Source organism: Acomys russatus, chromosome 5 (genome assembly GCF_903995435.1).
Source record: "Acomys russatus chromosome 5, mAcoRus1.1, whole genome shotgun sequence".
Taxonomy (NCBI): Eukaryota; Metazoa; Chordata; class Mammalia; order Rodentia; family Muridae; genus Acomys; species Acomys russatus.
In genome coordinates this window covers 13,185,657-13,304,715 of record NC_067141.1, presented here as the reverse complement: position 1 = coordinate 13,304,715, position 119,059 = coordinate 13,185,657, and the positions used below count along the sequence as shown (strand labels likewise).

The following is a 119,059-nucleotide window of genomic DNA, read 5'->3' as shown; positions in this document are numbered from 1 at the left end:
AGCAGGTGCAGGAGTCTCGCTCAGCCCTGGGTACATTCCTGGGCAGAGGGGTGTCTGCTGGCTGGCCACTTTGCAGGCTCCCCTCTGTAGCAGCCTATGTTGGGGGCCTGCAAGCCTCCACAGCATTCCTAGTACACTGTTGCTTGTTCACAGACACCACTGGCTTTAATGAAAGCATACCACCATTGTCTTCACGACACCGCCCCCCCCCCCCCCCCCCGCCAGTCTACTGATGTGAGCCTAGCCTTAAGGCTCTTCTCTGCAGGCCCAGCCACAGCATGGCATGAATCACACCCTCCCTCGCAGCTCCTCGCTCCCAGCATAATTCCCAGAGGGCATCTGTTCAGGCAGCTCCCCCCCCCCCCCCCAGTGTTCCCTGTAGACATGCTACAGGGCTCTGCACTCTGGGACTCTGGCTTTTAGCAAACTTGGCATCTTCTGCAGACAATAGCAAGTGGGCTGGCTTACACAAGTGGCTTGCTTTCCCATAAGGCTAAAAATAACTGATGCACACTCTTGAGCTCTGGACATGTGGTCTACGTACTTCTGTCGTCACGCTGCAGTGCCTGCCGTGGTTCCGTCCCCTACCGCTTAAGCCCAGATGGTTGTTTCCCTTCTCCTAAGGATAGACCTGGATGGGAACCTTCTGTTAAAACTTTAATTTGTCGATTCACCAGAAAGACAGAGGCTCAAGTTCTGATTCATGTATAGGCAGTGTTTCTTTAAAATCAGACGCAAAGGTACAGGAAGCCCCACTCCCAGGCTGGGCAGCACAGTGGGTACATGTGGTGGTGATGGGGGACCAGCTGGCCTGGGGGGGGGGGCGTACTGGAAAAGCTGAAGTAGAAAGCTGGCGAAGGCATGGCATGGGAGCCCTGCCTGGTGGGTCATGGAGGAGGGTAGTTCAGAGGGCATGGGATACACACACCCCTGCCATGTTCCTGAGAGAGTCCACAGTTGAGAGGGTCTGGCATTTGAAGTAGCTTCACAGTCCCTAAGGCCACCCCTCCTGAGGAAGGCAGAGGCGAGGCCCTGTCCCCTGGTCTGCTTCACACAGTCTGCTAAAGCCAAAGCATAGAGCAGTCACCAGCTGCCTCTCCTGTGAACTGGGACCAGAAACTCCTGGTGGCAGGTGTATATCTTAAGGCTATTATGTGGGTGACTTGTCCTTTTAGACTATCTCCCTTCAGCCCGGTAGCTGAAGGGCAAACAGGAAGTTGCTGAATGATAGCCTCATCCCTCATGTGTGCCTCTAAGGCACTGTTCCCTGGGCAGAAATGCTCCTGGGGTAGGGGCTGGCCCTTTTCAGCTTCCTCAGGCTGTTCTTGACTGTCCCTGTCCCCCCCCCCCAAGACCTCAGTCCAAGCCTCCAGCAAAAGCAGCCAGAGCAGAAGGCAGGAGCTTTTCTGTTTGGAGAAAGAGTGTCTGTATTGCTTTCTGATGACCGTTTCATCGAGCCAAGCGGGTCTCATCTAGAAGGTTTCCGTTCATCTTTGGGCAGTCATGCTGCCCAGACAGACCCACTCATCTGGCCCCACTCATGCCCCAAGATGTCTGGTCTTGGATCTCTCAGAGGAAGGTTCACCTGGGAGGTTCCCCCTGGCTCCCACACACTTGGCACCATGAGCAGCAGGCAGCAGGCTCACCCCCACAGCATCGTGGCTTCAGCGATTTCCGGGCAACCGCAGAAGCCTCACCTTCCTCAGCCTGCCTGGGAGTGCCATCTCCCCCCACCCCAGAGGAACTGAGGGTGTGTGCTTGGCTACCCCACTTGCCTAGGAAGCCTGAAGGGCTAGAGCAGGGTGTGTCTCCACCACAGCCAACAAGGAAGAGGGCCTTCTAGCACAGTGCATCCCACTCATTCCAGACACCACTGAACTGACAGGAGTTGCTCTCTGCTGGGTACCTCACCCTGAGATCAGGGTAGCGGCCTAGACAGTTTACATGACTGCCCACTCTTGCCTTACTCATGGGTGGTGATGGTAGAACCTGGCCAGCACCCACGGGCTCCCTCATGGGCAGGCCCAAGGAGCCTGTTCTGCTTACACCTGCAGGTGTGCATTTTCAGAAAGCCTTACTTAAAAAAAAAAAAAAAAAAAAAAAGTTTGGTTTTTTTTGTTTGTTTGTTTGTTTTGTAGCAGGAAAGTTTTCTAAGTTTGTATGCAGAAAGGAAATTAAATAAAAGAAAAGTCTACATTAAACAGGAAATGCCCCCTTCCCAATTTCTAGATGGGTGTCTTATGCAGGCTGTTGGGCATATTTTTTTCATGGTTTAAGGTTCAAGGTTCACAGCAGTTAGAACTCAGCCCTGGACCCTACACACCCCATTTCCACTGATGTGATTAAAGTTACTTGAATGATGGCCACTTAAAATGTAAGCCAGGTGCCAGGGCTCAGGGACGCTGTGCCCACGCAGCCCATGTAGTGGCTGCCCCTCGCCCCGCTCCTGGTGCCAGGCCCCTCAAGAAGGCAAAGATTATCTTACAGTTGCAGACTGATGGAGCTCTTGTAGCCTTAGTAGGGTAGCCTGACCTCCTAGCATAGTCTCTTTGGCAAATGAATTGCATTGTCAGTGTTGGGGGATGCCCAGGGGCCAGGGACAGATGGGCCCACAGGCCATGCTAGGGCCATGCGTGCTGTCCCAGCCAGGCAGCAGCGGTGGTACTGTTTCAGACAGTGTGGTGACTGGTGTGGTGGGTCAGGCCCCCATCAGGGCAGCAGTCTGTGCGTGGTGTGTAGCCCTTGCTGGGTCTTTTCACTAGCACTGCCGCGTACCGCTGCCTGCCCCTCCCCCACAGGCCATGACTGTCTTGCACTACAGCCGCTCTAGTCTCAGGAATTTGCTTGTTACTTTTACTGTGTAAATAAAGCTTCCTGGTTCAACACCCGGCTGCCTGGGCATGGCTGTGTGCTTTTTGTTGGGTGCAGTGAACCAGCAGCTCTCTTGTCCACTCTGTCCATGAGAGTGTTGGCTCTGGGCTGGGAGGACCACAGGGTGGACTTCTGTCCCCATGCCTCAGGGAGAGGATGCAGTGCAGGGTGGCTGTGGGAAAAACTGCAAGAGAGGACTTCTTTTGGCCATCACAGGGGACCTCAAACGAAGAGCCAGAGACCTACACTGGCATGGGGTGTGGGGCATGCTGCCCTGTTATTTCTGAGGAAGCTGATCTGGCTCAGAGGCCACCAAGAAGAGTCCCTCAGGCCCTGGGCAGCCCACTTCCTTTTCCATGGAGCATCCCCGGAGGCTGGATAGCTGGGCTGTTGCTGTCTGTCAGCTTAGGGCTTCTGCCCCATGGAGGGCAGCACAGTTCAGAACTCTGCTTCTTGGGCTGTGGAGATAATTAGAACACACAGTTTACCCCAGGATGGGTATATACAGTCCTGTGCGTACCTTCCAAACCAGAGACCTGGGTAACTGAAGCTCAGGAGAGCGCTGTGTCTACAGTCCTGAGGACCCCAGTGCAGAGGTTCATTTCATTTCTGTCACCAGCATTGGTCCCTGTAATCGGGCCTTGGAATGTTCTCCAGATCCTCTGCTGAGGCCAGAGCATCCTAGTCTGGAGATGACATCCTGGAATACTCTTCTGTTTTGTTTTTTTGGCAAAAGGTCCCCCGTCAAACAAAATGGAATGTGAGCATGTAACTTAAGAAGGAGGGGCTGGAGAGATGGCTCAGAGGTTAAGAGCACTGTCTGTTCTTCAAAGGTCCCTGGTTCAATTCCCAGCAACCACATGGTGGCTCACAATCATGTATGATGAGATCCGGTGCCCCTTCTAGCCTGCAGGAGTTACATGCAGACAGAATACTGTATATATAATTAATAAATAGATAAATCTTTAAAAAAAGAAAGAAAGGAGGGAGGTGGTAGAGGACGGGAAGTGGCTCAGTTAAGAACAAAAGAGACAATCCTGTCTTTGAAAAAACAAAAAACAAAAACAAAAGGATCAAAGAGACCCCAATGGTTCTGGTCTTCCTGGGCACTGCATACTTAGACATACATGCAGGCAGAACATCATCCATATACAGAAAATAAAAATTGAAAAAAAAAAAAAAAAAAAAAGAGGTGTCCTGGAGTGGTGACACATACCTGAAACCCCAGCACACAGGAGGATTGTACATTCAAGGCCAGTCTGAACTAAGTACCAGGACTTGGTCTCCAAAGAGACAAAACAAAACAAAAACCTATATGGGCTAGGTTAATGATAGAGCTTAGTAATGGAAGTCCTTGCTAGCATGTGTAAGGCGCTAAATTCAATCCCTAGAGCCAACAAAACAAAAACCCCTCAAAACCACCCCTTGTGGCCAGAAAGACAGCTCGGCAGGCAAAGGCCATCACATGCACACTGGCACACACCATACACACACAACGTACACTATGCGCACAGTTAAAATCAGCGCATGAGAGAGAAAGAGCCCAGGCTGACTGTTGTTTGGTCTTCCCAAGATACCACCCTTCTGCTTTTCATACATGATAGGTGACAATAGCAAGACAGAGGGCAAGGAAAGCCATCAAGCACTGCGCTGCCCCTCAGATTCCCAAAGACAGGGCGCAATGGCCTTGAATGATCCAACAGCCCCATTACCCGCACTTCACACTCCCCGATGGTACCAACCTCATACTGGCCCTGCTTCAGCTCAAGCATGGCTGCCCTGGCCTCCGTCCTGATGCCTCCCCAGCCATTGCTGTGTCTACACTTTGAGGTCTTCTTAAAACAGGACCCTGCAGCCAGGCATGGTGGCACACGCCTTTAATCCCAGCACTTGGGAGGCAGAGGCAGGTGAATCGCTGTGAGTTCGAGGCCAGCCTGGTCTACCAGCGAGTCCAGGACAGCCGAGGCTAAACAGAGAAACCCTGTCTCAAACAACAACAAACAAACTAGTAAAACCAGGACCCTGCTTGCAGCCAGGCTTGGGCTCACAGACAATGGCATCACTCCGTGCTCTGTTGTTCAGCTGTAGGCCTCAACATTCTGCAGTCCCCAAGCCCAGCTGGCTCATGGAAGTAGCCATTGAGGGATGGTGACCCAATGGGCTTCTGTAGGCAAGTCGATGTTGGCTCTCTGTACACTAGAAAGCAGCCCTTTCCCCAAGTGTGCATAGAAACGCCCCAGCCTGGACAGTGACCAGACCTCCAAGTGGCTACTGGTTCCTATTTAAACTTTCTGGTTGTATTTCCGACAATAACACTGCTTCTATAGCCCCAAGACATCAAAATTTAGTGCAAGATGCTCACCATACCTACCACCCGAGGAAAAGCTGGCACAATAATGAAAACTGCACTGGCTGGTGAGGTAGGTCCCTGATCACCTGCAGCCTCAGCACATGGCTGGGTCTCCTGTGCCCCCATTTTAAGGTAACCTTCAGGAGGCTTTCTTCCTGCCGGGTCCACTGTTGAGAACTTGAGAGTCTTAGGCTTTTCTCCCTTTTATTCCCTTGTGATAACTCTATATAGGCTGACTGCTAGGCAGCTGAAAGACCAAGAGAAGGGGGGTACGGCACCCTGAGAAGCATCAAGGCAAGAGGCTGTCACCTTTAGGGCAAGAATGGATCCTCTCTGGAGGGAGAGGACAGCGGTGCACTAGATGACTGTAGCCCTGAGGTCACCACAAGGCCATCTTCATGAGATTTCAGACAAGGCTGGAGGGGACATCTCAGAATACAGCTTCAGAAAGAGCCATGCAAGATGTGGGCTAGACCTTGGAGCTCCCACCCTGCCTCTTCCTTCTAGAGTCTGGATGAGTCACTTTTAAGGACCATGTCACTGAACCCACTGTGGCTCAGAGGATAGTGCCATCTCTGATCAGATCATATAGGGTCTGCAAACCACTCCTTGGCAGAAAAAGAAAGGGGGAGAAAAACCCCAATACCCCCAAGGCACACTCACTAGCAAGCACTGCCCACTGCACTGGCTCCAGTGGTCACACACCCTCCATTCTGAGCTGCTGTGGACTCTACAGGGGCTTTCTGTCTATCCAGCTAATAGGGCAAAGACCCTCCCTTGAAGCTTAGTGACATTGGAAGACTGGTGGCCCCTCATCCTGACTCAGATACTCAGCCAGTTTTTTCCTCTGCTAGACTAGAGGTCAACCTGCACAGCAAGGCCCCACCGGTGTGCACACAGTGCCAGGGGACCCAGGTTTCAGTGTCTTAGTCTAGGGAACTACTCTCACAGAGGACTCCTGACTCCTTTATGTGTGTGCAGTTGCACCAGTGTGCACATATGTGGAGGCCAGATGTCTGCCTCAAGTTTTAGTCCTCAGATGACATCGTGTGTGTGTGTGTGTGTGTGTGTGTGTGTGTGTGTGTGTGTATGCACGAGTGAGCATGAACGTGCACGCACATGTATGTGGAAGCCAGAGGTCAATGTCAGGTGTCTTCCTCAATCTTTCTACTTTATATTTTTGACCACATTTATTTATTTGAGTATGTGTGAGTGTAGGAGCCATAGAATGGGTGTGGAAGTAAAAAACAACTTGGGTGTAGGACTCCATTCTCTCCTGTCACAGGGATCCCAGGGATCAAATGCAGGTTGTTTAGGCTTGGTGGCAAATGCCTACACACTCAGCTGTCTTGCCAGCCTGTCTGTTTCTGAGATAGGGTTTTTTGTTTTTGAGACAGGGTTTCTCTGTGTAGCCTTGCCTGTCCTGGAACTCACTCTGTAGACCAGGCTGGAGTTGAACTCACAGAGATCCACTTGCCTCTGCCTCTGCCTTGAGTGCTTGGTACGCTTTTTTTTCTTTTTTCTTTTTTTTAATCCTGGGTTCTAGGGAGTCAATTTAGGTCTGCATGCTTGAATGAATGGCTAGCAATTAACTGATTGTAGCTACTCCTCCGAGAGCTCTCTCCCAGTTGACTGCTTTATGCACTGAGCCAGTTCCATAGCTGACTTTTTTTTGTTTTTGTTTTTGTTTTGTTTTTTGAGACAGGGTCTATGTAGCCTTGGCTGTCCTGGACTCACTTTGTAGACCAGGCTGGCCTCGAACTCACAGTGATCCACCTGCCTCTGTCTCCCAAGTGCTGAAATTAAAGGCATGTGCCACCATGCCCGGCCCATAGCTGATTTCTTATGAAAAGTTGTCTCCCTAGATTAATCAGCGGCTTCTGGGTTGATTGGGGAAGAAACAGCCTATCAGTTATCTATTCAGCAGGTTCTGAAACCTGACACTGGGTGGGAGGGAAGAGTGTCGCAGAGGTCCTTTGTCTTGTGCCACTGTGGACAGCATGGCTCACCATTGGCAGGTCTACTGAGGCACTGTGGCTAAAGATGGTTGTGGTACCCTCAGAGCCGTAAGTTGGAAGTTTGATCCCGTAAGTGGTGGTGGCAGGAGCCGGTGGGACCTTTAAAGTATGGAAAGTCCTTAGGTCAGCTGGGGTCATGTCCTCAAAAGGGCCATCCCGTCTGTCTTCCTGTCTCACCTTGGACAATTTCATGAGGTTTTAATGAAACCAGCTGAGGCTGATGCTGTGCCCACTAGCCTCCCCAAATCTGCTCTTCTCTCTTTTCTTCCTTTTTTTTTTTTTTTCTCCTTTCATTTTTTGTTATCATTTTGTGACAGTTTTGCTATGTCGCTCAAGCTGGCCTAGAATCTGTGATGATTCTCCTGCTTCTGCTTCCTAAGTGCTAGGATTACAAGCACAGACCACACCACACTTAGCCTGCCTCTTCTGTTTTACTGTAGTAATGAAAACTTGGGGCTGCTGCAGGCGTGGCTGGTAAGGTGTTTGCCATGCAAGTGGACCTGCTGCATCTCAGCCCCAGAACCTAAGGAAAGGTGGAGGAGAGAGCCTACTCTAACAAGCAGTTCCTCTGACCGCCACAGGTGTACCTATGGAACGCTTGTACATACACACACACACACACACACACACACACACACACACAAATAGAACTTAATAATCTTTTAACAATATATATGAGGGGCTAGAGAGATGGCTCAGAGGTTAAGAGCACCGTCTGTTCTTCCGAAGGTTCTGAGTTCAATTCCCAGCAACCACATGGTGGCTCACAACTACCTGTAATAAGATCTGGTGCCTTCTTGTGGTGGGCAGGCACACATGTGGGCAGAATACTGTATAAATAATAAATCTTAAAAAAAAAAAAAAAATATATATATATATATATATATATATATATATATGACTATAGGAGGCAGTGCTGGTATTTGCCCTGGCCTGTCTTCTTCCACTGGGGATGAAGAAACTCCACTTGACCACTCTCTGTCTCCATTTCTTAAAAGGGGTCAAGCAGGTGAGAAGTGCTGTAGCCTCGCCCCTCCACTGTCAGTGGCTCTCACAAACAGCAGGACCAGGGCCGGAGCCTAAGCCCCTGTTTGGGGGCCCCATTCTCTCTCTACCCACTTTGGACACTTACTAACAGAAGCTGAGTCAAAGGTGGGCTGTGGAGGCCAAATTTATTGAGGCATCAGCTTGTTCTCTGCACTGGGAACAGTCGAAGTCTGTCCCTCCTGCCTCCGAGGTCCTTGGCTGTAGAGATGGACATTTCTGCTCTGTGGGATGGTAGTCTTCAGTTTCCTGAGAGAGCCTCAGGGACTAGCCCAGCCTGTGTCTGGGGAACTCATGGGGACAGGAAGAATAGTAGGCTGGCATTGTTTCCTGGGGCCAGGTAGGGCTGTGGGTGGTGGGCAGGCTGGCTCAGCTCTGTGCGTCCCAGGCTGTACAGGGCAGGCCCCTGGGTTTTTGTAGGTTCCTCACTCACATGAGAGAGTTCATGAGGGGGCAATGTGTCTCATCGAATTGGATGGTGCCAAGTAAGGACCAAGTGCCAATGGTGACTAAAGAAATTCACGGACAGTCTCAGAGGGACCTTCCAGCCCATGCCTGAGGGTTTCTTTTTCTGGAGGCCTGACAGGTCTCTTCCACCCTCCTGGGTGTCACTATGGGAAACATGGGATGGGCCAGGGAGAGGAGCAGGCCACAGGTAGGGAACAGACCTCTGCCCCGAGCCTGGGAGGAATGTTGACAGTAGAGGGAGGTTGAGGAAGGGGACGGCTGCCTCCTCTGTCCCAAGGGCAAACACCCCAGAAATGCCCACACCCTGCCAAGGCCAGCAGTGGGCAGAGGGCAGGGCAAGCAAAGCCTTGGGCAGCCTGGGGTCTGGAAGTATGGGGGAGAGGGCACAATGGCGGAAGGAAGTATAGGAGCAGCAGGAAGCACTTGTCCACTGTCTCTGAAGGCCCGTCACTTGTCCATGTACTGCAGCAGCAGGTCCACAGCCTCTGCGAGGTTATCCACATACCCATCCGCCTTCACTTCTGGGTGATGCTCATCACCAGGCCTGGAGGAGACAGGGCCACAGGTCAGTCTAGCAGGACATAGTCCATTTTTGTTATAACTGTATACTAGAGCCCAGGTAACATTATAAAGAAAAGACGTTTGTGTAGATCCAACTCTAGAGGCTGGACATCCTACATTTAGGCCCTGGCTCGGGCATCACAGAGAGCAGACCATAAGAGCAATGTGTAGTACACAAGAGTGAGTCAGGGCTGAGGCTTAAGCTTTAAGGACTCACTACTGAGGAGGGTCTTCCTCTCACTGTCCACAAGAACCACCCCCAAGCTGAGCATGGTGGCACACACCTTTAGTCCTAGCACTTGGGGGGCAGAGGCAGGAGGGTCTCTGTGATTTTTGAGGCTGATCTACAGGATGAGTTTCAGGAGAGCCAGGGCTACACAGAGAAACCCTGTCTCAAAAAAGGAGAAGGAAAAAGAATCATCCCCCCAACCGTCCTGAGAATAGTAACTCAGTGTCCTTCCCTCAGACGCCAAATCTTTCAAGGTCCCACCACCTCCCACATGGTCACACTGGACACCAAGCCTCCGTAACATGAGCCCTCGGGGGACAAACCACAGGCAAACCTTAGCAGCCAGTGACCCTACAATGATCTTCTGAAGCCACAGCTATTTGGCTACAGTAAGCTGGCTTCCAGCATGTAGCCTACTTTTATTCTGAGCAGTCTCTGTGCCCTTTGCCCTGCCAGACAGCCAGGGCTGTGGCTCCCACTGTGCCCTCCTCTGCAGTCCCACTAGGGCACACACACAGTCCTTCTGAGAGCCACTCCACACCACTCTGCTGCAGCGTACCTGCTGGTCTTGGCTCCATTTTCCTGAAGCAGAAGTGCCACCCAGGGAGAGCACCCCGCTTGGCAGTTGGGGTGCTATCTGATACATGTGCTTTGTGGGGATGGCAAGGGTACTGGCAATCAGAACTCCTCCCTTCCCTGATGCTCTGGGATGCCACATGCTGCCTCACAGGGGACACCAGGGGCTCTCAGCAAAGCCCTTCTCCGGCTGGGATGCAGAAGACTAGGGCCTCCCCTCAGCCTTCACCCATTCCCTAGCCACACCTGCGGTCTGACTGGACACTTCCTGAGACTTCTGGATTAGGCTGAGTCCTGAATTCAGAATGGGCTCTAAAAGCAGACAGCAAGACCGGCAAGAGGAACTCTGCCACAGGAGGAGCCAGGGTGGGCTCATCTTCACAGTCCTCTGAACATGTGGGCCATGGGCAGCTGTGCCAGGGCTGTGAGCCAGAGTCTGTCCCCTTCCCATTGTCCCCAGGCTTCATGGGGTCACACTAAGCAGTCAACTAGGGTGTGGCAGGAGGAGGGCCAGCCTCTGCAACCCTCCCACTGCTGAGATTACCCCAGGCCTGACTCACACTTCCTGGGAACTACATCTACCTGCAGTATTTTTGCCTCCTCAAGACTTCACCCAGCCTGAAGGAAGTGATTCTGTTGCCTGACAGCTAAAGTCCATGCTGTCCTTTTCTGATATTGGATTCTGACAACTATAGGATGGCTGGCCTGGAAGTCACCTCCTGGAGGGAAGAGGCCTCCCTTACCTGCTAAGGCCCCAGACAAAAGGGACCAGGGGAGCATCTCCCCACAGGGAAGGACGCTAGGAATAGCCTGGCTCCACATTCATGGGTGGGGCCTGTACAGGCAAGATAGGAAACAGCCAGGGCATAAGGGCATTATGAGTGGCCAGGAGTCTGTGAAAGGACAAAGGCCTGAGCCCAGCCTTCACCATCGTCCTGGGGATGTCTGTTCACAGTTGCAGCCCTAGCCCTTGGGTCCTGGCTGGAAGTGGGGCAGAAGCAGCTTTGCCAGGCATCTGTCCGGCTCACCTGGATACTGTTTGGAGTCTGGGGCTTGCTGGCCTCCTTGGAGGAGGCACTCCTCTCAGACCCTTCCTCTCTCCCTGCACAGCAGTTGTGGTGGGTCCCACAAAATCTGCAGGATCAGGTCGGCCTCCACCAGCATGGCTGCCAGCCTGTCCTCTGGTGGGTTCCTCACAAGGGAAAAGGGGACATGTTCTACCCAGGCCAGACTGGTTCCTTCCAGCTTGCCCCTGCCCCTCCCATTGGATCAAGTAGAGTCCCCTTCAGTCCGGTCCCCTTCCCTCTCTCCTGAAGCCATGGATGTTGCCCTGAAATGCTCACCTGCTCTGGCCTGTCCCCTGTATAAACTGCTGACTGTCCCAAATGCCCATAGCCTAGATCCTCAGCAGAGCAGAGTTCCATTCCGCCTAGATCCCTCCAAGTGACAGCCACCAGCTTCAGACAGTCCCCAGACTTAGAGGCCATTGTCTGTGCTAAGCTTTAGAATCCTTCCTTCCTCCGACAGTCTCACTTGGTAGCCCAGGCTACCTTCCAACTCACAGCAATCCTCCTGCATTGACTGTCAACCACTATGCCTTTCTTCAGAATGCTCTTGAAATTTGCTCGATGAGACCTACATATCCTTCAAGAAAGACTCCACTTACAGTCCCGGCCTCCGACTTTGCACTATCTATAGCGCCCAGTGCTCTCTGAACATACAGAGCTTGTCCCCTGCCCCACCGCAGCTGGACACATTGCTTCCCCACCTGCCAATGATGGCACTGGGTATGTTTCCCTTCTGTGTCCCCCAGAGCAGGGTTGGCCCTCAGCAGCACCCAGGAAGTGTCACCCAGTGAATGAACAAAGGGCTTGGGAGGCAGGGTGCCGCCTGTCATTAGCTATTCCTCCCCCACATGCCCTGGGAGCTGAATGCAGGGAACAACTCAGTAAGGGCAGGAACAAGGCGGTTCTGTGCACACAGCCCACGGGCCAGCTTCACAGGGATGGGCTTTGTACCCAGTGAAGGAGAATGGCACAGGGCCCCAAGCAAAGGAGCCCAGAAAGGACTGCCTCCTGCCACCTCCACCTCCAGGGCACAGATGGCAGAAGGCCACAGAGGACCTCCTCAGGGGTAGCACTTCTGCTATCCTTCTGCTTTTTCCCAGTCACTGCCGGCTCCCCAAGAACAGGGTACGACAGGGCTCTCATGACTATAAGGAGGCATACATTTCTGTCCACTGCTTTGGACCAGTTGGGCTGGCTGCCCCTGGTGGCTGAGGCCTGATCCTGGGGCTGCCCAGAGAAAGAACATTCATGAACTGGGAACTGGCATTGGGGTAGTGATGCCAACTGTAGGCCACACTGACGCAGTGGGAGGACAGAGGGTATTGCTTCAGGGGCCAGATGCAAAGGGCATTTTTACATCTGAGTGTGGGTGCCATGGGACTCTGAACCACCAGGGAGCCTGGAAAGCACAGCACGGCTCCTGCAAAGGTCAGGTGGACAGGGCTGGAAGATGGGCCTCCTCTAGGCTATAAATCCAACCTGTTCCAGAAGCCTACAGGGGACACTCCTTCCACTGAGCATGTATTCGTAAGAAGGACTCCTCTATCTCAGAACACACATGGTCAAGACACAGTTTCCTGGGTCCCAGAAGAGCAAGCAAGAGACCAGGTTACGTTATAGCCAGCTAGTAGCCAAGCACTGTGTAGCCTGTGTTGGGATGCTGGCGGGTGCCTGTGGGTCAGTGACCTCCCAGTAGTGTAGCTGGGTGATTGGCACTGCACACAATCCTCAGGCAGATGCTCCTACCCCTAATTTCTGTTATAACACTACACTTAGGTTCTGGAGGTGGGTAGGGAGAGTGTGCCTGGAGCTGGGGGCTCCCTGCCCTGTCGCTTGGGGGAAAACACTGGGTCCCACTGATTATGAAGATGTGTGGGCAGACATCCTTCCCTTGTTCAGCCAAGGCCTCCCAGTATCCACTGTATTCAAGGCCTGGTGGCTGAGAGACATACAAAGGGATTTATTCCTGTCACAGCCCTCGGAGGGTAACTCTGACCTCGGGCACCTGCACACACACTCTCCAGCTGGGTCCCTACCTGAGACCAGCTACAGCCATCACAGAACAAGGCTTCATTAGGAGTCATCACTGGCCTGGAGCAATCTGAAGGCTGGCCACAAGTCAAGGATCAGGGCCATTCCCCAAGCTCCAGTGAGAGAGACTGGCTAAAGGCAGGACTGAAAGAGTCCTCATGAGGCTCCTACTGAGGTGTCTTAGTTGCTGTTCTACTGTAGTGGAGAGACACCATATAAAGAAAGCATATAACAGGGGGGGGGGGCTTCCTTATTGTTTCAGAAGGTTACCATGGCAGGAAGCATGGCGGTAGGCATGCAGGCACGGTGCTGAGAGCTTACATATTATCAGCAAGACTGAGGCATGCAGAGGTGGGGTTGGGGAGTGGGGGCGGGGGTGGGCTTTTAAAACCTCACACCCCGCCCCAGGAACACACCTCCTCCAACATGGCCACACCTCCTAATCCTTCCTAAACAGTTCACTAACTGGAAACTAGACGGTCAGATATCTGAGCCTATGGGGGCTGTTCTCATTTAAACCATTGCATTAGGCCTGTGGCTCCCTGCCCACTCAAGGGAGTGGAGACATCTTCTCTGGCTGGTGCCTCCCTTGGAGTCAAGAGTTCTAGGCAACACAGGCGACCAAAAAGTTCCATCTCTTGACAGCCCAACAGAGTAAGAATGTGGCCAGGATCCGGTCTAGTGTCTTGCCCAATGCTCTGCCATGCTCTGCCGTGCAACTGAAAATGCTGTGCACTTTGAGGGTCAACCAGCCCAGACCCCGACTCCAAACTCCAACAGTTCTCCATGGAAGTCAGGGGGCTGAAGGGGACGGCAGAGCTCCCAGCTGGCCCTCTGTGCACTACCCAGATGAGCTCCATACTGTTACACCCCAGCTCCCATCCCCCTCCCAGGGCTCCGGCTGCTGTTCTCACTCTTACTCCACTGGGACAAAAACCTGTCAGCATGTCAGCAGAGCTGAGAGTGGGGTGGGGACCTGTGCCCCCAGCTGAGATACACCCTCCCTGCATGTGGGCAGCATATGTTGGAGGCGGGGTGTGCAGCTCAGAAGCAGAGGAGGGCATGTTGTCTGTTCTAGCCCCGTGGTTCCCTGAGGTTGTCCCTGGTGGTCTCAGCCCCATCTATAGCTGAAGGCCTATGGTGGGGCAGGGCTCACCTAACTAAACTCCCTGATGCAGACAGGGCCTCAAGGACCTGGAGGCCCATCCCAAGCTGATCTGTCCTCCAACTGGAGGAATCAGGGGTCTCCCCTAGCAGGAGGTGGTGGTGTTCATACCAGTTTCAAGGGTGCTGAACCCTGATGGGTAAACTGAGGCAGGGTCTCACACATTTTCAGGAGCCACAGACTCAGGCCAGGGGGATGGCTGCTGGTTGGGCATGTAGCATCTTGGTCTCCTGCCCGCCCTGCTGGGCTCTAGGACTTCTGAGTGATTTCTAAGAGGACAGGTAGACAGCAGGAAGCTCTGCTGTGTCTGGTGGAGGGGTATCTCCCAAGGGCTTCAGAGCAGCTTGGATTTATAGCCAGAGAAGGGAGGTCTCCCAGCCCCATTCTCTTGGCTTTTGTGGGAGGCAAGCCTGCTGGTGTCTCAGCCCCCTGCAACCCCCCACACCAGATGCTTCACTACCTCTGACCCCATGAAATGACATTCATAGGTCTGAGTTGTGGGCGGAAGATTATCAGCCAGTGTGTGAGCTGCACTCTAGGCCAAGGTCCTCCAACCTATGTGGGTACAAGCCTTGCGGAGCATCCCCATGAGCTCTCCCCAGCACTTGGCACAAATGTGGCCGGTGTCTCCAGGTCCAAGGAAGAGCAGTCTGCAGGTGGAGACAGCCCAGAGCCCCAGTGGTAATGGCGGAGTAAGTTTGCAACATTTCAACCTCATCTAGAGACAGGCTCCTCTGGGAGTCGCCATTGAGCTTGGTGACCTCTGGCCAGACCCTGATGTCTGTGTCAGGGGCACCTCTGCCCTCCTTCTGCCTCAGGATCAAATCTCAGCTTTAACGAGTTTGCAGCTTTGACTGTGAGGTGAAAAGAGCCCACAGCTCATAAAAGCTGATGAGATAGGAGGCTGAGGGCCTCTGGGCAGCTTAGAGTCATCAGGACCAGGAACCAGGTCTGAGCAAGGTCACGTCCGGCAGGCAGCTAGTTGGCCATGGAAGCCGGCAGGGATTTTTGCAATGGACACTGTTACCTACCGCCCAGGATCACCCTATGGCCTATTCATGACTTAGTTCAGTTGGTGATACCATCAACCAGAACTCAGCCCATGGATCCATCTGAACCTAGTCCACACAGTGGAGAGCTTCTTGTGAGGTTCTCACACACCACAGATGGCTGCGTGGTGAGCAGGAACCAGCTGTTGGTGTGACATTGGTCTCATGGGAGTCCTCTCTGACATCCCTGACCATGGCTGGAGTAGGGAGCCTGTGCCCTGAATTCACACACCTAATGAGCATCCTGGGAGTTTCTGGCTAGTATTCACAGAGCCCTTCAAAACCAAAAGCCAAGCCAGGCGTGGTGGCACAAGCCTGTAATCCCAGCACTTGGGAGGCAGAGGCAGGTAGATCTTTGTGAGTTCCAGACCAGCCTGGTCTACAAAGGGAGTCCAGGACAGCCAAAGCTACACAGAGAAACCCTATCTCAAAAAACAAAAACAAACAAACAAACACCCCTAAAAGCCAGCCAAGTATGGTGGCAAACACTTGTAATCCCAGGAGAAACAGGAAGATCTCTTTGAGTTTGAGGCCAACCTGATCTACACAGTGAGGTCCAGGTCAGCCAAGGCTACCTAAATGAGACTTTGTCTCAAACACCCAAAACAAACAAACAAAAAATAAAACTAGAAGCTACAGTCTGGCTTCTTGAGCAATTTGGTAGACCCAACAGATGCCTCAAGGGAATAAGGCTAGTGGCTCCTGTCTCATCTCCACTGTCTATTGCTCATTCTTTTTGTTTGTTTTGAGTCAGGGTTTCCTCTGTGTAGCCCTGGCTATGCTGGAACTTGGTCTGTAGACCAAGCTGGCCTTGAACTCACAGAGCTCTAATGATAGGCACCCTCCAATCAAATGTATTTTTAGCCTACCACTGTAAAACGTTGGCTGAGACTTAATCCCCAAGAAACATGTCCACCAGGCAGCTTTCCTTGTCACCTTCCTATGCCCAGTCCTGGCCTCCTTCCTTAGGTGGCCAGTCTAAGCCCTGTGGTTCCCAAACTGAGCACCACCCACTCTTCTACAACTGTGTTATGTCAGTCATGGCCTTGCCCTGCTGCCCGTCCTCTACCAGCACATAGGGACGCAAGAGTTGCTAGAAGGACATCCATGTATCCTTAGGCAAACGGACACCCAGAGCCTCCTTTCTCCATCTATGAAACCGAGCTGAGAAGAGCCCGTCCCAAGGCCACAGTGGGAAGTAAGGAGATGAAGCAGCTGGGAGCGGGTGTGCCCACAGCCAGTGCTGGACCTAGGTGGACAGGCTGGATGGAGAGAACAGACAGAGGGGCCCAAAGTTAGAGCTTGATCCCAGATAGACTGATGTGGGCCTGCTAGACGAGGTGGTTGATCAAATGTACCCCTGCTGTCTGTGGTCTCTCAGCTGGCTCTGGCCAGAGGGGCCAGGGATAGCTTCCAAGCCTTTTGGGAACTCATACTGGACCAGCAGGAGAGATGGTAGCCAGGTCCTGGGGCCCACATATTTCAGGGGCAAGCATTTTCTCCAAGGGGCCCTCAACAGAACTATGAAACTATATGCTTGTCACACCAGGGGTTAGGGGTTACCAGGCTGCAATGCAGTTTCTGAGTAAGCCTCTGGCAGCAGAGACTCAAGTCCTGCAAAGATTTGTGTAGCCGTGCTGGGGGAGAGGCAACAAACAACTCTGGACTCCTCTCAAACAGAAAGGGCAGCAACGAATCCTTCTTGGGTCCCCAAGCCAAGGAGGAGTGCTGTTCACAGTCATCTGTGACAGTGACTGCCCTTGCAAGGTGTACCCCGGCCGCATGGGCCTGCGAGGACCTGGCAAGAGGACTTGCCCCGCTCAGCTCCTCTTGTCTTTACAGCAGTTAGAGAAGGAGATGCTACCACCGCAATCTTACATCTGACAAACCGAAGGTCAGAAAGGGTAAGCGGCCTGCCCAGGGTGTTGGGAGGTTGTTTTGGAAGCATATGTAGCCTGATCTAGATCCCATGGGGGACCTGCACTGAGCTGTCAGGTGATGAACAACAGTCACTTAAAGGCTGGCAAAGGCAGGCCTGTTGGGGGCTGGCAGCTGGGCTGGGATAGAGGAGCCCCTGACAGCTGTTCCTGTTTTGATTTTAAAAAAAGAAAAATGGTAAACACCTGGTATGTGTGTTTGGCCTTAAACAAGTTGGTCCCTCCCCTTGCTAAGTCCCTGAGAGATGTGTACCTGCCACACCCAGGGCACAAGGCCAGGTGTTCACCCACTCAGGGCCTCTCAGAAAAGCCATTCTGCCCTCTCCTTAAGCCAGCTTTTCGGAGGCTGCACCCCTAAGTTCTGAGTTGTCACAGGGGTGCCAGGAGACCAATGACATGGAGAAGGGGTACCTTTGCTGGCCTTGTAGCTGACTGGCATCACCAAATCTTGCCTCTTGAGGACCTATGCTATCTTTACTCCCATGGCCAGAGCCCAGGGACTGAGCCAGGGATCTTGTTAGTAGGCAGAAGTGAGGCTACGAGGGGCTTAGCGCCCTGGTATGGGAGGGCATGGACACTCCTAAAAACAACTTGCCCAGACTACCAGGTGCCAGGGTGGTGCTTACATTTAGAACCTCTGTGCTGATCTCTCTACTCCCAGTGAGCGCCACCCCCTCCCCTCACAGTGCCCATGGCTGGTGAGCCAGCTGCTCCCTGGGAGTTCCTGCTCCATGCAAGTGTGACTGGAGCTTAGAAATTGACTTCCTGACCTCATGACTCTCCAGGGACTTCTTCCAGAACAGCCTCTGCCTTTAGCACACCTGCTCCACTGGGAAGCATTAAACAGGGATCCAGGTGGCCAGAGCACCTGACGGGGATGCAGCTGTTCTAGGCAACAGCATGTTCCGCAAAGCCTGGGCCAACCCCCGCCCTGAGCAAGCTGCCCTCTGACATGCACCGGTGCAGGAATAACTGAGGCTGCCCATGGGTGTCAGGCTGAACCAGCACTGAATAGCAGGCAGAGGAAGGGCTACCAGAGGGCTCACCTTCTCTCATTTCAGATGCACGAGCATCCATCTCTGTTGGAGAGACAGCTGACTTAAGTATTGGGATCCATTGAAGGAACACTGTCCTTCTACCTCAAGCCTGGACATCTTGGTTAAGAGTCAATCCTAAAGCAACATGGAGTTTGTTTTGTGGAAAGTTCTCGATAAACACTTGCTGAATTAAAGCACGCATGTGCTAAGGGATGTTTAGAACATCTGTGCACCGCAGTCCACAGCAAAGAGGGTACTCGCCTGTGGCAGAGTAAGTCTGGTGTGGTGTACCTGCTAGGGAGAATACTACACAACTCTGAAGAGGGATCAGGGTGAGTTAAGTATTACAGGGCCACAGTTACAAAGATTGGGAAATTAACAAGTGTCATCATCATCACCATCATCATCATCATCACCATCATCATCATCACCATCACCATCATCATCATCACCATCATCATCATCACCATCATCATCACCATCATCATCACCATCATTGACAGGGTCTTAGCCTAGAACTCGGTTTGTAGTCCAGGCTGGCCTCAAACTGACCGAGGTCGGCCTGCCTCTGCCTCCTGGATGCTGGGATTAAGGAGTGTGCTACTGCACCTAACAAGATTATCTTTTAGCCTCAACCAGGGCCAAGGCAGTCCCTGCTGAACCCGCGGCCTGACAACAGGAGGAACAAGACTGGCTAGTGCTGGCCCTGAGGGCAAATAGTTGCCTGGCTCACAACACATGCCATGTGCTCTGCAGACCATTTCCAACTGTTATAGACAGGGTCAGATCAGGTAACCCTGAGTTGGGGATATGCTATCAAGCACACACAGGCCACGGGCTGCAGCAGGTGTCACAGGCTCCCAACCCACCACCCTGTGGATAGAGTCTTAGGGAGGGGACATGCCCGACATCATAGCAGCTCCAGGAGACCTCAAGTCACGCTCTAAAGAGAAGTAGGGTAAAGCACTTTAGAGGTTTCAGGTCAGGGAGCCAGCATAGAGGACACAGGTCCTGGCACAGCCCTGATACTGAAGAGCAGCAGACAGAAAAATCTATCAAGTCCCCAAACCTGACAGGGTCTTTAGTGTAGCCCCCTAGGTTCTAAGTGAGGAAACTAAGACCAAGAGAGGACAGGTACTGCTGAGGCTTCCTAAGAAGACTGAGAACCTCCCTGCCACCCCTAGGTGAGAGCCTCAACAGAAAGGGTGCCCCCTGTCCCATTCCTAGCCACCCTCCTGGATGTACTGGAGGCTGGGTAGAGCAGTGCATGTTACCTTCATTACTCTGTATGAATGAAGAAACTGAGGTGACCTCAGAGGGAGCAGATAGGAGGCCACATACTACCTGTACTGTGCTCCCCCTAAAAGCTAACTAAATCACTCCCTTAGTCACAGGCCAGAAAGGCCAGCTTGTAACTCAGCAGAGCAGTCCGGTGAGGGGGCTGGTCAGCTCAGGCTGGGAAGCCAGCCCGCCTGAGGCGGTGTGCCCCACACTGGGCCAATTGTGTCCATGGGGGACCCTGTCCAAGCTGCCTGGGCTCCTGGCTGGCTGCCTGCCTGGCTCCTGGACAGAATCTTGTTTTCTTCAGTTTTCATCCCTGACCAGGAGGCTGAGCCCCTCGAAGGAGCATTTACTCAATGCAACTTTGACCCTCAAAGCCTGGCCTACCCTCCCACTGAGCCTACGGAGCCCAAAGGAACCTGCCCTGGGACCTCCCACTGCCAGCTCCATGCCAGAGGGGATGACAGCAGCAGGACTCAGCAACCCTCACAAGGGTGCTGGAGAAATGGAAGGGTGCAAAAGGGTTTGGTGCAAAAGGCCTGAGATTCAAGGTTGAGGTTGTTGCTGGGTTTGGAAGGTTCTAGTGATTGGCTCCCTCTTTCTCCACCCCTACCCCACTCCCACAGCTCCCCTCCATGGGTCACACAAGGGAAGGCCCTCTTTAGTCTTCAGTTTCTGTATTAGAGATCAGCTGTGCTGAGATCTGAGGACAAACGGGGCTTCTTGGGGGCTGGGAGACAGGGGGAATGGGACACCTTCTTTAGGGTGCTCTGGGGGGGGGTGATCACTGGGAAGAGGACCCAGGTACGTCTTCCATTCTAGCTCTTTCTGAGTGAGAAATGGCCACACCATCTCTTAGTGACTTCTGGCCTGTTAAGTGCCAGGTCCTCAGCACACTAGCCTTTCTATTGTGGGTTAACATCCCACAAGGCTTGTTTCCAGTCCCTGCCCACCTGACTTCCTGGCTCATTTGATTTGCTTATTCTCCCATATAAGTGCGTTGGCCTCAGGTGTAGTCACTGGTAGGCAGGAGTGGGGAGGGTAGCATGCACCTGTGGTTATCTTAAATTGTCCCTAAACAAAGTTCCTTGGTAGGAGACTAATTACTTCCAGGAACTCTTGGACTCTTGGGAAGGGTGTGTCAGCCCAAGATCAGATGTGAGAGGAAAAAGCTGGTTTAGGTGTTCAGTGGAACCCCTGTGGAGCTCAGACCAACATTCATGCCAGCATCAAAGTGGGAGGCACCTGCCGCGGGGTGAAGAGGGAAACTATAGCAGTGGGCTCCTGGACAGATAGACCAGTGAAGGGTCCATTCCCTGTGTAGCACCTAGTATTGGCCTGGCAGTGGTGGCTAATGCCTATAGTTCCAGCACTCGGGAGCCAGAGGCAGGGGGGAGACCAGTTCCAAGTCAGCCTGGTCTACAGAGTGAGTTCCAGGACAGCCAGGGCTACATAGAAAAGCCCTGCTTCAAAAATGCATAAAGGAAAAAAAAAAAAAAAAGCCAGCATTGTAAACCTAGCCAAATACTTATAGCAGGAGAGGTTTTTTATGAGTGAGGGTTTCTCTGTGTAGCTTTGGCTGTCCGGGACTCGCTTTGTAGACCAGGCTGGCCTCGAACTCACAGGGATCCGCCTGCCTCTGCCTCCCAAGTGCTGGGATTAAAGGCGTGTGCCACTACCGCCTGGCTCCATTTTCTTAAAGCAGTATATGTCTAACTTCGTTCTGGATGTGTATCCTTGTGCCCACAGGTGACGTGCAATACTCAGCCCTCATCTGAGAAGCTCCTTCTTGGTGCACAGGAGACGATTACAGACAGCCACGACATGCAGAGGACAAATGACCACCAGATGCCCAGACTCAACTAATACATCCACAGTGCAACCCCTATGCCTCACTCAGGGAACAACACAGAACAGGAGGTAGAAAGAATGTAATGGCTCGAGGACCAGACTGTCTACTGCTAGACAAGACGTGACAAGGGAGCTGCACTCACGAAGTCTCAACAATAGAGTTGCTTACCTAGGATTGCATCATGCCAACATGGGTGGGGGAAGTTTCACAAGGCTCCCCCCATTGTGGATGGTTAAAAGAGGAAGGATAAGTCCCCCACTCAAGGGATGAGCCCCCTAATGGGTTATCCAATCCTAAGTGGCCAGCTCTAAACTTATACCTTAGAACATTAAGTGACTCAGTAGGCTATGAGTAAGTGTGTGTGTGTGTGTGTGTGTGTGTGTGTGTGTGTGTGTGTGAGAGAGAGAGAGAGAGAGAGAGAGAGAGAGAGAGAGAGAGAGAGAGAGAGAGAGAGAGAGAATGAGAATAATTATAGAAAAAGGTCATGAAATTGAAAAGGAAAGGGGAACATGGGAAGAATTGGAGGGAAATGGGGTAGAAATGTTGTAAATATAGTATTCATGTATCAATTACCCGAAAATAGTTAAGTAAAAACCAGTAGAGGGCTGGAGGGATGGGTCAGTGAGTAAGAGCACTTGGCCTTGCAAGCGCTGGGCTTTGAGTTTGAATTGCCAGGACTCATGTAAATAAAACTGCAGGGCATAGCTATACCCCGGTGGTGGTGGGTGGAGACAGGCAGATCCTAGCCCACTCAGCAAAAACAGCAAGCAAGACAGTGAGAGACCCTGTCTCAATGGAATGAGGTGGAAAGCGATAGAGGAAGACATGTGCATGCGTACACACACACACACACACACACACACAGAGAGAGAGAGAGAGAGAGAGAGAGAGAGAGAGAGAGAGAGGGGCATGTGCAGGAAGAGGCAGGAGTCAGAAAGGTGCCCACTCAGCGCCAGCTGCTCCTGTGCACCTTCCCCTCTCTAGATCCCACAGTCCATAGACCAGACATCTTCCTGTGCTTAGAGCCTGGAGTGTCCAGAGGAGTCCAGGGCCAGCACAAGTAGAAGAGTCTGCTAGAGTAGGAGCGTCACCCTCTGGGTCTCCTTCCGCGGGGGTGGCTAACACTGTTGCCTCCAGCCCCAGACTATAGCACTGAATGACCCCAGCTCTACAGCACCTACAGGGACACCTCACCATGCACTGGACTGGGCCTTGTTTTTTCTGTTATTCCTATAAAACACTAAGATGTATTTGTGGGTCCCCCCACTGAGTGTTATGAGTGCCAACACTTCGACTATCTTGTACCCCAACAGCCCATCTCAACACACCAGGACCCCACACACAGCACTTAGGTACCCTCTATTCTGCAAACTCCTCCCCCAGCACTTGGAAGGACTACTCGGCTCAGTCTGTGTTCCCCACACAGAGGCATGGAAACAGGGATTTCCTGGTTTGGGGGCTGGTGGAAAAAGCTCAGAAAAGAATGATGACCTCAGGCCTTTTCTATCTAGGGCAAGAAGCCTACTTGCTTCAAGGAGGATGAAGGCTGTTTACCTAGAGCCAGCCCCCTGCCTTGCCTTGCTGAGCCCAGCAGCTGGGAACGTGCCCTGCCCCTCTATTAGCTGGCTGTGTGATCTGTTCTTTGCCTTGCCAGAAAGAGGCATGTTCTGGAGAGCCATAGCTTCTCTCAGATACAGAACCTGAAGCGACAGTGCTGGGGAACAGACAAATGCCTGGCCTCCTGAAGCTACTGCCTTGGTGACATGAGTCTCCAGCAAGGAGGCAGGTAGTGGGGAGAAAAGTGGGTTATGGATGTGTTGGGTAAGGAAGCCAAGTCCCCTGATGGTTGTCTCTGGGCAGGCTGGGGACACGTAGCATTACCAACACCAGAATTAGACCTTGATTGAGAATTCTGGGTTGGTAGTGTTCCTGTGCCTGGGTTGAGGGAAAGCCTCCCTTGGCCATAACCTTCCTCTACCCATCTCCAAAAGGCATAAGGCCACATCCAGAAGGCATCATGGCATTGTCTCCTGACCACCGCACAGCAGGGCATATACGTGCACAGAAGTGTTTGTAACAGGGATAGGAGACTACAACATCACAGGCAATGAGGGCAGCCAGCCGCGGCACAGCCCACAAGAAAGGTCCCAGGGATTTCCCATGGATGTGTGGGTAGGATGCTTTCCTCCACAGGCCACAGGCAAAGCCAGTGTTTGTACTGCACCCCAACCCCCAAATGCACCACATCTTCCTGCTGCTGGAGGTCGCGGGGGTGGGTGGGGTGGGTGGGTGGGAGGTGAAATAGAAAGAGAGAAATGGGTTGAGGGAGACAGACTGAGAGAGGGAGGGAGACAGTAGGAGGCAGAGTATAAATGAATTAATGCTTTTAACATTAGTCTTTGGAAAGAATGACAGCTTCAAAACTCGCAAAGCCCGTCAATTGCACGTCTATTTTCCTAAGCCGGGGGATGGGGGGTGTACAGAAAACTTCCCTGAAAGGACTTGGCCTTGAAGTGTGAAGTCAAACAACTGGAATTGGCAGGCAAATAGCTCCAGATTCCACCAGGCTGAAGAACTGCGGCTCAGCGGCAGGTCAGGCTGTGGCACAATGGCGCCATTCATAACTCAGCTAGGCAGGGACCTTCCAGTCTGAGAGGCCATGGTACCAGGGACCCCAGAGGTCTGACCCGGAGCCAACTGTAGCTCTGCGGCTGTGGGTCTCCCCCAGAGGCAGAGAAGCCAATGGGCCAGGCTGAGGGCAGGCGGGATAGTCTTGCACTGAGCCACTAACAAACCCCTGAAGAAACCACCTGAGAACAGAGATTTAGGCCATGCGTCATGGCCATTAAGCCAGTCAGGGCTCCTGTGCCCTTCCTAAGCCTGCACAGCCCCTGTCTGCTCTTCGTTGTGCGCACAGTCCTACCTTCCCCCTGTGGAGCTGCCATGAGCTTCCTGTGCTCAACACCATGTCATCTTGTCAATGTCAAGTTTGCATTTATGCTGAGAGGTGGCTTAGTCTCCGGCCCATTGCTACAGATTCTGTGCATAGAACAGACAAGAATCTGGCACTTGGGGTGCGTGCTGGGACAGGGACAGAGGTCCCATTTCTAGGTGGTAAACAGCCTCCACTAACAAGCGCCATCTTCAATGTCTGAGTTGTTGGATGTAGAAGAGTTCATGGAGCTTTTTCATGGAGTGTCTGTCTCTGAACTGCCTTGTGGTGGAACAGGGTTTTAGGAGGGTCTGGCCAAAGCTGTTTAGCACACTGGTTCTTAAGAGTGACAAGCCTGTTTGTTCACTGTTTCCCAAAGGGCACTGTGAGATCACTGCAGAGCCCCCATCTGCTAGGGGACAGCACAGTCAGTGTATGCCCAGGCCATGCTTATAAATAACCAACCCAGCTGGTCAGAGAATGATGTCTAGCTTTCACTAATCTCTCTCCTCTCCTTCCTTGGCCTAGGATACAGAGTAGTGTGACCACCCACCCACCCTGAGTGGAGGATGGCCAGCACTACCCCTCCTCAGTCCACTCAGAATCAGTGAGGAAGCAGACAAGGTGGCCTCAGGGCAGGGCTTGTCTCTTAGAAGGTAGCCTTAGGGAGCTGGGCCCTAAGCTGTAGCAGCCACAGTTCCTGCAGAACTGGAGCCCTCAGAGGCACGTTTCTGTGAACAGCTGTGGACCTATCTGTGTAAAAGCAGCGCAGGAAGCTTCTCCAGAGAGGAAAGCATATTGTCTTCAGGTCTTCATAGGCACTGTCAACAAGCTGATAGGGACTACCCCTGGACCCTTCTAGGTCCGGCTGGAGGAGTGGCAGTTGGCACAAATGCTCTGAGCGCCAAGTGCAATGGCCTTTAACTAGAGCGGGGCCACTGGCACCTTTGCAGTCATCAGTGCTGGGAGCAATACGGAGAGAGGCCAGGAGCATGTGTCCAGTTTGGGATAAGCACCACCCTCCCAAACCTTGTGATCTCCCCAGGCTTGTGTCCAGACACCTGACTTCCCTTTGGGATGGAGGTAAAGGCCACTCTGGAGCCTTCCTGAGAGCTGTGGGGTCCCAGAGCGTGTCCTTTCATGGTGGTTGTTGTTGTTTCTTCCTCCTCCTCCTCCTCCTCCTCCTTCTTCTTCCTCCCCCTCCTCTTCTTCCTGCTCCTCCTCTTCCTACTCCTCTTCCTTCTTCTTCTTCCTCCTCCTCTTCCTTCTTCTCCTCCTCCTTTTTTAGTTTTTTCTAGACAGGGTTTCGCTGTGTAGCCTTGGCTATCTTGGACTCACTCTGTAGACCAGGCTGGCCTTGAACTCACAGCGATCTGCTGGCCTCTGCCTCTCCAGTCCTGGGATTACAGGCACGCGCCACCATGCCCAGCTTATGGTGATGCCCCTTGTGCAACTGGGACTCTTATGCTCTTTACTTATTGATTTACCTGAACTTGTGGCTATCCTTCTGCCTCCGCCTCCAGAGTGCCACCACTGCCCAGCTGCAACTGTCTCCATTCTTGAAGCTGGTTTCACCCTCAGAAAGTCATTAGACTACTTTTTCCTCCTTAGAACACACACTGAGTGGGGCACACACAGTGGTACCAGTTAACAAGGACCAGCTGTACATTTGGTGACGGAGTGACCTGCTGCTACATCTGGAAAGCAGTGCAGGGAGGCACTAACATCTGGGGTTGTGGCAGCTCCCCTCTCCAACCCTGGAACTGGCTGATACACTTCAGGCATGGTACCACTTTAATCTGAGAGCCCCCAACTTCCTCTTACTGGTAAAAAGACTCCATAGGACAGTGACTTATATGTGCTCACATGTAAATACGCCTGTGCCCATAGGTGTAAAGCAAACCAACACCCAAGACAATGATAATAAAACAGAATAATGTGATCCAGGGAAGGCCTCTTCAAATGAGCAAGCCTTTTAAACTAATTGATTAATTAAATTAATTAATTTATTTTTTGAGACAGGGTCTCATTTGGTAGCTTAAGCTAGTGCTGGGATTACAGGTGTGGTCCACTATGCCCAGGGTTGCAAATTTTTTGTTTGTTTGTTTTTTGTTTTTCAAGATAGGGTTTCTCTGTGTAGTCTTGGCTATCCTGGAACTTACTCTGTAGACTAGGCTGGCCTTGAACTCACAAATTCACCTGTCTCTGCCTCCTGGGTGCTGGAATTTAAGTCATGCACCACCACAATCCAGTTAAAACTCTTAATTTGAGCCAGGCATGGTGGTGCATGCCTTTAATCTCAGCACTGGGGAGGTAAAGGCAGGCGATCACTGTGAGTTCAAAGCCAGCCTGGTCTACAAAGTGAGTCCAGGACAGCCAAGGCTACCCAGAGAGGAAAAAAGACTTTTAATTTGTGAAATTTTGGAGTCATTAAAATATATAAGAGCAAGATAGCCAGCAGTCTGCGGGCACACTGCGGCTTATCTCACAGATGTCCCCTCCTTCTCTATATGTCATATATAGACAGGAAGCAGCCTGGACTGGAGGTGGGCAGAGACCCGTGTCACTCATCTGCTGCACTACCTTGCACTTTTAGCACTTTAACCGTAGGAGCAAGATGGCTCAGAGGTTAAAGGTCTGTCACAAAGCCTGACAGTCAGAGTTTGACCCCTGAGACTCAGGTAAAAGAAGAGAACCCACGCCTGGACGCTGTCCTCTGACCTCTACACATACACTGTGGCACATATGTGCCTCCCCCAAAACCAGTAAGCAATTGTGAAGTGTTATTCTGTCTCTTTTAAAAAGAAACGTGTCAAACAGATATCTAATTCCATTTGTAACTGCATCAGAAATAATGAGATAAGGGCCGGAGAGATAGCACGGTAAGTGAACTCACATCCCTAGCACCCACCTTAAAAACTCAGTGCAGCTGTGCGTGCCTGTAACGTCAGTGCTGCGGCGGGCACAGACAGGAGAGCCAATGGAACTTGCTGGATGCCAGCACAGCTACGGGTTCATTGAGAGACCGTGATAGAGCAGGACGCCTGACTCCTTCTCTGGCCTCTGCCCTCGCATGCACAGGCGTGTGTGTGCCCATCCACACACCTGCACATGCTACACCCACACATACACACCCTAATGGGAAATTAAAAAACAGCAAAACAACAAGTTTAACATCAGCTTACAGTCTACAGTGCACAGCTTACACTCTAAAGTGCACAAAACATTGTTAAGAGAAATTAAAAACAAAACACGCTATAGTCTGTACATCCCCACTTTCCTGTGTTGAAATCCACTTGCCAATGTGATAGCATTAAAGGGCGGGGCTCTCAGAGCTCTATTAGTGACTATAAACTATAAAAAGGCTTTAGAAGGAAGCACCCAGACCTTTCTCTCCTCTTTCTCTTCCCCAAGGACACAAGGAGGGGCACCCAGACCCTTCTCCCCTTCTTGTCCTTCTCCCCGCTGCCCCTCCCCTGAGGACACAGGGGCACCGGCTTGAAAGCAGAGAACAAGCCTCAGAAGACCCTGAACCTGCCAGCACCCCGATCTTAGATTTCCATGCTCCAGAACCGAGGAGACTCATTTCTTTCCTTTATAAACTGATCAGTGTTAGGTGTCTTGTGACAGCAACACAGTCCAAGACATACCCCAATTTAAGCTACAGACTCAATACAATCCCAGGCGCACTCACAGAACTGCTGACTTGATTCTAAAATTCATACATCGCCGAGGACCCAAACCAGATACAAAACTGAGGGAAAGAACAAAACGGGAAGATTCATGCTCACCAACTTCAAAACTTCCTACAGATAGTGACTAGGCAGTGCTGTGCTTGTACAGGCACATGAAGCCAGAGTCTACACAAACCATGTTCAGAGGGCCAACCGACTACTGTTATTGTGTACGTGCGTGCATGTGCGTAATGCAACATGTCCCACTCTGCTCACTACAGCCTAACTTTTAGGCGTCTTTTCTTTTGTGGTATGTTTTTATACATATGAAAAATGAAAGCCTGGCATTCACCCACGTGTCTATCCATGAGAGCCCGGAATATAAACTGTGGGGCAGCAGCATGTTGCAACACTACGGTGTTACCCTGGCCTCTTTCCTGGCTGTGCTGAGATGCTGATTTCAAGGCGTGCCAGGCCTGGGGATGAACAGGTGCTATGTATGGCCTTCCCCTGTTGGCGTCATGCCGTGTGAATGTAACTGAGGGAGGGTGGCTGGTGCTCAGAGAAGCACTGCCTTTCCCTCCCTAGAAGTTGACTGTCTGCAGGGTGACTCACATTTGCCAGAGCTGAGGTAGCAGGAGCTGCTGGCAGCAGATGACATGGGGGAGGGGGTCCCAGGCATGCCCTTGGAAAAAAGGGTAGTGGACACGTTCCTTGGCTAGACAGGATAGGGTAGGGAGGGTAGGACAAGACAGCCAGTCTTGCTCATCACCTTGCCTGTTACCTACTGTGGAGATCCTGATGTTGACAGTGACAGTGACTAGAACAGCCCTAGGAGCAGGAGATGGGAGGAAGGACCCTCGGGCACATTAGCCTAAAGTACCCAGTCTGTCCCTCATGTATTACCCACAGGAGCCTTGTCCAAGTGACCCAAGTCCTGGAAGCCTTCTTGGTCCACATTCCAGGCCTCGGGCACACTGTGAGTAGACAATGCTAGTGCTGTGGCAGCACCTGGTAATGCTAGCAACTCTAAGCTCACTACCAGAGTACAGTGCTCCAGTGAGCGCTGCTGGCCACCAGGCTGCACAGGTGCTGCTCTGACCTCTTGGAAGCAGAGCCTTCTGGTCTGTGCCACCAGGCTCCTAGGACATGAGTTAAAGGACACAGGTAGTGTGGAGTAGATTTGGGCCTGTCTTTCGTGACTGCTCTGCTGCCCTACAGCTCCCCAGCCCCCTGGGTCCTTCCTAGCAGTTGCCTAATTGTGAATCTTGGTAACCATCTAGGGCCTGTGAATGCAGAAGCCTGCTCACAGGGCGTTCCCGTGACTAGCACAGTGCCTGGCATGCAAGCCATTCCTCAACCTTGCTGAATGATGCTCTGAGCTCCGCTTGCCTATCAGGTGAGGCTTACACAGGACGGGTTCTGCTCCCCTTACAGATGCCCCTAGAGTTGGGCCAGATAGAGGTGGTGGGTGGCCTCTGGCTCAGTCCAGAAGGCAATGGAACCCGGACTTCTGGCTAGAGGTTCTGGGCACGGACTGGCCTCCTGCCTCAAGGCTTAGAGGCCAAGTTCTGAGCAGAGGCTGCTCTAGTGAGGCCTTTGGGCTTCCATTGGACACTGGCCATCTTCTGGCCTCCCGGATAGGTCTGCTGGAATGGGTAAAAGCAGGTGGGTAAGAGGCATGTGACTTATTCCTGGAGTCCTGGTGGCATCAGGGCAGCCAAGATGTCTCCATGTGTGTGCTGTGACCATGAAGGGATGGGCCCCTCTTAGGGAGCTCAGCGCCTGGGGCCATTCACCACACACAGTTAGACTAGTAAGTACAATGGTGGCATGGGAGCAGGACAGTTTATACTGGGAGAGCGACATGCTCACTCTGAGGAAATGCTCACACTGAGGAGGCGGCAGGGAGCTATACGTATATGCATACACACATGTGGATTTGTGTTCATACACACATATGAGGGGTGAGGTAAAGCCAAGTCCCTCTTCACTTCAGTGCTCAGTGTCTACAGAGTGATGGTAATGGCTACTGGTAACAGGCCACCTGCTCTGTCTGCCTGTGCTGGGGTCTCAGAAGCCCTAGGGGTCCTGGAAGCCATGAGAAGGTTCTCTCGGGAGTATCAAGTGACCATTTATGAAGCTAATTACTATTTCTCTGGGTCAGTAAACTCTCAGGGTGGGCTCATTCCAGGAGACGGCCTGCTATACAGAAAAGGTTAGCTGGGAAACAGGGCTGGTGAGTGGACTGGGGACAGGAGGTGCTACCTATGCCAAGTGGGATAGCTGGCCTTTATTTGGGGACACAGTTTGAGGCTGCCTGGAGGTTACACAATGATTGTGATGGTTGGGAGCGAGAGACCCACCGGCCCATCCAGTTCCTCTCATGGCACAGCAAAGACTGACCTCTATCTAGAATCTACAGTCTGTGGACCCAAACTGGGGAGGATAGTGGTCCCTTCTGCCCAGGGCCTGAGGGAGAGCACTAAATAAGGCAGTCAGTGTCCAGCAGTTGGTGCTCAGTAGATATGACATTTAATTGCTTTATCTGCAAGACGCAAAACCTAGGACCAGATCTGTTTAATTACCTTTACAGAATGGAGCACAATTGGCCAAGTCCCTGGGACACTAGCACACTGAGATTTGGCTGTGGTTGGTATCCCTCAGTCTATCCAGGCATAAGCTGATGGAGTGGAGGAAGAAGGCTGAAAGGATGGGACATAAAAGGAGTTGGGAAGACAGGCCTCCATCGGTGGTAGCCAAACCTTGGAACATCCTCATTGCATCTCCAATCCTTTGCTTGTCCCCTGTCTAAGGAGGAAAGACTCATGTGGGCAGGTACACAGTAGGGACACCGGAAGTCCCCGTACCCCTGCAGGTCTGGGGTAGAATATAGAAGCAGACCATGGAAGAGGCTTGAAGTGGGATCTGGGTAGATCTGGGGAAGTGGGGGCCTGGGGTGGAGTTTGGTCCCTGGGGCAGGCTGAGGCGGTCCAATTCTCCAGGGTGCCCATCATCCTATTGCTGCCTCCCATGCTACACTAGCGCTTCATGTTATGCCAGCTCTTAACATTCTTTTTGTTACTAGTTTTTCTGGGAGAGCTGTGTTTTCACTTCTGCTCTTCCGGAGGTTTGTTTGTTTGTTTGTTTGTTGTTTGTGTGTGTGCTACATCAAACAGTGAGATCTCCACACGAAGTCGTCCTTCTATACCAGTACTGAAACCTTGGGCACGCAGGGAAGGGGTGATTAAGAAAATCAGGTCTGGTCAGTCGCTTGGAGGCAGGCAACCAGAGAAAGATGGTTTCCGTCAGATGGACAAATGTTGGACAGCCGGACTCAGTCTCCATGGAGACTGTCTTTTTATAACAGATTTCTTCTGGGGAATAGCAGAATTTGTGGGGGGGTGGGGGTGCAGGGAGGGGTTCCCCAAAACTGCTTCAGTGAGATGTGAAAAAAAGAAGAGGCTATGGGAGCTCCTCTGATTCCAGATTTGATGACGGAAGAGGGCCACCAGGAAACGCTCCACCAAGAATGGGTGGAATCAGTCATCTTCATGGCCCCAGCCGTCCTCCAATGGCTGGTGGATGAGGAAGGTAAATAAATGTCTACTCTAGAAGCAGACAACCAGACATGCACATGCGTAGAAGGAAGCCATCAAGAGGTGAAGACAGGATAAAATGGCATACGTGTAAACAAGGATTGCTCTGTGTCCTCCTGGATAAACAATGTCATGCTGGGAATTCCCTCTGCAGGATCTGGCCTGACTGGCATGCAGTTTTATAAATGTACATGTTTGTATCCTTATCTTTTTTGTATAGTTTACTAAAGTATTAATATAGTTTTAGTAAGTAAAAAATTTTTAGGTTGCAAAACTTGATTCTTCATCTTTATATGATCAAGCCCAAAATCTTTGATCTGGAAGAAAAGCCGTTTGTTTAGTCCTAAGAAAGGAGAGAGAGAGAGAGAGAGAGAGAGAGAGAGAGAGAGAGAGAGAGAGAGAGAGAGAACACCAGGTCTGAATGCTCTAGACAAGGTGGGAAATGACCGGCCCTGGCAGAACCCACGCGTGCCTTTGGCGTGCACTTCGGTTTCACAAATGAGTGACTGTCCAGAAGATCTAGCATAGAGGGTTGGAGAGGGGTAGGGAGGCAGCCACTGAAGTGCTCAGCATGGCACAGCTACTGTCCTTGTTTCCTTCCTTCTGTCCTTCCCCTGTCCCCTTCTTCTCTTCACCTTGTTTCTGAGTCTTACTTAGCCTCTCATTTCAGCTCTGTGTACTCCAAGCTATTTGTTTCCCAAGCTTTGGGCTGATTCTCCTGTCTCTACCTCCCACCTCACCATGGGAATGCTAGAACTACAGATGGCATGCCATCTCTTCATGTGAATTCCGGGGCGTGTGCCACCTTTTCAGGTGAATTTTTGGGTCGCCAGGCTTGTGAGGCAAGCGCTTTTTTTTTTTTTTTTAACCCACTGAGCTGTCTTCCTGTCCTTAGCGTATCCTTATGTACATTAGATATTTTACTCACTTGTCTACATGCTCAGGACCTTCAGGGGCCAGGGAGCAGAGGAACAGGACCTGCACCTGAGTGACAGCACAGGAATACAGTTGGCTCCTAGTGAAATGGATGACAGCTGGTTCAAGTGGGCAGGAGTAGGGGAGGGGCTGAGGGGCGGGGGGGGGGTAGGGGAGGGGCTGAGGGGTAGGGGAGAGGAGGGGCTGAGGGGTAGGGGAGGGGAGGGGCTGAGGGGTAGGGGAGGGGAGGGGCTGAGGGAGTAGATGAGACAGTTGCAGGTGAGAGAACAAACAAAAGCAAGTTAAGTAAGACTGCCTACCCTAAGAGCTGGCCAGAGGCTGTGGCATGGCTTGGGACCCACAAGAGTCCCCCTGAGAGGTCTTAGCTATGACATGACGAGAAGCAAATGACAGAGGGAACTGCCTACAACAGCAGTTCCCAACTTTCCTGATGCTGCGGCCCATTAACACAGCTCCTCATGGTGTGTTGACCCCAACCATAATATTTTTGTTGCTACTTCATGACTATAATTTTGCTACTGTTATGAATACTAATGTAATACTTGCGGTGGCTTTAGGCAACCCCTGACAGGGTTATTCAACTCACGGAAAGGTTGCAACCCATAGGTTAAGAACCACTGGTCTAGAAGGTGGGGGTGCTGGTGCCCTCTAGGGAGATAGACAGGTGCCTAGGTAGAGGGCAGATTAGTCTCAACCGTTTCCCCACATTCGTGATGAAGGCCAGACCTAGAGTTTGGGTACCTCTTCAAGATGATTTGTTTTGGACCAAAGCGGAGTATTACACAAGGGACACTGACATGAGGTGAATCCCCCTCTTTGCTGACTGTCATCAACTTGGCCCATGTACGTCCTCTAGCATTCTTTGCTACAAACTTATTTCCCTCTACTTGTTTTTTTAAAGACTTTATTTATTTTATGTATGTGTGCTCTATTTGCATGTGTACCTACATGCCAGAAGAGGGCATCATATTCCAGTATAGACGGCTGAGAATTGAACTCAAGATCTCTAGAAGAGGGGACCTGCACTTATCCACTGAGCCATCTCTCCAGCCCCTCCCTCTACTTGCAACGGCTAGATATTTGGTCGTGGGGCAGGTGTTTTTTTAAAGGTTATACACATTTTAAATTTCTGTTTAAATTCCAAAGGGCTCTGTGGTGGCTAAGAGGATGGGCAATGCTTCCTGAACTCAGGATAGGGGCTAGTTGGAGGCAGAAATCACTGACAGAAGCATAACATGGCCGGGCTTACGCCCTCAGGTCCCTTTGGGAGACAGAGGAAGGCAGTGGGCCCAGGCCAAGCAGCGGTTGGGGTTGGGGGAAGAGCTCGAGCAATGGCAGACCTGACGGGAAGGGAAGACTGAAGGCTGCGCTATGAGGTGCTGGAGGACAGAGGATGGACTATGAAGCCCCTCTCAGGTCAAGATGGTACCCCTCCCCCAACCCCATCTGCTGCCCAGAGCCATCAAGTGATCCTCACTGCCTGCCTAGTTCCATTCATCTACTTCCTTCCCCAGAGCCATCCCAGGTACCTAGCGGAATGCGGCCACTCCCCTCCCCGAGCCTGCATACCTGTGTGGTTATGAGTCTCTGTGAACTTGGGCTGATGCTCCACAGTCCCCAAACCTAGCACAGTATAAACAGGACAGGACACTCGGTGAAGATAAAGTTAGGCCGTGTAGGAAGAATGGTGATTCGAGCAGCCTGGGTTGAGCGTCTCCCTCTGGGCCACAATCCCAAGCAATGGAGGAGTCCTTTGCTTATCTGGCTTCCTGATTCTGGCATGTTCTGCCTAGCAAGTGTACTCCCCCATGGGCCTGCTTGTCTGCCAAGGCTGCGTGCTGAGAGCCATGTGTCAAACATGACTTCCTGCTCTGTGTGGCATCAGATACTTTGGCAGACAGATCTCACCTGCTCGTCTTTCCGGTTTCATACAAGCACGCACAGACAACACACTCTATTGGGTAAAGGATGGACCACATGCCATGGGGACACCAGCACTGGGTCTCCGATCCCCTGAACTTGCTGTACTAGGAGCAGGGTCCAAGGCTGGCATGACCACCTGTGACAGTTGCAGGGCAGTATAGTAGCTTTATGAGGCTGTGAGGACAGGACAGCTCTGGGTTTCCTAGGTATGACACACAAACCAGAAACTTGTCAGAATCTCAGGTCGGGGACACCACTTTTTGAGGATCAGGATCTCCTGGGTCAGAAATGGCTTGGGAAAATGCCAGTCTCACTTTCCCCATCTAAAGAAAGGGGTGGGGTGGGGGCTGCAAATGTGGCTCAGCTGACAAGAGTACACACACAGCATGCTCAAAGCCCACATAAACCGGGAGAGGCCGCGCAGTCCTATCACTTCAGAGATTGGGAAGTGGAGGCAGGAGGATCAGAATTTCAAGGCCAGCCTGGGCTACATGAGACCCCGTCTCCAAAAAAAGGAGACCCGGGTCGCAGAGTACTACTTCAGCCTGGTGACAATGCAGAGAGGCCAATAAAGGAGATCTCACTGTGACTCCTGTTCGCTCTGTCCAGTGACACAGCCCTCCCTTTCTTGGAAACAATAAGGAAAAGGGTATGAAGAATGGAACAGCCACATCTCTCCCTAGTGGCCAGCAAGCCCAGTTTAGGGAATTCATTTCTTACAAATAATCAATGTATACAAAAAAACTTGCAGTAAGCCCAAGTGAAAGAGGTCAGCTCCCTGGTTGGGAAAAATGTACCAGGGCACGTGAGGGGTGAGCTGTAGATTAGGAAAAGGCATGATGGAACTGATGGCTACTTTGGGAACTTTCTATAAATCCAGAGTTACTGCTGGGCATAGCGGTGCACGCCTTTAATCCCAGCACTTGCAAGGCAGAGGCAGGTGGCTCTCCGTGTTCGAGACCAGCTGGTCTACATAGTGAGCTCTAGGACAGCCAGGGCTAAATAGTGAGTATTATAGAGAGCACAGCCAGGCATGGCAGAGCACACCTGTAATCCTGGCACACGCAGTGTGGCCACCCAGTGACTGCTGCCCAGGAGGGAACAGTTCCTGTGTATACCATAAGAACATGACAAGGCTGCTCTGTGAGCTGTGTGTCACTCATCTGTTAATGCACCCAATAGCCCATGAAAAGAACACTCCTCCAGGAGGGCCATTTGGCCCAGGGTACCAAAGGTTCATATTCGCCATGTTGCTTTTGGCTGGCTCATGAGTTGAAGTGAATAAATGTAATTTTCCTTATATATTCTCGTGTGTGTGTGTGTGTGTGTGTGTGTGTGTGTGTGTGTACACACACCTGAGGCTGGTGCTCTGATACACTGCTCATCCATCTGATGTTTTGAGACAGGGTCTCTCATGGAACCTGGAGCTCACCAATTGGCAAGACTTCCTGGCAAGTCCCAGGGATCTTCTTGCCCCAGGGACCCTCTGGCCTCTGATTCCCTAGAGCTGGGATCACTCTGGGTGTGTGTTGCTGCATTCAGTTTTTTACACAGCTACTGGGACCTAAACTCAGGTCCTCATGTTCACACAAGAACTTCATTGACACAGAGTCACCTCCCTAGCCCTTTTCCCCATGTATTCATACTCCGTCTTTAAAAATGGCTGCCAAATGCTCATAGTGACAATCCTAGCACTTGGAAAATAAAGGCAAAAGGCATGCTGGTTACTGCATGACAGAACTTACAGGAGAACATTCCAGAACACCATTCCAAACAAATCTGTAAGTCTGTGTCGGTATACTGCTGAAAGACAGAAAAATTGCTCTATGATACGTGTGAGTGATCCTGGTCTCCACACCACAACAAGGAGAATACTATAAACTCAGCACCGACTCAAAGACTTCAGACCTCTATGGCTGTAACTCAGACAACAGACTGCCTACCTAGCATGCAGTAAGCCTGGGTTCCATCTATATAGCACTACATAAACTGTCACCCCAGCACTGAGAAGGCAGAGGCAGGAGGATCAGGGTTTTGAAACCTTCCACTGATACAAAGTAAGTTTGAGTCCAGCCTAGGCTATAGGAGACCTGTCTCAGAAAGCAAAGCAAAACCAAACCAAACCAAAAACACCCCACACCCCAAAGTACCCTTAATATAGTGTTCCCTGTGGAAGAAGTACAGCAAGTACCCCAGGCAGAAGCAGGGGTCTTGAAGAAGCTGGACACGTCCTGTTTTTTCATCTGGGGCTGGTTACAGGGATGTGTTTTGCTCTGTCAAGACACACCCACTAGAGCCAGGTGTGGTAGCTCACAACACTAGGGAGACCAAGGTTGGAGAATAGAGTTAGAAGCTAGTCGGGGCCTCATAGTGAGATCCTATCTTTCTGGAAGGAAGGCAGAAGACAGATGGTATCCTCATGACACTTGCTTTTCAGTAAAGATAAGTTAAAGAAGAAGTGCAGCTACTTAACATGTGCGTCAGAGCCAGTCACAACCAACAGTACATGGGTATGAGCACTGTGTGAGTGTGCGCACTTACAAAAGTGCATGCCTAAATGTCTCCTTGTGTACTGTATGGATTCACGTGCACCTGTGTAGACACGTGATTGTGTGTGCGTATGGTGAGTAACAATGCAGTTTAGCAGAAGTGACCCTAAGTGACAGCCAGCAACGGAAGAGGTCAACTGTCGTTTGTCAATAGTGCTGTCCATTGTCAAAGCCACGTGTTTTGCGGTCAGCTGGGGAATGTCAGTGATCTACAATAAACGACAAAGGCCATTTTCACTGACATTCGTTATTTACAAGCATTGTTCTATGCTGGGTGTTGGGCCAAGAACTAGGTTTGTATTTTCTGTTCTCTTCCTTGTGCCTATCTATAAGCGGGGGAGCCAGGAGAGGACAGCTGAAGGCTAGGATTGGATGACCGGAGTCCTCTGGCTAGTCCGAGAGCTGCAAGCATTCCCTGGATTGAGCTGTCTCTCTCATTTATCAATCCGTATCTTGCCTAGACCCAGATCCGTGGCTACAGAGCACACAAAGAAGGGCTAAGTCGCCTGGGATCTTGAAGTCCTCTTTAGGGACAATCAATACAAATACAATCAGCAACAGCAGAGGATGTGACGAGAGGCAGGTGTAGACAGAAGATGGAGCTACAGGGAGGGGGTCTATGCTTTCTGGCATCCTTAGACCAAGACACAAACCCAAACCCTGAGCTTCCGGAGTCCCAGAGAAATGGCCCCAGCCTCATCTGTACTGCCCTTGGCCGGAGCCTGGACACAAGGACCACAGAGAGCTCTGCCTGGGGTTAGGAGTTCCAGCACCTGGCCAGCATCCTCTGCAGGAGTGGATGCAGGCTCTGGCTGCCTCCTGGGGTGCACTTCTCTAGGCCTGTGCCTACCATGAAGAAATACAGCCCTGACCTGGTAAGCAGGACCCTGCTCCTGACCAGTGTGCAGAAATACACTGGAAAGAGTCAGTAAGTATGATTGAGATGAACTCTAAACCGACCTCTTGATAGCTGCTCACCAGGCTCTGCCTCCTTCACGTAACTGAGGAACTAACTGCCCAGCTTTCACAAGCAAGTTCTGCAGGGGGCCTATCAACCCTGTACATAAGACCCCCACCCCAAGTAGGCATGGACTGTTCCTATAGATCGGGGTCCCCGCCACACAGTAGCTGGTTTTCATGATATAAATGTTTCCATGGTAGATGCTCCAAGCTATAAATGAGCCACGTCTATGAGGACCCTTGGTACAGTACCATCAAGTCGTTCCCAACACCCTCAGGTCTACAACAGTCACTCACACACACTCGGGTCACCAGGGAGGGCAAGCAGAAGCAGGAATGACCTCCCTGGTCTCTCAGCTTAGCGGCCTCTGGGGGGACAAGTGCCTTATGTCACAGGGAGGCGAGGGTAAGTTCCTCGGGACCCAGCTATTCTAACGAGACTGCTGGCATAGAGAAGGTGCCAAGAACTACAGAGTATTCAATACCGTAGTCGTCTGGAGGCTCCGCGCACTTAGGGTAAGAAGAAAAGGTATGTCTGGGAGGCCAGGCCAGACTGGGAATCTCTGTGCTCAGCCACACCTGTCCCTGGGCCTCTCTCACTGAGATACCAGAGGGTGGCATGGTAACTGCCCACAACAAACACTGCGCAGCTGCCAAGGCTAGAGCTGCAGGCCACCCAGGGACAGGAAAGGCCTCTCAAGCCTGGTAAGGGAGGCCCTCCAAGGACAGCAGGGGTCGCCCTTGGCTTTGTTGCCTTGGTTTTCTTGGCTTCTGAAGGCAGAAAGGTTCTCCCCTTCACTCTTGTAAGCAGATCATGTCGGTCGGAGCTAGCTGGGAGTTAGCAGTCAGGGTCATGGCTCTGTGTGCCATCCTCCTTAGCTGCCTCCTGACTTCCAGCAAGGTCTTGGCATACTGAGACGAGAGGGATGCTTCAAGCCAGGTGCCCAACGAGCTGTCTGTGACCTCACTCCTTCCTTCCCTTCTTGCCTGTTACTGTTGGTGTTGCTATGCAGCCCACCACGTCCTCAGTACTGAGATTACAGGTACCTGTTACCTAACCTGGTAACACTCTCTCCTAAGTCCCCAATGGATACAACATCAGAGGGACATCCTGGATGTCTGGATACTGGTTTTAAAATATTGCCCTGAACTAAGCCATCATCCTAAATAAAATCTGCAGCAGAGGCACACCGGTGGTTGTATTTTGGAAGATTACAGCTTATATGTAGAGTTGCAAGGTGCCTGTATTCTTTTTAAAAACATGTTTTTGTTGTTGTTGTTTTCGCTTTTTTTGAGACAGAGTTTCTTTGTGTAGCCTTGGATGCCCTGGAACTCACTCTGTAGACCAGACTGGCCTCAAACTCAGAGATCTGCCTGCCTCTGCCTCCCAAGTGCTGGGATTAAAGATGTGCGCCACTACCGCCTAGCTTTAAAAACATTTTTTTAAAGAAAAAGAGGAGCAAGAGGAGGCTGTACATAGCAGGGCCTGGAGGAAAGGAAGAGGAGGAAAAATGATACAATTATATTTTAATTTCAAAAACAAAATAATACCTAAAATGTTATTTTTTTACTTATTAGGCGGTGCATTTGTCATCCCACCCATGCCAAGGATGTGTGTGGAGCTCAAAGGACAGCTTTTGAAGAGTGGTCCTCGCCTTCCACCATGGGATGTAACTCAGGCTGCAGGCTTGGTGGCAAGTGACTTTACTGAGGGAACCATCACTGGCCCAAGGGTCTTCATTCTTTATAGGCTCCCACTAAAAGACAACAAGGGAGGATGGCTCTCACTTCAGCAGGCAGATAAAGAACAAGAAGGGAGACAAACAAAACACTCTAGGGTAACCAAAGCGTATCTCAAAGAAGGAAATTCCCCACCTACACTGTTTCTCAGCATGCTACGGGCTGTGGAAAGTGAGGGCTGCTTGGAGGAAGTCCCTTCGCAGCCTAGGGTGGGCCTCACTTGTTGACACTTCTGGAGAGCACTACAGGCTCACAGGGTAGAACACAAACCATACTGCAGGGTTACTGCACTGCTCCTGGAGCAGCACGGTCTCCTGTGACAAGCCGCAGACTCCCACAAGTGCTCTCTGGTCAGGTGCCTGATGGGCGTACACGCTGGAACAGGGCGAGTCTGGGAAGTCAGGGCAGAGCCCACAGTGCAGCAGTCACGAGCTCTCCCACAGCCTGGCAGGTCAGGTCTTCCACCACACAGCAGCTGCCAAATGGCTTCCCAGGCCCCCGTGCTCCCGAGCAATTCTCCGAGAACAGCCAGGTGGCTTCCTTTTTCAATACCTAACCTTTTCCTTAATAAACAATAACGTGACTATACCAAACTTTGGAATTTAGAAACAGGAAGTAAACTCTCCATGATTTCACAGTGCTGGGCAAACCTCCCAGCCCAGAATCACTCCACACTTGTCCACCTTCCACTGGGGAAGCAGGACTTGTGTCCAGCATTCATTCCTAACAGATACTCCATTAAGGTCCATGTCCAAACAGACAGACAGGTGACCCCAAGCCTCTAGCCCTGGTGCTCTGAGACTTCCTCCCCATGGAGCATGCGTGCCTTGCTCATCAACCCTTGACACCCTGTCAGTAAAACTTCTCAAAATATGTGTAGATTCACGCGGAGTTGTAAGAAACATGAAATTACTCAGTTTCCCCTAACGGCAGCAAAACCTGCACAGCACTGTTAAAGTCAACAGGCCGACCTCGCTGCAGTGGAAATACTTCCATCGCCACCAGGGTTTTTTAGGTGGTTCATCTGCTTGTGAGGTTAGGCTTTGAGTCACATTTTTTTAACTTGTTCCTTTCTGGCATTTGAAGCTCTCACTGATGACATATTAGCCTGAGAGTCTCTGCCACAGTCTTTAACCACTGCGTAACTGCAACCAACCACTTTACAAGATTTCTCCCCTTGATCCGTTTCACAGAGGCCCACTCCCCTAGTTTCTTGTTGTCAGCCTTAACTACATTAACTTGGTGCTTGGCACAAAGGGTCTCCACCAACGTGCATACATGGGCTCGTGTGACTGGATGCAGACATGCAAAGACGGGCTTCGTGTTAGCCTAAGGGTTTGGCAGCTTCTCACATCCGTGTGCTAGGTTCTTATGGATGAGCCTGACACATGGAACCCACTGTCTACAGAATCCAGAGCTGGCACTACGAACCCCAAACAGGTGCCCTTGAGGACAGTGCAGGGGACAGTGAGTGCCAGCATTCTAAGAACCCATTCCAGAGCTATTGAGGGCACCCTCCAGGATCCATTCAAGTCCCTGTGTGCAACACTTCCAGTCTAGTGCCCTTCCACTAGACCGCCTCCCTTCCCCCCCCACCCCCCCACTGTTGCCTTGGTGGGTGGCCTATCAACACAGCTTGGATTTTGGCCTGGCTGGAAGGGTGTGGGCCCTAGGAAAGCTAGCCAGGTCCCTGGCTGGAAGCCTGGGACCCACAGCTAAGGAAGCAGAGGGCACAATACAGCTGACGTCGACTAGCACACGTCCTAGCAGGTGCACCTGGATGCCACCCAGCCTCCCTCAGCACTCGGTCGGTATTTCCCAAGGGTCAGGGAGCCACAGAGGCCCAATACTTCCAATAAGTCCAGGGGGAGCTAGTCCAGATTCCACTTTGGATAGCTCCATCCTGCTGGAAAGAAGCCACGCTGTTCAAGTGCTCACCACAGTTCCCTTGCTCTTCAAGCCCCCCCCCCCCCCCCGCGCCTTCTCTTTCTGGCTACTGTGTGGACACCTTTTTCTCTGATACCGTGGCTAACTGCCCTTCGGCAGTGAGGCCCAGCGAGATGCTTGTGCTCAGAATCATCTGAGAAGAACACAGCAAGGGTCAGAGAGGAGGAAGGGCCATGTCTGGCCATCGGGCTGTCCAGGCCCAGGAAGATGGCCAAGGTTTTATTTAGAATTTCTTTTGTTTCCTGTCTTAAGGGCCCTGCAAGTCCAAACAAGAAAGTCAAGAAAAAAAAAAACAGAGACTTGATGTTCTTGCCAAACATTCTCCCAAAGAGCGCCAGGCGGGGGCTGGCCGGCAGAGGACACAGCTGTCTGTCGCTGTCAAATGCCACTGTGGCTTATCCATCTTTCCTCAGCAGGACCTCTGATACACTCATGCTCAACATCTGGGCCTCAGAGGGACAACTAAAACACTAAAGGACTGCCTAGTGATGAAAGCGGACATGAAACCCATTCTGTGAGATGCAGGGCAGGCTGTAGGGGCGCGGCAACATGGCAAGTGTCATCTGCCTACTGGTTCTGCCTCTGTGATTTCTACCCAGCCATCTACTACAAACCTTCCAGAAGATTCTGCTTCCGAACTGGACATATTAAGCCCATGGCATCATAGGACGCCATGTGGCTTTCCCCAAACAAGAAGGTAGGGCTACATTCTACCAGCCACTCGATGGGGTGTCTGGGGTGTCTGGTCTCCTGATAAAAAGTGGCTAAGTGGGGAATTGAACCCTGGTCTGTGCTGAGTTCATACAGCCTCACTGCTTTGAATAATGACTAAAACGTAGTTTCTTGGCCAGGAGCCGTATTTGCACCGACCACCAGTCTCGCATGCCTGAAGTTAATTTGCCAGCGTCTTTAGTCATAGTATCTGATTGGCTTAGAGAACAAAAGGAGGCATCTTCTTCAGGGAATAAATAAGCCACAGATTGTGCGTTCCATCTTTGATGAAATGCAGATTTCTCATTAAGGGAAAGCCTTCATCTACAAACACAAGAAAGGCCGAGAAAGGAAATGAATATGCAATTTATAGAGGGAAAAGGTCTCATCAGCCATCAAAGAAGACTCCATTCCCCCTATCAGTGAAGGCCTGTTTAAAATGACACCACTGTGCCTTGGCATTGTTTGTTGTCATGGATACAAAGAAGAAAGATGTCCATCATACAGGGTAACAGCAAAGGAAGACAATTCTGCAGAAACACCCAAATCTTGGAATTCTACACACCCTTTGACTCAGCAATTTCCCAGGTAAGAATTTGCTCTAATGCAGAAACTACAAATACGTGTAAGGCCACGCTCACAAGAATGACCATGGTCACCCTATCTACAATAAGTAAGAGTTGTGTCAGGCATGGTGGCTCATGCCTGTCATCTCACTGCTTGGAAGGCTATGAGTACAAGATCAGTCTGAACTATAGAATGGGTTTCAGGGCAGCCCGAGCGACAGAATGAGACCAAACAAACAAACAAAAGAGTCAGGAACAACTGTATCATTGGACAATAATAAAAGGCAGGAAATGGTGTGGCCCAACAGAGGAGTTGCACGTAGTCACTGATGTGGCCACACAGGAGAAGGCACCATGGTAACAGGATCAAAGATGTAGAGAGGATGCCCTTCACCCATCACTGGAAAGAGTGTTTCCATACCAAAAAACCAAAAACAACAACAAAAAAAAACCCTCACCTTATTTTCAAACAGAGCACAGAGCTTGCCATGTACCCCCTCATGTGTACAGGACAGAATATGACATGTGCTCTTGCACATGCGTGTAGGTCTGGGGTGGAGAGCAGATGCTATCAGAAATCCCAGGAGCGGGTCAATCCCTTATTCTTTGAGTTTTCCTAAATTTTCAACAGCGAATACCAGTACAGATTTGGGAGACAGACTGCCTGAGTTTAAAATACCAACCTTGTCACTTCAAAGTAGTGGCCTCCGGGTGGCTGCAGGGACAAAATGAGTTGCTGCCCGTAAGCACTGAGGAATGTTGGGTACTGGGGGCAAGCCAGCTATTGTTCAACCTGGTTCCAATGTGTCATAGGGGTACAACTACAGCCAAGGATTTTTACTCATCCCAAAACAGGATAAGTGATGTGCCCACATCCGGGATCCAGAGAACCAGCATGTGGAAATAGCTCAGGCAGAGCTTGGTCCAGAACCTCAGAGCTCTGCTGTGTTAGCAGCTTTATGATCTATAAGGAAAACTGCTAATTTAGCTGACGGGACTACTTTTATTGTTTTTTCAGAGGACCGAGGTTCAGTTCTCAGCACTCATAGAGGGGCTCACAAGTGCCTTTAACGCCAGTGTTCACGATCCGACATCCTATTCTAGCCTTTGAAGTTTTCTGCACATGGTATACATAAATTCGCACATACACATACATTTAAAAATAGTTAAATAAAAGAAAATGTTTTGGTTTGTTTGTTATTTTCAAGACAGGGTTTCTCTGTGTGTAGCCCTGGATGTCCTGGAACTTACTCTGTAGACCAGGCTGGCCTTGAACTTAGAGATTTGCCTGCCTCTGCATCCCAAGTGCTGGGATCAAAGACACGCACCACCACTGCCCAGCCACCGTGCTTTGGTTGGTTGGGTTTTGTTATTGTTTTAAATATTTATTTGTTAAGTATACAGTGTTCTACCTGCATGTACACATGCACACCAGAAGAGAGCACCAGATCTCATCATAGATGGCTGTGAGCCACCATGTGGTTGCTGGGAATTGAACTCAGGACCTTTGGAAGAGCAGACGGTGCTCTTAACCTCTGAGCCATCTCTCCAGCCCTGTTCGTTTGTTTTAATAAGGAGGCTAATGGCCAAAACAGAGAGGCTCTCTTGCCTTAAAGAAAGTAGAAAAGGGGATCAAATATGTCCATGGATGATATTTGGGTCCAGGAACCCAGTGAGGCTCTAGCCCTACAGCAGCCCTGTGCAGGGAAAGGGAGGCCCTGCCACACTTACTTCTATTGGGAATCTCAGCATTTCCAGGTGGCAGAGACAGGGTGAATGGATGGAGATGAGTTCAGCATACATTCACTGATAGCAGGGGTCTGGGCAGGGAACACAGCAGGGCTCCTCGGTAAAGAGGCCTCTCTGTGGTGCCCTCCCTTCTTTGGCAGGTTCTCTGAGGAACAGCTATGCTGGGTATGTCCACAGAACACCAAAGGGTCCCTGGGCAGGGTTTCCAGACTGTGGGCCTTCCCCTCAGCTAGCCATCTCTTCCCCTTCTTGTCTGGGCCCTGCAGCCTTGCTCTACCTCTCATGCCCTGCCATCCCCACCCTCACTCAGCCTCACAGATCACTTAGGAGGAGACTAGGGTGGGGCTCCAGGGAGAGGCAGGGGGTTATAATGAGGCACAAAAGCCTGGGTTCAAATCCTGGCCCAGTCACACTTCCTGAACAAACTCAGTCTGTCTGTACTTGTTTCCTCACCCATAAGACACACTTGGCAACATCAGCTGCATTGCTGTCGTTGGACATCTGTGCATGGTATCTGTGTGGACAGCCATTGTGAGCATTGCCCATTTTCTTCAATGTGAGTGTGCCCCTCACATACATGTTCCCCTGTGTACCCAGTCCTACCCCTCCACGGAAGGAGTATGCTTCTAGCTGGAAATTTTCTAGCAGAGTTGCAAAGTTCTGAAAATACTCTACAGTCCAGATATGAAAAAGTGTAGAAACGATGAGAGAAGAGGAGAGGGCCCAGCAGTGACCCAGACTCAGAGAAGCCAGCAAGACACAGGCACTGACTTTAGGCGCCCCCCCATCCTGCCTGCTCCTGCTCTCCTGGCTAATGTAGACAGCAAGAATAGTAGATGCAGTACTTGGGTGGCTATTGTGTACAAGGCTTTACACTGAGTGCTTTATTTTGTGTTTTTGTTGTTTTGGTTTTGGTTTTTCGAGACAGGGTTTCTCTGTATAGTCCTGGATGCCCTGGAACTCACTCTGTAAACTAGGTTGACCTCAAACTCACAGAGATCCACCTGCCTCTGCCTCAAGAGTGCTGGGACTAAATGTGTACACCACCACTCAGCTAAGCCAACTGTTTTTATATTCATATCTCCACTGTGTAGAAAGTTTAAAAAAGAGGGCAAAAAACAAAACAAAACAAAACCACCAAAGTCAGGTGGCCTAAGCTAATAACCCCTTCCCAAAATCCTCCCTTCTATACTAGAATTGCTTACACAGGGGCCACAGGATGTTGCCAGACGAGTGCCAGTGGGCCCAGAGGACATGTTTCCAGAACAGTCACTCAGTCACTACCTCTCCCCAATCAGGGAAAAGTTGGGCCCTACATGGAGCAGCTGCAGTGAATCTTTTAACGTAGGGGCCTGGATGGCTGGGGCTTTTCTGCTCTTCCAGACAGGGTGGGGCTGACAGAGGGCCTCTGCCTGGCTCTTAGGTGCAGCAGTGCATCACCCTTCTGCTTGCTGTCTGGGTTTCCAGGAGGCCTCTCCTTACTGCTCCACTCAGGGCAGACACCATGTGCTGTTGGCAGATGCAGGGGGTAGTAAGGGGAGACTTGGGTCATCCTCCTGAGCCTGGAGAAACTCCCTATTTCCCAGAGGAGGACTCTGCCTTGGGTTTGAGAGTTTAGTACATCTCCCCTTCCCTTTTCCAAAAGGCCCTTTGTTGAGGGAAAATTAGGCACAGGACCCTGCTTCCTCCAGCAATCACTATCCTGGGAGGGACCTGCCTCGGAGCCCTGGGGGTGGTAACAGCAGGTGCTGACCCCTCCCCACAGAGGGACCCAGAAGCCCTGATGAGCAGAATAAAGAGTGCTGAGTGGCGCTCATTACCAGCTTGGAAGGCCGGCTTAGAGGATATCCAGTAATTGCAAGGGTTTTGTAAATGTTAATTACGGTTGCCTTAATTAGCTCCAAACCCGTTGATCTATGGATTATATTAGGTTTATAAGTGTAATTACCTTAACAGGCATATGGATTACAATTATGCTCCACTAAAACCCCAAATGTATAGCATATAGATTAGCCAAGGGACCATTCTGATTCCTCAGGGTCACACTGTTGAAATGCTGGCTCTTTAGGGCTTTATCCTGAAGGCTGCTCCCTGCTATACAGATGGAGGGGCTTTGAAGCTGGGAGAGAGGGAGAAGGAAGAAGAGACCACATGTCCCTGGAAGCCCAAGCCACCTGGGTGCCATGAACCCTGGATTCTCACCTCTATCCAGAAACCGTGTGTGTGTGTGTGTGTGTGTGTGTGTGTGTGTGTGTGTGTGTGTGTGTGTGTGTTGCATGCCCCCCACCTCATGTGTAAGTGCACACTTGACAACCTCAGGAGTTACCCTCAGTGTGCTCCCACCTTGGTGTGAGAGGTCTCTTACTTGGCCCCAACCCTCCCCCCCGCCACCCGGGGCAACCCAATGGCTAGGCTGGCAATCCAGGGAAGCCCAGGGATTCCTCCTTTCTCTGCCTCCCTTCTGCTGAGATTAAAAGTACACACCATCACATCCAGATCTGTTTATGTGATTTTCAGAGATTGAATTTAGGTCCTCGAGCCTTTTTGCCCCTGCACGGCAGCCATACTACAACACCAACAACATTCCAGCCTCTCCAAAACAGCCTTTACTCCCACTCTGTTCTGACCCCTCCTTCCTGGCCGGCCGCGGGCTGTGTCCTCTCATGCCACATGTAGCACTCTCCCGCCTGCCCTTCTCTCTTTATAGGGACACTAAAGTTGAGGCTGATGGGGAAACCTAGGTAGGACTCGAGTGGCAGGATGTAATCAAGGGGATCAGATATGTAGGAGATCAAGCTGGGATATGACACAGTCCCCAGGACAGAGAGTGATGTCTTTGATAGACTGGGTAGAAGAGCTGTGCCTTCTATGTCCCTGTGGGCTGGGCTAGTCTCCTGGGAAGAAAAGCCACAATGCCATGCTCTCTCCCACTTTAGTGCCTGGGGTCAGAAGGTAAGAGTCTGGGGGCTCAGGGGGTGACCAGCTGGCTTGAGCTTGCAGAAACATCCAGTTCCCTCTTACCTGGTCTTGTCACTGAGATAGTAAATATGGTCAGAGGCCCTGTAGCTAGGCTTCCTGCTGTGCCTTATAACTGCCACCAGCCCTGGACTCCCAGAGGCTTCCACCTGGCCTTTCTCCCTGCCTCGGGCACTGTGGGGCTGGCTGCCTCGGCCCTCCTTGTTGCCCTCCTCCCCTCTCTTTCATCTACATGCCCCTTCTATGCCCACCTATCGCAACAGGGCACAGTGGGCAGAGGGCCTGGTGCTCAGGGTGCCCCACCCTTCCACCATGACACTTGGCTTGAAAGTGGGCTAATGCTATTCCCTACATACCCTCAAATCAGGAGAAAAAGCCATCTTTGCTTGGTGGGCTGCGAATTAATGAACTGTGATGTATCCCCGTCTCTTTGAGAGACAGTACTCCTAGACTGTCCTCCCTGGGGGGAGGGGGGCATGAAGGTGCTGTAAGCTCTTAACTCTCCAGGTGTTGCCTCCCTTGCCAGTTCCTAAGTCCAGCCCAGTACTGCCCACTCGGCCTGATTGCTTCTGCTCAGAGGTCAACCCAGGCCAAAGGCAGTCAGGAATGGTAACACCCCTATAAGGGGGGGGGGTGGCAGGGGCTCACTTCTGCCTGTTCAAACTCCACATGTGAACATTCAGGAGGACAGGCGGTGGCCTTTTCTAGAACATGCCTTCTGCCCACAGGCATTCATAAACAGAATTAAAAGAATCATTAATGAATCTTAAGTCTTAAACACTTAAGTGAGAAATTAGGAATGGTAGTAAAACACAATATAAGAAAGCGCAGTTTGTTTGGTTTTAGTGGAAAGCCCTCTCCCACCCCACTAAAAGAAACAGCTCAACTGGTCATTCTCAGGGGACTGTAGGTTTGAAGGGCATGCCTATAAGGTGACAGATAGCATCGCTTGAACACTGTCATCACTACTGTGGAACCTTCGTCACATTCGGGAGCAATTCTAACCAGGTTACAGGGATGTTCCTATTGGCCTGTAATGCTCCCAGAAGCTGGCACGGTCAAACATCCTGTCCACCACAGGAGAGAAGGAGGCGTCACAATGGGGAGGACTAAGCCAAGGCCCCAGCACCCCAAACTGGCAAGGCACTGAGGGGCCTGCAGGGGCTGAGGCTGTGACCCACTCTCTGCTCTGAAGGTCCCCTAAGCTTTAGCTACAATGTGGCACATATGTACACTCCACTGAGACTGCCTTCCATGATGTTCCAGAAACAGACACAGCCTGACTTTAGGCTGGCTGGGTATCCATTCATAATGCCTGCTGTCGGATTTAACTCTGGATGGCCTGTGAGGTGAGACTCCAAGGAATAAGCCACCATTACCCCCAGCACAGTAAGGATGCTATGCAGGGCCCTATACTCATTCTTGGCTGAACTGTACAAAACCATATGGGGGTGAGCTATAAGCAGCTACCAGGCTCCTACAGGGAAGGTTGTTGGCCATGCATGAATATTACTGCTGAGCCTCAGCAGCCTGGACAAGTGTTGTTATACCCTCATGCATCCTCAGAGGAGGTGGGCTCTGCAGGTTCTGGTGGCAAGGTTTGTGTGTTCCCTCCTAGGCATGGCTACGTGCTTTCAAGAGCTGGGGCCTTTAGGAGGTAAGAAAGCTACTTATGAAGAGGCTTCAAAGGGGCTTCAAACCATCTCCTCTCTCAGTTGCTTTTCTGTTCTCTCACCTTGTGAGGACAGAGGATGAAAGCCCTTCCCAGTGGTAGAGCCTGGGACGAGCTTCTGCTGTTGGTTACTGTCTCTGGTTCTGTGACCGCAGCGCAGACGGACCGAGGCGGGTGGGTTGGGAGGGCTCTGCGCTAGCCCAGGGGCAGAATCAATCAATTCAGCAAAACTCAGTGGCACTCTGTGGCTATTTCCTGGCCTCTGCCAAGATGAGGATCCATCCAGGGTCCCTCTGCTCCAGGTCCACAGAGAACTCGACAACACCCACTTGGGAACACTGCCTGATACTTCAGGTGTTCCCTAAGACATCGGACCCTTAGTTGGGGAGGTGACTGGAGCTAGCAGACCCCAGAGCTTCTTCTGGGAGAAGAGCTGGAGACTCACTGAGAGGCAGGCCTGGCCAAGTCACAGCTGAGTCACAGCATCTGGTCCCCTGTTCCATCCTACAGGACTGCCTCTCTTCCTCCTTGAAGCCCTAGGGGTCTGGCTAAAGAAACAGCTCCACCCCCTGGAAGAAGATGGAGTCAATCCCACGAAGTGGCTGCTTCCTGGAGCTACCAGAATCAGCATGTCTCTCTGGCTTAGACCAGGGAGCAAGCAGAACATGTAGCACTGGTGCATGGGTTCCCCTGAGGGGTGGGATAGGGCCAAAATATGGCCAGGGCTCTGCTCTTCTTCCTCATTTGCCTTTCTCCTGACTTTCCTCTGAGGTACGCCTCTTGACCCTTCAGAATCCTTCTCAGGTAGTGGGCTGGATGTGTGTCCTGTGGCTGCAACCCCCATACCATCCAGTCCCAGAAGCTTGTGTTTACACACGACTCTACTAGTTTCTGCAGGTGGGGTAATTCCTCACCATACACCGCAGGGTAGTGTCATTCAGCCCGTTAGCCAGCCCCACAGAAGCCCCTTTACAAGTCTGAACAGAGAGAGGACAGCACACACGGTTTGATTGCATTTGTAGCAAGTCGTGGGACAGGCAAAACCGTCTCTGCTATTAGCTATGGGGAAGATGCATCTGAAGGGTGGTGGGCAGAAGATGCTGGGAGGACCAACGCGTTCATTAGTTTATAGAGCTGTACACATCTAGGGTCTATGTGCTTTTGTTATGCATTAATACTTTTTATTATTTTAAGTATGAGAAGAACCCTAACCACAGCAAACTGAATGTTTCTGATGCCTACCTTCTGACCCAAACCCTAGCCCAGGGGCCATAAACAGCTGGACATACACTGGGAACACTTCTTCAGATCAACTGACCGATGGTATATCTGAGGGGCTGCCACCTCTGGTGCAGGGCCCTTAGGGCTGCTGGACACGGTTAAGTCTAGGGCTGGCTGGAGATACACTCAGAGCTAGCGTATGACAAATGTGCACAGAGCTGTCCTCAGATAAAGGCTCACAGCGGGAAGCAGAGTCTCCACCCCTGACTTCCAAGAAGTGAAGGATTTCCACTCCCTCCCAGAATCCACAGATGGGGAGTCCCGACTTCGGACTGCACGAAGGCGGAAGGCCACCTCTGGCATACAAGACAGGCAAGGAGAGGTAGGTATTTAGCTCAGGCCTTCTTTGTTCTCAGGCCAGACAAAGCACCCTACCTCACCTTCACTCTGCTGGCTTTCAGGTTCCTGGGGACTTACAGCCCTAGGCAGCCCCAAGGGTCACTCCCCCACTATTAGTTCACCTGCCAGGATACAGCCATGCCCCCAGGACAGGAATGTGGTAAGGCTCAAATACTCTTCATATGGTTTTTAAGTAAAAAACTGCATTTTATAAATAATCACATTTCATGTCATTTATTGTTAATCACTGCTTCTTAAAAGGAAAAGGTAGAACAAAATGCTAATGGGGCTGGAGAGACGGGACTGTGATTTCTCGGTGCTTTCCCGTGTTTTCCAAAGGGCAGGCATTTCTCACAGAATTAGGAAAATCGCTTTCATTTTAAAAAGAAGAAGAAAAAAAAAAAAAAACGCAGCCTCCATTAAACACGTAAAAACAGGAAGGATGAATGGAATCTTGAGGGCAGGAAATGGCTTTTTCTGTAGCCTACTGGCTTGGGCCTAGGCTGGTCCCCACAGACTCCTCCACTTGATGAGACAGGGAGGACAGAGCACAGCATAGCATCATTGTGGCCGAGGGCTGGCTACACAGATCTCCCTTCTCAAGGAGGGTGCTGAACCCAGGAAGGGCTCCCAGCTCCCAGGTTTCCCCAGCCTCAGCCTTGGTAGGACTTCAGATCTCCTCCCTTGTGGAGTCTCCCAGCAGCTGCAGCCACAGGTACCTGTTATGTGCCCACACGAATGTCAGCCCTGGAATGGCATAAGTCTGAGGGGAGGATGGTAGCGTCTGGGGTCCCCTGGGCCAGCTAGGAGCATATAGCCTATGGAAGGACAGGACATCCAGTCAAGAATTCCTGTCTCACTGGGTGTATGTCTTGTCCACCTAACATATGGCCTTGATCCCAGGGTTGCAGAGGACTGGCTGGAATGGGGGTGGGGGTGGGAAGATGATGTCCTCCCTCCTTTTCACATCTGCGCTGAGTCCCGGTTGGCAGTGAGGGTACCCTAGGTAGACCCTGTTCCTAGGATGCGTGCGGCACAGTGGGGGCAGAAGACACTGGTCACAGAGTGTCCACATCGTAGCTGCAGTAAGAACTACAGGATAGGAGGGCCAGAAGGATCAGTGTGATGAGGTCCAGATGTGCAGGACACAGCTGGACAGCAGCTGTGAGGGCAGGTAGGTATGCCCTCTGAAACCCCCCAAGGATGGCGAGGCAGGGGCGTGGGGAGAGTGCCCCGGCTTAATAGGTTCAGGGCAGAGCAGACAGTCAGCAAGCGAGGGCTCCAGACTTGTGCTCAGGCTTTTTTTTTTTTTCAAGCTGAAATGACTACAAATACTTTTTCCTTCTGGTTTCAAAAGAAATGAAAACATCTTTATGAGTTCCTAAACTATGGCAAGCCCAGCCCATGTAGCCCCAGGCCCCAGCATGAAAACCCACAGGAGCCACCAAGACAAATGAGAAGCATGGCTGGGCTGGGCTGGGGCGGCAAGCGGAGAGCGCACTGCCAGGGTGTACAGTGCCTGGGAAAGGGCTGCTCCAGAGCTGCCCTCGGGACAGCTACCTGAGAGAGGCCTAGCAGTGAGGGGTTCAATCTGCAGTGAGCGCCCTGGCTGGAGTGGCATAATGTTCTACTAGCTGGTGAGACTTACTGCTATCTGAACCTGGGGGGGGGGGGTGGCTCAGAGGGGGAAAAAGGGAAGGGATGGCATCTTGCCAGGGCTACAGCTGGGCATCGGGGGGCTTTGGGGTAGTGCAAGTTTGCTGCAGGCCCTGGGCTGAGCATCCAGTTAGAGGAGGTACCAATGGCAACCAGTGCCTTGTACCAGCTACCCACTACCTTGCACTGCACAGCTTGCTTCAGGCTGGGCATACCTGCCACCCACTCTCTGGGCCTTGACTCGTGACACCACTGGAGCCTCGGTCCCAGCAGCTGTTTCTATTCAAGAGGACCCCACCATGTGGACAATGGTCTGATTGATGTCCAGGAGTCCCTTGTAGCGCCATGTGCTCTGGACTGTTATCAGCAGCTAGACCGTGATGGGAAGACACGGAAAGTGGGGACTTTACGGTGATGTGGACTCTAGGGTCTACTAGTTGTTACTGCTCCTGAATTTGAATTATTTAAACCCAGAGGCCACTGAGTTTAAATAATTTACTCTATTTACTTTCCAGGGTTGTTACAGGAAACAGAACAGGGGCTTGTCTCCTGGCGTACTGAAGAGATGGCTATTGTGTTTATCAGGAAGCCAAGGAGTCTGAGGCACCTGGAGGTCTCCAGCAGAGCCAGGGCCACATTCCAAGGCTTAGCCGGCCGCCTTGGCTTGCCCACCGCCAGTCCATAGCCCACTGGACTTGTGGGGGGCTTCCTCAGTTAGGCTGCTGCAGGAGCTGAGACACCAGCCACCCACCAGCTGGGACACTCACCCACCCCCAGCACTTCAGTGAGTTTCCTTCAGTCTGGCTGCAGCAATGCTGCTGTCTAAGTGTGGCCTCCAAGTTTATTTTAAACTATTTCATGTGGAAAAACTAAGCTTCCTCTTTACTGGTGGGTTCCAAGAGGGGTTAACCCCTTCCTCTCCAGGCTCCATAACTCCTGCCCCCTCCCCCACCACCCCAAAAAACAACAATAATTAAGAACTGCCTTCTAAACACTATTGGAAAGCCTATTGCCCATGAGCAGCTAAATCCTTGGGAGCCAAGACTCTGGAATAAGCCCATGAAACTGTAAAGGTGGGGAGCCTAACAGAGAGATGTGGAAGGCCCGAGGGTGGGGGGTGGGGGGGCAGGCAGAGCAGCCTGCTATCCACAGACTCCCTAAGCTTAGTCTCACTCCTTAACAAGTCAGCTCAGAGCCCACCCACCTTGCTCTGTTTCTAAGGCAGGATATTACCTTCCGTGGTCCAGAAGAGTCAAGGAATCAAAGTCAAAAGGACTGCAAGGAGGGGCTTGTAAGTTTTACCATGGTCTCAGGGCAGACCTGGGCCTTGGCATTCATAGCCGGGGAAACCCTGAAATGGCTGGTCTTGGTTCTGTAATCTGAACCCTTTGGGCCACACTGCAGTGGAACACAGAGTCCAAGCCCCATTGCCGACAGCAAGCACCTTCTCTTCAGAAACATCAGACACTGAGAGGGTAGGGACCTGCTGGAGCCCCACAGCACCCTGCAGGCTGACAATACCCCAGCCTCCCATGGAGCCCTCTTCTTGCTATGGCTCTCTGTATAATTTAGACAACAAAAGAAAGAAAGAAAGAAAGAAAGAAAGAAAGAAAGAAAGAAAGAAAGAAAGAAAGAAAAAGAAAGAAGCCAAACAAAATTAAATGAGAGAAAAACCAAGCATTCTGTTGCGGCTGTGTATAGTTGACGCCCTGAAGTAACGTCACCCCACACCAGCTTCTAAAGCTGGGTGCCCCAGAGCCTTGGAGCCCCCTGTCTGCCACCCTTCCTCAGACTAGAAGGGTGTCTAGGAGCTTCCTCTCCAACAGAGGGCTCCAAGTTTCCAGGTGCCCCCCTACAAACCCATCACTGGAGCCCTCTTCTTCATCACTAGTGCCCAGGTCCTGAACCTGAGATCCCCTGACTTCAGAGCTCACACCCCGCCACAGAAGACCACTATCACCAACCACAGTGCCCTTCCCCTAGACACCGAATCCTCCTCATAGGTAAGCCTTCACTGAGGACACAAGGGCATACACTGACAACTGCCTTGCCAACCCTTTACCATCAGGCCAACCCCAGGCACATCAGCTCCTTCCTAGGAAGGCGGGCTTCTGCCCACCCGGATGTGCAGTGAGAAGCCTGAATGGGGCAGCGGCGGGTCGGGGGGGGGGGTCCTCTGTTGCTCAGTCTGATGGCCACAGTCCATGCTCCCCAGGCCAGGCAAAGAAGGCCGGTGGGGAGTGAGCAAGTGAGTGGGTGGGGAGAGACAGTGGGAGTCAAATTCTCCCTGCTGGAGGAGGAAGGGAGAAAGGAAGGTTGCAGCCAGGTGCCACTGATGGGTACCTCACACTTCCCACAAATGCACATGGACGCAGCGATAAGCATGCCTGCTTAAGTGCATATTCAGGGTTGTGGAACGCATGAGCATTTTTCCTCTACTAGTAACTGGGGGGTAAAAACAGCAACATCCCAGAGGGCACCTCTCACCCTAGGATTAAAGTCTACAGGGCTCCCTGGAGAAATGGGCTGGTGCCTCGGTTGTGGCAAAGACAGAAGATGGACGTGAAAGAGCTTTCTACACCAGACACCCAGGAAAGGCACAGGGAATGGGGGAAGACATCAGAAGGAGGCGGAGCCAGCTGGAGGGACTGGGGACCATCTGAACAGTGAAGTCACAATCTGATGGGGCAAATAGAAAGCTGTGACCTCACGGTGGCATAGACAGGCCTAAGGGAAGGGAACACTTGCTTTTAGACACAAATGGCGACACTTCCCTCTGATGGCAGGCAGATGATACTGTGCAAAGGGCCCACATCTGAGGCACTACAGTGGGTGTACCCTCAATATATTTGCTGTATGTAGGCCTCCCTACTGTGTGTGTGGGGTGGAAGCGGGGTGTCTTCCTCAGAGACTTGGCAGCCTCGACGCTTGCTCCAGCCAAGATCAAGTAGAGTCTGCGTACATGGGACTCATGAGTTTTAGACTGGCCGCATAGGCCCCAACTAAGGACACATTTACTCAACTGAGGGCAAATGACAAAATTTTTCCACGACCATCATAGAAGCGACAGGCTCAGGCTGGGAGAGGGCTCTGTGGTTAAGAGTGTGCCTTGCTCTTGCAGAGGACCTCAGTTTAGTCCCCAGCACCTTTATCAAGGGGCTCATCACTACCTGTGGCTCTTCCAGACCCTGTGGCCACCTGCACTCACGTACATATCCCAGTCCCACCATATGCACATCATTTTAAAAAAATAAAAAAATCTAAAAATAGAAAAGACCAGTTCAAACCAGAAATGTCAACAAAGAGTAGTGGGTGAAAGTGAGTGGCAAGCTACTAGTGTCTCCTCACAGATATTAAGAGAAAGCAGAAATGGATGGTAGCTGATACCTAAGGTTGCTTCTGCTTGGGGCGGGGCCTCACAGACCCGACCTCCCTATGCAGCAGATGATTGCCTTGAACTCCTGCTTCCAACAGTGGTCAGCATCCTAATCAATGCTAACCTCATCGGTAACGGGCATCATTGCTTATACACTGGGAGGATGGCGCGCTGGGAGGATGGCACGCTGGGAGGATGGCGCGCTGGGAGGATGGCACGCTGGGAGCACTGCCCCTCGTCTGCTGGTCCCACAGAGGGAGCTGGATGGCATCACGAGGGAAAAGCACATGAAGCAGCTGCCTGTGGGTGTCATGACTGCCAATCCTGACAAAGCCATGGCCAGGGTGGAGCATCGGCATGAGGGAGCCTGGAGGCTACCATGGGACTTCATGGCTCTCTCCAGTGTCCTCTGGGTCATCAGAGAGATCAGAACAGGATTTGTCTCTGCAACAGTGCATAAAGAAAGATATCTATTTGGAACATTCTAAGATTGTGTTTAATTAAGAAGGTTGGGGGAATTCTTTGGGTGTGTGTGTGTGTGTGTGTGTGTGTGTGTGTGTGTGTGTGTTCATCTGTGAGAGTGTAGGTGTGCCTGTGTGGAGGTCAGATGACAACCAGAGACAGGGTTGCTGCTGCAGACACCAGGCTAGCTGGCCTGTACATTTCCCATGACACTCATAGCTAGGTCTGCCTAGCTCACTGAAGGAGCACTGGGCTTGCAGATGCTGACACATCTGCCTTTATGTGGGTCCTGAGGATTAGAACTCAGGTCAAAGCATGTAGAAGCTAGTATTGCCACATGCTGTGGAAAGTCACCATGCCTCTCAAGTGCCCAGCTACAGCCAGTGGAGCCCCCTGCTGGTTGAAGGGCCTCTGAGAATCCATCATAAAAGAAGCCCTTCCAGGACCCAGGCAAACTCCAGAGGGGGGTGGAGACACATGGGAACAGGGGCGGAGGGGCACGACAACACAAAGGGCTCAAGGAAAGAATGAGGAGGGGACAGTAGGGGACTTAGTGGACAAGGACAATTTTGACACAGGGACCCCAGGCCCTGAGCACAGTTCCTCAGGATTCTCCCCCTGTGATGGTACCACCTGGAGAAGAACAAAAAGGAAGCCTCCATGGGTCACAGAACCCGCTTTGGTTCTTGAGACCCCAGCCTGACCTGAGTCCAGCAAGCTAGCCTGACCCCAAATGTGACAAAGACGCGCAACAGCAGGGGAGCAAGAGGGGGTGAGCATGCATGGGAGAGAGTTTGGAGTTCAGGGGCATGGATTTGAATATGTGAGTGTGCGAGGCGGGAGGGGGTGGGGTGAGAGGGGTAGGAGGAAGGCGACGGCTGGCTGTGAGTGCTTTTGAGTGTGCACTGGGGCCTGACATGCTTCCAGTGGTCTGTGTGTTCAAGTCCTGAACTCAGGAAGGGTTGGCTCTCCCAGAACCTGGTGACAAAGCGCCCTCTCGTGGCCAGAGCAGGAGGCAGCGCACGAAAGAGAGAAAGTTGACTGTAGAGGTCCTGAAAGAGGCTCAGGGGAAAAAGCTGAGGAGGGATGGGAAGAAAAGGAGAGTGAGAGGGGAGGGACCAGGACTGGAGAAGGCCAATGCATCTTGGATGCTGACCCCTTACCTGGTGGCCTCTTGTCCTCCCTGGGCTCCACCCTCCCCAATACTGCGCAGACAAGGGCAAGGTAAGCAGGCTTTGACCAGATGTGTGGCTACAGTAGGAAACTTGAGCCTTTCAGCTGGCACGTGGACCTTGGGCATGAGTGGGAATGGGGTTGCTTCTCCATGGAGTGGGGCGGCTTGAGTGGCAGGACAGCCCAACACCAATGCCCCTGCTCTATCCGGGCCTCACTTTCTGCACATGCAAATCGAGGTGGCACATGATATTGGGGGCTCTACCACCCCTTGGAGACTCTGCTCCATTTCCCCTTTCATTGGTCGGAAATAAGACCAGCCTTGAGCGCTGTGCTAGGAGCCAGAGTACAGAGAAAGAGTCGGATGCAACAGAGCCAGGGGCTATGCCAGTGTCAGCCTAATGCCTTGCGCCTTTTACTCAGGATTCTGGCACTCAGTCCTTCTCTGGTCTTCCAGATGAGACAATCACCAACCTCTGGGGTCCACCCTAGGTAAGGGAACTCGCCCCACTCCAGGCAGTTGGGTCTAGTTTGGGACTGCTTTGATATATTCTCCCGGGTGCAGTTTCCTTGAGGATTTTGTGAGGGCCCTTGTAGCACTCCATGTGAACACGACAGGAGCTAAAGGCTATGCAGAGTTCCTGTTTGCCTTTCAGAAAAGCGCAGCCTGGAAACCAGGCCCCAGGTGCATCATCCACAGGCACAGTGATGAAAGTTCCCTGGTGTAAGGATGAGGTCAAATGACTCGCATCAGGACCTGCACTGGGCCAGAGGCTCCCCAAGGCTTTCTGTAAACCCAACTCATCGGTAGCTGGTCCCACGACCTGATATGTATGGGAGGGACAAAATGAGGAGCGAAAGGGACTTGAGTCTGTCTGAATTCAGAGGCCACTCACCAGCATACACTCAGCACATGCATTGCAGGCAGGCAGAGTGCGGGATGCCAGAGAGGCTGTTGGATTCCCAGCAGCCACCACAGGGACTTCCCTTTAGGGACAGGAACACAAGACCCCTTTGGCCACCAGTGTGCAGCCAGATCTCCTGAGGGTGCATCTGTGAATTAAGGGTGTCATCTGCAGTGAGACAGGGCCGTGCGGGAACACACACCTCCAGTCACACAAGCTTCGGCTTAGGGTTAGGGTTAGCCTAAGATTTGCTAGGTCATCCACTGATCGTAAGTGTAACATACAAAAAGTTAGGGTTAGTGAAGAGGGGACGGGGGCCTAGAGAGATGACAGCATTGTCTGCTCTTCCTGAGATCCTGAGTTCAATTCCCAGCAACCACATGGTGGCTCACAGGCATCTATGATGAGATCTGGTGTCCTTTTCTAGTGTGCAGGCACACATGTAGTCAGAGTACTGTACGCACAGTCAATAAATAAATCTTTAAAAAAAAAAAAAAAAAGAAGTTGGGTTAGCAGTGAGGGTCAGGGTTGATATCCTAGTAGGCCACTAACAGTAGTGCACTGAAGTGTCAACATTACAAACTGTCTTCACCGTAGAAAACCAGTGCCGGGCTTGCTTTCCCTACTTGGTCTCCAAAAACAGTGTTTCTTGCATGTTCCCATTGGGACAAGTCACTTTTCAAGTCACTTGTGGCTTTCGTATCTGGCAGTGTTTCTACGTCTTGTCCTTTCAGCACTAACATACAGCAGGAGCCTGTCACGCTGGAGTGGCCTCAGCGTGGGTGGCCCAGTTGCCCCCTGTAAAAATAAGATGATGCTGCTGCTTCTTCTTCTTCTTCTTCTTCTTCTTCTTCTTCTTCTTCTTCTTCTTCTTCTTCTTTAAATTTATTTATTGTATATGAGTGCTTTATCTGCAGAAGAGGGTATCAGATCACATTATAGATGGTTGTGAGCCACCATGTGGTTGCTGGGAATTGAACTCAGGACCTCTGGAAGAGCAGGCGGCGCTCTTAACCACTGAGCCATCTCTCCAGCCGTTCTTTTTTTTAATCCATGTATTTTATGTGTATGAGCGCACTGTCTTCATGCACATCAGAATGGGCTGTGAACCACTATGTGGTTGCTGGGAATTGAACTCAGGACCTCTGGAAGAGCAGCCAGTGCTCTTAACCACTGAGCCATCTCTCCAGCCCCACAATTAAGATTCTTATTTCACCATCCTCCAAGCTAGCGAAGGAGGAGCTGCCTCTTGACAAACAAGTCCTGCCCTGCAGAACCAGAGCAAGGGGTCAGTTTCCAGAAGCTTGGTGATGATTACCCATAGCAGCATGGTCACTACCCCCGGCCGCCAGCTGAGAGAACCTGGCATGTGCCAGGCACCAGATGAAACGTCATAGTTGCAGAAAGATGCTAGAAAACAGTCAAGAAAAAAGCACGTAGCATAATGCAATCCCATTTTTGTAATAAAGGAAAATCCAAAACATTAGCCACGTGCTTGTCTGTGCTAAGAGGGTGGTCTTCCTCTGTTAGAATTCTCTCTCCAGTGCTCGCTCCATCAGGTGGATATCACTTCCTTTCTGTTGATTTTGAGTTGTACGGGGCTGGGGACTGGCTCTAGGGCCTCACACATGCTGGGTAAGGCCTGGACCACTGAACTGCACCTCACCCAGTGGACACTTCCTCTGATGGCAGGCAGATGATACTGTGCAAAGGGCCCACATCTGAGGCACTACAGTGGGTGTGCCCTCAATCCTATTTGTTGTGTGTAGGCCTCCCTACTGTGTGTGGGAGTGGTGGTGGAAGGGGGGGTGTCTTCTTCAGAGACTCGGCAGCCTAGATGCTTGCAACAGCCAAGAGCAAAGCCACAGTAGATTCTGCATACATGGGACTCATGAGTTTTAGACTGGCCGCATAGGCCCCAACTAAGGACACATTTACTCAACTAGGACTTATTTTCCTTAATAAATTAGAGCAGCTCTACTTCTGGCTTTTCAAATACAAAAGCGCTGCTCACATATTTGGCCACTAAGTTGAAACACACACTGAACATGAGCTTGCTGGGCTCCCACTGCTGAGAGGCACGGGACACCACCATAAACAGAGAACAGCCACTGAAGGATGCTGAGCCCCACTGCCCAGTGAGGAACCTCTGACCAGGAGCATAGCAGAAGCAGGCTCTGCAACGCTGGCGAGTGTGGATCAGGGACTTCAAGGTCTGCTATGGCCTGAATGTGTCCCCCAACCCCCAAATTTTGGTGCTGAAAATTTAATCCCTGGTGCAGCAGCACTGGCAGGTGGGCCTTTGACAGGTGTTTGGTCATGAGGATTGATACCTCCTGGAAACGGGCTTGAGGGAGTGGGCTGTCTGCTTCCTGTCACGGGTCAGGATTCACTATCCTTCCTTGAGGATGCAGGAAGACACATCCAGGGCCATCCTGGAATCAGACACTGAACCTACTGGCCCCCTGATCTTGCTCGCACAGCCTCCAGAGCCCTGAGAGACTGTTTCTTGTCTTCACAGTGAGGCACTGCATTACGTCAGTGCCAACAGACCAGGAAGGGACAGGCCGGCCAATTGTTGTCACCAAGTCTCTCTAGCACTGACAAAACAGTGCTTTGTTTGAATGGCCTGGCCTCAGTGGAAGCCACTGAAAACAAGCAAGGCAGGGGCTGGTGATGTGCCTCGATTGGTAGAGTGGTTCCTTAGGATGCACAGAGCCCTGGGTTCGATCCCAGCACAGCATAAATCAGGCATGGTATCACACTCCTATAATTCTCACACTTCAGAAGTGGAGGCAGGACGCTCAGACATTTCAGATCAATTCTGGCCACACTGCAAGTTTGAGACTGGGCTATCTGCAAGCCCATCTCAAAATATAAAACAGGGGATGGAAATAGGAAAGGGGAGAAATTGTGTCATTTATAATTTATACATTAATAAATTTTAATATATTATAATTATATGATATACCATATCTTATATTATAAACATATATATTTATAAAATATAAACTATATAATACATTATATAATATAGTATGTATCATGTATCATAATAAATAATAAAATATAATTGTATAATTATAATACAAATTATTAAATATTAAATATATGTAAGTAAATGAGCGAGACATTGCCTTATGTATAAGACACTCCCAATGGCTAAGCAAGCCCATCCCAGCCATTGCAGGGCAAACCTAACTGCCCAATCCTTAGCAACTGTTCACAGCTGCCTCTAGGTTCTGTGCCTCTCCCAGGCTGGGAAAGGTGGAACAAAAGGAGAAGGAAAGTACCCAGACAGGGTGAGGCCAGTTGTAACTATGGCTGCAAAGGTTCTGAGCACACTCCCCAAAGGAATGTGGACAAACTCAGCCCAATTTCCTGGCTGCAGCCCTGGGACGGCGGAAGCCTTACGTCTTAACCCTCACTCCACACAGATTCACATCTGCTTCAAGGTCCAGGCTCTGCATCAAGGGTCGCTCTGCCTCACCTCCATCACACAGTTAAGGACAGTGGTTTCTGCTACAAAGGTCAGCCACACTGGTCCCTCGGGGCCAGCTAGAGACAAAGCCATAAATGTCCATATACTGTTTGTCTGTTTGTAATGAAAAGCCCCTTTGTTTGGAAAACATAACAAAAACAAGAAGGCAGTCACCTTGGGAAGGTACAGTGAAGGGTAGGAAGACAAAGTGGCTGTGGGCACTGACCTGAACTTGCCAGTCCGCACCTGCAATGCCCTCATTCCACACTGCTGGGCACCGCCAACGTCACCCACGATGTCATCACCAATCATGATGGCCTGTCAATAGTGAAATGTGCTCACAAGTTATGTCAGGAGAGTTTTATTCTTCAGTTTTTCACATATTTCTTCTTTTTTTTTTCTTGACATAATAAACTGCTTGATTTGATGTTAAAGCCACTATCATCCAAATTAAACAACATAATATTGTCATCGTATTGATTTAAAGTCAACCCACCTTGAATATATCTCCTGCTGTTTCCCCTGGGTCATGACCAGTATATATTTATTCAATGTGAAATCAATCAGCTACTGTCAAAGTGATTTGGTGCCCTGAGGACATGAGGAACCTCTCCACTGGGCGGGCTGCATCGTCCCTGATGCTAAACACTGTGCACGTGATTGTGCAGTGAACACTAATTCAGTGTCTGGCAAGTCTTTCCAGTCCCCAGTTCAAAAGGTTTGCTTTCAATTGTGAAGAGACTACTATAAAAACCAAAACCTAAACACACACACACATGCGCGCGGATGAACACCCACAAGTGCTTATGAATGAGTGACACAAGGCTAGGGCAGAATCATGGCCCTGAGAATTCCTGCACACAGACACACAGACACACGCACACATGCATGCACACACATGCATACACATATGCACATGCACACATAATGGACAGGGTTTCAGCAGCAGTCTGTGGTATAGATTGGTCTCCCACGCCTGAAACAACCCTCAAACCAGGCAAACTCTCAGAACCAACAGTTCTCAAGGCACTGGGCATCAAGTGAGAAATCATGTGTCTTCTGAGGCACAGGAAGTGAGTGAGGTGGCTCCGTGACTAGCCCAGCCCCCGCCTTCAGTGTTTTCACAGCACAGGTGTGGGAGGATATCACGGACTGGGTTGTCTCCTCCGGAAGTCAGCGAGGCCTAAATCCAGGTGTGAGGACTTAGGGGAGGCTTCTATGGAGGTAACAGATTCCATGAGGTCAAGGGTGGAACTCTGACCAGTGTGACTGGGGTCCCTATTGGAGGAGAAAGGGACCCTATAGCTGTCTCCATACAAGCACAGCAAAGGCCACTTGAGGACACAGCAAAAAAGCAACCACTCGGGGCTGGAGAGATGGCTCAGAGGTTAAGACTGCTCTTCCAAAGGTCATGAGTTCAATTCCCAGCAACCACATGGTGGCTCACAACCACCTGTAGCAAGATCTGGTGCAGAATGCTGTATACATAATACATAAATCTTAAAAAAGCAACCACTATAGTTTGGATATGGTTTGAGGGTGTCTCCTAAAGGTGTGTGTGCTGGAGGCTTGGTCTCCAGTGTGACAGTAAAAATGGTGACAGTATTAAATCTGTAGGAAATGTAACTAGAAATCATTACATTAAGCAAAACAAACCAGACTTAGAAAGGCAAATAGATAAAGCTTTCTCTCATAAGCTGACTCTGAAGTTGAAACTGTGTGTGTGTGTGTGTGTGTGCTCTGCGCACACGCATGGGTGCATTTATATATGTGTATGGCTATAGGTCCTGAAACTAGGAAGGTAATCATGTGGAAAAAGGAGTAAATCGCAGGGCAGTGGGAATTAGACAGTAGACAGTAAACAGTAATGGATTAAACGGAAAGAAAAGTAGAGACTGCCTAGCAAAGAGAGGGAACAGTCGGAGACAAAGGTAAGCGAGGGGCCAGGCCACACTTGAAAGTCCTCCCTGGATTTCTGTGACCTCTTTTCCACCTCTTTCCTGTGTCTCCCAGCTATATTACACATACCAGTGACAAACTGATTCCCATCAATGTCCCTAGATAATCATATGGTGTTTACTCAGACTATTATGGGAAGTCAACACATTTTGGTCTTCTATTATAGTAACACACCTCAGTTCCTTTTAAAACACAATTTTTAAAAAGCCAATTTAAATAGCAATTGAGATGTAATATGAATAAATTAATAAAATATATTTTTTTAAAAAGTGAATTTAAGGAAATCCTGAGCAAATAATAGTCCCCGTGGCACGTGCCCAGCCACGACAAAACATGGAGTCTTCTTCTAGAACAGCGCTGGAGGGCACTGCTAAGAGCTCGAGTGGAGTCTTTTGTTTGTTCTGTATCTACCAGCTCTCGTGCAGCTGTGTGGAAACCAGCCAGCCACCTGCGAGGACCAGCCAGTAGCATCTAATCACTATAGTGTGACACCATGGTGGTACTCCACACATGGACAGAGGACTTCAAAGCCTCAGGTGGACTCCAAAGCCTCAAGTCTTCCAGCAGCTTGCACAGAGTGGCCTCAGGTACAGGTGACCAGACAATTCATGTTAGACTGGCTTGCCTCCTTTCAAGAAGCTGTCCTAAAACCGTTGACTTTTAAACACACAAGGGTTCCAAGTCAGGCATCTACTGCTGTCAAGGGTGCTGGGACCTTTGTATGACTGGGCTCCCTAGGAACGGAACATCAGTTCTAACTACTGCAGGTCATGCCTGGCACCTGCCATGCCCCCGAGAACAGAAAAACGTGTGTGTGTGGGCTAGGGCTGTAGCTCAGTCAGTAGAGTTCTTTTCTTTCTCTTCTGTAGTCTTGGCTGCCCTGGACTCACTTTGTAGATCAGGCTGGACTCGAACTCACAGAGATAGATCCACCTTGCCTCTGCTTCCCGAGTGCTGGGATTAAAGGCATATGCCACCAATGCCCAGCATCAGTAGAGTTCTTGATTAGTATACACAAGGCTGTGGGTTTGAGCCCCAGCAGTGCATATGTGTCCCCAGGAAACAGATTCAGGAAGACCAGAATTACAAGGTCATCCTCAGCTACATAGTGAGTTCAAGGCTAGCCCTGGGTACATGAGTTACTGCCTCAAAATAGCTGTTACTTATGGCACACACAAACATACAAAACTAGACAATGGAAACTTGCATGTTCAGGACTTTCGGGCTGGCCTTTGTTGATGTGGCCCATGGAGATGGTATCTGGGAAAGAACTAATCCCTTGGAGGAGGTGCTGTCACCCTTGGAGGACCATCTGTATGATGGACGCTTTGGATGATGACATGATGCCAGCACGGGGCAGAGCCTCGGGAAGCGAAGACGATGGTGGCAGGAGCTGGGAGTAGACACAGGCAGCCAGCGGGATGCGCAGTGAACCCTATCTGGGCCAGCTTGTGGACTCCGCATACCAAAATGCTCTCAGGACCCCGGGGACTTTACAGATTTACCATCAGTGAAGGGCAATCATCACACCAAGAGGAGCAATTATTGCCAAATCATTTAGGATTTAAAAAATCATTGGCAAGAAGATGGAGGTCAAGAGGTGCACTGTCAGGGGAAATAAAAAAAAAAAAAATCTCTACCTGTCAGGCCTGGCGTTTACTCCTTTCTGACTATGATGTGAGAGAAGGAAGACAGACTTTCAAAACTGAATGGCCGGACTCCAAGAGAAGCCAGAAATACGGAGAGCTGAACGGGGCTGTCACCATCCAAGACAGGTTTTGTGGCTTGGATCTGTAAAGCCCACTCTGGGGCTGGTAACTGGGTCAGTCAGCAGAGCACTTGTCTGGAGTGTACACCACATGAAACTGGCGAGCCAGTATTTACCTGAGACCCTGGAATTTGGGAGCCGGAGCAGGAGGGTCAGAAGTTCCAGGTCATCATTGGCCATATAGTGAGGTAGAAGTCAGTCTGAGCTTAAAGAGCAGGTCCCCTGACCCGCCAATCCCGTCTCCCTGAGGGCTTCTCCTTCACCAGCCCAGGTGCACAGAAGAATGGAGCCTGACAGGTAACATGCTTGGGAGGCTTCAGGGCCTAAGGGCTTCCCAAGAAAAATCTGGGCTTCCTGAGCTGTCACCTCTCCCTAGACTCTGTTGGGCAGGGAGTATATAACCCCATAGCAGAGAGGGAGGACACCCCTCCGCCATAACGAGAGTCCTCAAGGGATATTTACACCTTCAGCTTCCAGGCACCTCAGAAACCTGGATGTGGCACTTGCTAAGCCATTTCTACCATGGGCTAGCACATTTATAAGGACAAACATTAACATGGCAAAAGGCAAGGATCACTGATTTTTTTTTTAATGTATATGGGTGTTTTGCCTGCATGAATGTCTACATGTCCCTGTGCTTGGTGTCCATGGTACCTAAAGAAGGTGCTGGATCCCTGGAACTGGAGTTACAGCCGGTTGGGAGTCACCATATAGGCACTGGAAATTGAACCTGTGACCTCTGGAAGAGCAGTCAGTGCTCTTAACAACTGAGCCATCTCTCCAGCCCTAGATCACCGGTTTTTAAAGGAAAAATTGGGTGAGGGTGTGGCTTGCTCAGGAAAGTGCCTGCCTAGCATACAGAAGCTCTGGGTTCTGGCCCCAGCACGGGGCAAAGCTGGCATGATGACATACCCCTGTAATCCCAGAACAGGAAGGTGGAAGCTGGGTATGATGGCACATTTTAACACCAGACAGAGGCAGGTGGGTCTCAAGGCCAGCCTGGTCTACTAAGGGAATCCAGGCCAGCTAGCTCGGGCTACATAGTGAGACTCTGCATCAAAAGCAAAAACTTGGTGTTGGTAAAGATGTGGAGAAACGGGCAACCTGACATAAACCTTCCAAACTAGGATGAATGATGTACACTACAACCTCACCTCCAGCATCTGGAACATAACAATGACACAAAAGTATGTACATTATGTACATACAAAGGCGTATACCAGAGTATATACAAGAGGAAATGAGGAAGCGGCCCAATATCCAATAACAGAAGACTGAATATTTCTGGCATACAAGACGACCCCAACTTTGGCCCTGGTACTTAGCTTCATATGTGTGGCACATATAGTGGGGGAGGGGGGACTGTGGCTGATTCCCTGCTCTGTGCATGGAGTATGGAACAGGGAGGAGCAAGCTGCACACATCTTCCTGTACCTTGAGGAGAATGTGGGCATGGATTGGCTCATCACCAGAACCCGCCCATTTGACTTGGAAGGCTACGTGTCTTTGGGTTGGGTGTGGAGCACACCTTAACGGGACAGTGTAGGCGGGCACTGGCTGTCTGCGAGCATTTAATAAAGCAGCTGGCTGCCTGTGCCCTGCCTGAGAACAGACAAATGCCTGAGTCTGCTGCACAGAAATGCGTTGGAAGTGGGGTAGTCTTATACGCTGAGTATATTTTAACTGGAAAAATTGGAGTCATCTTATATGCTTAGTCTGGAAAACATATAAATATATGTCTGTGTGTGCGTCTGCGTGTGTGTGTGTCTGTGTGTGTAAAAGTATACATGAACATATGGTAAAATACTACATAGTCACAAAAAGTACTTCACAAAACCGCTTACATAAGCACAAAAGAAAGTTTTCTCAACAGAATTTGCTGTTGTTGTTTTTCGAGACAGGGTTTCTCTGTGTCACTATAGCTGTCCGGGACTCACTTTGTAGACCAGGCTGGCCTCGAACTCACAGTGATCTGCCTGCCTCTGCCTCCCTAGTGCTGGGATTAAAGGCGTGTGCCACCATACCCAGCTTCTCAACAGAATATTAAGGGGGAAATCAAGTTTCAAATAGCAGATAGAGGATTGTCTGTATTTTATGTGGAAAAAAATTAGAAAGGTTAAGTGTGATTGTACTATTCTAAGATGGTGGAATGATGGGTTTTCCCCCTTGATACTTCTCTAAAATTTTTTATCTCCTTTGATAAACAATAAATTTTTTTCTTAATGTGTATATGTTCCTACATGCATTTATATGCATTATGTGCCTGCAGAAGCCTAAGGAGGCCAGAAGAGGGTGTCACATCCCCGAGAACTGCAGTTACAGGAGCCCGTGAGCCACTGTATGGTTGCTGGGAACCAAACCTTGGTCCTCTGCAAGAGCAGCCAGTGAGTGCTCTTACCCGCTCTCCATCTCTCCAGCTGCTGAACTTGTGTTTTAAGGAGAAGGGAATTAACTACTAGAAAAAGCTCTGAGGGAAACAATAAGAAACCAAAGCCAGGAGGCTTTAGCAGTACCTTGACTGACTCACACAAAAAGTGTCTCAGCCGGGACTTCCACCATTGCCACTCTGTGGGGCTGGGTGCTCAACACTGGGCCAAAGCACTCAAGTCCAGCTGCACTAGACCTGCTCCTGGTTTTTGCTCTCCTGGCTTTATAAAACACACACACACACACACACACACACACACACACACACACACACACACACATACTCCTTATCCCAATCAGATCATAGGGTACACCATCCCTAAAGAAAACGCATGCAGCTGGGAGCAGGGCTCAGTGACCACAGCAGGAAGGTTTCCATAGCTTCCACGAAAATACGTAAAGTCATGGCTTTAGGTCTATAGATTGACCCTTGAGTGTTAGCCACTCTTACCAGAAGCACAGAATCCCCCAAACCATATAGGTCTGACCTTTGAAGCAGGAGTAAACTGTAGGGCACAGCCCAGTTATTACACTCAGTCTCCTGTGGATAGCCTACAAGCCTGGCCCTCAATTGCTTTTTTTTTTTTTAAACACTAATTTATTTATTATTTTATGGTGAGCAGTGGGTAGGAACGTTAACACTGTGTGCATATGGAGGTCAAAGGGCAACTTGCAGAAATGAGCTATCTCCTTCCATCACGTGGGTTCCAGAGGTCAAACTCAAATCATCATTGTTTTGAGCAAGTGCTTTTCTGAAGGAGTCCATCACCAGCCCTCAATTGCTCTTCCTTGTGTGTGTACGATGGGGGTCAGTGCGTGAGGGGTCCAGTGCAACTCTAAGAGTCGGTTCTCTCCTTCCACTTTTATGTGGGTTCTGGGGATCAAGGTCAGGTCCCGATGCGTGCACAGCAAAGCACTTTCAACCACTGAGCCATTTTGTAAGTCTGGTACTAAGCTTTTCTATGACTGTGCCCACTGTACAGAGAGGTTCTCCCCCTGGATAGTGTCTGAAGACATCTGCGACTTCACAGCTTGCAAATGGGGGGCAGTGCTACCATAGCCAGCAGGTGGAGGCCAGGGAGGCTGCAATACATGCCCAGTGTACAGCAAGCTTCCTTCCTTAGGTATTCTTAGAAGTAATGGGGAAGGAGTGCTGGTCTTCTCCAGATTTCCGCACCTGTCATCCAGGGTAACCCCGGCTCTCTGCTGCCTCTAGGCTATTTGGGAAAGATCAGGTGGAAACTGGATTGGGGGCTGCCACCCTTGGAGCGCGGGCTCAAAACACCTCTGCAGGGCCATTACCGAGGAAATGACAGTGATGACTGTATGGATTAGGACAGGTTGTAACAGTCAAGGTGCACCTCGACCTGGCACCTGAGCAGCCTGCAGCCCTTCGAGGGCCATTTTCATTAAAAACAACAAGAAAATACAGACCCAGGGATTATTACTTGTGCATGCATATAGTTAGGTGAAACTCTGTCTTATGATGTGTACAGATCCCGAGATTCAAATAACTCTAGCGAACATTTCAGTAGAACAGCAGGCAGGAGCCAGGACAGGATGACAATGAAGAAGACACACAGGTACTGTGTAGTGAGAATTTTAGATTCTTTAAAAAACACAGTAAGTAGCCCAAGGGGCACGTCCCATGAAAGTCTTCACCAACCAGGAAAGTGGGATAGATGTGAGGACATCCTTTTGGGACTCTAGGTGAGAGAAGTATGGGGAAATGGGAAACAGAAGGATCCAGAGGGTCCTAGAAACCTACAAGTAGAACATTATGATGGGCAGATCTGGGCCCAGGGGTCCTGCTCAAACTATGGCACCAACCAAGACAATATGTGCAGTAAACATTGAACCCCTACCCAGATCTAGCCAATGGACAGGTCATTCTCTACAGATGAGTGGAGAGTGGGGTCTGACTTTCACATGAATTCTGGTGCCCATATTTGACCACGTCCCCTTGATGAGGAGGCCTGGTGGCACTTAGAGGAAGGATAGCAGGCTACCAAGAAGAGACTTGATACTCTATGAGCATATAAAGGGGGAGGAAGTCCTCTTCAGTCACAGTCATAGGGGAGGGGAATAGGGTGAAAGTGGGAGGGAGAGAGGAATGGGAGGATAGAATGGATGGGATAACAATTGAGATGTAATATAAATGAATTAATAAATAAATAAAAATTTAAAAACACATAGTAAGATTGTAAGAACATGTTTTTGTTTTAATCCCAGGTGTGGGGATATGGGGCTGCTTTGCAGCAGCTGACTATGATTTGCCTCCTGCTCTGGCGGGGGTGTGATTTTGCCAGCTGCACATAGTTTCTGCAAGTGTGTGACATTTAGAATTCTGGGAACTTTCAGAGACCATATAAATGCTAGAGCCTCGATGGCTGGGTTGCTGGTTGGATGCTGTTGGATGTGGTTTACTCAGTAGTCTTGTACAAAGAAAAAAAAAAAACAAGAAGCAGCAGCACTTAGATACCCTAATAGCCAAACTTGCCCCCCAAAAGCTGGAGGCACCCAATCAGCAGGAAGTAGTCTAACGAGAACAATGGCCCCTTTCTTCTCCATCCTTCCCCCCCAATCTAGTGTCGGGGTTGAAAAAGAAGGCATAGAGAACAGTGGAAGAGAAAAGAACCCACAAAATAACAAATGCGGCTACAGTATTACATTTACATTTAGACTGGACTAGGCCACCAAATGCCAGGCACAAAGCACAGGTGTGCACCAGGGCACACATATGGAGGAGAGGGGACAGGTTCCAGGAGTCAGCTCTCACCTTCCATCCTGGGGGTCTGGTCACCAGGCCTGGCTCTGGGTGATTTTGCCCATAAGCTATCAAGTCAGCCCAAGCTGTAGAACATTCTATCACCCACACAAGAACAGGTAGGCAGGTACTCAGGAAGTGGCATTCCTGATGTGCCCGTGCCTCAACCGCTAGTAACCACTAGTCTACTCTCGGCAACGGTGGGCATGCCTGTCTTAGCCAAGGCCTATAAACAGACTCCATGCGTGGTTCTGCACCTAGCTTCCTGTCCTCGGCAGACCGTGTCCACAGTTCATCCCTCCACATTATGACTCAATGATACCTCCTTGTACGAATGGCCGACCCATTCATAGGGGATAGGCACGCATCTGAGTTCTGTTTAACCTTCTAGTCACTGCGAATACAGCTTCCATGAACATCTGTAAATGGATATAGCTTCCATGAACATCTGTAGATGGTTTTAGGGGGCTGTTTGTTTCTGTGGTACTGGGACTCGAACCCAGGGCTTCATGTTTGTGAGGCAAGAGCTCAACTACTCAGCCACCCTCAGACCCTACGTGGGTTTTGCTGCTCTTGTCGTCTGAATACTGGTACCAGTTCATCTGCGTCTACTAAGGGCACAGTCACCGGGGCAAACAGCAACTCATTTAATACTGCAGACTCACCCAAGACTCCCCGGAAACTGTGGGGGCACTCATCATGGTCCTACCAGCAGAACACGGGGGTTCCAGACTCTCCACGTGAACACTTGCAATTTTCTGCTACTTCTCTCTTTTAGTGGCCATATTAGATGACTTTTTTTTTGACTTGTCCTAATGAGCCAGGAGACTGACCACCTTGTTATAGACTCTTTGGTCATTGCCTGGGGTTTTACTACTTTGTGGCAGTGCTAAAATGCCAAGTCTTAAAAGAAATACAACATGAAAGGATGCAACAGGTCTAAGATTTGCTTTAAAACATGATGGTGGGCTGGAGAGATGGCTCAGCGGTTGGGAGCACTGACTGTTCTTCCAGAGGACCCGGGTTCAATTCCCAGAACCCATATAGCAGCTTACAACTGTCTGTAACTCCAAAATCTGATACCCGTAGATATACAATGCACATAAAATAAAAATAAATTTAAAAATAAAAAATAAAACATGATGGTAAAGCTAGACAATGGTAATCCCAGCACTCGGGAGGCTGAGGGCAGCCTGGTCTCGGGAGGCTGAGGGCAGCCTGGTCTCGGGAGGCTGAGGGCAGCCTGGTCTCGGGAGGCTGAGGCCAGCCTGGTCTACAGAGTGAGTTCCAGGACAGCTAGGGTTACACAGAGAAACCCTGTCTCAATAAACCGAAATAAAAAACAAAACAAAACAAAAAGAAAAACCAAAACCAAAACCAACTAACCAACAAACAAACAAACAAAACCTCACAGAAAACACGATAGTAAAAAAATTAGTTCTAGGGCTAGTGAGATGAGATGGCTTAGCTAGAAAAGAGCTTTGTGTGCAAGCATGAGGACCTGGGTTCTAATCCCTAGACCCATGGGAAGGTGGGCACAGCAGCACACACCTGTAATCCCAGGGTCCCTATGTTGAGATGGGAGGTAGAGACAGGAGAATCCCTGGAAGCTCACTGGTTGCCAGCCTGACATGCACAGTGGCAGATAAAAGAGACCCTGTCTCGAGTAGAATGGAACACAGGGACTAACACCCAAGGTTGTCCTCTGCCCTCCACACATGCGTACCTGCACATGCGTACCTGCAATTTACATACCTGTGCATGCATGTGCATGTACACGGACACAGACAACAAGAAAGGAAAGAAGGGCTGGAGAGATGGCTCAGCATTTAAGAGCACTGGCTGCTCATCCAAAGATCCTGAGTTCAATTCCCAGCAACCACATGGTGGCTCACAACCATCTATAATGGAATCTGATGCCCTCTTCTATCTGATGTTCTCTTCTGTCATGCAGGCATACGTATAATAGAATGCTTATATACACAAATAAGTAAATCTTTTAAAAAAGAAAGGAAAGTATTTTTTAAGAGAAAAAAACATTATAAGAGGAATGTGCGCAATCCAGTTGTTGGGGCAAGTAACTGCCTCGTTCCTCACAGTTAGAAAAGCTCTGGGCCAGCAAGATGGCTCAATAGGTAACAGTGCTGCTGCTGCAGCTGACAATCTGAGTACAGACCCTAGAACCCACATGGTGGAAGGAGAGAATGAATTCACACAAGCCCACACCGGAAGTAAGTAAATAAATAAATAAATGTCATTTTTAAAATGTAAAGAAGAGAGGACATTCTGCTATGCCTACCTGGTGGGCTTCCACCCCTATGGCTTGTAGGGCAGACCGGAAGAACTCAGGGGAGGGCTTCCCCACCACTTCAGCCTCGATACCACAGGCGTACTGGCAAAGAGAGGACACGGCATGAGTTTGAGATGAGGAACAGGAGCCTGAGCACACACGGAAAGACTGTCTCATGGTGATCAGGGCCCTTCACAAAGCAGGATGCTATGGGCCTCAAAAACATGTTGCAGGCAAGTGTGCCACAGGTTCACAATAGGTTATAGCCCAGAATGCTTAGGGCAACTATCTCCAGCTCTGGCACTCCAGGGCTGTCCACAGCAAGTGGTATACTATACCTAGCAAAGCCACAAGCCTCCCAAGGGACAGGAGACCAAGGCTCTTATTTGCCTGTTCAGCTACAATCCATTTCTGCCCAGGCCCTCCTAAGAGGGTCCAGGATTCAATCTACCCACCCGCTCACCCTTCCCTGGGCAGGGGCTGCTACCCCTGTGGGCACGGGATGGGGTATAGCAGGACTCTAGGCAGGAGAAACTGATAGGCCACAGTCACAGTGGACTCAAGGAGTCTGGGCCCCAGGTGGCTTTGTAACCTAGAAGGACATCTCAGAAGGAGGCCGGGGAGGACGCACCAAGCCTGAGGCATTACAAGGCCAGGAAGGAGGCAGGTGATCTGCACAGACACCGTGAGTCAGAGAAGAGTGGTAAAAGAGCACGCTGCCAGAGAGCACCGGGAGGTTAGCCTGGGGGTGGGGGGGGGGTGAGGGGAGAGGGGAATGACACATATAGTGACTGTGTGATGACCCAGGCAATGGACTTTGAGGAAGGGAGTGCATGGCCGGAAGTCCCCACACAGGAGGCTCGGAAACAGGAAAGGCTACTTGCATGTAAAGTACACCCTCTCCCCCAGAAAGCCTGCAGAGGGCATGGGACAGAACCGGGGCAGGTACCTCGAGTGCTTTCATGTAGCATCCAACATCCAGCATCAGGCCGGAGGTCTCCTTGTAGTAGCGCCTGCAAGAGGGCAGAAGGGAAGAGGTGAAGAGAGCGCCACAGGTGCAGGTCAGCACCAACACCATGCTGAGAGTGACCCGATGGAGGCCACATGGTGGAACCAGAAGGCCAGCAGCACTAGGATACCATGAGTCATTCAGCTAGGCAGCCCCCTGCTGCTGGCTTTGTTGGGACCCTACCACAATGATTAACCAGGGACCCAAGGGGGACAGATGGATCCAGTTTGTCACACAGAGGAAGACAAGTGACCCGTGTTCTGGGAAGGGATGGCGGGGGTGGGGGGGAGTTGGGGGGTGCCGGAGCATGTGCTGCACTCCCTAATCGCAAATGATTAACCCCTGACTGCTGCCCGAGGAGGGGACTCCATTAGTTCCACAGCAGCCTGCCACGTCTCCTGTTGGCCGGGGTCAGGCAAGGTGCCAGGTTTCACGGGGACCGGCTGCTTCCAAGTGACAAGAACGCCTTCTAAGCCTCGCAGAGACACTACAGGCTCAGCTCCTGGGAGCGCTCCTCAATTTACTCTCACTGCTCTTCCAAGCGCCCACAGGCCCACCCCACGTCAGGCCAAGGCTTCGAGGGACATGGAGTCCTGACGGCAAAGTCATCCACACCTGGGGCTCTCTGAGCAAAGCCATGTGACCGTAAAGAGGCAAGGAGGTGGCTTCTTCGTCATGCTCTAGAGATGAGGTTCCCTGAGACGCCGGAACAGTACAGGGAACTAAGTTTGGAATTATTGAGAGGGCTGTCCATCGCCGTCACCTGCCTTCTATGTTCAGCAGGGCACATTAACTAAGCATGCGTAGAGAGGGGCGTAGGGTCGCTTCCCCTGCCCCCTTCCCTCTCAGTTTTTCTTTTGATGACAGGGTTTCTCTGTATAGCCTTGGCTGTCCTGGACTTGCTTTGTAGACCAGGTTGGCCTCGAACTCACAGCAATCTGCCTGTCTCTGCCTCCCTGAGTGCTGGAATTAAAGGAGCATGCCACCACACCCAGCTCTTTCTCTGCTTTCTAACAGTGACTCTGGTCTACGTAAGCTTTTAGCCCTCAGCTTCTTCACCTGTAAATTGGTCAAAACAAATGAACCGCCCACATCTCAGGCTGTTGTGGAGCTTGGACAAAATAACACACTTAACGCTCCTTACATGATGCCCAGAACACAAACGCTACTCCACAAAAGGCTGGAGAATGTTCCTGTAAGTAGCTGTTCACTGGAGCTGAGACGTAGGCCCTGAGACAGGAGCTCAGTGGAAAAACGAATACAAGCTCCCAGGCCTGGTGGTGGCGGCATGCCTGTAATCCAGCACTTAGGCAGCTGAGGCAGGAGGATTGTGAATTCTAGGCCAGCCCGGGACACACAACAGATCCCATCTCAAGAATTTCTTTTCTTTTTCTTCTTTTCATGTGTATGTGTCAGAACATGGTCTAAGAATGGAGTTCTGTGAGGAGAATTCTAAGTGCTTGTGAGAAAACTCCAAACAAAACAAAAAAATCCAAAACACCAAGAGTCTTATGACTTCAGTTTCTTCAAAACATAGAATTGTTCTTGGGGTGTGTTTTTTGCTCCTCCCAGGTAGAGTGGATAGGAGTGAGCTTACTTCAGATCACTCAGTATTGCTTGCTGCTGTTATTCAATTAAATGTTTAAATTATGCTTTATATATGCCTCTATAGAAAAATGTATTTTTGCCACATGCAGTTTGTCCCTGTGTATATAATTTGAACTCACGAGCACTTTACTCATGAGGTTTCTTTTAACCCTCAGAGTATAAATTGTCTGATGTTCTGCATAAAATTGACTATTGCATGAGACTTCAGTCCGCCTCATTTGTCAGTTCCATTCTTCGAGGTCCCCACGGCCTCTAGAGCAGTGACATGTATGTGTGTGCGATGTGAGTGTACGTGCCTGCAGAGGCCTGATGCTAGTATCAGGAACTCTCTGGACCACTCCTTCACCTTATTTTGTGTGGGAAATGGTCTCGCAATCAAATCCAGGGCATGCTAATACGGCCAGTCTTGCACGACAGCTTGCTCTTGGAATCTCTGTCTCTACAAGGCTGGAAGTACAGGCAATGTGCCTCACCCAGCTGTCATTTAGGCTCTGGGGATCCAAACTCCAGCCTGTTTGCTTGCATGCCAACAGCGTTAGCCACTAAACTGTCTCCAAAGCCTTTAAAAAATGTTATTTTAAAGCCGGGCGTGGTGGCGCACGCCTTTAATCCCAGCACTCGGGAGGCAGAGGCAGGCGGATCGCTGTGAGTTCGAGGCCAGCCTGGTCTACAAAGCGAGTCCATGATGGCCAAGGCTACACAGAGAAACCCTGTCTCGAAAAACCAAAAAAAAAAAAAAAAATGTTATTTAAAAGAAACAAAGTATCCTGGTGCTGACGAGGTGGCTCAGCGAGTAGAACACATGAGGACCTTCAGATCCCCAGCTCACACACGAAACCACGGTGCCACACATCTGCAATCCCAGCACTCCTGGGCCAGACGCGAGGTGGAGACAGAAAAGGCCCAGAAGCTAGCCTGGCAAACACAGAGGCAAGCAACAAAGGGACTCTGTCTCAAACAAAGTGGAAGGTGAAGAAGTGACACCTGAAGTTGTCCTATGACCTCCACACCCTGGCATGAACACACCTACACTTACAAACACAGACAGTCAGACAGACAGACAGACAGACAGACACACACACACACACACACACAAACACACCCCTATACTCAACAGAAACACACACCTGTGACCTCCACATGCACAGCCTGATATGAGCATTCCTACACTCACAATACACACACACACACACACACACCACACACACACTCTATTTGCTTTATTCTCTCTCTGTGTTTTGTTTGTTTTCTTTGTTTTTTTTTTTTTTTTTTCAAGACAAGGCTTCTCGGTGTAACAGAGACCTGGCTATCCTGGACTGGCTTTGTAGACCAGGCTGGCCTTGAACTCAGAGAGATTACCCTGCCTCTGCCTCCTGAGTGCTGGGATTAAAGGTGAGCACAATCACGCCCAGCTCTTTCTCTATTTTTACAATAAACTGATATGACTATTTCCTTAGCCAGGTCCAGAGTTTCAGGAAACTATTGAATGATAAACAGAATTTGGCCAGCAGAGGGAGACACTGGTGCTGGGGCTGCGCTGTCTGGGCGGCAGGCGGTTTATCCTTCTCAGTCCAGGACTCTCTGCAGGGCCAGGGACATGCCCAGACCTGGCATGCACCCCTGGACTCCCAGTGCAGAGGAGATGGAAACAGACCCACAGAACAAACATGGTGAGGTACATGGGTGACAAAGGGGCACCTTCTAAGAGAAGAGATAACTAAGCTGTGTCCTGAGGGAGAGCAGGCCACTCTGTGAGGAGAAGTGGGAAGCCCCAAAGACCCACTTTGAGATCACCAGAGCACCAGAGCATGGGGGGTGGGGGGGCATCTCCAAACCCACAGGTGGGCCACCCTAATTAGACAAGGGCCTTCAGGAGGCTCCAGAGGCTACAAGCCTTGTTCCAATGGGCGGCCTGAGGAAGCCACCAGGAGAGGATTATCAGGAGCTTACCAAAGGAAAGGGTGAGTAGAAGTGGGTTGGACAAAGCAGGGACAGACCTAACCGGGTTCAGGAGCAAACGGAAACTTCCAAAACAAAACTGTAACAGGGACAGCTGCTTGCAGCTGAGGATTCTGGGGGGTTTCTGGGCTGCCCCAGGAACAGCTGGAGAACACAGAGGAGACTGAGTAGATAAGAAAAAGCCACTCATTTGGAAATCTCACCCCTAATGAGTCCTGGAAACATAGCTCTGCTGGCCTCGGATCCAGAGATTTATTCTTTTTTTTTTTTTTCCTAGACAGAGTTTCTCTGTGTAACCTTGGCTACCATGGACTCACTTGTAGACCAGGCTGGCCTCAAACTCACAAAGATCTACCTGCCTCTGCCTCCCAAGTGCTGGGATTAAAGGGCGTGTGCCACCATGCCTGGCTCAGAGGTTTATTCTAAAGTAAGAACTTCTGGGTGTTCATACTCACTAGGTGCCTGGAAATACACAGGCAGAGCTTGACCTTCTGAGCCTGATCCTCAGAAATCAAAATGAGAACTTTTAATCCCCTCCCCATCTCTCTTCCTCTCTCAAGAAACAGAGACTTGTTTTTGCAACAGGTTCTCATGGTGTAGACTGGCTGGCCGGGCATTCTTTACATAGACCAGCATGGCCTCCAACTCAAGACATCCTTCTGCCTCCACACCCCAAGTGCTGGAATTACAGGTGGGCACCACCGCCTCAGTTTATGTGGTTCTGGGGATGGAACCCAGAGCTTCATGCGTGCTGGGCAAGCCCTCCACCAACCCTGCTACATCCCCACTCACCCCTCCAACTTTCTTTGTTTCTTTCTTTCATTAAACCTAGCTAGGCTCCCTTTTTTTTTTTTTTTTTTTTTTTTAAAACAGGATTTCCCTGTGCAGCCTTGGCTGTCCTGGACTCACTTTGTAGATCAGGCTGGCCTCGAACTCACAGTGATTTGCCTGCCTCTGCCTCCCGAGTGCTGGGATTAAAGGCATGTACCACCATGCCCAGCTGAAGTCCTAGGCTGCTTTTGACAGAGCCCACAATTCCTCTGCATTTCTTACTCATTCAGGAAAACAAAAACCCACTTGAAGCCAGCGGTTGATTTACACCCCTTCACTAGCAACTGGATGTAGTTTTCCTTCCTTTCTGGCACAGTGTGGCCTGCTGAGGCCCTGGGAGGGCCCTGGTCCCTCCAGCCACCACCGAGGGCCACTGTGGAGGGCTACTGGGAGAAGCAGGCCAGAGGAGCAGTCACATCTGATTTTATGCTTCGCACTCCTGCCGTTTCCGATTCCTCGGTGCAGCCTCCCTGTAAAATGACCACTTGACCTCTCCCAGAAGAGCCATTAACCTCCATAGTGTGCGGAGTAAACAGCTTAATTTTCTGATGGCGGCATGACAGCAGAAATTACAAAGCCAATTCCCTCTTTCGGTCTACACAGATGCCAAATGTAAATCACTCCATTTCGAGGACGGCGACATCCTGCCTCCCTGCACCCTCAGGAAGGCCACCCCAGCCTTGACTGGACTGACAGGAGCTCTTCCTGGGCCCTTGGGCTGCCCGGAAAAGCTGCCACCCTGGGGGGGGGGGCTGTTGAGCCCTTTCTTGGGGTTTGAACACTTTACCCTTCACCCAAGTCAGAATCTAGAGGGCTGGAGGCCCCACTTGTATCAAATCAACCCTCACCTCTTGCTGAGTCTGTCGAAGTTCTCACCCAGGCAAGAGCAAACAATTCCTGTTTTCATCTTTTTTTTTTTCACCAATGTACTTATTCAAGCCATTAACTCATAATCTGGAATAACTTCCAGCAATGATGAGACTTCATCAAAGAAAAATGCATCGACATAAATGACTTATAATATTGTTTTTTCATTATGCACATTTTCTAGTGCAGATTTGCCAACTCAAATATCCAAGGGCAGGGCTTAGGTCTGTGAGTTAAGCAGGCCAAGTGTGCCTAGATCAACAGGCATGAGGGCCCAGTCACCAAAGTACTGGATGGAAATGCTTCCAGCAGGATGCCCTGCTGCCTACCACGCTGGGTAGGACCTCCAAGGCATCATGCAACCTCAAGAGTGTGAGATTCTGAACTTCCAGTGCTGTTTCTCTTGGCCAGGACAGAGGTGCACATCCTTCTGAAATCAGCTCACAAGATGGATAAGTAGGTCACAGAGATATTTGGTCACTAGGTACAAAGTCGTTTGCAAGATGCTGTTTACTGACCAGAAGAAACAGGCCCAGAGACCTGGGGAGATGGCTCAGTGCTTAAACCCTTTTGCTGTACAAGTGTGAGGACTGGAGCTCAGGTCCCCAGCTCACATCAATGCCTGCCGGACATGGTGAACCACCTGTAATTCCAGCTTTGGAAGACAGAGACAGAGGAGTGCTGCACCCTCCCCCCGCCCCCCGCCACACACACACACACACACACACACACAAGCTGACTAGCAAGATTGGGCTATACCTTTGATCTGTGCAGTGACTGCCTCACTGAAAAAGGTGGAAGATGGCTTGAGGATGATATGCCTGACAACAACCTTGGGTCTTGCGCGCACATGCGCGCGCGCGCGCGCACACACACACACACGCACACACACACACACACACACACACACACAAACATGTACATGCATACAAGAAAATAGAAAGAAAAAACCCACAGCTGACAAAACGAGGTCAAGCCTGGCTCCTACATTATTAGCTCCTTTTCTTGTTGCTGTGAGCAACTATGTAACAACTTAAGAAAAGAAGGGACCCGGGAGGCAAAGGCCGGAAGCAGCTGGGTCACACTGCATCCACAGTTAGGAAGCAGAGAGAGGCGAGTGCTGGTCCTGCGTCAGCGCCCTCCTTTTTCCCTTTTTCCCTCTTTTCTCCAGGACACTAGCACATGGGATGCTGCCCTTTAAGCTGTTTACCTCAGGTATCTATAGATACACAGAGAGGTGTGTGTCTTAGGTTCTAAACCCAGCCATGGTCACAGCATCAGATGAACGCATGCATCTATAAGCATTTGTTTGAGCACAGGCACCCAGATGCTGGTCTTTGTGCTCTGCAATGAGGCTGCAAATACCTTTAATTTTCTTCTTAGGCTCGATGCTTTCTAAGTGTCGGCAATGAATACGTGGCAAGGGAAGATGTTGGCAGGCCTTGGGATACAGCCTTGGCTAGCATGTACAAGGCCTTGAGTTCCGCGCACAGTACTGACGGGGAAGGGGAAAATGCTTTGTTGGCTACGATGGCACATGCCTACAGTTCAAAGGTCAGGGTGTAGAGGAAAGGAAACCAGAAGTTGAAAATGAACCTCAACTATACTGAACATAACCAGCTTCAGGCCAGCCTTGGGGGTATGCCTGGCCCAATCTCGAAAGCAAACAAACAAAAACCAGAGCTGGAGAGACAGCTCCGCACTTGTTCTTACAGAGGGCCTGGGTTTAGTTCTAGGAATCCACATGGTAGCTCACAACCAGCCATTACGCCACTTCCAAGGACTCTGACACCTTTTCTGACCTCTGTGGGTAATAGGCACGTATGCAGTGCACATACTTAGATGTAGGCAAAACACTAATATACATTTAAGAAGTTTTAAAAAGCAGTGGTGGTGCAGAGGCAGAGACAGGCTGTGTTTGAGGCCAGCCTGGTCTGCAGAGTGAGTTCCAAGATAGTCAGGGCTATACAGAGAAACCCTGTCTCATAAGTAAATAAATAAATAAAATTAAAAATCAAAACAAAGGAAGGAAGGAAGAAAAGAGGGAGAGAAAGATGTTAAGTAAACAATTATTTCATTTAAAAAAAAAAAAAAAAAGATGGTGCTAGAGTTCGCATCCTGAATGTGCCCCAAGACCCGTGTGTGAGCTTGGTCCTCAGCCAGTGGCAGTGTTGAGAGGTGATAGACCCTTAAGGAGGTGAGGTCCAGTAAAAATAAGTTAGGTATCTAAAGGAGGGGATGTTGAGGGGATACTGGGATTCCTCCTCATTTTCTTTCTGCTTCCCAGCCTCCCACTGACACTCTTACCTCAATGTCCACCCTCACCACAGGCTGAAAGCAAGGGGCCATGAAGCTTCTAAAACTGTGAGCCTCCCTTTAAGCTATTTACCTCAGGTATCTGTTGGCACAATGAGAGCTGACTACATAGTGTTGAGGAATACGCTAGAAGCACAGCTGAAGCCAAATCCCAACTCTACAGAGATGGCACCTGGGACCCAGTACCCAGCCCAGAGCATCCTCCCAGACCCCAAGTCCACCTATTACTGCATCTAGTATCCCTAGAAACCATTCAGGACCATCTCATGCTATGTCCTGTGCTAGGGAACCTTTGCCTCCTTTACATTGGACAGTCAACACCTGGCCTTTGAGAGCTCCTCAGGGCATGGATGTTCACTGAAGCCCCCACCCGCCTCCTGGCCCAAGATTCATACAGAAACTTGGTCAAACAGCTCTGGAAAGATTATTAAAAGGGTAAAAAAGAGGAATGAAGAGAAAAAAGCAAGAAAGGAAGGAAAGGGCCCTGTGCTCACCCCACACTACCTGTCTGCATCCATCTCTACTTGGTCCCACAGGAAAGACTCACAAAGCATCGGCCAGAGCTGCCCAGCATGATCCCCTGTCTCGGACTCACCCTTTCCCCAGTGATATGAGCACAGGCTTTTCCAGCTCCATGAGCACCTGGAAGGCTCTGTTCATGTTCTGATAGGAAAAGCCTTCACCAGCATCCGCAATCACCACACAGTTTGGGTTGGACTTGTCAACGTCATCAAATTCTGAGCAGACTCCTGGAAAGACATGAGAGACAGACAGCCTTGTTCAAGCCCAGAACGTGGCCTACTCCCAGCTCCTAACAGGGGCACTTTCTTCCTGTCATATTCTGCCTGGCGGAATATGTATTTCATAACAGCCCTGTGGTGGTTTGAATAAAAAAGGCCCCCACAGGCTCATAGGGAGTGACACTTTTAGGAGGTGTGACTTTGCTGGAGTGGGTGTGGCCTTCTCAGAGGAAGTGTGTCACTGAGGGTGGGCTCTGAGGTTTCAAATGCTCAAGCCAGGCCCAGAGTTGTTCTCTCTTCCTGCTGTCTATGGATCCAGAGGTAGAACTCTCAGCTCCCTCTCCAGCACCATGTCTGCCTGCATGCCGCCATGCTTCCCACCATGATGATAATGGACTAACACTCTGAACTGTAAGCCATCCCCAACAAAATGTTTTCCTTTCTATGTGAGTGGTGCACGCCTTTAATCCCAGCACTTAGGAGGCAAGGCAGGCAGATCTCTTTCAAGGATAGCCTGGTCTACAGAGTGAGTCTTGGGACAGCCAGGGCTACACAGAAAAACTCTGGGGTGGGAGAGAGGATAGGAACCACCATGATCATGGAGTCTCCTCACAGCAATGGAAACCCTAACTGAGACGAGCCTGAAGCTGAGAAGCATCCAGACATAAATATCCTGTGGTATGGTCCCTCCATGGCAAAGGGCAAGAGCACAGTGGTACATGTGTAACCACATGATGGGCCTCTAGGCTGGTAGGAGAACATTTACACACACAAAAACCTACTTTCTGTGACAGAGAGGGCTACCTCAGCAGGCCTGGCTTGTTCAAGTCCTGTACACGCCAGAAAAAGGCATGTCTTTAAAAACCTCTTTCTAGGCCTGATCTACAGAGTGAGTTCCAGTACAGCCATGGCTACACAGAGAAACCCTGCCTCAAAAAAACCAAAACCCAACCAACCAAACAACCAAACCCAGGTCTTCCAACCGCTCTATGGAGCACCTGGGCCCCTATAAAATCCTGTCTGATAGGAGGGGTTCACACACCTGAGGAGCTGGGTCGTACTGGGTCAGTGTGGTTTTGAGTGAAGTGTGCAGATGGAGGTGGGGTCTCTAAGGTCAGTCACATGGGGACTGTGGACTTAGATGACCAGTCCTTTTCAAAAAAGTGTAGGCACAGATGCCCCAGTGAATGTCCCTGATGCCAACCTGTTGTGTCACACATCACTGCTGAGACAGCCAAGCACATCCAACACAGCAGCAACTGGGATGGATGCCACTCCTGGTTTCTCCTGTCCTTTGCCCCATGCAGCTCCTCCCTTGTTGAGCTGAGCTGTGGTCTTTCACTACAGCCAGCCGTAATCCTGGGTACAGTGTCTCCCGAGTCCTGGGAGCCCTTCCAGGGAATCACTGTGACCTAACGTGGTTTTGGGCCCCCTGGATAATTATACAATTATACATCGTAAATTCTATTGATATGAAGTTCTAAATAGTAGTTATTTACACCGTCACTAAGAGGGTAGGGTGGGGACTGACTGGAAGAGTATGCAGGAAGCTTCAGTGGGCTAATAATGAGACCTCCAGGGGTGTGGGATTCCAGGGGTGCAAAAACTAAAGCCAGCAAAAGTGCAACAGAAGTTTGAGCTCCTCCCTGCATATTAATTTTACATCACATGGAGCTTAGGACAATAATGGTGTCTTCCCCAATGGCTCTCCACCTTGTTTGTTGAGACAGAGTATCTCGCTGAACCTGGAGCTTGCTAACTGGGGCAGACTGGTGGCCAGAGAGGCCCCAGGTATCCTTCTGCCCTCCATCCTCAGTGCCTGGATTACAGGGGTACATGGCTATGCCCAGCTTTTCACATGGCTGTTGGGAATCTGACTCATGTCCTAGCATTTGTGTAGCAGGCACTGCTGACTGAGGCATCTCCATATTCCACCACGTAAAAGGTTTTCAGGTCTGCTAAATGCTTGAAGATTTTCATAATAAAAACATTTGGGGGAAAACACCAATAATAAAACCTGGAAAAAAGTCAAAGCCTGAAATACAGGTACATTTACTGAGACTGCGGCCACGACAGCAGAGGAGGGGCAGCCGTCTCCCTCCAGCCCACTCAGCTTCTGTTGAGTGCACTCCTGGATTCCTTGGCTAACACCACCTTCCAGCCAAGGCTGTATTCTGTATTCGCCACTCCCCTTGCTCAACTCCTCCACCCCCTCCTCCATGCCTAGCAAACCCCCCCCCCCCCCCCGCCCCGGAACTGGAGACAGAATTTCTAAAGACACTGGCAGGGTTCCTAACTACAGAGAAAGGATGCCAGAAAGAGGATTTTTAGAGGCTGGCCATGATTCCCTTAAACGGCGCCAGAGCGATGGATTCCGCCTTCCCAGCCTTCCATGGAGCACTCTGCACCTCAGGACACCCTGTCTCTGCCCAGAGATTTGTCAACATGGAAACAGTGTGGAGGGAGGGAGGGAAGGAGGGAAGAAGGACAGACAGATGGACAAAAAAAGTGTTCTGAAGTACTTGAACCCTGTTTGTAAATAATTTACAGAGAGTCCCGCTCCCTCGGCTTGCTCCACAAAAGCTCCCGCAGCACTGAGGGCTCAAGGATCTCTGGTCTTGCATTCAGACCAGAATCATCTGGACTCAAACCCTGCTCCAACAGCCATCTGCAAACTGCGCCAAAGAAGCAGGCCTAGGGATCGCTGAGGCAGTCTGAGGCTACGGGATGGCAGATGTTGGAAAGCTATCCACCCCCACCTGACTCCCATGTCCTTCCTCCCGTCTTCTCCCTCTCTCAATAAGCCCTGACCTCCCGCCTATATCAAGGAGTCCCACCTCAGGCTTAACTCCCAGGACCATCTTGAAGCTGGCCTTGAGGCTGGGAGTGGGAGGGAACTGGTTGGGGCCTGGTCTTACCCCTCCCCCCATCTTCTCGCAGGCTTGCATGTTTCTCGTGGTTTGGCCCAAGTGGGAGTGGAGGCCTTCTCCCCAGCCCTTACCTCAAAAAAACAAAAAACAAAAACAAAAAACCCAAGTCTGATGCAGGCCTACCATCATGGATGAGCAGGTGCGGCCGCAGGCCTCGCTCTTTCAGGATCTGGCAGGTGGCTGGTGCAGGGGCAGTCACCTCTCCTTCTGAGATGTCAAATCCCAGCCGCTGAAGCAGCTGCACCAGCTCTCTCCTGGACTTCTGGGACTCATTGGTACAGAATCTCACCTTGAGCGGCGACTGCTTCAGTCTAGGGCACGAAAACGACCTGAGTTCAATCCCTGGGGCCCACACGGTAGAACGACAGAATCTTCTAAACTCCACACATCCCATCACACACGTACACTCCACAAACTAAGTAAATGTAACTTTAAAAATGTAAACAGAGATGCTCTAGCAAAAACAAGCAACTCCGCCGACGGTCCCCAGGCCCCGCTCTTGCGCATGCCCCTAAACATGTTCATCTCACTGGACCCCAAGATATTTCTGTCTTCACTTCACACACCCTCTGAGCTCTGTTTATACAGTCCATGCAATACAGTTAAATGTGAAATGCATGAGTTAATAACGAGCGTACATGTGATAAAGGGACGTGCTTCAGTGCGCTCTTTACAGATGTGGCCCCAATCAAAGAGGTGTCACGTGACACAACCAATCATGTGAAAGCGAGGGTTGTAGCCAGCATCCATTGATGGCCAACAGGGTAAAGCAACCCAACCAGCCCAAAGTTCTGCCCTCGCACCAGTGATCTCACTTCACAGGTGATGAAACTGAGTCCCAGAAAGGCCCAAGGCTTTCGGTCCCTCTCCCAAGGCAGACAGTCTGGGGACAGGGACACATTGATGCTCTCCAAGCTCTCACAAAGCCCATGGTCCAATCTTACAGAAGACTCTGGGAATACCCAGATACAGTAGAGTCTTGTAGGCTGAGTGAATTGAGGAAGAGTGGCCCTCCCAGGTATGGGGGCCCACCCTCCCAGGTGTGGAGCTCTACCCTCCCAGGTGTGGAGCTCCACCCTCCCAGGTGTAGAGCCCCACCCTCCCAGATGTGGAGACAGGTGGCTGGCAACTCCCACTGAGCATATGGAAGGTGAGTCTGGAAGATCAGCCTGGGCTGTGGGCGGTGGAGAGGATGACCCGGGCATCTGCCTGCAATGGGGCAGTACAAGGGGAAAGCAGGTCCCTCTTTCTGCCATTTCTGTGATATTCGCTCCAGTCTGTCCCTAATACTGCCTCTGTTTCTCTATGACACCAAGTATCTTAAATCTTCCAATTTATGTGTTTACTGTCCTTCTCCCCAGCCCACATACACTGAAACTCAACAATGTCATCTGCTAGGTTCTGCCTGGCATCCCCATGCTGGGCACACAGGGGGGGCCTTGGAAAAGCCTAAAACACTTTAACTGCCATTTATCTTAGGCTGTCTCTGATCCCAATGCTCCCCGCCCCCCAGGCTTCCACAGAAGCAGCTGAGTTTCAGGGACTGGCCAGCCCTGGGGCTACCAGGTGCCATTTATGAAGAACTCTTAGCTCTGCAGTCCTCAGCGCACAGAGCGCATCTTCCACAACCTAGGTGATTCATCCCTTTCTTATTATTTGTCTTTCCTAATCAGAGGTTATGAATGACCAATTATACTCAGTGGTTAATTGCCCTTCATAAAGATGGCTTTTTTATTTTTAAATTGGGCAGTTAATATATTGTAACTAATAGCATCACCTTGTGTATTATGGATGGGTCTTCATTGATTGGTGCCTAGAATGTGTGGTTCGCACCCAAGTTAATGGAGCACTTGAGTGAAGAAGTGCAGGGGTCTCCAGGGACTAATTACAGCTAATGAATGATGATGTGACCTTCTCAGAACAGTGAGCAATCGTTGTGACAGCGAGATGACAGAGCCTCACATCTGTCACTCCAAACACAATGTCTGATGAGGGTGGGAGGGAGGAGCTCATGGGCTCCTCTGAGACACCAACAGGAGTTGGTCAGAAATCAGTGTCTTCTTTTTGCTAGTTTATCAGTCCAGGGACAATGTGGTTGGAACTGTGTATGCAGAGCCTCCCTCTGAGTCCTGCCCCTCTATGCCACTGAGCGTGCCCCCTTTGGATGTGTCACCACCAGCCCTGTGACCACCAGGGGCCAGTCCCTGAGGTCTCTTTGTTCAAAAGTCACTGAAAATAATGACAGGAGTCACTATTATTAAGACAGTGAAGTGTGGGCTGAAGAGAAAACTCAACAGCTAGGAACACTTTCGCTGTCGCACAGGACCCAGGTTTGGCTCCCAGCACTCACAGGCAGCTCACAACTACACATCAATTCAGTTTCAGGGGATCAGACAGCCTCTCTAGGCCTCTGCAGGAACTGGACATACATGCTGCATAGATACTCGTGCACATAAAATTAAAAATTAACTTAAAATATTCAAAGCTAATAAAGCACTAATGCAGGTTTTCATGGAGTCTTGGCTCTGGGGAGACACTGTCACTGTGCAGAGTGTCCATGGCTTGCTGCTGTCTTCACAGCCAGGGCAGGTCTTCCTCACAGGTGACGCTCACTCTGGATCAGCTAACTGAGTAAACTTCTTCCCCACTCAGGAGACAAGAAGGGAAGTCTTCTAGAAGAGGCCTGACCCAGGTCATCCGGCCTGAGAGCACAAAGCCTATGGGGCCCTCAGTTATCTATGAAGGTATATACAGGTCCTTGCAGAGAGGACAAAATCCCCAGGACCTTCAAATGTACCGCTTTGCCCTGGGCAGGGTGCAGCACTCCCAGCTCTCTGCTCTGAGGCGTCCTACTCTACAGAGGGATGAGACCATGTGTGGGCCTAACTAGTGTGTGCACCTGGGTTGAAACTGAGATGGCCAAGAAGCCGCATACCAATGTGAGCCCCTGGATGGCCTGTGCTATGGACTGAACTGAGCCAAATTCCTACACTGAAACCCTAGCTCTGCCCCCACCCCATGTGTCTGTACTTGAAGACAAGGCCTACGAACAGCCAATTAGGATCAAGGAGCATCACAAGACAGGGGTCCTCCTATGATAGGACTGGTGTTCTCAGAGCTCCCATGGGCTGGCTATAGTGACATTTGTTTGTAATTCCAACACTGAAGGCAGAAGCAGGAGGATGGCTATAAGTTTGAGACCAGCCTGGTTCTCACAGCAAGTGTCAGGCTTGCCAGAGACTCATAAGGAGACCCTATGCCAAAGACAAACAAAAAAAACCCTGCGAGGCCTACTGAAGCTAGCTATCTCACTTCTCTTCCTCGCTCCCCCATCTCTCTCAGTGCACAACCAGCCAAGAGATCATGCGAACACACAGTAAAATGGCTGTCAACCTATCAGCAAGGAAGAAACATCACCAGAACCCAACTGTGCTAGCACCCTAGTCACTGGCATTCAGTGCTTCCAGCACTGGGAGAAAGAAATGCATGGGCGGAAGCAGCTTGATAGTGTCTGCTCCAGCGACCCAGGCAGAGGGAGCTGAGGGACCACATCTACATCTCTCTGTGAATGTCAATGCCACACGCTACAGATCTGGCCTTGGGAGGCCTGGAACACAGATCCCACATCATGAGAAAAGCCCCAAAAGGCACAGCTTCCAGAGAGCTGCAGAAGAGACCCTGATGTAGGGCAGTAGGTCCACCCCAACACCCAAAAGCCTTGAAGGGAGGGGTGTCCCTGGATGGCCTGAAAGCCCCACTAAGACTGTGGCCAGGGTCTTGGCCACTGACTCACTCCCCAAGGAGCCCCACTTCTTGTGGCCCAACTGAATTTTTGAACTGACCTTAACCTCATCCCAGCAGGCCAGGATGCTCCCCTGAGTGACAACATCGCCCTGTGCAATTATCGTGCGTCAGATGAGCTGGTCCCTTACAAATCACCTCGGACTTTACACATCTGCTGGCTGTCGGGCATCTGCCAGGAGCGCTCACCCGAAAATAATGAAAACCCTCTCATTACTGTTCCGTGGCAGGTAAAGTGTTAGGACAATTATTGGACATCCTGAGTGACCTTGGGACAGCTCAAAGCCTGCCCTCTCCAGCTTACCAAGGGCAGAGAAGCTGGTGAGTCAGGAGCTCCCCTCAGAGGGACCCCAACGGGAGACTGGGCAAGGCCCCGAGCTTGCCAGGGAAAGAATAGTCTGGGTCTCTCCCAATGGGTCCCCTCTTCTCCCTCGAGCTCTGGCTTCGGTTGCCTTTATCTGCCTGGAGGTCCTCTCATTGTGAGTGGCTCTGCCCTCGTCATCCACTGCACTGGAATCCTATCATCCCTTAAGGCCAGGTCCATGTGTTCCTTCCTCCAAGAGCCCCATCATACCCTGTTCACACAGAGGCCATCCTCCTTTGCCTATGCTCTGTGCGTCACCAAGACCTCCTTCCTCCTGCCAGTCTGCCAGCTCTGGGCTCCTGGAGAGCAGAGCTGTGACTCCAACGCGTCACGCCCTATGCTTCAGTGGGTGTCACAGGAATAGACAGGGCAGAGAAGCCTTGGAGACAACTCCAACGGCGAGAGCCTTGGGCGACTGGATGGTAATGTGGGGTTGTGGGAGGAGTCAATGGAGACCTCAAACTTTAAGAAACTACTGAGCAGGGTCATGGAGCACCTAAGGGACAGGACTGTCAAAGGTTTGAAGCATGTGTTGACAGGCTAAATGTTTATGATGTAAGCTCACACTTGGGAAATTGCCGTTCAAAGGCTCACTGGGGTCTGAGGTGGGCAAGAAGTGACCAGCCCATTCCTGCACAGGGGTTGTTTGAAGCCTTCTAGATTCCTGTCCCGAATGAGTCTGACGTGGCACCCTAACCTAACCCTGCAAATCCTTTCCTGGGAGCGACCTAAGTGACTCAAATTCCAGTCTGGTTTCAAGGCCCAACTGGTACCAGAGATGCTCCCGTGGCAGAGACCGGGAAGTCCTTGTCCTCATCTGTCTTCCACGGCTCTAACCAGCAGTCCTACTTGGACCTCACCTAGGGCGGGATGGAGAGCCCCACAAACTATTGAAATAGGAAGCGGGGTCTCGAGATGCAATTTCCTAGAGGGATCCATCTGTCCATTGCTTTTCTGCGCTATGACAAAATACCCGGATAGAGAAAACTTGAGAGAAGAAGGGTTTATTTTGTATCATACATAGTTCGAGGGGACAGTCCTTCATGGGGTTGGGGTGTAGGGGGGGGCGACATGGAGACAGGAGTTTGAAGCAATTGACCACAATGGTGTTCACAGTTGGGAGGTACAGAGAGATGAACGCTGCCATTCAATTAGCTTTTTCCTTTTTATTCCGTCTGTGACCCCAGCACACGGAATGATCTGACCCATATATAGGGCAGGTCTTTCCATCTCTGCTACTCAATTTGTTAAAAAAAAAAAAAAAAAAATCCCTCCCAGACCTTCCCAGAGATTTGTCTCCGAGGTAATTCTAGGCCCTGTCCAGCTAATATGCTACATAAACCATCACAAGGGGGAAAGATGTTAACACTGACTCTGGGGTTGTCTGAAAATGAAATGCAGGCAGCTCCCCATGGTCCTGAGCAGCCAGAGGGGTACCAAAATGGTTTTGGGGTTTGGTTTGGTTTCTTGAGACAGAGCAGGCCAAGAGGGCCTTAACTTACAAACAAACCACCACTCTTGCCTCCACTTCCTGAGTGCTGGAATCACAGGCAGGCACCACCATGCCTAGCTCCTGAAATGTTTTTCATTTTTGTTTGTTTATAAAAAATTGGCTTCAAAGTCAATATGTAGCCAAGGATGACCTTGGACTCCTGATTCTCCAGTTTCCTCCTAAACTGGTATTATAAACTGCACCATTTCAGGGCTGTCACTCAGAAGGCTCTCTAGGGCTACCTGCTGGCGACGCTATCAAGACAGGCACAGAAGAGACGCTTGGCCGTGAACTCCTCATTCACTGACATCAACAGAAGACTGAATGGTGGAAGACACCAAACACAGCATGGCCACAGGCTTGACGGAACCTGCCAGGCCTTCCCACTTGACAGATGGCTATCTGCTGGCCCACCCGGACCTCCTCAGGCACCAGCTGGGCACCTGCACATTACGTGTGGTCAGAGTCCAAACTCTGGGCAGAGAACAGAGCAGCAGTGCACAGTGGCCAGGCCTTGGCTCCTCTCAGTGAAGGCCAGTAGGCCAAGTGCATTCAGGGAGACCACGTGACCCAGGCAGGAGCTAGGCAGGACCCCAGCCAGGGCCCTTACAGAACACATAGTACACCTTCCCTGTGCTGGTGCCCACATTACCTGCCCTCAGAACAGCCAATCATTATGTTGTCTATGACGTGCTTGAGCTCAGATCACAGGGACATGCCAAGGCCAGAGCATCGATTTCATAACAACTGACAAACACTCGAGTCAAGTGCATGAGACTTGGTAGCCAGGGAGATCCTGGTGACCCTCAGACCTAAGTGGGTCACACAGAGGGAAGGCTGAGGAACAGGGAGCTTGCTGGGAACAGACGTGGACACAAGTCCCACTCTGCAGCCCTGCAAACTCAGCTGGCAGACAGTCATCCCAAGTACCAGTGGGCCTTCACCAGGCTAGACCAGTCAGTGCCAAGCATCCCATGGGCAAGGTGGAAGCTGGGCTCAGAAAGTAGACATGCTTCCCTCTGTGGCCTGCAGCTTGTTGCCTAATCCTCTCAAACCCCAGGCTCCTCATCTTTGCAGCAAAGCATTGACAGCAGCTACCACATAGGGTTGTTGATTCAGTGTTTAAAGAGACACGTGGTAAGTATACGGCAAATTGCAAATACTCAATAGTAGGTGACAGTGATGACTATACAGTGGCCTGTGCTGGTATTGGGCATCTCAGTCTTCCAGGCAGGTTCTGTCTAATAGGAAGCCAGGGTTTCCATGAAGCAGGAGCAGGGAGAGGAGCCCAGAGTGCACTGGCCAGAGTACCTGTAGGAAGAGAGGACATTCTACTGGGGACCAGGGAGTGGGGGGTGGGGAAGGCTGGGAGGGAAGAGGCGTCAATATTTGATAGGTGTCCTGGAGGCACCAGGACAGAGAGAAATCACTCTCCTACCTCTCACAACACTGAGCAGTGTCTGAGTAGTGCTTTGCCAATCAGCTTCTCCATCTGTCCTGGGGCCATGGACCATAAGTGATCGTCACAGTCACTTGTGCCACACTGAAGGTGAATCAGTAACTCTGACCCGGAACACCCAAACTGGCAGCCTTGATTTCCAAGGGTGACCCTGCCCACCACGCCTGAGACCCAGACAACAAATCTTACAGCCTCCCATATCCACCTAAGACTCTCGTCCCTCCTTCCACCAAGTTCAAGTTCATGAATCAATTCTGACACCAGCCCAGATAGATGTGGGCTGTTGTGTTTGTTTTTTAAAAGATGGCATAATAGCCTGGCACAGTGCTTGGTGAACACCTGTAATCCTAACCTCTAGGGTAGCAGTTCACAACCTATGGATCATGACCCTTTGGGGGGGAGGGGTCACATATCAGCTATTTATATTACGATTCATAACAGTAGCAAAGTTACAGCTATGAAATAGTGTAGTGTGATTTATTTCATGTACCTGGCCCTTTAAAAGACCCCCAGTTGACCCTATGACCCTCAGTGCCAGTTGGCTCTTGGACTGCTGGGAATAGGAGAGGATACAAAATAATTTTATGGTCTGTGGGTCGCCACAACGAGAGGAACTGTATCAAAGGGTCACAGTGTTAGGAAAGTTGAGAACCACTGCTCTTGGGAGACAGGAGCAGGCCAATACTCTTCTTGAGCCCAGCAGTTCAGGTCTCCCTATGTTCTGGGCAACATAGTGAAACATCCACCTTAAAAATAAAAATAGGCTGGAGAGATAGCTGTGGCTCAGAGGTTAAGAGCACTAACTGCTCTTCCAGAGGTCCTGAGTTCAATTCCTGGCAACCACATGGTGGCTCACAACCATCTATAATGTGATCTGGTGCCCTCTTCTGGCATGTAGGTATACATGCAAATAGAGCACTCATATAAATAAATAAATAAATAAATAAATAAATAAATAAATAAATAAATTCTTTAAAAATAATAAAACAACTAAGCCGGGCATGGTGGCACATGCTTTTAAACCCAGCGCTCCGGAGGCAGAGGCAGGCAGATTTTCATGATTTGGTGACCAGCATGATCTACAAAGTGAGTCCAGGATAGCCAGGGCTACAGAGAGGAGCCGTGTCTTGAAAAACTTAAAAAACAAAACAAAACCCAAAAAAACAAGGTAAGCTGGCTTGATCCTGAGTTTGACCACTAGAAACCACATAGTGGAAAGAGAGAACAGAGTCCTGCAAATTACCATCTAACGTCTACATGTGTGCAATAGCATAAGCACACGCACGCGTGTGCGCGCAAACACACACACAAACAGTAATTTAAACAAATAAAGCCATGAAATCATTGTTTTAGTATTTTTTTACGAGTCCCCCGAGGGGGTGCACCGTTCCTGGATGTATGGAAATACAGGGGCGATGCGTGGAGCGGACGGAGCAAGCTCCTATTCCAACTCCTACTTCCAAAAATCCATTTAATATATTGTCCTCAGATAGAGGACGTATCAGATATTAAACTGATAAGCGATACTACACTTGATCTTAGCCAAAAGGCCGAGAAGCAATTGTTTTAGTATTCTATATACATGCATTATCCTATAGCTTTCTCATTTATATACCATCCACAGGTCAAATAAACTAACATCTGTATCAAAAGAGCTGATGTCTCCTTCCCAGCTACACAGAGTCCACGGTCTGTCCGGTCAAGGTGCCATCCAGGGACCCTGCAGTGTGCACAGAGTACTATTTGGCCATTCTGTCTCCTGATACACTTGGGCAGCTGCTGGCCCGCAACTCAGATGAGTGCAGCCAGCACCCTGCGCCTCCCACCATCACTCTTGGAAACATCCCTGACTGATCTCACAGGAAATGCTCTTCTGACTTCCTTTTCAATTTGGGTTTTCATTCCCCAGATGAAATGTAGATGAGCAAATGCTCTGTGAGGCTACAGCCTGGTGAGATGGCTCAGCAGGTAAAGGCACCACGTGGTGGAAAGAGAACCAACTCTTTCAAACTGTTCTTTGACCTTCCCACGTGTGCACATGCACAAATAACCAAATGCAATTTTTAAAAAGGGTAAGGGTACCCTAAAAAAGGGTAAGAAAAAGTTAAAAGCTCACTCTTTTGTTGAACACAGAGTTGGGGGGACAGGGCAAGGGCAGTAGAGATCAGGAGAGGGAGAAAGCTGTGCCACAAGTCCTCTCTGCTTTGGGGGAACACAAAAGTAAAGAGCTCGGAGACCCACAGGGTCAGTCCGAGGCAGTTACAGGGGGAGCGGGCTGATGACGAAGGCCTTGGACTTTTCTCTGAATCAAGTGCTGGCAGGAACATTTAACAGAAGGAAGCCACCTGTGTTATGAAACTTCAAGTGTTGACATTGCAAAACAGAAAACCCAGAAACCAGGATAAAGAGCACGCTGCTCTGGTCTGTGCCCTCCTCCATCATGGCTCACCTGTGGACAGCGCTTGCCCAAGATCAGGGTAGAGACCTCTTGCCCCAACTGACCCCTGTCTAGCCAGGCTCACAGGTGGGGCCGGAGAGGAAGCAGCTTGGCCTGGGCCATGGTCTGCATTATGGTTATGGCTACTCCTGGAACTGTGTCCTCATGGCTGGAAGCTGTCCTGGCAGCTGAGCAGAGGAGGTCCTAGAGGTGAGGAGGACCAGCCACATTTCGAAGTTACCCAGATCTGGTCAGTTGCTGCTGCACCAAGTCTGTCTGTATGGCATCTGGGTTCCCATAGGGTCCCCAAGACTCTGTGATTGCCCTGAGAATCGAGAGGGGCCACCTGGAAGGCTGAGTTGTGGGCCTGGCTCACCATCCTGGGTGGGAATTGCTTTATGAGACTACCCTGGGCTGAGGCTGAGCCTGTTTCCTGATTGCCCCAAAAAGGCCAGTCTGGCCTAGGCTGGTCCAGATGTGCTTTAGTGGCCTTCGACAGGATGCAGTAAACGCTCATCTCCTTTCACATGCAGATGCCCCCGGGGCCATCACCAGGGCCTGCCCAGCCGCCAGGGTCTTTGTGCTGCAGTCCCTGCTGTGCCCAGCCTGCCTCTGAATGGCATCCCATCAGGGAGCCCAATCCGCCCACAAATGGGTCCATAAAGGCCTCTTTGGGGGACCCAGGCGGGTTACAGATGTCCACACCTGCCCACAGGTCCAACAGCAGTCAGTGGGTCCCACCCAGCAGCTTCCAGGATTAAGAGCGGGTTGTATGGGCCCAGGGGTGGGGGATGGGGAGGGGTGAAAATAACAAGACATGGGAAGGGCGAGGACACTCTTTCTTCCATCTAGGATGCTCCCTTAGGCTCACCTCTCAGGATCTCAACTCAATACTCATGGGACCTGTGAGGCCCTGTGAGCACCTGCAGCCCTGGACTTCCACGCACACAGTCCAGGCTCTCAGCCTGCCCAGCACAGGCTGCACTGCCGCACTGGTTCCATCAGAGCATTGGTTTCTGGCTGTCTGGCTCACTATCACAAGTTCTCTGGGTCTAGAGCAGGGTTCCTGGTACTGTGGGTGTCTAGCTAATGTTTGCTGGGTGTGTGGGTGAACTAATGCACTCACTTGTCTCTAAGGACTCACCTGGCAGATGTGAAGGTGAGGTAGGGAGCGAGCACCTGCCTGGCTCAAGACAGGCCTCCTTCAGGTGAGCTCTACTACAAGAGTTGATCTCACTTTCAAAGGTTAAGTTTACCGGCTTCCTGTGCTTTCTGCATGTCCCCCACCCGTAAGTGGGAACTTCCTAGAAAGTGTAAAAATTTTAAAAACATCTGTTACCACAGAAAATCCAGAGAGAATCATGGAAGACAGTGAGGCTTAAAGAATGAAGATGCTGCCTGGGGGCCACAGTGCTGGGGAGCTGCCAGGGAAGCGCATGTTCCCCCAGGGTCCCATCCCACCCCCATCACACTTGTCCCCCTGCAACAGTGGGTCTTACCCCAGGAACTTCCTTTGAGCTACAGCAGAACTTCAAAGGAAATACTGCACTTCAAGGGGTCACAGAGGGAAAGGTGGAAAGAACCAAAGAACCGCCAAAGCCACACAAGCCAGCTGGATGCCCAGCTGTGTACCCTGGCCTGGCAAGCTGGACCTATCTGTGAAGGATTCTGGGAGGACTAGTGTTGGCTCAGCCACCCAGAGAAGGAAAAAACAAAACAAAACCAGAAAACTTCAAAAGCAGGTATGTTTTAACAGAGGGCAAATCTCTTACCCCAAGCCGCAGCACCTGACACAGGGGAGGAAGGGCCTGTGGGGCTGCCCTAGGCCTGAGCAGAAGGGTTGGTCCTATAGAGAAGCCAGGGCTCCTTGGAACCCTTCTCAGCAAAGGCCACAGAAGAAGTGAGGTAAGAAAAGAAATGCCAAGCACATGTCTTTAATCCCAGAACTTAGGAGGCAGAGGCAGGCCAATTGCTATGAGGTTGAGGCCAGCCTGGTCTACAAAGTGCGTCTAGGACAGCCAAGACTACAGAGAAACCCTTTCTTGGAAAAAACAAACAAACAAACAAACAACAACAAAAAGAAAGAAAGAAAAGAAATGCCAGTGAGTCAAGAGCCAAAGGTCACCTGAGACGCTCCAGTGGACCAGTAGCAAGGGAGGCAGGGAGTTCAGAGAGACCAATGTCAGTCCTCTGGGTTCCTTAACCCAGGAATAATCCCACACACAGGCTTCCAGCAAGGGAGCTTTCCCCTTCTACCAGCTCCACAGCTGCCTTTGGTGTGTTTTAGGACTACTGTCACAGACTGCTACCTTTCACAGCACCACCAGAGACACCCAAGCTATGCAAGCTCGCAGGGATCAAAACAAATATTTTAAATGTTTTAAAAAGAGGTATTTTATTTTATGTGCATAAGTATTTTGCTGGCATGTATGTCTGTGTATCACACATGTGCCTGGTGCCTGAAGAAGTCAGAAGAGGGCACCACAGCCCCTGGTGTTCCGGATGGCTGTGAGCCAGGAGGCAGTATGGAAACTGAGTCACAATGTATGGTAGATGCCGGGAACTGAACCTTGGTTCTCTGCAAGAGCAGCAAGCGCTCTTAACCGCTGAACCATCCCTCCAGTGCTCAAAGCACATCTTTAAAAAGTTTTCCTGGGTCTAATCTGAAGACCTCAACTCAGAACCCAGAGAGTCCTTCTCAATACCCCAAGTCTGTGCATCCTTCTCTTGGACAGTACTGTGTCAGGCTAGGAACATCAGCTCAGAGGCAACCACATAGAGCAGTGGTTCTCAACCTGTGGGTTGCAGACCCTTTGGCCAACCACTACCGTATTTTTCAGACTATAAGGCACACCTGGCCATAAGACGCACCCAGTTTTTAGAGCAGTAAAACAAGAAAAATAGTAAAAACATTGGACCTTAAGGCGCACCTTAATTCCCTCCCCCATATTTTGGGGGGGAGCATCTTATGGTCCAAAAAAAAAAAAAATACGGTAGCTCCAAAAATATTTACAGGAGCACAATTACAGTCATGACGTTTTATGGTTGGAGGTCACCACAATATGAGGAATATTAAAGGATTGAAACATTAGTAAGGTTGAGAACCACTGCTCTAGAGGGAAGCTTTGCCCAGTCCCAGAACCCTTTCCTCCTCAAAAGTCCAAGCATGCGTCTAGGATGGCAGTTAAGAGCCTGCTCTGTCTCTGGCAAAATGGTATCTCGGCTCAGGTACATAGTGAGCGCATCTCACTCTGAGTCTCCAGGATGCCTGTTACTTACGGAAGGAAACAGCAAGCCTGGCTGTAGCGGCGCACGCCTCTAATCCCAGCACTCGGGAGGCAGAGGCAGGAGGATCTCTAAGTTCAAGGCCAACCTGGTCTATAGAGCTAGTTCCAGGACAGCAAAGGCTGCACAAAGAAGCCCTCTCTCAAGAAAACAAACAAACAGAAAAACCCAAACAAACAAGAAAGGTAACAGCACCGACCTTGGTCAGAGGGCTACAAAAGAAATCACTAATGACATGCCTATGGGTAGCCAACATTTGCTCTCAAAGGCCAGCAACCTTGCTGTTGTTACTGGGAGCAACCTGGGGCCACCACCTGCCTGGGAGGTACGCTACCCAGAGCCACACTACTGTTTCGCAATCAAGGGGCACCTCCTCCTGCCAACAACATCTGTGTTCCTGAAAGGAGGGGGTAAAAGATGGATACAGCGGGGCTGAGGTTCCATATCTGCACACTACTTTTCACAAGGCTTGAAAGTTAAAAAAAAAAAAAAAAAAAAAAAAAAAAAAGACTCTGCTACTGTCAGTGATGAAGGGAACAAAGATATTGTTTCACAAAGCTACCTTCAGCAGCCAGAGGACTCCCCTAGACTTTCAGAGACCTTATTTCAGGCCAAAACAGGATTTGTGGCTTTAATTCTCATCAGACTAGTCAGATTATGAACCATAATTGGAGGTCTTTTTGTTTGTTTGTTTGTTTGGTTTTTTTTTTTTTTTTTCGAAACAAGGTCTCTCTGTGTAGCCTTGGCCATCCTGGACTCACTTTGTAGACCAGGATGGCCTCGAACTCACAGCGATCCGCCTGCCTCTGCCTCCCGAGCGCTGGGATTACACGCCCAGCATAATTGGAGGTCTTATTCAAGAATTTTAATATAGGCTTAAGAACAGGCTTAAGAGAGAAAGAGGCCCTTAGAAGGATGTAAGATACATTGAGTGACTCCAAGAGTCATAAGACATTAAGACATACTCAAGCACTCCTCAATAGAGAGGCACAATTAACTATCTTAGCATTAACCATAACCATTTTGGTAGCTGTCAAGTTACATTTCAAACGGCTGTTAAGAAATCTTACTTTATTTTTATTTTTTGGGGGGGGGTTTATTTTATTTTATTTTATTTTAGACAGAGTTTCTCTGTGCAGCCTTGGCTGTCCTGGACTTGTTTTGTAGACCACGCTGGCCTTGAACTTGATCTACCTGCCTCTGCCTCCTGAGTGCTGGGATTAAAGGTATGTGCCGCCACCACCCGGGTCTCTTACTTTATTTTTATTCCTTAATTTTCTCCCTCTTTTGATAAGAGATGGCAGGCTTTGGAATGTGCCTTAGATGGAATTATAATCTGATAAAGTAAAACCAGGAACCACTAACATTACATGTGCAACGGGTTTAGTATACATCCTGTCTCCGGAAAAGGGGCTTCTGGTGAGATCCCTAGAAAACTGCAGGCTTCCAGGTGGGAATGGATGAAGGCCTTAAACAGTCGTTAATTATGCTGGAGTTATGCTGTGGGCGAGAGCTCCCCTCACCTCTCATGTTCCCAGGATTCTCTCTGTACTCTATCCTGCCTCACTTCGAGGAAAGGACTGACAAGCTGGGAGGTGGGGTGCGGGTGATGACACATGGCCACGGACACGGGATGGGACACAACCAACAGCCAGGACTTTTGTACACTGTTGGCTTGAGATACAAATGACACAAGCACTTTGGAGAACTCCCAGGCAGCACTTATCCAAGCCAAACACACTCCTGCCTTGTAATTCAGCCACTCTGCTCTGACGCCATGTCCCTCCCTAGAAACACATTCACGTGCTTACCAAACATGTGTTCTAGAATATTCACAGCAGCATCGGCTGTACTAACCCAAATGGGAAATAGAGGAATGCACGAATTGTGTCATCATCTGTGGACAAGTCTCACTAGACCTTCTTCTAAAAATACCTCTTTAATCCTCTTTTCCCAATTCACCCGCCTCCTTCATTAGCCACTGTGAGTGTCGAAACTGCCCACCATGGCTCCTCCCTCACCCCCAGCTTCATACCCCTTGTAAAACCATTCTTCCCCCTGAAGATGAGGAAAGCCACATATTATAATTTTATTTGTTTTTGAATGGCTCAAAAGATTTAAAAATAGGCTGGGCAGGGTGGCGTACACCTGTAATCCCAGCACTTGAGAAGCAGAGGCAGGCAGATCTCTGTGAGTTCGAGGCCAGCTTGGTCTACAAATCAAGTCCAGGACAGCCAAGGCTACACAGAGAAACCCTGTCTCGAAAAAACCAAAAAACAAAAACAACAACAAAAACCCAAAAACCAAACAAAAAGACAACCTTTAAAAATGTTGCTATAGAGCCGGGCGCGGTGGCACACACCTTTAATCCCAGCACTTGGGAGGCAGAGGCAGGCGGATCGCTGTGAGTTCAAGGCCAGTCTGGTCTACAAAGCGAGTCCAGGACAGCCAAGGCTACACAGAGAGACCCTGTCTCGAAAAACAAAAATAAAAAAAATGTTGCTATACAAAGTCCGGCAATGAAAGGGCTTCCCCCCCACCCCAACTCTTCTCTTCTACCCCCTGCCCCCAAATTCCCACCCCCACCCCCCACCCCAGTGCTGGGATTACAGGTGTGTGCCACTACTCCTGGCTGAACCTTCTCTTCCTGAACCCCCATCTCTTCATTTAGACTCCAAAACAATAGCATGTGTCTTCCCTGGGTTTCTGCAAACAGGAAGCTGGGGCATATGTGCATTTCTGCCTTTTCTGCCCCAAAAAGGAGACACATAATGGCCACCCTCACTAACAATATACCTAAAGAGAAAAGTGTTTCCTTACACTGTATGGTGTCCACTGTGGACAGAGGGACAGTAACTTCTTTGTTTATGGAGAATGGCTGTTTTGGGGTCTTTTATGATTTCACGAGACACAGACACCTTATATTTCAATTACTTCTTTTTTCTTTTCTTTCTTTCTTTCTTTTTTTCTTTTTTTTTTTTTTTTTTTTGAGGGCTTCTCTGTAGCTTTGGCTATCCTGGAACTTGCTCTGTAGACCAGACTGGTCTTGAACTCACAGAGATCCTCCTGTTTGTTTCCTCAGAACTGGGATTAAAAGTGTGTGCCACTACTGCCTAGCTCAGTTATTTCTTGTAAACAAGTCAGGACAATTACCCAGGAGTGTACCCATTACTGCCAGGCAGTACCAATTGTGTCTTCTTATGTAATGTGGCAGTGTTTGTTTCTACAAAGTCTCATCAATCGAACTTTTCCCCAAGCTTTGGATTCTTGCCAGTTTTATCAAACATTATTGGTATAGGGGCTAAAGAGATGGCTCAGCAGTTGAGAGCACTGACTGCTCTTCCAGAGGACCTAAGTTCAATTCCCAGCACCCACATGGCAGTTCATGAGTATCTGTAAGTCCAGAGAGTTCTAATTCCAACACCCTCATATACACATACACGCAGGCAAAACACCAATGCACATGATATTTAAAAGAAAGAAATCATTTTAAAAATTATTGGCATAGTTTTAATTTGCTTTTTGTTGTTGTTTTGTTTTGTTTTTTCAGACGGAGTTTCTCTGAGTAACTGAATACTGGCTGTCCTGGCCTCAAATTCAGAGTGTTGAGATTAAAGGCCTGTGCCACCATGACTGGATCATAATCTTATTTTATTTACTTATTTATTTTGGTTTTTCAAGACAAGGTTTCTCTGTTATAGCCTTGACTGTCCTAGACTTGCTTTGTAGACTAGGCTGGCCTCAAACTCACAGAAATCCACCTGCCTCTGTCTTCCCAAGTGGTGGGATTACTGGTGTGTGCCACCATGCCATATTTTAATTGGAAGAGAAATAAACATAATTTTAAAAATTCTAGGCGAGACAGCCCATGTTTGTAATGCCAGCACTAGGAAGGTGAACTGGAAGAATCCCTGTGTCACTGGTCACGAACTGGTGGGATCGAGGCCAATGAGAGATCCTGTCTATATGGAAGTGGACAGTGCTCGTGGAGATGACACCCAGGGCTGTCCTCTGGCCTCTACATGCACATACACACACACACACACACACATGTTCACAAGCACAGACACGTGCATATAAAGAGAGAGCGAGTGAGAGGTGGAGACAAACAAAACACTCTTTAGCTCTCCTGTCCTGGAACTCTAATCCAGAATGGTTTATTTTTGTTGTTGTTGTTTTTACTTTTTTTAATCTTTTGTGGGGCTGAAGAGAAATGGCTCAGTTGTTGAGGGCCCTTATTGCTTTTGCAGAGGACTGAGGTTCGATTCCCAGCACCCACATGGTAGCCCTCAACCATCTTTAACTCCAGGTCCAGGGGATCCAACAGGCCTGGACATGGTGTGCACACATGCAGACAGGCAGAAGATTTATACACACAGAATGAAAATAAATAAATCTTTTAAAAATATTTGGAAGGTAAAAAGAATTTGAAATCAGGGGCTGGAGAGATGGTTCAACAATTAAGAACACCTGGTTCCAGTACCTACATGGTACATGGGGCACCACGTCTGGTTTAATTTGTATTTCTAATGCAGCCAGGTGGAACATCTCTCATATGCTTAGAAGGTCACTGGTGTTTCCTTCCTGGTGAATGATTATGTCACTTGTCCTTACTACCATTCAGTTGCTGACTTTTTTGACTTATATATTCTAAGGCAGAGATGTAAAGGCTCTCTTGCCAAGATGCCAAAGAAAATCTCATTTTCATTGTACTTATTTGTACATGTATACATGCTCATGTACATGTGTGAGGATATGCATGTATGACAAAAGTAATCTCAACTGTCAACTTGATGAGATCAAGAGTCATCCAGGAGACCTGCACATGGGCATGTCTGTGGTTGGCTTCTCATTTGTTTAACTAAAGTGGGAAGATTCACCTACTGTGGGTGCTACTACTCCCTGCCTTGTAGGCAGGCCTTGGAGCCATCTTCACTTACTGATCTATGGTGACTCAGTTTATCCATTTGAGCACAAAATATGGTCTACCTTCCCTCCGGATGAGCTCCTCATAAGGCCGTGGCTGTCTACATGAGGCAACTTCACTTCGAAACATCATCCAGTGCCCCAACTACATTCTAAGAGGAGCCTCCATGTAATGCCTGACACACATGGCGCACTGCAACACAGCCAGTCCTAAGTTCTGGAGATAGCAGAGAAGATGTAGAGGCCAGAAAAACAGGCAAGCCTGGACTCCCACCCAGACAGAGGGTCTAGGTGTTTCCTAGGACTAGCTGTCTTTCACAAGCCCCTGTTACTTTGCTACAAAACAATTTGTTTTATGTCCTGTGTGCTTGTTACCTCATCAGTGAGTGTTGTTGTCCCAGGCGCACACACACACACACACACACACACACACTGGGAGGTTGAGTGCTGGACAGTGAGTTCTTTCAACTGCTCAACAACATTACATAGTGCTGTTTGGGTACCAAAACCAAACAGCCCAGGATGGATGCCAACTGTGGTCCCTTGTAGGGTCCTGCAAGGGCAAGGCTTGAAGAACTAGACCCCTCTCCTCCTCAGATCAAAACCAATCCAAGCCAGGTGGTGGTGGCACACACCTTCAATTCCAGCACCCCTGGAGGCAGAGGCAGGTGGATCTTTGTGAGATCAAGGCCAGCTTGATCTACAGAGTGAATTCCAGGACAGCCAAGACTACACAGAGAAACCCTGTCTTTTGTTTGTTTGGTTTGGTTTGGTTTTGGTTTTCTGAGACAGGGTTTCTCTGTTACACAGAGCCCTGGCTGTCCTGGACACTCTTTGTAGACCAGGCTGGCCTAGAGCTCACAGAGATACAGAGATCTGCCTGCCTCTGCCTCCCAGGTGCTGGGATTAAAGGCATGCACCACCATGCCTGACTGAGAAACCTTTTCTTGAAAACCCAAAAAGGTAAAAAAAAAAAAAAAAAAAAAAAAATCCAAGAGAATTAGATGTCTAGCCACATATGTTATTTAATGTTTTGTAAGTTAAAAGAAACAGGTGGCACATTTAAAATAGTTTACTTACCCTAGTATAATAGGTCATTTAAATTGGTCATTTAAACATGTAAGCAACAAAATGAATTGTTGTTGTTTGTTTTTGTTGTTGTTTTTTGTTTTGTTTTGTTTTGTTTTTTGAGGCAGGGTTTCTCTCTGTGACGCCTTGGCTGTCCTGGACTCACTTTTTAGACCAGTCTGGTCCGGAACTCACAGGTCTGCCTCTGCCTCCTCCCAAGTGCTGTGACTGAAGGCATGCGCCACCATACCCAGCACAACAAAATATGTTTAAATAGCATTTCCATGTATTTACTTTCAGAGTGTAGCATGTACATGGAGGGCAGATAGAATGTAACTTGTAATAGGCTCTTCCCTTCTTCCACCACGTGGGTCCCAAGGATTGAACTCAGGTTTTCACAATTGGCCGTGAGTACCTTTACCCATAGAACCACCACACCGGCCTAACATACTGCAATATTAATGAGAGAGTCTACACTTTTTGATTTTGTATTTTACTTGCAGGTTAAGCAAGTTCAACAGCTCACCTACTTCCAAAGCACAACTCCAAATCCTGGAGGCCTGGCGCCAACCCAACCTTCCTCACCTTGGCTCCTAGTCGGCCTGAGGGGCGGGGCCATCGCGCGAGGAGGCGGGGCAGCGCGAACGCCCCGCCCCCGGCAGCGGCAAAAACTAGACCCCCTCTGCGTAGCGCTCACTAACCTCGCCACCGCCTCCACGGAGCCCGCAATGGCGGCTCCACCGCCTTCCCCGCTGTCATACAACACGCCGGAGATGTCAAGCAGCACCCCCCGTACGCCTGCCAGCCGCTCGGCCCACGCAGCCATCGCGTCCTGTTGTACACCCGAACCCGGCGTTGCTGCCGCCCGTATCCAGCAGCCACGCCTTCCACGCTAGGCTGCCTGGGAAATGTAGTTCGTGGTTGGCGGGCCGGGCGCAAACCAGGAACTACGTGAACCTGCATCGTCCTTGGCTGTGTTTCTTCTCCGTGCCTGGAATCATAAGGGCATGGCAGGAAAAGCCGAAAACAAACAAGTCCCTCAGAAAAAGTTCACCAATTCCTGTACATTGTCCCCACAGCCTCCACGAGTGCATGCACACACATACACTAATTAAATAAATGAATATTAAGTGTTGGAGATCAGCCTAGCCCCAATAGTGAGGCTCTGTCTCAAAAGTGGACTGGAGGAGAGAGGGAGAGATCTTGAAAACAGTTGGATAGTTGACACAATGCTACTCCTTGGAAACACACTAAAGGAATGAGTGCAAACAGAATTACTTAAGTGTAAATTATAATTCCAAGACACTGGAAGAAAATTAGTGTTGAGGATATAGATTGCATATCTAGGATGCTGAAAGAATGTGTCATTAAAAGAGAGACCAACAATGCGATGGTGGCCCACGACTTTAATCCCGGTACTCAGGAAGCAAAAGCAGGTGGATCTCCCTGAGTTTGAGAACAGCCTGGTCTACAGAATGAGTTCCAGGACAGCCTGGGCTACACAGAGACTATCTTGAAAAACCAAAAAGAAGAGGAGGAAAGAAAGACCAGGTAACACCCAGGCACACACCTTTAATCCCAGCTCTCAGGAGGCAGAGGCAGGCAGATCTCTGTGAGTTAGAAGCAAGCCTGGTCTACAAAGCCAGTCCAGGATAGCCAGGGCTTGTTACACAGAGAAACCATGCTTGAAAATTAAAATAAAAGTTGTATGCAGACAACAGCCTTGCAAAAATAAAGACCATTGTAATAGGGTGGGAAGAAAATAAGACTGATAGTAAATTTTATGTGCCTTCAGAGCCAGGTCCCCTGGATCAAGAGTTATAGATCATAGTGAGTGGCAATATGGGTACTGGGAATTAAACCCTGGTCCTCTGAAAGATCAGCCAGTAGCCTTAACCACTGGGCAATCCCTCCAGCCAGCAGAATGTTAGAACTTTAACCCATTTCAAAGAAATGTGCATTATGCTTTTGATGAGCTTACTGGAGATGTTATTTGCAAGAGAAATGCCCTTTGTAGGTTTCCTATGCAGAGACTAGTAACTTACTATACAGAGGCCAGCGAAGCCAGAGAAGCCACACCAGCTAGAGAAGGCTTGCTTGCACCAGGCAAGAAAAAGCTTACAGACTTGAGGGTTAGGGAATGGAGGCTGAAGAGTCAGGCTGGAGTCCTGTATAACCGGGAATTATACATCTATGAGAAGTGGCTACGAGTTCCGCTTCTTTGTCAGTTCTACTCTATTGCCTGTTTGTAAGATGGCGGGAACCTAATAGAATAGCCTCTGCCTCAGTGGATCACTGTGAGTTCAAGGCCAGCCTGGTCTACAAAAGTGAGTCCAGGATGGACAAGATAACATAGAGAAACCCTGTCTTAAAAAACAAAAAACAACAAACAAAACAAACAAACAAAAAGAATAGCCTCTGCCTCAGATGAAGCAGAAGAAGCAAACCCTTTCAGCACTGCCTTCCTGTGCCTAGCACTTCACTTTCAACATGTAGCTGGACAGCGCCCAGTCTAATCTGCACTGGACTCTGGGTCTTTCCAGACTGCCGAGTAGGAGCTGGGTCCGACTGACGACTCTGCCAGAAGCCTCTGCCCCATGCAGGAGGCTCTTGTGGTGCAAAGTGGCCTAAGACGTGATCTTTGCTTCCAGAAATCAAGATGGTGAGAGGATTAAGACAACACCTTTAGGACAACAGGGCTGATGAGACAATGAGTGACAAGAGGGTGGACACCTGGCCGTGGGTAGCAGCAGATGGGCACTCTGACATGGACTTTGAATATCTGACCCTAGAATCATGCCCAGGAGGACAAAGGATACCAACCTCTGCCAGTACTGAGCGCATCCGTGTAACTTGTCCTTTCAACCAGCTCCATATGGGACCCAGACATGTTGCTGTCAGTCTCTAGGTAGACATAAAAGTGCTGAAAGGGGGCTGGAGAGATGGCTCAGCAGTTAAGAGCACTGGCTGCTCTTCCCAAAGTCCTGAGTTCAATTCCCAGCACCCACATAGTGGGTCACAACCATCTGTAATAAGATTTGATGTCCTCTTCTGGCCTGCAAGCATACACGCAGGCAGAACACTGTATACATAATAAATAAATAAATAAATAAAATCATTTTAAAAATGCTGAAAGGCCTGGGAACCCTTGAGATGTCTACATCTTGATACCCAGAGCTGGCAAACACATTAGCTTGTATGCCAAAAGGGGGCTTTTGCAGATGGGATACACATGTTGTGGTGAGACTAGCCTGGTTGGTCTAGCAGATGCTACACAACCACAAATGTTATCATTAAAGAAAATAGGAAGCAGGGGAGTTAGAAACAGAGGAAATATGCCAACAGCAGTGTGTGTGTGTGTGTGTGTGTGTGTGTGTGTGTGTGTGTGTATGTGTGTGTGTGTTACAGTGCCCAAGCTTGAATAAGTAATGGGCATGGATGAAGAGAAGTAGGAGGGCCCTGGACACTTAAAAGGACAAAATGGATGTTCCCAAATCTTCTGCAAGGAAAGCAGCTCTGCTGACACCTTGGGCTGGGGATTTCTAATATCTAGATATGTACAATCTAGTAAATCTGTCGTCTGAAGCCACTGAATGTGCACTGTAACAACAGAGGTAGGGAATGGATCCAGAGGTCCAAGTCGGCTGTAGCAGCCCAGACCTGATTGGTCCATGGCAGCAAGTCTCCAAGGATTGTGCACCTGATAAAACACAAAAACAAAAACAAAAACAATAACTTTGGCTATAACGGGCAAAGGGTGTTGTCTAAGTCAGAGTCACATCTGGCTGCATGCAATAACCAGACAGGGTTAGTTTTTCTCCTGTGCAAAAGCAAGGCAGCTTCAGCCAGGACGACCACTTCCTGCAGCAGCAGGCAGCAGGCTGCTTCCATCTTTCTCCACCATCTCCTGCGTGTCCAGCAGGAGATTTGACCCTCAAATCAAAGTGCAAATGCCTGCTGCACTCCTGAGGCAGTTGCTGCATTTCAGACAGAGAGGGTGGGGAAAGTAGAAACAAAGGCTTCCCAGGCTCCTAACCCTAAAAGACTCTTGTTTGTACCTTTTGGGCCAGAGCTCCAGTGGTCTAGGGATGCTGAAGTGTGTGGGGATGCACCCTCCATCAGCAGACGCTTTGCGTTTAGCTCTTTTCCAATGGCAAATATGCAGCCATGGCTGAATTTCAGCTCACACATGAATCCGTCAATCCTTGGTTACTATATTGGTTGTGTGTATAACTCTATCAGACTTACTCATATTAGCTAGGACTCTCGTGGCCAGTGACAGAAAGCAAATCCCAGAAGCTTAAATTTCAAGGAAATTCATTAACAATTTAGCAATTAAAACCCTCACACATAGCTTGTCAGCAACTCCAGGAAACAGAGGGCCAGGTCAACTGCCTGGTGAAGAATCTTTTCTTCTTTTTTGTGGTGGGGGAGGGCGGTGTGTGGTGGGGGAGGGCAGTGTGTTTGTTTGGTTTGGTTTGGGTTTTTGAGATGAGGTTTCTCTGTGTAGCCTTGGCTGTCCTAGACTCACTTTGTACACCAGGCTGGGCTCATACTCACAGAGATTCACCTGCCTCTGCCTCCCCAACTGCCGGGATTACAGGTGTGTGCTACCTTGCCTAGCAAGATTCTTTCCTCAACTTGATCTGACAGTTCCCAAAAGAACTTTTGACTCTCTTGGGTCAGGGACTAAAGTGGTACTTTGAAGATGCAGGCTCACTCATGTGTTCTACCAGGGCCATAGGAAGAACATTTATGTGTTCAACGCCCCAGTGGCTGTGTAGAATCAGGAACACCATGGTTTGACTCTGCAGAGTCCCTGTCAGGCTCATATTTCGAAGGCATGTTTCCTAGCTGATGGTACAGTTTGTTTGTTTGCTTGTTTTAATTTGGGGGGGCTGTGAAACTGTAAAAGATTGGGTTTAATTGGCACAAGAGATGGGTCTAATAAGTCACTAGGGATGGGTCTTGAGAAGGTTATACCCAACCCTTGCCCTCTGCTGCTCTGTTCAACAGTGACATTAACAGCCTCTGATGTGCATTTCTAACATGAAGATTTTGTCACGCCTTCCCTCCCACAACAGACTGAAGAGCTCTGAAACTGTGAGCCAAAACAAATTTCTCCTCAAAGTTGTTCCAGGCCGGTATTATGTTTGTGGGGGTGCAAAAGTAACCACCACAGGAAAGAGCAGAGCAAATGTGACAAAAAGGAAGAAGGGAAACAATCCTGTTTAGGAACAAACAGCAGGCACCCACCACCCAAAGGACTCTTTGTTCTTATTATCAAATCCTACCTACCCTGAAAAGTGAGACAGCCAAACAGAAGGATGCCCGTATGAACAAAGGCATCTTCTGTCTTCTTTTTTTTTTTTTTGGTTTTTCGAGACAGGGTTTCTCTGTGTAGTCTTGGCTGTCCTGGACTCACTTTGTAGACCAGGCTGGCCTCGAACTCACAGCGATCCGCCTGCCTCTGCCTCCCGAGTGCTGGGATTAAAGGCATGCGCCACCACGCCCGGCCCTTAAATAAAGATTTGTTTATTTATTTTGTATATAGTGCTCTGCCTGCATGTACACCTGCAGGCCAGCAGAGGGCACCAGATCTCATTACAGATGGCTGTGAGCCACCGTGTGGGTGCTGGGAATTGAACTCAGGACCTCTGGAAGAGCAACCAGTGCTCTTAACCTCTGAGCCATCTCTCCAGCCCCCATCTTCTGTCTTCTGAGGTGGGCTACAGTGGGCGTTGGGAGGGATTGGGACAGCCACTGATCTAGAGCAGTCCTCAAACTTTAGTATACCTTACACAGCCTGGAGCGCTTATGAAAACTCAGGGCTGTCGAGGAAAGCCTCTACTTGTGACTTGAGTATCACCCAGCATGGCAGCCAGAGACAAAGCAGAAATGTCTCCTGAGAAAGAGAGAGAACAAGCAGAGGCTGTGGACTTCTTCTGACTTAGCTTGGTCACTTCAGCCTTCTGGACTTGTTTACGTGACACAATGGGCAACTCAGGTCAGGCATGTGGAGCACTGGGCATAGTCAGGGTGATCTTTGGAGAATAGATATCACATCTTTCTGCCAGAAAGACCACACTGGGTTAAATTCTTGCCGCTGAAAGAGCATGGTTGCCTCCTGTGGATGACTTGCCTGAGAGAATAAGTTTGTGCCACAGAGTTGTGGCATTAGAGCAGTGTTGGGTCCCGTATAAACCCACATCCATACCAAAACATTGTTCTGGAGTTAATGACTGTTATGAGCTGCTTTGTGGGTTCTGGGAGCTGAGCCTATGGCCTCTGCAAGAGTAGCAAGTTTTTTTTTTTTTTTGTAACAAGTATTCTTAATGGCTAAGCCATTTCTCCAGTCCTACTTCTTTCTTCTTAAAAAAAATTATTTTTTAATTTTATGTGTATGAATGTATCCCTGCATGTATGTATTTGTACCACATGTGTGTAGTGCCCAAGGAAGCTAGATAAAGACATTGTATACACTGGAATTGGAGGCACAGGTGGCTGTGAGCCACTGTGTCACTGTGTGGGTCCTGGGAATCAAACTGAGGTCCTCTGTAAGAGCAGTGAGTGCTCTTAACCATTAAGCCATCTCTCCACCTCCACCCCACAACTTATCCAAGCACCACCTCTTTTCTTTCTTTCTTTCTTTCTTTCTTTCTTTCTTTCTTTCTTTCCTAAGATTTATTTATTTACAGCCAGGAGTGGTGGCACACACCTTTAATCCCAGCACTCAGGAGTCAAAGGCAGGCGGATTGTTGTGAGTTCGAGGCCAGCCTGGTCTGCAAAGCAAGTCCAGGACAGCCAAGGCTACACAGAGAGACCCTACCTTGAAAAACCAAAAAATAAAAATAAATAAATAAATAAATAAATAAAACAAAACTCACAAGATTTATTTATTTAATATCTTTACAGTGTTCTGCCTGTAGACCGGAAGAGAGAACCAGATCTCATTTTAGATGGTTGTGATGATGGGTTTGAAGACCCTGTCTCAAAAACAAACAAAATTTAGAAAGCAAGTTTGAAACAATACTAGTAATTTACAAAATGAAGTTAGGCATAGGATAGAGAAGTATAATCCCAGCATTTGGGAGACTGGGGTTACTGAGATGTCCAGCCCACTTGCTAGAGCTGACAGAACCCAATTTAGTCATTAGGCAGCCCAAATGGCGCCCTCCCTACTATCTGTCCCATTGATGGGGAGCCTTTCAGAAGGTAGCATGCACGGACAGGAAACCAACAAATGGCTCATCTGACATCAGGGACAGGGATTTTAGTCTGCATCACTTGAACCAAGATAGCCATGGAAACACCATAGAAATAGTTTTAATTTCTCTTCGTATTGCCTAACAAGAAACAATTCATGGAAAAGTCAGTCTGCTTTGGCTCACAGTTTGAGGATGCAGTCTGTCATGGAAGAGAAAGAGGAGGTGTGGTGGCAGCAGGAGCCTGAAGTGGCTATAACCGATCTACAATCAGGAAGCAGAGAGATGAAAGCTAGTTTCAGTCTGGGTTCCCAACCCATAGGGTGTACCGACCCACTCTGAGAACCTGTTTTCCAACGTTTTGAATTGGTTGCCAGCCTAAAACTTTGCCTATACAACAAAGAAGTCAGGTTTCAGGGTGGGGGTTTTTTGTACACCCACAGGGTTAGATGTTCACAGGGGTCAGAGGGTTGGTTGTTACATATTGTTAGAAAGATACAATGAGCTGGGTGTGGTGGCGCACACCTTTAATCCCAGCACTTGGGGGGCAGAGGCAGGTAGATCACTGTGAGTTCGAGGCCAGCCTGGTCTACAAAGCAAATTCAGGGCAGCCAAGATAACACAGAGAAACCCTGTTTCAAAAAACAAAAAACAAACAAAAAGATAGGATGAAAGAGAAAGAACACGGGTAAGGATTACATCAGAATCTAAGAAACAAGGACTTCCTTTTTCTTTTAAATTGGGTTTCTTTGTGTAGCTCTGCCTGCCCTGGAACTCACTCTGTAGAGGGTGGCCTCAAACTCACAGAGATCTTCCTGTCTCTGCAACCACCGCCCAGCCAGGAGCTTATTCTTAATTACAAATAGAAACCTTATTTTGCAAGGACTTGGGACAACACAGGACAAAGAAGGAACTTTTCTTTCTTTCCCTGAGACAGGGTTTCTCTGTGTAGCCTTGGCTGTCCTGGACTCACTATGTAGACCAGGCTGGCCTCGAACTCTGAAATCCACCTGTCTCTACCTCCCAAGGGCTGGGCTTAAAGGCTTGTGCCACTAGGCAAGCCTTTTTAGTTGTTCTAATTGCAAACAAACCCTTTAACCCTTCAAGGTATATTGTTCCTGTTTTGGTCTCACAGACACCCTGCTTGTTCAGTTGGCTTAGCAGCTCTGTTAGGCTGTGAAATCTAGCAGACTCGGAGATGGGGGGGGGGGGCGTGCAGGGGGGGGGGGGGGGAAGGAGGTGTGGGTTCAGGGGATAGAGGGCTTTGATCTCTGTGCCTAACTGGATTGTATTTTGCCCAGAGACAGGTGGTTTATGGGCTTGAAAAATTTTACCCCGATTCCTGATCTCCATAACACAAACATACCTCCCTCTGGCACACCCTGTCAGTGTGGCAGGGTGCGCTCTCAGGGAAGACCCAGATCTCTGTTCTGCCTGTTGGTTTGTCACCAGGTCTCTCTCCTATTTCTTCAACTTGTCACTTGTCTTTTTACATTCTCCCAGGTACATTTCTCTGCCTTTCTATTACATGCCTTTTGTTTTTGTTTTTGTTTTTTCGAGACAGGATTTCTCTGTGTAACCCTGGCTGTTCTGGACTTGCTTTGTAGACCAGGCTGGCCTTGAACTCACAGCGATCCACCTGCCTCTGCCTCCCGAGTGCTGGGATTAAAGGCTTGTGCCACCACACCCGGCTCCCTTCTCTGCCTTTCTAAATACCCAGTGCAATTTGGCTCCTTCCCAGGCCACTTTAAAATGTTATGAGACATTGAATGTAAAAGATCCCGCCAAGAGCTGGTCATAGTGACACTCGCCTTTAATCCCAGCCCTCAGGAGGCAGAGGCAGAGGGATCTTTGTGAGCCTGGTCTACCGGATGAGTCCAGGACAGGACAACCAGGGCTGGTTACACAGAGAAATCCTGTCTCGAAAAACCAAGGGGAGGGCAGGGGGGAAGGGGGTGGTGGAGAACTTGCCAAACTAGATCTCGAAATCTGTGGTACAGCCTGCCTCTGAGCCTATTTTCTCAGGTCTACCTTTCACACAGTCCATCCCTCTGCACAATTTTAAGGACAAGCTGCTGCTATTATGTTGCATTCTGGGGCTAGAAGTGGTTTTCCTCAAAAAGAACATACCAGAAAGCGTTCTGAAATCTCATGGCATTCAACTTCCAGCCCCAACAATTTTGAGTCTGTCCCCCATTTGAACCCTCTAAGCCTATTTTCTCAACCACAAGCTAGTAGTACCTTATTCAAACCCTATGTAGAAGTAGGGCAGTGGTGGCACACACCTTTAACAGAAGCAGATGGATCTCTGAGTTTCAGGACAGCCTGGTCTACAGCATGAGTTCTAGGACAGCCTGGGCTACACAGAGAGACCCTGTGCCAAGAAAAACTAAAAGAAACAAAACAACAAAAACAAAACCCAAAATACCCCCAAAACCTCTGTGAAATAATGTGCAACAGGAATCAGCCCAGGGCAAGCACTCAACAAAGCACATATATTGTTAATACTAATTATTATTATCAGGATCGATACATATGTGTTCTGCTCACTAATGTAACTCTCTATTGCTTAGTAACCTTTGATGTGTCCTCTCTGATAAAGAAGTTGATTCTTCAGCCATGGCTACCCAGGGAAACACTGTCTTGGGGGGGGGGGGGGAACAACAACAGCAATAACAAAAAAAAAAACACAGCCAGGCATGGTCGCACACGCCTTTAATCCCAGCACACCAGAGGCAGAGGCAGGAGGACCTCTGTGGGTTCCAGGACGGCCTGGTCTACAAAGAGAGTCCAGGACTGCCAAGGCTACGTACACAGAGAAACTCTGTCTCAAAAACAAAACAAAACAAAACAAAACAAAACAAAACAAAACAGAAGTTGAATTTTAGTCCCAGCACTCAGAATGAGAAGGAGGCAGGAGGATCATGAGCTCCAGTCTAGCCTGAGCTACAAAGGAAGACCAGTCCTGTCTCAAAAACAAGTTAGCCAGGCGTGGTGGTGGTAGCGGTGCACTCCTTTCATCCCAGCACTCGGGAGGCAGAGGCAGCCAGATCTCTGTGAGTTCAAGGCCTCACTAGTAAGTCCAGGACAGCTAAGGCTACACAGAGAAACCTTGTCTTGGAAAAACAAACAAACAAACAAACAAGTTGTTTTGTTTTGCTTTTTAGCCTATTGATTTCCACAAGACATGCTGAAGTGTGAGAACATGTTTATTGTCAGAAGGTTAGAAGGAGGCAGGCAGATGTACTTTTGTTTTGATTAATTTGTTTGTTCAGTTTTTTGTTTTTTGTTTTTCAAGATAAGGTTTCTCTCTGTATCCTTGGCTGTCCTAAACTCACTTTGTAGACCAGGCTGGGCTCAAACTCACAGAGATCCATCTGCTTCTGCCTCACAAAGTGCTGGGATTACAGCCATGAGCCACCACACCCAGTTTATTTGTTCATTTTTAAAAAAATGTTTTTTGAGGCAGAGTTCATGTAGCCATGTATGCCTTGAACTCTTTAAGTAGCCAAGGATGACCCTGGACTCCTGATCCTCCTTCCCCCCCCCCCCAGTCCCCCACCCAGCCAAGTGCTGGTGTGACAGGTGTGCACCATCAAGTTAACAAGGTTCTAAGAAGCAATGACTTCATGCATGCAAAGCACGAATCCTAATAGCTGAGCCAGGAGCTCCGATGATCCCAGCCTAGAAAGGCTACATTCTGAACGTATCTTTCACAACCCAAGTCTCCAAGGTAGTTTAAGGGTTTTTGTGGGTTTTGCTGTTTTCCAGTTTTATTTACTTACATTTGTTTTATTCAGACAGGGTTTTCTTATGCAACTTTGGCTGGCTCGGACTAAATAGAACTTAAAGGCCTCAATTTTGCAACAATCTTCCTGCCTCTGTCTTCCAAGTGCTAGTGTTGCACATGACTCTGAGGTGTTTTGTTTTTAAAGAGGTAGTTGCTTTTCTTTGGCAATCAGAGTTCCAAGCTCCAGGAAGGATGTAAACAATAGTCTTTAATTGTAAATTCTAGTAATGAGGGCCTGGGTCAGGTAAACAAACCATTATTCTGCTACCAGTAGCTTCCTTTTAAAATCCAGTGTCAGCCAGGAGTGGTGGTGCAGGCCTTTAATCCCAGCATTCATCAGGCGGAGGCAGGCAGATCTCTGTGAGTTAGAGGCTAGCCTTGAGAGTCTAAGACAGCCAAGGCTACACAGAGAAACCCTGTCTCGAAAAATAATAATAAAATAAAATCCAGTGTCTTTTGTCTTCCCACCTCATAGAGAGGTTTGAGTGGAAGAAGCACATTTTGGGGAAAGCCAGCTGAGTACCCAAGTAGATGTACCCATGTCTCTATAGTCAACACTTCCCTTTGGCCCTCAGCTGTGCTTGATGAAGCCGTCTCTTTGGCATGTGTGTCCTATCCTGTGGGCTGGCTCAAACAGCGAACTCCACTTGTATTTATTTCAAGAACATATGATTTTATCTCAGGGACCTTAATGCAGCTCACAATATCACCCACCCTCCCTCTGCATAAACTGCACATTCTCTCTATTGTTAATCCTGCTCCCAGGATGGGTGGCCGCCTCTCCAGGCTGTGCTGGAATTACAGGCCACTTTGTTTGTGCAATCGCTTGAGAAGCCTGGCACCATCGATTTGCATCAGTGCCTCCGGAATAGCCTTTTGCCATCTCCTTAAAGATACTATCTAAGCTGTGAAATTCATTAAATAGCCCCAGAAATGGATCAGGTTATTTAACACAACATCCCTAATGGCGCAATATCTCAGCTGTCCACACCGATAGCCAACATTGTCTTGGATAGTGTTATCAGCCCAGGACACCCGCTATGAATATTGATCCTGGGCTTGTTACAGCCATCACTTGCCATCAGGACAGGTCAGAGTTGGAACCCACCTAGCATCAAAGCAATTTAAAGACAGCACTCAAGCAGAATTTTAATGCTCGGGCTTGGGGGGAAGGGGAAAAAAGAAAAAGAAAAAGGAAAACAACAACAACAACAACAAAATCAACTTCATGTACAGAGGGAAGATGGCTTGCCAGATGTAAACATATGTATTATACAGAAACACACTGGATACCGAATGTGTCAGAATGTTACTGGGCCAAGCTCATCTCTCAGGTGTGCCTGAAGGGAGGTTTCACTGCCATACAGTCAATATAAGTGTTCAGAAGAAAATTCTGCCTCCTCACTCCCCTCAGCAGAAGGACAAGCTCTGGTCTTTGTCTGTAAACTGAGCTGAGTGAGACAGTGTTGTAGGAGACACATCAGTGTTGCTTCCATCTCATTTAGTATCCAGAGCCAAGCACTAAACAGAATTCCTGGAGTTCCATCTGCGGTGAACACACATAGGAGAAATGGTGAGAAAAATGAAGAGAGGAATTTAAAAACCATCACAGGAAGGCGTGCTTAGCCGGTGGCGCACACCTGTAATCCCAGCACTCGGGAGGCAGAGGCAGGCAGATAGCCTGGTCTAAAAAGCGAGTCCAGGAGAGCCAAGGCTAACACAGAGAAACCCTGTCTCGAAAAACCAAAAAAGAAAAGAAAAGAAAAGAAAGAAGGAAAGAAAGAAAAAAGAAAAGAATGTGTGCTTAAGGGTCTTCAGGTTACAGAATATGGCCTCTCCATGTTCTTGGAATTTCTCTCCAATTTGTTACTTCCTTTTTCTTTTTCTTTTCTTTCTTTCTTTCTTTTTTGATCCCTTTTCGGTCTAGACTTCAAATGAAAGGTGAATCATATAAAAGAAAAATTTTTATGTAAATTTAAACAACAATAAGAGGCAGTGCAATGAAATAACCCAAGTTGTGTGTGATTGCGGCTCTCCTGGGGTTGGGGCTTTCCTGTTCCTCTGGTTTGGGATGTGGGTGCTCTCTGGAAAGCCACTCCCCATTCCTATGAAATGGCCTTGATGTTCCTCCCAAAGAAAAGGGTAAGAGAGGGAACCACGGAAAAACAAATATTTTTATCGATTCCTGAGTCACCTTAGGCAGATCTGTTCCAGCTATCTTGAAAAACCACACATACACACACACGCACACACACGTGTGTATGTGCGTGTGTGTGTGTGTGTGTGTATATATGGAAAATGTAGAAGGAATTGGGGTCAATAGGGAAGGGAAGAAAAAGAAAACTTAGGAAGACTTAAAAAAAAATGTGGGAACTAGGTGAGAAAGGGTTATACAAACAGAAAACAAAGTCTGTGCATTCCAGAAGAAGCTGTGATTTACAGGCATAGTCCCCGAGCCAGGCCTCTGGGCTTCTGGGTTGTCTTTTTTTCTGAGTTTCACATGGCACATACTCCCTTTGGTGTTCTAGTGGGCCTGAGCTGGGCACTTCCTTCCCTTCGCTTTAAATGCGCAATCCGTTTTAGCTTTAGGACTCGAGCTGGCTTGAATTTCGGCAAGGCTTTAAAGTCGGCGGGGAATATGGTGGCCACCCCTGGGAGGGGCTGAAAGGTTTGAATGAGAAAAGCTACAAGCAGATACCCCCCGACCCCCGCCTCTTTAATAACAGATAGGATTAGCAGCTCCCAGCACTTTAGAGAAAGAGTCCCCTCCTCTTCCTACTTCTTACCAGATCAGACAATATTAATTGCCAAGACATTGTCTGGGAACCGCAAGGGGCAAAAGAAGAAAGGAGTGGCGGGCCCGGAGGTGGCTCTAAGTAAGGGGTGCTTCAGAATTTGCCGCTGAAATAAACGTCTAAAGGTCGTAGCGATGACAAAAGAAGCAATGTTCCCAAGGGTGTGGCTAGTGCTGGCTTTCCCTCATGGCTGATGGCGGGCTGTCCTCCCTGGAGATTTGAGCAGATGGGACCATTTTTAATCGTCTCTCTTCTCTGATCTTAAATTCAAACCAGCGGGCATCTTTTAACTTTTCCCTTCTTGGGATTGGGAGAGGATGGGGGTCAGAAACCCAGGGAGTCAATTTCTGGTGTTAATGGTGGACTCTGACTGTGAAGAAGTCTTGGTGGCCAACGAAAACGGCACTGTGTCACCTTCAGCCAAGTCACCTGGCCCTGAGCACGCAGCCCTCCCCGGCTGGGCACTACCATCTTCCGTATAACTCCTCTTTGACTTCTAGCCCTGCTAGCCTTCTGCTTGGAAAGAAGTCTCTTCTCCAAGTAGATTTATTTATTTATTTATTTATTTATTTATTTATTTATTTTGCCTACGTATCCCAAGACAGCAGGGTATGCTGAAAAAGCCCTGGCCCAGTCCAGACTCTTGTCACCCACAGTGACCCTGGGCAGATCATCTTTGAACCTTGTTTCCCAGTCTTTGAAACCCAGACCGTGGTCCCAGGCCACGCCCACCTCACGGGGGATGCTTAGAAAATCAAAAGCCAGTGAGAAAGCCCCAGGGCTTTGTAAACTGTAAACACATAGCTTTTAAAATTCTAAGTAA

At 49.8% G+C, this 119,059-nt stretch overlaps 1 protein-coding gene, 1 long non-coding RNA gene and 1 other non-coding gene across 5 annotated transcripts in view; all 3 read right to left on the bottom strand.

Moving 5' to 3' along the window:
- Positions 1-9,146: 9,146 nt before the first annotated feature.
- On the bottom strand, positions 9,147-105,336 carry Lhpp (phospholysine phosphohistidine inorganic pyrophosphate phosphatase). Of its 3 annotated transcripts, none has more exons than XM_051145452.1 (7): positions 105,148-105,336; positions 85,738-85,925; positions 82,540-82,693; positions 74,304-74,367; positions 73,364-73,456; positions 62,370-62,461; positions 9,147-9,295 (listed from the first exon to the last, which is right to left on the bottom strand). In XM_051145452.1, the coding sequence occupies exons 1-7, from the start codon at positions 105,270-105,272 to the stop codon at positions 9,199-9,201; spliced, it is 813 nt and encodes a 270-aa protein (XP_051001409.1). In that variant the 5' UTR covers positions 105,273-105,336; the 3' UTR covers positions 9,147-9,198. The 3 variants fall into 3 exon arrangements, with proteins under 3 accessions (XP_051001409.1, XP_051001412.1, XP_051001410.1); XM_051145455.1 differs by lacking the exon at positions 9,147-9,295 and adding an exon at positions 37,196-37,358; XM_051145453.1 differs by lacking the exon at positions 9,147-9,295 and adding an exon at positions 59,706-59,930.
- Positions 94,105-94,292, bottom strand: LOC127190191 (U2 spliceosomal RNA). Its single transcript, XR_007830701.1, has one exon. It is a non-coding gene; the product is annotated as a U2 spliceosomal RNA (small nuclear RNA).
- A 12,845-nt stretch (positions 105,337-118,181) lies between the features above and the next one.
- Positions 118,182-119,059, bottom strand: part of LOC127188998 (uncharacterized) — a 3,250-nt gene continuing 2,372 nt past the window's right edge. Inside the window, exon 3 of the long non-coding RNA XR_007830621.1 lies at positions 118,182-118,446. This is a non-coding gene — a long non-coding RNA (uncharacterized LOC127188998). The remainder of the gene's footprint in view (positions 118,447-119,059) is intronic.

Bases quoted from the DNA above. Each gene is read 5' to 3' on its own strand.
- Lhpp (XM_051145452.1), bottom strand. From the start codon at position 105,272: ATGGCTGCGTGGGCCGAGCGGCTGGCAGGCGTACGGGGGGTGCTGCTT. The intron at 85,926-105,147 runs GTTAGTGAGCGC...TTCGTGCCCTAG, and splicing joins TCCGTGGAGGCGGTGGCGAG to ACTGAAGCAGTCGCCGCTCA. The intron at 9,296-62,369 runs GTCAGTGCCCAC...TGTCTCCTCCAG, and splicing joins GTGCGGACTGGCAAGTTCAG to GCCTGGTGATGAGCATCACC.